Genomic DNA, 144179 nt, shown 5'->3' with positions numbered 1-144179 from the left:
GCACCACTGCCTTACTGTGCCACAGAGACGCGAGTTCGATTCCCAGCTTTGAAGAAAGTGTTTTTTTTTTCCTCAAACGGACATTGAATTTATAAATTGGTATGCACTGTAAATCGTTAACTTTAAAATGTCAATCGCGGTTATTTCTGTTGATTAATTCATGCTTTTTTACTTAGTCAGAACAGGAGCTTTTTCAGCTTATTCAGCTTCTGATCTGACTTAAACAGCACCAGTATAACTTCACACCCAACCTGACACTGTTTGTTTTCAAATAATATTGCATTACTTTGACGATGTTTTCTGATTGGTACTATTCGCGTCATAAAATGATTTCTTCAAAACGTCACATATATTTGTCTCTTTCTTTTTTTAAAATGTGCGTTGTAGCACTCAGCAACTGGCCACCTACATGTTCTTGCGCACACTAAACAAGACAGCGCTATATGCAATCATCAGATTCAAATGTTAAGTTATATAGCACAGAATGGAAATCAGCAGACTGGCAATACTGGGGGAAAAAACACGCGGTCGTATGTATCGTGATACACTGCAGAACTATAGCGCGTCTTTATGTAAAAACCGCAGTGTCAGGTGGGGGGGCGGTAGGGATGGATCCTGAACGCGACTGAGACAATGAAAAGTGAATTTTAAAAAAATAAAGCTAACCTTTACAAATATCATAAATTACACCAGCTGTTACAGACTGAAATCAAATGTATCTTTTTATTCTAAAATAGTGAAAATAAGAACACTTCTCAAATGGGAGTTGTGCAGGATCGAACTCATGACCTTCTGATTCCCAGTCAGCGACTGATACTGTTACGCCACGGAAGCAGTGATAGTTAATTCATGTCAATGTCTCACACTAAGGCGGGTTTTTTTGGCAGTGGCTTTTTTTTGTACCTTTTGTGAAAGTGTTTCTTTGATATTTGGACTTCAGGCTTCATACATTATATAGTTTATGCCTACATTTTGTCAATTGCTACTAGAATATATAACACGTTTCTGTTTTAACAATGTGGTTACACAGATTACTGTAGAAATGCAACACATATGAAATGCGTGTGTTTCAAATAACAATCTATTATTTCTACTCTAAAACTCCACTTCACTCCCAGATAATCAATCAAGGCAAGAGCTGGGAAAAGCCTGTTTATGTTCTAAGTCGTTGGGGGGGATGGAATAGCCAGCTGCTGGCAGCTTGTCTTTATCAGTGCATTTAGATGACAAAAGACGCTGGCGGAGAGGTGAGAAAGGTTTTAAGAAGCGATTTAAGGTGGGCCGCATATACGAGTTTTTTCGTAGGCTCTGGTAATTCTAGTGTTAATGCTGTAGAATGCAGCTAGTTTGGCAGCTGTTGAATGTTGTGTCTTGGGAGTCCCAAAAGCACAGCTACAAAAAATACTTTAAAACCCAGACTAAACACCAAAAAGGGCCTTGAAAAATCTTTATACAATAAAGGGTTTATTTTGACAAAATGCTATGATAGCAAAAAAGCTCCAAAGAGCACAAGGATTGCCTGAAACGCTTGGTAATTCAGCTAAGTCTCAAAACAGAATCCAAAAATTGTAGTCGAAACACAGAGCACAAGGTCAAAAAATGCAAGGTTAAAACAATAAGCAATAGTAACACAAGAAACACTCCATTCACTAGCACATTCGTAATGAACTACCAGGAACTATGGAAGGCCCTCCCATAAATAGGGTGGACGGCCGTTCTTCCAGTGATTGGCAGGTGGCCCTGCTCATTTGGGAAACACCAATAAAACACATGGGGCATAATCTAAACAATTATACATTACAAATAGACACAGAGCAATGTACATAATAAACAAAATAAATATTAATACAAATAAATAATGCAATATTAGACAAGACAAAACAGACTTGAACATGACTTGGAACCCCAGCCAGGGGAGAAATGCTGGTTGAAACATATCATTGAAGGAAAGAAATCTGGGAAAATGTGAATATGGTTGTTTTCAAACATGATCTCTTTCTGTCTGAGAATCAATATCAAATTTTCTTTAACCCATAGTTAGTCAAACCAGACAATCAGACATGATCCACGAATGCGATAAGCTGCTGAGATCTGCCTGATTTTCTACAAAACCTGTTTCAGTTGCCTTTACTTGCAAAAAGCTTGGCAGAAGATGCACAATTTTTTGTTTTTCATATTTCCATCATTCTGTTTTTAGATTTCAAAGTTATTTAAGGCAGGATTTCTTTTATACATTTTAGTTTTGTTAACACAATTATAATAAAACTCTTGACATCTTCATAATTCCATCACTCTAATCCTAGTTCTCATTTTCCTTTTATGGACTCAGTAGAGTAAGGAGAATAGTACTGATGTCCAAGTTGAGATAGTGCTTGTGTATTTAATAGGTTTTGACTTTTATATTTTCTTCAGCTGAAGCATATGTTGTTGTGGCAATGTTTCTTGTGAATGAAATGAAAGAACATAGTTACTTAGATCTTCATAAGAAATAAATTTGAAAAGTACCTATATGAAAATAATATGCTAAATAGCAGTCAGCATGGGTTAATGAGAGGAAGATCTTGCCAATCTAATCTTTAGGCTTTTTTAAACAGGCAGCTGCAGTAGTTGATAAAAGCAAAGCATACAACATAATTTCCATAGACTTTAAAAAAACCTTTGATACTGACGACTCATTCTGGAACTAAAATCAGAGGTAACCTTCAAAACTGGATCACAAATTGGTTAACCAGCAGGAGACAAACAGTGCATAGAAGAGGAGGATTTTCCACATGGAGTAAGGTCATCAATGGAGTCCCTCATGGATCTGTCTTGGGACCGTTACTTTTTCTGATTTATTAACATAGGTTTTGGTAACAAACTTGTGAAATTTTTGGATGATACTAAATATGGAGGAATTGCAGACACTGAGGAGGCAGCAAAAACAATTCAAAAAGATTTGTGCAAGTTTCACAACTGGGAAAACACTTGGAAAATACAGTTTAACATAGAAAACTACAGATTGCTACATGTGGACAAATTGAACATCAATAATAAATACGAGATGTGAGCTATTGTCCTACAGGACCCTCAAACTCAGAAAAGGATTTAGGGGTTTATGTTGACAAAACATTTTCATCATTTAAGCAATGCTTAGAAGTTATTAAAAGGCAAATAAAATGTTAGGTTATGTTATTAAATCATCGAATATTAATCAATGGATGTTATGATTAGACTATATAATGCCCTAATGAGACCACATCTAGAATATTCTGTGCAGTTCTAGTCACCTATAAGAAAGACAGAGCAACACCTGAAACTGTGCAGAGGAGAGCAACCAAGTACATCCCAGGACTTAAAGACTTCAAAATCCTAAAGGCATTGATAAAGTTGATCCAGCCGAATTCTTACAAGTTAACAAAGAATCAAGTTCTTGAGGACACCAATGAAAATCAGGATGAAGGGCATTTAGGACTGAAGCCAGGAAGCACTTCTTTATGAAAAGAGTTGTGAGAATCTGGAACAAACCACTGAGATATGTAGTTGAATCATAAACCTTAAAAACCTTTAAGAAGTATCAGGATGAGATATCATAACAGTTTAGCTATTAACAAAACAAGCAGGTTTGATATACTGAATGGTCTCCTCTCGTTTGTCAGATTTCTTGTGTTCTTATCTGTGTTGCAAAATAACAAGTTTTCCGTACAATTCACTGTAAATCATTCTTCAAACAACAATAAAATATACTATGTAATATACAGTACTACGTAGCCAACCTGGCTTTACACTATATTGTTCCCTTTTTCATAAAATCGCTAGTTTGTCAGTAAACTTAAAAGAGAATGTGATTTTTGTGTAAAATTCATGAAATATTCAGGAATCAGATTTTTGACATTAGGGAAATAGGAATCACTGAAGCATCAGTAATTAACTTTCCATTAGTATATTATAGCCTTTAAGCTATTTATTGGCTGACAGATGCAGCCTGACTAATGGTCCATTCATACGTTTAAAAAAAATCACACATAATGGAAAAGAAGAATTTGACCCACAAGTTTTTTACCTGAAGTTGTATTTATTAAGAACCATGGCAATAAAAGGAAATTGAGTTGAACATACTTTAATTATTATGGCGCAGTAAAAAGTGCTCTGAGAAATAACTGCTTTGGACACATATGAAGGAGTAATTGCTTTCCAGTTTCTGGCCTAATTATAGGGTTTGACCAGGCAATGAAGAGTATTCAGGAACAAAAACAGTGAAACAGTGGTCCTCACCTAATTAGTTTGAAATAAAGTAGAGCTGGAAAGTCCGGGTAGCTTTCATTTTTCTATCTTGTACTTCATAATTTAATTTTAATATGCTGCAGTACTGATGTCTCTTTTCTTATACCTAAAACTTTGTCTCTCATCAGATGAGTACCTGCTACATGATAAATTTATCAAAACATTCCACTACTCATTCATTTTCTTAAATTGAGTCTTTAGGAACTAGAAGACATTTTCAAAAATGTCGGACCCAAGGGTAAACCCAGCCTAGGATTCATCATTTCCTGAACTTGTTCAGTCCATATTTAGGTTCACAGACAAGGGACTATTGCAGGACACTTTCACACACAGATCCATACTCATTCACACAGGGTCAACTTATAATCACCAGTCTCCTTAGGACTTATTTGGAAAGATACAACGAAAATTGGAGTACCTGGAAAAGATGCATTGCAGATAGCAGGCAAGTTCTGAACAGTAGGTGACTGAGCCATGATTTGAACTCAAACTAATAAAGCTATGATGGACTTCACACCACATTTACCAGCATACAGTGTGATTTAAAATTGTTCATAACATTTGAAGACAAGAGTTAAAATTCTGATGGACATTTTATTAACTTTAAATTGGAATAAGAAATTCAAAATATGGATGAACAGACCAGTGAGGAGCAATGGATCAAAACTTAACAGGCAAATACAGATGATAAGAAATTTGTTTTAGGAGACCTGCTTTCTTATTTTAAATATACATTAATAGGCATTTTGGGCAGTTGTAAGAGTGTTCTTTAAACAACTTAGGGGTGTATGAAGAGGTTGGAAAGAAGATGTTAATTTTAGTTTTAGTCTCAGGCCTTCTGCAGTTATCTCTGACCTCTGGGCATGTGGTATCTTTGTGTAAAAGTATACATTGATACTTAGCTAATCATTTGGATGTTCTTATCATTTGTTTGGGGAGCAGAAGTTGCATAAATTACACCACTCTTAAGTTTAATTTGCTAAAGCCTATTTTTTATAGTGAATAAGGTGTTGTGAAATGTTTAAATTGTTCCTAAAACTTGTTTATCTGGCCAGAAATATTTAAGCTATTGTCAAGAAGGGCTGCTGCTTCACGACACATTTGAGAAAAGCTTGCATTTTTCCATTTGTTTCCTATAACTGGCTTTGTATGTGCACTGTTGCCATCTATTTCAATTTCTTAGTATTTCTTAAGAGCTTCAAATTAGAACACATGTTTCTATAAAAAATATATACCAGAACCATGTCTTTGGGTCCTCCAAAAATTTACTGTACTTAATCCCCAAATCTGAAGTTGCACAGTAGAATTCACCTTTAGTGGCTGTATCACATCCTGGTGCAGTACCTTCTTGACTCAACTTTATGAATACAGTGTAGAGTATTACTGACATCCTGCTACTTTCTGTTTAGGACCTATTTAAGACTTACTGCCTTAGAAAGGTAAACAGCATAATTAAAGAGCTCAGCCACGCTGAACTGTCGGTGTCCTCACTTCTTCCTTCTGACAAATGATACAGGGCCACTGGCACTCACACCAGTAGATTTAGGGACAGGGACAAAACACATAAAAATACCCGTATGAGGAGAGTAACCATAAACTTGAAAACAAAGTATCATAAAAAAATAGAATATCTATCTATTATAAAAAGATATCCTGTCTCCTGTCCTGATAGTCTATTGTGATCTTTCTTGGAAGATAATTTAAAGACCCACGAGACGAAAGAGACCTGCCACGGTGCGTCTCACAGGAACATAGAACAAGAGTCTTGCAAGACACACCCTACTTACAAGCAATATCAAAAAAAACAAATCAGTAGTGTAAAGGCAGGCATGCAGCACACACAGCTCCAGGGCTCTCAGTGCATATAAAGTGTATAAGGTCATTACAGTAAAAATGAATAGGGTAGAAATGAAACATCGCTGATTAAACGAAGAAGCGCGGAGAAAAGAGACTCAAATGCGTTGGACAGAAAAAAGAGCAAAAAAGAATAATCGAGGTGCAAATTCAGAAAATAAGGAAAGTAATTATCAGCCCGGAACAAGTAGAATTGAAAAAAAAGCACGTCCAACCTGGCTCAGAATTAAATCACAGTGAGTAAAAGACAAAGTAGAACTTCATAGAGATGTTTACAAATGTTGACGCTAAACACATGCAGAGCAGGTTAGAGACTATGAAACCAGGAAATTAGAAAGGCTCAAAAAAAAAAAAAAAAAAAAGTTGGCGCTCTACACTTGTGGAGAAAGTTAAAGGATATGAAAGTAGGAAAATTAGAAAATATAAAAAAGTAAAGATCGCAGTAGCGCAAACAAACAAACTGCCTCATTTAACTATGCACCAGTCTAACTTTGATTTTGCACAATAATTACTACACTATTGCACCTTAACACTTAATTCTACTTTATTCACATAATTGTACTTATTTATTATGTTCTACTATACTGTTATCTTTCGATCTATGACTTTTTGTTAATCTAACTGATATTCTTCTAACTTTGCACAGTTTTTGATAAGCGGATCAGGATGCATTTCATTGTGTGTTGTCCTTTATAACTATTCATGTGACAAATAAAGAATCTTGAGAATTTCAAAAACGGAGTTTACCTCACATGCATTTATTGGTTACTTTGTTAATGTATCTATATTTATCTGTCTGCTTATTTAAAAACCTATTTACACCAGGAGTCAAAAACGTTCTGTCTAGCCCTTGTACAAAAACCTAGACAAAAGCTGGGATATGACCTTGGTAACCCCATGTACTTTTGGAACTATGAGAGGAAAATAGCACGACTGTACAGACAGGAGTCCAATGCAGAACTCTACTTACTTTTTTACTTTGTAAAAAAAAATGATTAAATGCTGATGATGTAGATCGTTTTGTCTATGTTGAAATTCCAAACAGAGAAACCTATCCTGACCTCATTAAAAAGATTCAGCATATTGGGACTCGCAAGATTACAAATATTGTTTTTACAGAAGTTCTGAAATAAAAGTGAAACTAATGAAATAGCAACAATTCAAAGAAAAAAAATCTTCAAAGTGTGTATCCGGAAAACCAAATACGGGGGTTGGCGAGCGAAGCCCCCTAGTACTTTAAAAAAAAAAAAACAAAAAGGAAAAAGACAAAAATATAGCAAAGTAATGTTAGCTAAAAAGGAAAACCAAACCTAACAAGTCCCAATACAAAATCCAATAAATAATTTACAAAATCAGAAGAGAAGAAAACTGAACCAGAAATATGAAAGAAAAACAATACTCACAGAACTTCCAACAACAATAAATGAACCACTACTGGGATCCTGTCTCCTTACTCAATACAAAAGGCAGCAGGAAGAAACCAGTAACAGTTAAGTCAGGGTGGCATTATACCCTAGGGTTCCACCACACAAAACACAAAGAATGGAAGACCATTTAATAATAATAAACAATAAATAAACTTAACAGAAATCAAATGAAAACAAAACAAAAAAAACCTAAAAACTAATTAAAACAATAGTAAATCAGATAATACACATGGCTGAAACATAACAAAAGTAAGATTACTGACAACCAATCATAATAACAACCATTTTAACACAATAAACATTGTATTTATTGTCACACAAGCTTACAAGTGTCTCATGGGTATGCCGTTATCTGAAAATATGGGGGAAGATTTTAAGTGTGACATCATTGACCTCCAGACTACCAGGAACACTAATGATGTAACTTCTGCTTTTTCCATGAATTAACCCCGCCCCTTCCCCTTCCATGACTATAAATACTCCAGCCCAACAGGAAGTCATTGTTCAGTTTGCAACTCACTCTTCTCAAAAACACATCCTTTCTAATGTTTGGAACTACATTTCATTTGTATTTCAAAACTGCTTCTTGATTATGTATTGTCACCTTGGACTTTAAATGGGGTTGCCTCTGCAGCTCCAATTCTTTTTTTTTTTGTTCCCTCACTTCTGTTCACTATATACAGTATATACATAATATAATCAGAGAAATGGTGAGGATGGCTATTAAAATCTACTAAACTCTAAAACTGTTACTTTTCAATCAATTCAGAAAACTTGGTTATGAATGGATGATTGGAGAGCAATAAACTAGGCAAGAAAATAAAGAAGAATACTTTCAGGCATTAGAAGGTAATTAGTTAAAATGAGATAAATTTATTCAAGGAAACTGGACTCCAATGCAACCTACTGCAATAAAACACTTATCCATGATTTATGAAACTGGCTGTAGTCAGATGGGTAAGTTTCAAATTAAGGAAAATGATTATTTTCTTTTAACCAGGGTTTTGGATGTCAAGAAAAAAAATCAAGAATGTCTGGTGAAATAAAATCATTAATAATAAATGTCCTTAAATGGGATCTGACATTCAGATGACCCAATCTGACCACCTTACCATGATTAATGACAGCCCTGTGTTGCTAAGGACAATTCTAGTAAGCTTTATAAAGCTTATTAGAATTGTCACACAGAATAGTATTTCAGTGCTTCTGATCACAGTATATTTCACTTCATTACAAGTTTAACATGTAAACATTAAGAGATTTTTACATACCACCTGAAAATGTAGCACTACATCTGCTTGAGTGCAGTCTGTGTAAGCAAGAGGGGACATTCGTATAGTGGCCTTCCTTCTCAGACAAAGGAGGCAAGAACATACAAAAAACAGGATTAATTAAAGGAATAATCAAAAAACAATGGAAAAGCTATATACAAAATTAACTGAGAAAAGTAAAAGATCCTCTGCTTCTCTGGGTTTACCAGTACATATGGAGTTAGCCTGGCCACTTGTCCATTGTTGTAGTTCAAATAGCACTTATTTCACTTAAAAATTCTCTCTGGCTAAAGGAAGTTTATATTCTACCCCACCTCCAGTTTATAGTACTAGATTAGGAGTAGATCAATAACGTCTTGGAGCTACCAACACACGATTCCCATTGACAGAACAATAAGTTACTGCATCCCTGAGCCTCCCACAGTCCTGAAAGTGCCAGGCCACTTAGGCAGCCACTAGGCTGTGTTATTTAAATGACCCATCCCACTGCTTTAACTCTACGAATATGTGCTGCCACCTATTGGTAGGAGGGACACAACCAGCCAACTGGGGAGTTCTCAGACTCCTCAATGACCTCACCCTGAAAAAGGCAGCCTGGTCCCATTCCTAGCTCAAGACCATGTATTGTCTTCTATCAGCCAGAATGTGTTTAGCCTTCCTGTCCATGTTCTTCTTCTTCTATCTTTACAGGAAAAGTCAGTAATACCTGTGTTATATCATCTCTTTCAAACAGCTAGTGAAGTAACATTTTTTTTTGTAGCTCATTTTTTTTTTACTCTTTTATAAAACGTTCCATATAATCAAGTCAAACAAAACAAACCCCCACCCATGAGAAAAAGATGAAGGCCTACAGCCAGAATAAAACTTTGAGAGTAGTAAAGAGGGAAAGAAGTCCTTTGCCCCAATATAAATGCTTATTCTAAAATGTTATTGATTAGATCCTGCCAAGTTTTTAAAAAGTTTTGAACAGATCCTCTAAATGAGAATTAGATTTTTTCCAGTTTCAAATAGTATGTAACATCAGTTACCCATTGACTTAAAAGAGGTGGGCTAGGATTCTTCTAGTTGAGCAAACCAAGTCTACGTGTTAATAGTGAGGTAAAGGCAATCACAGTTTGTTTATCTTTCTTCACTTTAAGACCATCTGGGAGTACACCAAACACTGCTGTTAGGAGATTAGAAGAGATTGTGACACCAAGGCTGTCTGAAAGGCACTGAAAAATTTTGGTCCAAAATGATGTTAATTTGGTACACGGCTAACACATGGGGCCTATTGAGGCTGGAGCTCAATTGCAATGTTTGCAAGTTGGATCTCACCCTGGAAACATTTTGGACAATTTTAAACGAGACAGATGGGCTTGATAAGAGATTTTAAGTTGAATAATTGAATGCTTTGCGCATATGGAGCTAGAGTGAATTCTAGCTCATTGTTTTTCTTCCTTTAATGTTATTTAAATCCCCACTGCCACTTTTCCTCCCCCCCCTTTCCAGATATGCTGGGCAGTGTATCAGTTATAAGACAGCCTTTAATGCCTGGCAGCCTCTTGTGCACTAGAGAATGCTTCTCAGCCTCTGTGTTCCAAAACCGCTCTGTTCCAGAGTGAATCAAAATGATCAAGTCAACACTTCACACAACACATAAAAAAGCTAATAATTTAAAGAGAAATGTCCACTAAAAATCTCCAAGCATGAATTTCAGAGACAAATCTATTTAGACTGTCTATCCTAGATATTGAAACCAGAAGTATCTGTATTGCTAATTTTCTGAATCTGGATGACCTAACCTTCTAAATCTGGGCTTTATTCTCTCAGCATACTTCAACTGTAAGTATTTTGGAGTAAATTCAGTTTCAAAGGTATGAAGAATGCTCAGGATGATAATTTTATTTTGTATTGCTTGGAACATACATGTTAACATGTATTTAAATTGCTGAGCATAGAATGGGCTTTCCTTAGTATTTTAGAGTCAGGTTTGTCCAAGTCTTAAGCTTGCATTACTCATTATTGATTTATTTTTAAAGTGTGGAAAGTAAAATCCAACAGTGTTAAAAACATTGGGGCTCATGAACATTATGCTCCCCGACTGGCAGCATACCACACCATCTGTACTTTTCTTCCTTCTTAACAAATACTGCATTTCTCTGTTTCTAAGGACAATGCCATATATATTGCTGCTCAGAGTTTTTTCTTTGTCTCCTTAACATGAGGGGTGTATCATAGCCACTGGTACATGAGCTGTGAGAGTAAGGAGACTGTAAAAGTACAGCTATCTTGTGTTTTGCCAGGTATCCATTTGACTAGAGGAAATGACAAATTAATCATTATTATTGTTAATGTGTTAATACAGTGATCCCTCGCTATATCGCGCTTCGCCTTTCGCGGCTTTACTCTATTGCGGATTTTATATGTAAGCATATTTAAATATATATCGCGGATTTCTGCGGACAATGGGTCTTTTAATTTCTGGTACATGCTTCCTCAGTTGGTTTGCCCAGTTGATTTCATACAAGGGACGCTATTGGCAGATGGCTGAGAAGCTACCCAACTTACTTTCTCTCTCTCTCTCTTGCGCTGACGTAGGGGGGTGTGAGCAGGGGGGCTGTTCGCACACATAGACGATAGGGACGCTCGTCTAAAAATGCTGAAAGATTATCTTCACGTTGCTACCTTCTGTGTGCAGCTGCTTCCTGAAGCGACATGCTGCACGATGCTTCGCATACTTAAAAGCTCAAAGGGCACGTATTGATTTTTGACTTTGTTTTTCTCTGTCTCTCTCTCTCTCTCTCTCTCTCTCTCTCTCTCTCTCTCTCTCTCTCCCTGCTCCTGACGGAGGGGGTGTGAGCTGCCGCCTTCAACAGCTTTGTACCGGCGGTGCTTCGCATACTTAAAACAGCCCTATTGATTTGTTTGCTTTTCTCTCTCTGACGCGCACTCCGTTGAAGAGGAAGATATGTTTGCATTCTTTTAATTGTGAGACAGAACTGTCATCTCTGTCTTGTCATGGAGTACAGTTTAAACTTTTGAAAAAGAGACAAATGTTTGTTTGCAGTGTTTGAATAACGTTCCTGTCTCTCTACAACCTCCTGTGTTTCTGCGCAAATCTGTGACCCAAGCATGACAATATAAAAATAACCATATAAACATATGGTTTCTACTTCTCGGATTTTCTTATTTCGCGGGTGGCTCTGGAACGCAACCCCCGCGATGGAGGAGGGATTACTGTATTGCTGTTTTGTGTCATCTCTGTAGTTCAATAGTATACATCAGCAGTATTCGTGAAAATTATGTTCTTCTTACTATCAGTTAAGGAGATGTTAAATGTCATTTGATTAATTGATTTAAAACTTCCAGTTCATTAGAACTTAAAAAAATAATGGTGTATTCTGGTGTTTGAAAAATTGTTTGTTTATTGATTTTCCATGATGTGTTGTCTGTTACTATATTGCATTATCTGTTTTAGCACCTGCGGTGGGTTGGCGCCCTGCCCGGGATTGGTTCCTTGCCTTGCGCCCTGTGTTGGCTGGGATTGGCTCCAGCAGACCCCCGTGACCCTGTGTTCAGATTCAGCGGGTTGGAAAATGGATGGATTGATGTTTTAACACTTATGTCTGTATGTTCCATGTGTCCGTGGTAATGTTTTTAAGTTTTGTACTGTGTGTGAGTGATGGGGAAAAAAGAGTAGAAAGAAAGCATTGACTGGAAAGGGTGAGAAGCACCAACCAAAACTGAATGATGTTGGTAACCATTCTAGGGCACCTCCTGTTATTTTTGTCTGGGTTAGAAATGTTCAGGTGTGTTGAATCAAAAAAATGAAATTGTTGTGTTCTGCTGGATCAAACATCCATCCATCCATCCATTTTCCAACCCGCTGAATCCGAACACAGGGTCATGGGGGTCTGCTGGAGCAATCCCAGCCAACACAGGGCACAAGGCAGGAACCAATCCTGGGCAGGGTGCCAACCCACCGCAGGACACACACAAACACACCCACACACCAAGCACACACTAGGGCCAATTTAGAATCGCCAATCCACCTAACCTGTATGTCTTTGGGAGGAAACCAGAGCGCCAGGAGGAAACCCACACAGACACGGGGAGAACATGCAAACTCCAAGCAGGGAGGACCCAGGAAGCGAACCCGGGTCTCCTAACTGCGAGGCAGCAGCGCTACCACTGCGCCACCATGTGGATCAAACAGCAAAATGGAATTTTAAATACAGACCAGAAGATGAAGTAAATAGTTGTTTAACCAAGCAATCTTTAACAAAATTCACCTGGTGAATTTTCACATTATTTCTATGTAATCTTTGATGACCAAGAAGTGTACAGTGCTCTCCTTTATAATGTTGTAATGGTGACGTCACACACTGCACACTTGGGCGGCATTAATAAAACACATAAATATTTTTAACTTCTGTATAGTGAAACAAAATTAAACCAAAAAAAAAAATAACCTCAAAAGGGAATTCAGCAGTTCAAAAATATAATAACTAAATAGTTCTTTAAAGAAACCTAGAGGGTATTTCAAGAATGAGAAAACAAAATAATAAAGAAAAATCACAACATGTGGATGAGGGAAGAAGCCCAGTAAACTGATGACTTAAGTACGTGGTTGGTGAGATTTGGGGAGTCCTCTAAAAAAATAAATTGTATAGCATGCATAAATAAAATAGAGTTTAATCTTCAGGTATGTGGCTAAATTTATTTTGATGTTTGTTTACATTAATTGTTTTCACTATTTTTATAACATTTTTACCTTATTTTTTTTCAGTAGGTGTGCAAGGACCTACCTGCAGCATTCTTGCGTGAGTCCTAGATTAGTAGCCACCACTAAGGCCAAATGGGAATATGATTTTAACATCACTGATGGCCATCAGTGACACAAGAGAAGGAGTTAAGTTATGCGATGAATTAAAATATACTTTATTACGGATGAATTGCCATGCTTGCATGTCTCCGTCTCATTATTGGTTTTCAGTTTTCTGTGGTGGCAGGCTTGTAGCCAACCAGTTGCCTCTTCTGTTTTTGAGGAAAAAGATGATCTTTGAGAAGGCAGAAGGGTCGGAGGAATAGACAGCACAGAGGGCTCAGAGAGACACTAATGAGTTTAAGTCATTAAAAGTGGTTTTAAATTTGTATTTATGATTTAACATTATAATACTATGAACTTTTACCGGGAGAGTTATCTCCTTTGTTTTATGTGTAATTGAAAGCCATCTTTTCAAGACTTCAGATAAGTCCTACATGTGGAGAGTTGGAAAGTGACAGTCCTAGCATTCAAGTGTCACATTAGAGAGCTTAGCTGCCTTGTAATATAACTGGAGCTTGGCCATGACACTCAACCAAGAAAAAACTGTTCTAAACCTTTCAGCTTGCAGAGCAACAACATACTACATTTATAATCCTAATACATTACTTATTCTGTTTTTCAAAACAACTGAAAAGTCACTGAAAGTGTTATGTACAATTTTTACTAACCACCATTTTCCCCCAACATTGTTATTATAATGATATGATTGGCATTCAGTAATTTATCTAACTCAGTAGGAAAGAAAAGAGCTTTCAAAAATTATATTTTATATTTCAATATAGTTCCCTGATAGCTCCATACAATTCATCCACTTTCCCTGCAATGACTTTAACCCCTTTGAAAAAAAAATCTTCTGTTTGACCTTCAAGCCAGGGCATCACAGCTGCCTTGACATCTTTATCACTTGTAAACCGCTGTCTACGGAGAGATTTCTTCAAAACTCTGAACAGGAAATAATCTGAGGGAGCCAAGTTAGGACTGTAGGGTGGATGGTTCAGCTGCTGGAACCCACATTCTCGGATGGTAGCCTGTGATTGACATGACACGTGAACCAACGCATTGTCATGAAAAAGTTTACTTGATTCACACGAGGACTCTCCTGATATCCTGTCTCTTGAAATGTTAGACTTGCACTGAGCCACAACTGTGCATGAGAAACCTTGAGACATGTCCCAATAAGCTAGGATTTGTTTCAACATTTTTGCTACCTTCTTTCATATTAGGTAGATAAACTATTGATCACCCCTTGTACTTGTATATGAAATGTCATTTGTTATTTGCAATACAAGCTCATAAGTCTGTCCATGTAGTCTGGTTTATATTTATTTATATTTTTTATGGTATAATAAAAAGCTAATTCTGATGGATCTGATTTTACACACTTTTTAGTCTTTATTTTTCTGTAGCCTCTTTGTTGATTAACAAGTGTCATGTGATAAAAGAGTGTACCCACTTGCCAACAATTAGCCAAAACAACTGCAAAAATGTCATGCTTTTTTGTATTTGAATGACGGCTGAAGTCTTTAATATCTAGATACTCTAATAAAAAATTCTAATGTGTGTAAGAAATAAGTGCATGCATAGTAAAAGTTCATTCTTTGTAGGAAAAGTGTCACTTTACAGGAATCATTATACAATTAATAATTAATGTCTCCTGTGTAATTTTGTGGGTGCTAAAATCCTTTATTAAAATAATTTTGTATTAGGTGCTAACCTGTTATTGTAAGTTACCTGTCAATTTGTGTGTATGTTTTTTAAGCTCTATTTGCAATGTGTGTTGTGATAATTATCAGCAGTGTAATGCTGATGCCTTCAGATCAAAAAGATTTGCATAGTTTAAAAGTCAGCAAACAAGACAAAACAACTGCTGAATAAAAGTGATTTCACAACAATATTTATTTAAAGCTATTTAATGTTTCACTAAATCTGTTTTGAGCTGCACCTGCTAAAGTCTACCAACTAAGTGCATAGAACCCTTAAGCAAGTATAAATTTCTTTTAGAGACAGTTAAGTAAAAACAGACAAAAAAATGAATACCAGGGGAAGGTTTCGTTGTTGTGCCAGATGAGCTGCTTGAACCAAAAAAGGGCAAGGATTATTGGGTAGGGTCTGAAAAAATGGCCCTGGGTGATGTCTGCCAATGTTTTATTCCCTTTGCAAAAGCAACCTTCTAAAGGTAGTTCTGGTAAATGAAAAGTACTATGTATACCCTTTAGAATACTGTATTTTAAATAGCAAACCCATATACTGTATATATATATATTTTTTTTTTGTTGTAGTTAGCATTTTGAATATAGACTGTCGATCAGCAGGTCTGGTAGCTGCTGCAGTCTCAAGCCCTCAGGCTCACAAAAACAAAATTATTAAAACACTAAACACAAAATGAATCAAGCTACAGCTCCTACGCACAATCAGTGACCAGAGGCTGTAAATGGCAAACAGTGCTAAAACATGCCTGGTAAATAAACTGCATCAGTGCGCCAAGATTACTTCCTTTACAATCTAGGACAAATAATCAGTTGAAAGCTTTGTATGCTTGTAGATGAGCAGCATGGCCTTACAGCTCCTGAGTTATGGGTTCAAATACTTGTCTAGGCACTATTTGCGTGAGATTTGTGTGGTCCCATTATATCTGAATGGATGTTTTTTTCTTGCACTAAAGTTACCTTGAACATCCCAGACATGCAGTGCCGCCTCTAGGTAAACTGGGGCTTAAAGCAGAATCTTCCAAATTTAGATTTTATAAACACCTGCCAATGCAGGACAAGCTGTTTTTTCATGCTTTTGTTTTTTTTTTTCTTTGTTATGCTCCTGACTACTGTTGACTTGAAGCTACCTCTATGCTTGCAAATGGAAAATTATCACAACAGATGACTGTCAAAATTAATATAACAATTCATGCATTAGATCCAGCTGCATTATGGTTAAGATTAGGGTTGTGGAAGGATTTATCTGACTCAAATGAAGTAAACCAAGCGATAAAAACACACAAACATGCAATCCAACTGGCTGTGCAACGGAGCTCCTGAACTGCAGATGTCTGTGTACCACCAACGTCAAATTTCGGTCCTCCAATCATGGGCCATGTGCGCAGTGCGTGATCTGCATATAGGAAGGGGTGGTTCTGCAAACATGTGATCACAGATCGGTGACAGTTTTGACTGAATCTTGCTGTGCATGTGAGGGTTCCCTGAAGTGGACTTGTATCCCATTTTGGGTTGGTCACCATCTCATACCTAATGCCATTGCGACCCTGAATTGTAATAATATGTTAAGAAAAATGAATAAAATAATTACAAATTAATATATGTAATTAATATGTTACATGCAAACGTATGGTTTTTAAAATGCTTTCTTTGTAGCACCATAATAGATGCAATAGTAGCAGTGTGGTCTAGTGGACTAGTCAAGATTTCAAGACTGAAATGTACTGTAAAGCCATTAAGACCCATCTCACTTTATCACACCCTAACTATTCTCTGTTCACTCTCCCACTCTTATGTAAACTACTCAGTCTAATAAGAACAGGACTACCAGATTCCCTAATAGTACATATCCACCAACCTGTGAGAGGCACAACCTAACATCGTGACCTTTAGAATCTTCTACAATAGTTTGATTTGGGCTGTTGAGGAACATAAATGAATGTTGTCCTTAAATTGCATGTCTTCTTCCATGTTTAGAGGTGAGGCGGGGTAGGAAAAAATAATAACAAGAACCAGGAGACAAAGGTAAAATCAAAGTCAAATGTTCAAAGGTCAATATCAGAAAAACAAGTCTCTAAATACCACATCCCAGTATACAAACTAGAATACAAATCTGATAACAACACAGAGAGGTTGATGTTAGCTAAATGCATGAAATAATTCTTTTTAGAACTGCAAAACCTGGTTTGCTCAAGATAGTCTGCCACAGTCCTAAACTGTGGCAGCTTAATGACATTGCTAACAAAAGAATGCCCGCAATTGACAGAAATCTGCAATTTGCAGCTCTCCAAAAATTTTTTTGGATACAAAACATACGGCTCACTAAAGCCCCATTCACACTTCTGTGTGTATCTGTGTACTTTTCTGCAGCTGTGTAAGGCATGTAATCTGTACCACACCCGTGAAATCAATTATATTTAGGCCTCTCTTTCACAACACCACAAAGGAGCATATTTTTTTTAAAAGGTGACCACTACATACTACATATCTCACAATAAGATACACTAAAATACAATTTTGTGCACATAACTGTGCTTTCTTCACAGGAAAAATGGGTTAAATGGAAAGTCCTCTCTGTCAAACTTTGCCATTACTTTAACAGCTGCATTATCATAGTTGAGGATATGCACACTTTCAGAGATTTTTTTCCACTAGAGATTTTTATTTAAATATTAAATCACAGGGAGACACATAGATGCATGAAAATGCTTCCAGATAGGAACTAAATACTCTTCTTCTTGTTCTTGAATTTTGCTGAAAATGAAATGCAATTTGTTTGGTGAATTTTATGTGAAGCAAACCACTGAGGTTTATTGCAAATTCAAATTCACATGAATTGTTTTGCCCAGCACTAATTCAGAGCACAAAGTGGTTTTGCAAACTGTAAATAAAATAATGGTAAAAAACAACCACAATCTGAAAATGAAAATTAAACAAAAACAAACATATGTGCAAAATTAGATTCTACACATAGAATACAATACAATACAATTTATTTTTATATAGGCCAAAATCCCACAAGGAGTGCCGCAATGGGCTTTAACAGGTCCTGCCTTTTGACAGCCTCCCAGCCTTGACTCTCTAAGAAGACAAGGAAAAACTCCCAAAAAAACCCTTGTAGGGAAAAGATGGGCGAAACCTTGGGAAAGGCAGTTCAAAGAGAGACCCCTTTCCAGGTATGTTGGGCGTGCAGTGGGTGTCAAAAAAAGGGTAAATACAATACAATACACAGAACAGAACACAAGTAATTCTCAATACAATATAATAGTACAACAAATTAATTTTAGTGAAACTGAAGTTATTATGGAAATGAGGTATTTATTACCCAATTACTTACTAGTGGCTGAAAGTTTGGAGTTAAAATCACAAAGCTGTCAGTTCATTCCATGTGCCACTGAAATGCTCAATTGCTTTTCTGTGCCCTAGTTGTATAATATCCAAAAACTTTCATGTCCACTGGAGCCCCGTGCCCATCCTGGTAACATCAGACACAAGGCAAGAATCAACCTTGGAGGGTGTCATGCATACACACACACACACACACGCACGCACTCATACACACACACACACACACACACACACACGCACATTTACATTCATTCTTAATGGTCAATTTAAAGACACCAATTAAACTAGCTGTTCTATAATTATGTGTCAGTTAAGAGATTTGGAATGACACTCACCCCAGAAAGGTGGTAGACAAAGTAAAGGTTTTTTGAATATCTGGTTACTTGCATGGATCAGTGAAATCCTTAGTGGTTACTTCATGCCCTGACTGCATGTCTTTGCTTGGGGGCTCCTAAAAGTGGGTACTCCCTCTGTGTTACATTGGAAGACTAACCAGGACTTCATGACAAATTGAAGGAGACAGGCTCTTTGTTTAAGTCTGTAGGTGACAGTCATCTATATCTCCTGGGCAGGGGTCCTTCCATTGTGTAATGTGGATCATCTCCTAGAAGATGTGCATACCTGAATTCGTTCCTCCCTTTTTCTATCAATAACCCCAATACATTTGACTGTGGTGTTGCGAACCCGCATCGTCACATTGACACTATTTGCCTTAGAGAACATGTTTATGATGCTTTGGTAGGGGAAAAGACAGTACAGGCATTTATAGGACTACAAGTAAAGTGAACAAGGTAACTATCCACCCATGAAAGCATAACCGACAAATTCTACTTGCAATTGGAATAAAACGGTCCTGAGAAAAGATTGATGAATAATGAGACCTAACAATACAAATAATGTTCGTATTAAAGACACAACAGGGGGCCTACTGTGCATGCTCATCTCATTGCTGTCAATCTCTCATTTAACAGTCTATTATTTTCGAGGCTGCCTCTCCATCTGCTGAATATATCCGGTTAATTAAAAGCTTGTCTGCTCTTAAGTTTCTATTTTCCGAATATGCAGATGACATTTTGCTAGAATTCCTTCAGGTACAGAGCAAATCAAGTCATAGCTGGGCAACAAAACACATTGTAACACATAAAATTAGACTTCACCAATTGTTCATGGACTTTGTGTGAATGCTCAGAGCATTTCCACCCGAGCATTCTTTGCCTTTCATAATAAACACAGCTGTTACCATATACCGTAGGTCAGGATGAGTCCCGCTGGATTACCTCTGAAAGAGATCTTTTCCTGTGGTGTTTTTAAAGAAAAGAATTTTAATTCAAAAAAGTTATTATTTTTTTTAAAGATAAGAAGGCTTTTTAAGATTTTGGGGCACATGATCACTGCAATTATATACACACTTGCAAGACCTAAGAAATGAAGCCCTCTCTTTTTGCAGAGCCATCATTCTCTAGGTCCTTTCATCTTGATTTTGTGGCATTGAAATGGAAGGAATCTGTAGAGCCCTCTCAGCCCCAAAAGGTTTCTGCAGCAGCTGTGCAGGCGCATTACCACTGAGAGCACCCTGTCGTGATCTGGACTCCAAAACTGAATTGAGATGCAGCTGTCATTTCAAAGATGTGCCATGAGGAATCACAAAGGGAAAAAAGAGTGCTTCACATTTGGAGATTTGTTTTTAGTGTTCTGGATGAGATGCCATAATATCTGCACTTGTATTGCATCCACAACAAAAAATAACTTTAAGCAAGACAAATAACGCAGAGCTGCTTTGTAATTGCATTAAGATGTTGAACTGAAGCAGAGGAGGGCATGGTATATTAAATGTTACCAATGGGTAGGAAATACAAATACCACGAAGAGTCAGAAAGAAAGACATTCGTACCAGGTTAGTTAGTAATTGAAATGAAATATTGCCCTATTTCTTCCCTGTATACAACTGTTATATGCACCAGTTATCAATAACTACTGCCAATTAAGTGAAATTGTGGTGGTTCAGCATCCACTTAGCATATTGTATTAAAGCAACAGAAAAGCTGAGATGTTACTGTCATTTGCATCCTTATAAAAAATCATATATTTCCATCATCCTTAAAGTAGGCAATTTTTTACCTATGCAATGTTTTTATTATTTGTCCTTTAAAGATTTATATATTACACTATATCTACATCTTATAAACAACTGTGTCACAAATACAACCTTCAATGAAAACTAGTGACAAGCGAAACAAGTGGTGCAAAATTGAATTAGCACTGAAAAACTCTCATTTACTTTACTGAAAAATTCATGAAACAAATGACGTTTCACTTCAAGCAAAACTGCTGCTATAGACACACAAAGAAATGCATTTCTTTAGGGGGAGGCAACTTGATGATCGAGGTCTCCAGGAATCCAAATCGTATTATGTAATATTACCTACTGGTGAATTCTGTTCTGTACTTGTAATATTCTATTTATATTGTATTGAGGATTGCTTGTTTTCTGCTCTGTGTGTTGTATTGTATTTACACCTTTTTTGACACCCACTGCACACCCAGCCTACCTGGAAAGGGGTCTCTCTTTGAACTGCCTTTCCCGAGGTTTCTTCCATTTTTTCCCTACAAGGGTTTTTTTTGGGAGTTTTTCCTTGTTGTCTTAGAGAGTCAAGGCTGGGGGGGCTGTCAAGAGGCAGGGCCTGTTAAAGCCCATTGCGGCACTTCTTCTGTGATTTTGGACTATACAAAAAGAAATTTTATTGTATTGTATTTCTTTCCAGTTTGGAAGTCCTTTTATGGATGAATTTTGTGTACACATTTTGTTGAACTATCAAGTGTATGCTGTGTTTTGTACTGGTTAAAGGACACTTACTTGGCTGAATGTGATGACAGTCTTGGTGTTGGCAATCCTAATGATGTTGCAGAGACAAAACTAATACTGGAAGGTCTGTCATGCATGAAGTGTGCAAACCCTTATTTGCAGGACTCAAGAAACAGGAAAGTAGTGAGTTTTCCTGCAGATAAAACACAATAATGTGAACAATGATGTTAGTGTGCTTTCATGTGTAAAATATGCAGCATGGCACGTTTTTAATGTAATGTACCTTTTTTTGTGGCATGGAACGTTTTAGTGTAGTTTACCTTCTCTGTAATTTGCACAAGAGACATAAATATAATTGATTATGTGGGTATGCAGGAGATTACCTGCATTACACAAGTGTGGAAAAACACAGACAAATACAGAGGTGTAAACAAGTCTTTAGGGTCCAATATTCCTTGCTTTCTACCCCCAAAAACCTTTAAACCTACCAAAACTCTTCTTCTTTGCGATTGCTAAATCACCAGCCAAACAAGTATTAGTGCCAGTTTCATAAACCTGTATGTGAAATCAAACTCCCCTGTTTCCCACATCACTAAACAAAAGTGACAGAGACTTTGTTATAAGAAATCTGTCAGCTTTCTTTACCTCCCCTTATAAACCACTGTAGAAATTATGCTTTTTAGCTATTAGGAAATTGGTGGTAGCATCTCCAAACTTTATCTTCAACATTGTGCACTCTTAATGTAATATTGCAAAAAGACTTTTCAGAATATAAATGGAGGGCAGCCTTTAATAAAATAAATTCTCCATAATCTGTGTAAACTATATGGTCTATCTCAAAATTGTACATTCCAGACATCTCTCTCAGCTCAGAAAATCCAAATTGTTTTAAAGTGAAGATCTTATTTGTGAGCAATGTTATCTGGGCTCTGCACTTTTGGGATTGTTACTTGTTTATATTGTATTGGAATATAATCTTTGCTTATTTATTAGAAAGTCTTGGATTGCAGTCTTGTATCCTCTGACAGTTTTGTTTGAAATAATAAGACAGCTTAGTGAATAATCTGTTTTAATAACTTACACTATGAACAGTATATACCAGAGACGAGGTTCACAATAAAAGCATATGGATAGGATAAATTGAAGCTGTTGTTATTAGTTAATTTTTTCGCTTATTATTTTTTTTAATTCTGCATCTAGGAACATCTTCCACATTGTTCAGCCTGGGTGATGATATCAGGCCAAAATAAAAATGGGCCCCTAGATGAGAGGCATTTGAAAGTCAAAAAGGCTGGGCTTTAGCCAAAGATCAGTTACAAAAACATGAAAACCCAATAGGCAAAGGAAACTCTTGGTCAGATAAAGCATGCAAAGTTCCAAATCCGTGTTAACTAAACACCATGATGTCACAAATTGGAACAATTTAAATTTTTTTTCTCCAAGGCTAATCTATATTTTTTTCTTTTTTGGGGAAATGTAATACATGGAATTGATTTCTATAATCAGTTGGACAGTTTGGGACCATTTTTCATTAACTAAAATATTTAGCGTCTTGACAAATCACCACTTTGTTTTTCTTGCAGTAGTGTTTGTCTTGGATTATAAAGGTCATTAACATGCACCTCTGATTGTCCAAGATTCTGGATACTTAAAAACAAATGAATCGCTATGTAAGTTTGTGTGCAAAAGCATTCAGAGTTTTAGAAACAACGCATGCTTTGTACTTGAGTTTTGGTTAGCATATTAGATATATTTTGTTAAGTTTTCCTCCCAACTTTGCTTACGATTTTTCCCTGGATTTTGATCTTGATTTTATTTTGCTCATCTTTTGATCTATGCAGGCAACTGCATCTTGTCTATCATCAGGCATAACACGTGATACAGTTTTCAAAATTGAGAAATAAAAAGATGGTGTGGTGACGTTACCAAAATAACGATAAGAAATAATAACATTCAGAATGGCAATAAAAGTGCAAAAAATGAATAGAAGCTACTTATCTTATATATAAACGTCTACGTGTGGAAGTGTGTGTGTCTGTCCAGCCCATAAGTGAGAGGTGGAGTCAGGGTAAGGGCTCCACCTCTGAAGAAACAGAAAACTCGCTTAGCTGCTAATAACATAAGCGGAGCGAGCATGTCAGCAAAACAAAACCTCAGAATTTAAGACAAAGTCACTTAGCTGCTAACATCGACTAAACAGTGTCCCTTTTACTTTTCCTCCCACCGCTAATGCACAAATGAGGCGAGCACGTCGGGCACAATGAATCCTCCCAGGAGAGAGATACCCAGAGTAGTTCCTTTCAATTACCCAACATCTCTATATTTCAGTTTTTTTTTCTGACGATTTCAATAGTTTCTAGGACCCAGGGCTTTTTACAGCACAGGCTTACACAGCTAGTACAGATATAAAAACCCTAACTCATGTTAGTAATATTTTATGTCTAGAACAAAAGAGTACTTCATGGTCCTTTACTTTTTACTCTTTATTTTTTTATTGGGTTGGGTTCAGGTTAGTTAGTGCATTCTTGCTTCCTTTCTCATTTGCCTTTTATTGTTAATAGCCTGCGGGCTAAGAAAACAGGAAGTAAAGGAGTTATAGAAGAAATCAGGGGTTCCAAATCTTAACCAGAGAGTGAATGAAAATTAAGTTAAAAAAAAAAGTATATTTTATCAGAAGCAGTCATTGTCTTCTAATTAGGAATGAGTCCGAAAAAAAATGCTGCAGCTGAAAACTCTAGTTATACATCTTTAAAATGTGAGAGAGTTGATGTGCTAAATGATATGAAGAAGACAAAAATATAAAAGACCACATAAATGAATGACATAAACCATACTGTTACTTTTTCTAGCCTTACTGTGATCTTATTGATATAGTGTTCAAGTGGCTAAAACACCATGAAGAATATTGTAGATAAAATTTTAGTGCAATGAATTAAATATACTGTACTGTATATTTTAATTTAAAATTGTCTTGTATACCCTAGGTTTTACACATTTAATGTCATTCCAAAATAACCATTAAGGCTAGCTACAATTGATGCCCACCCAGACCCTCCTTGGGATGAGGTTTTGATTTTTGTCATGGACCAATTGCATGATTAGAAACAATGTAAGTAAAACATAAAATCACTTTCTGTTTCATGAAGTATTCCGGGTAACTTGTGTTCTTTTTTTATTGATTTTCCTTGGTGCTGGCCTTGGTAAAATAATTTTAAACTTTTTAATGAATATTTTGGCTTTTTTTTCAGAAAAGCTTTACAAATACATTGAACTTAACATTGGACTGTAAAGTATGTTATGTGACAAAACAAGACCCTCTGGCCTTGAGCATCAACACATAAAGGGACACTAGAGTGAAAAAGGGGGAGATGCCCAATGGTAATTAAATAAGTGAAGTTGGACATCTCTTTGGTAGCTGGTGTAAAAATGGTATGAAATTTCCTTATGAATAATTTGACAGTCTTTACAGCCAAGACCAGCGGATTATGTTTGGACTCCCTGGATAAAGAAGCTCCAGTAGTAACAAGTTATAGTCATACAGCTAGAAGGTAGGCAGAGTGAGTTAGGTTTATACAGATTATAGGGATATAGAATTTAAGCAGGCCTGTCAACTGCTTTAAGACTGATCCCTTGCAAGTGAAAAATTGAAGAAAAGATAAAGCATATTAAAAAGTGAATATTTATTAATGTGAAGCAGGAAAAAGAGGTAAACAAAATGATGAGAGTGCAGTAGCTGCCAAATGACTGATTTACATTAAGAATAGTCTTTGCCACCCCATACCTAATTTGACTAATGAGCAGTATGCATAGTTAATGTTGTAGAAGACATGCACATAGCTAAGATAAAGAACTATTGTACCAAATTGTGTAGAAGGGAATTTTTATAAGTGGTTTCTGTGGCACTATAATTAGCATTTTTCCTGAACAGTTCTAGAGTTGTGTGTTTAAATATTGGCCCCGGCCCTCTGTATTGTTTGCATATCTCCCGGCGTTCATGTAGTTTTTTAATAGAACTCCGTGCTTTATAGAAGAATAGACTAGGTTACTTCTCCTTTGTAAATTAGCTTGGTGTGACTTAAAGTGAGTTTGTGATTTTAGTGTGACCTGTGATAGACAAGTATTTTCTTCAAGGTTGGTTTTTGCCCTGCATCCTATGTCACAAGGAAAGGCTTTAAATTCCCATGACCCTATGACAGTCTAAACATATGATTGTTAATTTGAGCTGGGGCACAATGGCTGCAGGTTTTTGTTCCCACCAGTTTCATAATCAGTGTGTTGTTGTACCTCTGACTGAGCTCATTGTTTCATTAGTTGGGCCTTTTTTTCTTCTTCTCGTTTTATTCTTCATTTACAAAGTACAGTTTTATGAGATTTACATTTATAAGAATTTTAGAATTACAGTGGTGCCTCGGTTTGCGAGCATAATTTGTTCTGGAAACATGATTGTAATCCAAAGCACTCGTATATCAAAGCGAATTTCCCCATAAGAAATAATGGAAACTCAGATGATTCATTCTACAACCCAAAAATATTCATATAAAAATGATTAATACAAAATATACAGTAAAAATATGTAAAACAAATTAACCTGCACTTTACTTTTGAAAAGAATCGTGGCTGGTATGAGGGAGACGAGAGAGAGGAAAGGAGGAGAAGGAGGGTTATTATGTAGGACGACTTTCACTGTAATCTGTTGGCTCACTGGAATCTTTTTCTTTTTTTGCAACATTAACAAGGAACCTATCCAATGACAGTTGCTTTTGCCTGAAGAGTCACTACACTTGGACACAAAATTTAAAAAATGCTTTACGCACTGTAAGGATTCTAAACTCTTTTGGGATTCCCCCCAAACGGGACAACACGCGGAAGAGTGTCCCAAAGCAACCACAGGCTCCCAGAGCTGTAGCAGTTTGCTGTAAAAGCAAATCTGAAAAGATTGTGGTCGCTCTATAAGCGGTCGCTGTTGATGGGTGATGCAAGGAATATTATAAATACAACACAACAGTATTACTTGGCCACAAACCTGGTCACAACCTTGATGGATTGATGTGTCTGTGTATAGGAGAGCTGTACATCCCACTACAATAAATAACCGTGCTGTTCCTGTTTCAAGCTGAATAAAGCTAGTTTGCTAATGTACTGAAATTCAGCCTTGTGTTTTGGGGTGCATGACAGGGACTCACATGTTACAGCACACACACGTGGTCAAAATGCTATAGTAAACATTATACACTCATACGGATGTTGACTATATGAGTGAGGCCGACTGAGACCAAGCATGGGAGACGATTACCCACAATCCCATGGCGAGAAAGAGAGCAAGAAGAACCATCGGCTCAGCTGTGATCACAGACGTTCGGACAACAAAGCTTATACGGACTACTCGTATTGCAAGACTTCGCTCGTTTATCAAGTTAAAATTTATTTAAAAATGTATCCTAGAAATTTGATTCTGTTCATCTGGACAAAGTTTTTAAGTGGGAGAAATATTTCGAGACTTATCCAAGTCTCTTCCTCAGTCTCAATTGACTGCAGGTTTCCCCAACCTTATAAACAGTACCTTTGCTTAATCACAGAGACTAGCACCATTGACAAAGGGCCAGTTGATCAGTGATATGCAAATTGTCCACTGATTAGTAGACGTGTGAACCATTCATAGAGGGTTGAGGAATGGCTGCAATCACAGCATTGTAAGATGGCGACAGATGTACCCTTAGGCCCCCTCCTCTGTTCAGAGATGGTCGTTCCTTTTTCACGTAAATGGCCTCCTTGATTCCTCTCTCAAACCAGCGCTCCTCCCTGTCCAGGATGTGCACCTCTTCATCTTTAAAGGAGTGACCACTATCCTGTAGATGTAAATAGACTGTGGAGTCCTGGCCTGACGAGGAAGCTCTTCTGTGTTGTGACATGCGCTTAGCCAGTGGCTGCTTGGTTTCCCCGATGTACAATTCACGGCACTCCTCCTGGCACTTAACTGCGTAAACTATGTTACTCTGTTTGTGCCGTGGGACCCGATCCTTGGGATGGACCAATCTTTGGCGTAGCGTGTTTTGGGGTTTGAAAGCCACTGAGACCTGGGGCCTCATGTATAAACGGTGCGTACGCACAGAAATGTTGCGTACGAACCTTTCCACGCTCAAATCGCGATGTATAAAACCTAAACTTGGCGTAAAGCCACGCACATTTCCACGGTAACTCATTCCTTGGCGTACGCAATTTATCCGCCCGGTTTTGCAGACTGGCGGCACCCAGTGTCAAAGCAGTGCTACTGTTCCTGTGTGGTTACCCTTTCTTAGATCCACATCCACGGCGGCGGCTTTATCAAATATACTGAAATTAACTGCATATTGTTTATTAGTGTAATACATCTGATTGTAATTAACCTGCTGCAATATAATGGGCCAGGGAATAGCCATAGTATTCCAAATACCAGAACTGCTTTAGCGTTGTTACGCTCACTGCATCTTGTTCTTCTTTTTGCTGTTCCCGTTAAGGGTTGCCACTGCGGATCATTTTTTTCCATATTACTCTCACTGCACCACTCGGAGTATTTATATCACTGTATCTGAGTGTGAATCACAGCAGCAGATGATCGGAAAGAGAATTATCGGTATACAGTTTCAAGTACACACTACCTCAACCACGGCAAAAAGCGTCAAACCCTTTCCTGTACCGACCTCGCGTTTCAGAAACAGTTTCATCCCAAGAACTATAAACGCACTCAATCACCTCACTGTAAACTTGCACTACAGTTATAATATTGCACAACCTGCGCTACTTTATAAAGCGCGTATGATGACAATATCATTTTTAAGATGAAATGCAGCAAAATATGTTGCTTATAGTATACAGATAAAACTTTAACTTCATTTAAATAATCTGTATTGCTAATAATTAAACATGTGAGGACACGGTGCCGCAGCGCTAGCTAGTTCACGGATAGCTCCTGCCTTGCGCTGTATTCTTGCTGGTGCTGACGCGACACTGGAAGGATAGACGAATAGAATAATTAAACATGTACTACGAAGATATTTCAATGTTCCTTAAAAGTTTTGAAGAATCGGCGTTCTAAGCTTACAAATGCCTTCACGTCTATTACAGAGCTGATTGTGTGGCGATTGGAGAAAGAAAAGTATGGACAGGAATTGGAGGTTAGTATGTTTGAAAGAGACGGTACTTCTGTAATAAATTATTTCATCGAAGGTCACACATGGTGCAACAAGCCTCTTGCGTGAGATATGAACAATCACTGCGCCACCGTGTTCCCATGTTTAATAACATGCTTTCATTCCTATCATCATGAAAATGATATCACGTATACATCTCAGTATTTTAATTATTCAGAGAGCTGTAATATCTCGAATGTAATGCATTCTGTGTCCTGTCGGAGAAAGAGAAAGAACGGAAGCACGTAGTGATTCACACACATAGAGCACATAGAAGATCAAACACAGAAAAAAGCATTTAACATGCTACTTGAGAAACTAGTAAAATAAACGATTTTAAGAAATTTCGAGATTAAAGTTGACATTTCGTGCTTTTTTCCCACTGTGTGCCTATGTTTTTTGTTTGTACCCTAATACGCTTTCATATGACACTCAGACGGTGGGCTACAACTCGCCTTTTCACAGCGACTTTGATATGTGATTTCTTTTTTATTTCGGGCACTGTGCGACTTTGTGAATTTGATCTTTCGAGTTTTTCCGACACTCTGTCACTCGATCAACTTTCTTTTGTTGATTATACCACTGTTTAAACCAACAAATAGCATGTTTTTCCTTTGCCTCCACTTGGTATTCGCTGAAATTCTTATATTTTCCCCTGTGCTTTTCCCATTGTCTTTTCACAGAAGGCTATTTATATTGATTTGCATATTCAAAGAGGCGTAATTCTGGGAGGAGTTGGGGCGGGACAGAAGGCGCGTGCACGTGCGTTACTTTTCACGCAAATCGGGATTTATGTAGTGGAAGAACGTGAAAGTATGCGTGCGCACAGATTCTTGCATCTGGATTTTTCTGTGCGTACGCACAATCCCGCTTTTGTGCTTACGCCATGTTATAGTGTGAGTTCTACGCACGGCGTTATACATGAGGCCCCTGGTGTTTCGAGAAAATGCGCCTCAGCTGTTCTGATACTCCTGACACATACGGGATCACTAAGGGTTTTCGCTTAGGCAGTGGATGTCCTTCCTCTCTCATGAATCGCTTGGAGCGTTCTTTAGGTGTCCTCCCTGCTTTGACAAAGGACCAGCTGGGATATCCACATTTACTCAGGGCTTTTTTGACGTGGTGTTCTTCTGCTTCCCTGGCTTCTGAGTCTGTGGGAATGGTGTTAGCTCTGTGTTGTAGAGTCCTAATGACACCTAGTTTGTGCTCTAGTGGATGGTGAGAGTCAAACCTTAGATACTGGTCCGTATGTGTGGGTTTACGGTACACATCCACTTTCAAATGTCCCCCGTTGACGATGGAAATTTCAGTCTAAGAAGGCTAGCTTGTTATTTTTCATATCCTCTCTGGTGAACTTAATGTGTTTGTCCACCCTGTTGATGTGGTCTGTGAACTGTGGTACCTCCTGAGATCTGATTTTCACCCAGGTGTCATCCACATATCTGAACCAATGGCTCGGTGGTGTTCCAGGATAGGATGATAGAGCCCTCTTTTCCACTTCTTCCATATATAGATTGGCTACTATAGGTGAAACAGGGGAACCCATGGCACACCCGTGCTTCTGCCTGTAGTACTGGCTTTTGTATATGAAATATGTTGATTGAAGACACAGTTCCAAAAGCAGGCACACTTGGTCTGCGTTGAGAGAGGTTCTTTTACTGAGAGTGGGGTCATTCTGTAATCTCTTACGTACTACCTCCACTGCTTCAGTCACTGGGACACAAGTGAATAGAGATGTAACATCAAATGAGACCAAGGTTTCTTCTGCCTCCATAATGACCTCTCTCACTTTCTCCACGAAATCCAAAGTGTTCTGAATGTGGTGTTTTGAGCTGCCTACCACCGGGTTAAGAACAGCGGCCAGGAACTTTGAGATGTTATACGTGACAGAATTGATCATGCAGACAATGGGTCTTAAAGGAGCACCCTGTTTGTGTATTTTTGGTAGACCATACAGACTTGGTGTAGATTCCCCTGGGTATAATCTGTGGTATGTGGTCTGGTCAATAGCATTGTCCTGAACTAACTGCTTAAGACAATCTATCACCTTTTTCTTGTAACCACTACCTGGATCTCGCTTTAAGGGCTCATAAGTATTTTTGTCACTGAGCAGAGATAAAATTTTCTCATGGTAGTCTGTCTGGTTAAGCACAACTGTGCATCTCCCCTTGTCCGCTGGAAGGATGATGATGTTGTTGTCCTTGCTGAGTGCTGTGAGGGCCTTCCTCTCCTCAATGCTGATATTGGATGCAGGAGGTTTTGCATTGCTGAGACATGCCGAAACTTTTATCCTCAGTTGTTCTGCTTCCAAATCAGCAATGTTGTTGTTTCTGATAGCAGATTCTGTGGCTGTAATCAGTTCCACTAGCGGGATTTGTTTCGGTGTGACCGCAAAATTGAACCCTTTAGAAAGGACATTTTTCTCTGCTTGGGTGAGTTGTTTGTCAGACAAGTTCTTCACCCATTTGTCCACATCTTTAGTTTCTGTCTGGCATCCTTCTCTCTGCTGGTTGTGGAGGACACTCCCCATAGTGTGCTGGTGTTTGTGGCGCACAGCAAGTAGATCAAACTTCCTCTTTTGCCTGGTTTTAGACTTTTCATGCTGTGCTAGACGAGCCTTCTCGGTGAACTCAAGCACCTGCTGAAGTGTTTTCTCATCTAGAAGTGAAGAAAGTCTTTGGTGGATCTGCTCCTCTTTGGATTTTAAAACATCAATAGTGAAGTTAGTTTGTCTCACCCGTTCATTTAGCAGCTGACTCTGTGCCTTCTGGAGGATTTTGTTAGCTCGCAGGCCTTTTACTGACGATTTCATCTGTAGACTTTTACCCTTGCCTAAGGGTACATCTGTCGCCATCTTACAATGCTGTGATTGCAGCCATTCCTCAACCCTCTATGAATGGTTCACACGTCTACTAATCAGTGGACAATTTGCATATCACTGATCAACTGGCCCTTTGTCAATGGTGCTAGTCTCTGTGATTAAGCAAAGGTACTGTTTATAAGGTTGGGGAAACCTGCAGTCAATTGAGACTGAGGAAGAGACTTGGATAAGTCTCGAAATATTTCTCCCACTTAAAAACTTTGTCCAGATGAACAGAATCAAATTTCTAGGATTTCCTTACCTGGATTATTGAGCATGCATCGAGACATTAAAAAATTTAGTTTGTCTTGCAAAACACTCGCAAACTAAGTTACTCGCAATCCAAGGTTTTACTGTATCTATGTTTTTGCCAAAGCTTTAAATACTTAACTTTCTTTCATTTTCAGATTAATCTACCTTTTTTTCCTGTTGAGTTTGCTCCTTTAATTGTAATTTAATACATAAATTATCTCCATGTAACACATATATGTACCTACCCACCACAACATTAAAACCACTGACAGGTGAAATGAATAATATTGTTACAGTGCCACTTGTCAGTGGGTGGGATATATTAGGCAGCAAGTTTACAGTCAGTTCTTGAAGGTGATGTGTTGGAAGAATGAAAAATGGGCAAGCCTAAGGATCTGAGTGACTATGACAAAGGCCAAATTGTGATGGCTTGACGACGGGGTCAGAGCATCTCCAAAAAGCAGGTCTTGTGGGTTGCTCCTGGTATGTAATGGTTGATACCTACCAAAAGTGGTCCAAGGAAAAACAATCAGTAATCTGGTAACAGAGTCATTGGAGCCCAAGTTTCACTGATGTGCATTGGGAGAGAAGGCTAGCTTGTCTGGTCCCATCCCACTGAAGAGCTACTGTAGCACAAATTGCTCAAAAATGTAATGCTGGCCATGAGAGTAAGGTGTCAAAACACACAGTGCACTGCAGCTTGATGCATATGGGGCTGCATAACTGCAGACCAGCCAGAGTGCTCATGCCAACGTCTGTCCACACCTGCTCAATCTTTTGTTCTGTAATGTATTGTAATATTATGTAATTTTCATGCCTTTCTGTGTTCAAAGTATTTCAGTTTTTTACTTTTTAATATATTTTTCACCTCCAGGGTCTAATTCAATTTATATAGAACCTCTTCATTAGTGATTCTCTCTTTCCACAATATACGCAGAATGTGCTTGTAAGTCCGTATCTTGAATATGTTTATCCTGTGTAGGGTGCCTAGTTCACTACTCGCAAACTCAAAGATATGTTGACCAAATATAACATTTTAGAATCAAACGCTTATAATTTAGATTTAATTGTTCATTACAAAGGATGTATTTCATTGTTATAAATACAAAACATGTTTTTTCTATTCTACCTCTTATCTTCATCTTAGTGTCCACTGGTTGTCAACCATCCTTCCCAAATATTTCTATTTGTGAAGTTGTTCTATTCAAGTTGTCCATTTAATTATCGATGGCAACCCTGTTTTGACTTACAACCATGACTTTTGTTTTCTGCACTTTCAAATTAAGACCCATTTGAGTATTTGGAATTGCCACAGCACACAACAGATCCTGCAGCTCTTCTTCAGTACTGGTTAACAGCACAGTGCTGTCTGAATATCTTAGGTTATTTAGAAGTGACCTATTTATTTTTATTCTTACTTATTTTCTGATGTTGATTTTTGTATAATTTTATCTGAATAAATGTTAAACAAATGAGGTGACAATATGCATCCTTGCCGTATTCCTCTTTTTATTTGTACTTGAGATGTTTTTTCATTCTTCACTCTGACTATTGCTGTTTGATGCCAATATACTAATAATTTAATATATTTGCTATCCAAGCCTATTTGGTGTTTAGATATTTAAACGATGTCCATACTCTATCCTGGCAAATGACTTTTTGAAATCAATTAAACCTATGTGTAGAGTCTTGCCTCATATTAAGGCCTTTTTATGCCAAAACAGTAAAGCTCAATAGTGTTTTCTCAGGTTCCCAAACCTGTGCTAAATCAAAACTGTGTATGAGTAGGACTAGCTTTGGACGATGTAAATGGGACATATAAAATACAAGTTGATCTTCACTACATGTTCTCTAGTAATGATGAGTATGTTCACGTAGTACTGATGTTATTAAGGTGAAAGCAGCAATGCCAGTTAGAAGAGACAGTGAAAGTCAGGTAACAGGCTGCATTTTATGTTTCATTAGCAACAAAAAAACAAACTGATCCCTTGACTCAAACACCCATCCAGCCCTTTGGCTTGCTGAGCCTCCAGAGCAGTTACAGCTATGCATCTGTGGTATGTAGCATCAACAGCAATGTCTAATTGTGGCCTATGACCTGCAATCCAAATGGCCAGAACTACCCTCTGTTGGATCTGTCACAGGCCAAGCCATGATTGAGCTCCTGGTATCTTTTTTTGCCTAGTGGGGGTTGCCACCAGCTGTTGCAACTGTGAATAAGCCACAATTTATCTTTGACAAATGTACTTTTCATGAAGGAGAGGAGGATTTGACACATTTGTACAGCATTATGCCAACCTGAGTCTAATAGGCCATGAAACGTTTAAGTACATGTTCTACTAAGTGGTGCCTGTGAGTCATGCACACTATGAGCCAAATAACTAAGAAAAATTTTGTCATCCATTGTATGATTACAGGCTGTGGCAGCTGTCACCTACAAAAATAACAATTGAATGATTATTTTCCAAAATTTGAATTCAGTGAGCATGTGCCTCATCTCATTTATATTTTACACACATCTGCCTCCCTTGATTCATTAAAAGACTTTGTTTCCATTCACTTTTAGTGAAGATTCCCTGCTTAGTATCAAAATGTTACTGTAGCAATATGTTATAATTATTTTAGCAAGTTAAAATAACCTTCTGATGTGATGCTCAAAATATTCATTTTTAACTGCTCTTCTCAAAGTAAATTTAACTTGTAATTAATTTTCACACATGGTACTGTGGGTATTTTTTCTGTTTTTCCTGTTTGTATCCTGCTTGAGGTACGGTTAGAGTTTGTGTGCTCTTCCCATATTCTTGAAGACATCCGCTTTCATGCAAGTCCATACTTCTTGAAGGTTTTCTAACGTCATGAAAACATGCAACATTGGCAAATGACAATTGGTTGGATAAGATCATGTATCCATATATGAGCATTAATTGAAGATTATGATGAGTGAAAAAGCCAAATTTTGCTTTGTATGCAGTTTCACAAAGTTGCCCAAAAACTTATTTCACATGTGATTTTGCAATTGTGAGAAATTAAATTCACTAAAACTATTTTTTTGGGGTGTAGAAAGCAAGGAATATTTCTTCCTAAGGGGTATCCAGCAGTCAATATTGCTGTCTCCTTCCTTGGCCACTCTCCAAAGCTACTGCCACTTTAATCTTGTAGGAAGCCACTCCACACGTTCTCATCTGCCTCATGCCGTATGTTGCCAGTTCCTCCTTGCACCACATATTTGGAGACAGAGGTAACAACAACCGAGCCTACATTCCTCGATTCCATAAGCTGGACCAAGCCAGGATCCTTCAGAGACTCTTCAGCTTCCACGCACCCAGTCCAACATATTTTAGCAGTGGAGTAACACCTCCGTAAATGCTTGCAGGTACATGTTCTCTAGTTGCAAACATATTCTGCTCTTGAACATGGAGAAAAAGGTTGCAGATGAGACGAAAGTATATGTGCTTAAAGTGTGAATATTGTATGTGGCACAATACCTTTTCTTTCGCAGATTTTTTTTTACAAAGTATGAAATATTTTGTCTCTGATAATTTAGTTTTTCACAAATCATTTTACTTATGATGCACCACAAGGTCTTAGCCTTGCCTAGCAGTATTCACAAACGTTTTAGTGAGTCCTGGGTAGTTCTATCTGTAGTACATTTTGTGAGTGAACCTTACATTCTTGAGGAATTCTATTTCTCAGTCAGAGTACTTTTTGACATAAAAGGGTTGAACGCCACATTATTGTTTACTCTTTTAAAACAAAGGTTTCTTCACAGCTTCTTCTATGGTTTCTTCTATGCATTTCTTCACAGCTTACTGGAGTCAGAAATTACAGTCTTAAAATTGCAAAAGAGCAACACACATAGACATTTACTGTACGTTATGTGTTTGTGTGTATACGCTTCATGAGCAATTCAATAGTCATTTCAGTATTACATTTGAGCCGGTGGAGGAATTTATTTTTTAAGAAACCTCTTTCCAGTAGATAATGCAAATATGAGTGAGATGTTCATTATTCTTAAACTCTTATACTCAGACCTGCCAAAGATACAAATGGAATTGTTAAACTCTCAGAATTACCTTTCACTGAAACACAGCTTCAGGTAAAAATTGATTACAAAAAATTGTAAATTGTACCTGAAATAATTTGAGCAAAGGGTCCACGTGTTGGTAGTGCTCCAATTATGTTATTCTTAATAAAACTATACCTAAAATGACTAAAAAATCAAGATAGAAATTAAACTGAAAGCTGAGTGAAAATCAAAAACTAAATTTCAATTAAAAATACAAGCACTTGAAAAGAAATGCAAATAAAATTAAAATGGGTGGAAATGAAAATGTGTTGTTTCTATGTTTTTAATAAACCAATTGTATACTATTCAACTGTTCCCTCTAAAACACATTTTTTAAGTTTTCACACAAAACATTTTGCAGTAAGGCCCAAAGAAGATAGTGAAGAAATCCACTTCCTCATCATAATACACCAACTCTACTTTTTCTTAGAAGTTTACAAAGGAGAGATGGCACAACAAACCTCTTCCAGAAATAAGTTATTAAAGCTTGGGATTTCTGGAAGCCCATATGGGAATTCTTTGAAAACTGACATTAAAGTGAACTATTAGTCTTGCGCTCAACAATCGTAAACGTTATTTGTGCACAGTTGGGTGGTTATTCAGAGTATCTTTTCAATTATTTTTGTTTTAAACAGTATTTGTAATTTCTTTAGATAACTTTGCAGAGACCTGTTTTCACCATAACATGAAAGAAACTTTTTCTGTTTCAATGTCAAAAAATCCAAATGATATGCAAAGTGTAAATATTTTGAAGATAGCATACTAAGAAATTCCATTTTCTGTAACATATGCAAACACAAATGCACACTAGTGGCACTAAACAAATTATAATATGGAGATCAAGTCTGCACTTACTGGTCTCCGTGAACACTTTCTTATTCTTGTTTTGTATCACCAGCTTTTTTGAATAAGGCAAAATGCTTTAGATTGGTGGTGCAGTATTTTCTTTTTTTCCCTCAATTTCTTGCTTCATTTTTGTCTTTTCTAAGAATGTTTGGATTTGATTTCTGGCTTGCACCTGATGTTGTAAGGTTAGACTTTGGTGGATTAAATAACTCAATCGTAGTATGTTTCCGGTGGGTGGTAATTTCTGCAAGTCGAAAAGGTGATGAGGCAAGCTACTGTCGTGTGAGACTCTAGTCCTATTACAGAGGGGTATTTTCTATCAATTTTAGATTAAGTTTGAATGGTTTTAATAATTTATACTACTAGGGGGCTTTGCCCCCTGCTCTCTTCGCTTGTCAACTCCCCTGCCTGCACTATGCGCCAGCAACTTTGCGTCTCTGCCGCTCGTGTATGTGGATTTCACTTTCACCAAACAACAAAACTTTTAATTCTCGTGGAAAAGCCTCTTCATTGGGAAGAAACACTACTTTTCCCTGATGGCAACACGAATTAGATGATCTACAAGTCTCCAACTTAAAGTTTAAAGCCAAACAATATCTACATACTTCTGTCATATCACTTATGTCCATATATTTGAACTCTTTTTGCCTTTACCTTTTCGTCAATATCACACTGAATTTTGATTCCGTGTTTGGAATTACATCGTGACAACGCAAAGTATAACTGCCCGTGAGTGAATATCATTTCTTTCACTCTACACGAACTGTGTCTGAGAATAGCATTCACACAAATGAGAAATGATTGAACCGTGTGCATGGTTGTGAATGTTTTAGATGTGGGCAGGACTTTTCCAAATCTCTTTCCATGAAGTTTTGTCTCGCGGGGCTTTAAATTTTCTCTTGTGGGATTTCACTTTTACCAAACAACAAATCTTTTAATTCTCGCGTATACAAAACACTACTTTTCTCTGATGGCAACACGAATTAGACGATCTTCAAGTCTCCGACTTAAAGTTTAAATCCGAACAATATATTTGATCTCTTTTCACTGTTCCATTATTTCACCGAGTAATAATTTCCATTTGTTTGCACTAATGCGGTCTTTACTCTTATTTTTTTGAGTCTTTTGAATTTTCATACTTCCATTATCTCTAACTTGCTCTGCATGTGTATCACACCAACGTTTTTTGAATTCTTTATGATGTTCTACTTTGTCATCTACTCTTTGTTTTTTATTTTTGGCCCCGGGCTTGGTTAAATCTCTTGGCACAAAGTCTCGTCTCGCGGGACGTGAAACTGTCTCTCTGAGAAAATCACATCTCGTCTCTCTTCCCAAGATTTTTTTATTATAATAGAGAGATATAATTTGCCATTAAAATTATGTGGTTAAGTTGTCCATATAATTTTTAAATCTTCTAGTCATGAGTATTAATATATCATTTCAGCTTCGTGAATGAGCAAATGAAAGAATAAACTGTGCTTGAATAGTTTAAGTAAACATGCCACTTGGATAAATACATTTTCAAATGTGTTCTGTTATGTGCAAAAAAATCTGATTATTACATACAAATTATATTGCATAATAGTAAGTACTGCTCACAGACTAATTAATGTAACTGAAAATGTTTGCTAATGAAGAAAAAATTTTGCTCACAGCAACCCTTTCGTTAAAGGAAACATTTCTTTTGTTGACTGTCCCTTGTTTTTCACTAACTGGCTACACATTACCATACCATACCATACCATACCATACCATACCATACCATACCATACCATACCATACCATGCCATATTTATTTGTTAAGTGCTTAAAAACACAGCATTACAACTGACCAAAGCGCTGTACAGTTAAGACAAGTGAGACTAAGACCAAAAAGTTAAAAACAAACATTAAGAGCGAATTAGAACAGAGAATACTAAAAACAGGTCGAGGGACCCAATAAAATAAAGAAATAGCGAAAAGTAAGTGGAAAATGAAACAGATTAAAAATTAAAAGCCAATGTGAAGAAATGCGTTTTTAGGCGTGATTTGAAAGTGACGACTGAAGCGACTTGCCTAACCACTAAGGGTAGGGAGTTCCAGAGCCTGGGTGCAACGACAGAAAAAGCCCTTTCACCACGAGCTTTAAAACGTACCTTGGGAACGGTTAGGAGCAGCTGATCTGCAGATCTAAGAACACGAGGGGGATTGTGACGATGGAGCAAGACACTCAAGTAGGCGGGGGCTAGATCGTTTAATGCCTTATAGGTTAGGAGGAGTACCTTAAAATCGATTCTGAATCTAACCGGCAGCCAGTGTAGAGTTTTACATACACATTACATGGCTATGAAGCCTAATGTGTGTGAAAGTTGTCAGCTAGACTAGAAATAATGTTTTTTCAGTGTTGGCAGAAATATTGGTTTTGCTGATGTTAAGTTGGAGACAATTCTTTCTGACATGATTTTACAACGTTCATGGCGACATTTTGTATTTCAGTTTACTTCTGCATTCCGCAACCAATTTGTGTTTTTTTATGATTGTGAGTGACTCATTTCAGTGATGAAGATGATGATGCAGCGTGGCACTCCTGTAAAGCCACATGCCATCTTTTTGTGTCATCATATCTAAGCACTTATTTATAGCTGCAGCTCAGAGCTATCATTGTCAACATTTGTGGACAAAACCTTACGATTCTCAGAGTGGTATTGTGAAATGTAACTTTCTCTCAGTTTAGACTTTTTTGAAAGCACTTTTTTTCACTTTTTGGATAACGTTTTTGTTTAGTCTTTTGAGTAAGCTTATCCTTCTCGCTCAGAACTTTTGTGCATCCCTAGATTTTGTTTTTGGTTCCATCATCTGGTAACCCTCTAATGTAACTGTAGCCATTTTAACAGTAGCTGTACATGAGCAATAGACCATGCAGTGGTCTGGAAGTAGAACAGTGATCCCTGGGAATATTCTGTGTAGGTTTTCACACAATGCTGGAAAGTAGGTCATCCAAAAAATCCATGGATGTCTAACTTTCCACAGTAGAGGAGAGCTTTCAAGACCATCTAACAGTTAGATTGCAGCAAAAGTCTCATAGTGGCACAGAGGGGGAAGTGCTGCCTTGACAAGTGGCAGGGAACCTAATTTGGAGACCTGGTACAAATAAAGTTATTTATAATTCAAGGAAGCATAGATCTCAAAGAGTGCAACCAGAATTCTGGCCTCAAACACCTGTAGCCAAAGCACCTTGTAAACCTATAAGCTTAGTTGTTACAGGCTTCCTTTTCTAACTTGGACATAGCTTTATGGAGAATGAGACTATACATATTTTTAAAGATGTTACTCAAAAACAACCAATAACTGCCTACATCGGTACAGAATTATTTTTGTATTTGAGCAGGCCGCCTTAAATTTCAGTGCTGCAAAGCTCTGCAGGCAGTTGACAGCTGCCTGCAGTGGAAGGTATTGTTAAATGAATCTAGCTGCTATAAATGTGTTTTTTCAACTCCCAGCAAGAGGTACTCAGCAGAAAAACAGCAGTTACTGGAGTCTCCAGCAGAGTAGATAGACATATTAGCTGATTTTTTTTTTATTTTAGACTTCAGAAACAACATTTTTAAATGTCAAAGGGTTAGCAGTAGTGTCTAAGGTTGTTTGTTTTTTGAGATGTCTTTTTCACATTTTTTGGGGAACTTTTGATGTAATTTAGGCTGTGCAGTAATTTTTTCACTGCTATGTAATCACTTTGTTTTACCTTTTTCTTTCTACTTTTTACTCCTTAAAGATATTATAAATTTACATCCACCAATTATAATCAAGCTAATTTGTGTTTGAGGGCCCCTCATATTTAAAAAAAATATTTTATGTGATTGTATGAACGAAGAGAACTACTTCACTTCAAATCTTTCCTACTTTAGTGCTTTATAAAAACATTAAATCTGGTAAAGAAGAAATATGTGCAAATGTTTTGGGAGCAAATTATCTGTGTAACTCTTTAAACAAATACACATACACTGATCAATTGTGTTTTGTCACTCACATACTTTCTGAAAGGTGCTACATACAAAGACTTACTATAGATAGATAGATAGATAGATAGATAGATAGATAGATAGATAGATAGATAGATAGATAGATAGATAGATAGATAGAACATAAAGTAAATTCATGTTTAAAGTATAAGGAATAAAATAAAATTTTATTCAGTTTACCAATTCTGCAAAGCTCTTTGACCACGGAGTTTTATAAAGTCGTTTCCAAGACGTTAAAAATACATGAGACCTACAAACAAGATATGGAAGTTAATATTGTAACGAATATCCAAAAAAAAACTCCCACATTGTAAAAAGGTACTATGTAGTTGCTGCAGTTGATATAAAACGTTAAAATATCTGAAGGTTGAGGCTCGCAAGTCGAGGGCAGATTCTAATCTCAGTGCAGATTGCCTCAAATCGCAAAGAAAGTGGCAAACCACTGAGAGGTTTGGCCATTGGAAAAAAAAATTATAGGTTTCTTCTTTTAACCGCTTCTTTGTCAAAGACGGTCCTGCTACAGAAAAAAGTCATTTAATTAATGGTTAAATTAAGTAATCAATTCGGCCTAAGTGTCTCCAGTGCTCGGGATATAGATAGAGGCAATCAGAAGATAAATGCATACTGCTGATGTATGGTAATGTTCAATAATACATTCTCCAGCAGTCAGCTCTATTCATCAGAGAATTTCTCCAGGGTAAGACATTTGTTATTGGTTGTCTGCGGACCTCAAGGATAACATTTCTGTCCTTTTGATTGGCTGTGCCTTTGCTGCAAGATTCCCGGCGTCTAATTTTGACAGGGACTATAAAACCAAATCGCGGAGTAGTGTGATAGTCTGTTTCAAATCTGCAGTACTTTCAACCGCGCCGAGTAGACTCGGACTGAGCTTTTTATTTTGTCATTATTATCATTATTATTTTCTTCATCCCGATCCCTCGCTGCCCAGGAGCCGTGCTTCCTCCTCCGCTCTTCTCTGGCTTGTCATTCTGTCGCTCAAGGGCTGCGACTCGCACTGTGGTTGAGAGACGGAGCTCACTGTTGACTTTTCCACCGGAGTGTTCAGTCAAGGAAAGTTGTAATGCTCTTTTTCACACAATGTTTTGGTATCTTCACGGATCTCGTTCATTTACGATGTCGACATCCCATAAAGAGTAACAGATGTACATTCTCCGGGGCCGGACCTGTCGTGTGCGTCGTAAACCCAGCAAGTCCTCACGGGGTAAGTCGAAACTTTTCAGTGTGTGAGATGTTCCGGAGTTTTTCCCTGTGTGCATTGTGCGTCCTGTGCAACATATTGGTTGGATACGAAAGTGGCCAGGTTTTGCGGAGAGCTGCTACAAAGTAGATACGTGTAAAAGGCGAAGCACTTCCCATAGTGGCAGTTGGAATTGGGCTGCAAGGCTTAGCGTCGAACAGCAACATATTGATCTGACGATACTAGAACTGTCTTGCTGTCACAATATTCTTAGTGTCTTATCTTTCAGTCTATTTCCTGTAGTGTCTTTCACATGTATCAATCTATCTCTGTCAAGGCGATCTGCTTTTAAGACGTTTGGTTCTGTTTTATTATCCACGTTGCACGCATCAGCTATTAATATTTTTAAAATCGTTGAGACGGTAAATAAAAGTAATCAAAGTCAAATGCAAGAAGCAACTTTTTCGAACTAAATGGTGCACTTTTAGCAAATCTGCCGATCGCTTTCATTTCATGGTTTGCGCGAAAGACTGGTCGATAATCGTCCCAGCGAGAGAGCAAATAAAAATTGTTGCAATCTTCCTGATAAGTTATAAGCGAAGTAAAGTGATCTCATCTAAACCTCATCCTACCGTCAAATGTGAATCAAGTGCAAAGACAGAAACGTGTACGGAAAAAATATCAGCACTTGTTATTTTAGAGCACCTGTTCCAATCGAGGATTGCCGTCTTGTAAAACTACTTTCCAGTATTTCTGACCTGTATCACTTTTAACCCTCATGTTTTTTTCTCTTAACATAAAAAACACCTTCGCTATATTGATAGTACTGTTTTTTTTTTACTTCATTTAAATTCTATAAGGAATATCTCAAAAAAATGAGATCGTATACGGTACTATTTAATCTTGTGCATAAACCATTGATCCCTATATTCCACAGTCTTCATCCAGCCCTTCACCATCCATAACTGCTTTACTGACGTTTACTGTACATAGTGCTTGACAACATGATCTCTCAAGGCAGAGAAATATCCGAGCAGCATCCAGGCATATAACAGGATCGAAATGTGAACTTGGCCGCAGTGCAATCCCAGGGCACACTCACTCGCTCATACACACACATACAAACTCACTCACTCACGCGAGTCACTATAGAGTCAGTAACAAGTGTGGGCGGATGTTTTAATGTACGAGAATGGCGAGAGAAAGTTCACATGTGAACAGAGAGAACTTGTAAAATTCTGAGTTTTTTTTTCTGTTCTGCAATAGCGTCAAGGAAGGTTGCAAAATATATACATGTATTTTAAGTTTTGAAAATGACCATTACACTTCGAGACGGCTTACAAAGCCCTCCATCCCCACTCTCGTAACGTCATATTTATCCAACAGTGTTTTAGGACTACGCTCGTTGTTTGTGTATGCGTTTGTGAGAAAATGTGTGAGAGTGTGATTTCGGTATCAAGAAAAGTTTCCTCGCTCTGTGCACTTTCAGACACCGCCTGCCTAAACGCGTTATTTCCCAGCATGAAAGAAACAGCCTATCTTTTCGTTTTGCATTTGACTTTGAAACAATTCTAATTAATACTCTCATTCCTTTCTTTCATCCTGTGAAAATTGTACTTACTGTATGTATATGCGTATACTGTGGAGTAAATTGTCACTCCTAAAATGTGAAATCGTGTGACTTCCCTCCTTCCTTTCTAGACGTATTATTTTGCCTGCATGACACGCACAGATGGCGTGACTGAAAAATACCGCATAATCCCAGTATTTGAACACGTGTCGCGTAATAAAATGCGGTTTCGCTTCAAAGTGTGTGTGCATTATTAGACAGTCCTTGAGAGGGAAAAAAGTTTACCGCAGATTAATTTTTCTTTGGACAGGCCACGGCATTACTAAAAGCTATCAACCAAATCAAAACCATCGTACCGTTTAAATTTCTCGGAATATATTTGAAATCTGATACATCTTAGTGCGGTTTTGCGATTTCTTTTAAGTTGTGAATAGTGATACCTAGGTACATCTATTAGTCATGTAATGCTATGTAAGAAGACCTAAATGATTTATTTGAGTTACATACTATTAAGAGACCAACTGATGTATTATTTCAATTCCTTTAAGTCCTAATTTCAAATTGCAACCATATATTCTAAGTATTGGCCTATGCAAGTAGAGAATCCTGTGGCGAAGTGCGCCATATGACTTAGGACTTTAAACACCGAGTTTCTGCAACCATGAACAAGTTATCTTAACTGCCTGCACTAAAATTACAAAAAACAAAAGAAATGTAACCAATTGTATCTCAAATGTTCTAAGTCGCATTGGACACACGCGCCAGACAAATAATAATAACTAAAAGATAATAAATAAACAATGATGGCAAGATTTGATATCCATTGATTGTTTAATTCTGGAGTAGGATTGATCGCTAGGCAGGAACAACAGCCAATTCGTTGCAAAGCACACACGCATATAACAGCATGTCCAGTGCTTACATACAAGGCGGAATACTCTGAAGATCACCCCGCCCGCTCGTTCACCCACAAATACACGGAGAGAACTTACAAAAGCCACACGGAGCAGAGCAGGACGGTGATTTTGAGCTATGAAACAGAAGCGCTAGCTATAGCGCTGCCGCTGCATATTTATTGATTGCCTTTATATTGTGTATATTTGAATACTATATAGAAGAAATAGCATTGAGAACTGAAGAACGTTAAAGCAATGACGGAAAATGATATCGACAGACTGGCAGTTTTTGTATTCTAAAACCCTTCGCATCGATTGAGCTGCGGTAAGTGCAGCCAGCTATTGTGCAGTCAAATTTCATTCCCGTAAGTGATCCTCACCGCGCGGCCAATAGAAGGCACGCATGGCTGCACTAATTCCACTTTTCGCGGCGGGTCGTTGTGCTCGTCCGTTTACTCGCAAAAAGCTCTCCCTGAGAGCATTTTGTGAAGGGAACGAAATATTTGTTCCCTTAGTTGTGCTTATGATCTTTTAAAAGTGGTTACTCGTATCCGCATCTGCCTACTTTAAGCCTTTTTTTATCCGCTTCCAATTACTGTCGTACGTATGCTACCTTTTCCTTTGAAAGTCGTGATTTCTTGTTTATCAAGACGACGAACAGAAAACTCTTGACATGTCATGTGTTTCCTTCTAGTGAAATCATTAAAGCTTTGCGAGGCCCGGTGACACAATGGTTGGTTGGGATCCAGGAGACTGGCTTCGATTTCTTGGTCCGATCACTCGCTTGCTCTCTCACGTGTGCCTGGGCTCTCGGTAGAGCAGTCCGATTTTCCATCCATGCACCAAAGACATGCGAATTAGTGTGATTTACAAGTCTAAATTGGCCTGGCGTAGGTGAGCCTGCCCACCACTCCGGCATTGGCGCCTATCTTGTGTGTTAGGCACGTTAACCTGATTAAAACAAAATGGATGAACAACTGGCTTCAGAGTAGCAAATTCGTGTCAGTTGATCAAAGAGACTGATGCCTATGCTGAATACTAAAATAAACAGACACAGGTTTGAACACCTAGTTTTACTAATCTTAAAAAATTCAAGTTTATAGAGTTGAGCCTGACCTCCTGACTGATTTTTCAATATTTGCAGTGAACCACTATAACAAGTTCAAAGTAGCAGAATTATTGTTTTTGTAATAAAGACATAGATGGATGGTTATATAGACAAACAGAGTGCACTCAAGCTAAACAGTAAAATAAATGTCCAGAATTTGTTTGAGGCAGACTTTATTATCTTAGAAAATTATGTAAGCACTTCCAGCCCTTACACCACAAAAATCTTGTCAGACTTCCATCCTTCCATCTGTCCATCCATCCATCCATCACCACACCTACTTAATTCTGTTCAAGGTCATGCATCTCAAGTTACTTTAGGATCATAGCACACTCCTTCTGTCCATTGTCTTAAAATGCTCCAAGGTGACGTGGCTTCTTTTTGGGGATAGCATATCAGTGTCTTAATGTCTTAGCCCTACGGCGATAAGCACAATAGATCACCCTTTAAGGAATCCTAGGTTAATACAGATGCACACCACATGCATATGCAAGATGAAGAGGTGCCACTTCAGTGGTAAGTGTGTTGGCAGTGTGTCAATAATGCAAAGTACAAAAACTACAAATGAAGTTTTCTTTTATGTCAACAGAGTAGTTCAGCTTTAGACCTTTTGTCCAAACACAAATAAAGGTGCCGAGAAGACACTTTAAAGAATCATCTTGAGTTCTGTAATGTGCTCACAAAGAATGGCCTTCTAAAAGAATGGTTTTGGAGATCATGATGATGAAAGCTGTAGATAGCTTCAAAAACTAGAGCTCCATTTCAGAAGCACAAACACCATGCCCGTGATTCAAGCTTTTTTTAACAGCTAGTCTTGAAATGAGTGCTGGGTAATTCGGCACATTTTGCAGCCTGGCATGTGCCTTGTTAGACTGATAAGTACAGTGTGGTGAATAGCAGGCTTTAAATAAAGGTAGTCTATCAGATGGTGCTGTATGAGGTTCTTGCTGATTGAAATGCCTTTTTTATTCTTTCAGTTTGTTTGCTCTAATCACTTGGTCACTTGTGGAGTGAGAATAACAAAGTGCTCTGTGTGACAATGAAGTCAGTATTGAACTGTAAAGAAAGATCTACTGTCACCTTGCTAGTAGCATTTTCTCTGTCAACAAGGTAGATAGTAGTATGCTTCCTGATGACAATGAAAACATCCATGGGGGGAGGGGGCTTTTAAACAGGAAGGGAAAAGAAGGGTCTCACATGATAAAATAGCTATGAGTAGTGTATTAGTGTAAGAGCTAGCAGAGCAGGTCAAAGAAGAATTAGTAATGCCTAAAATGGCAGTAGCAGTCAACTGACTTAATAAAATCAATATGTTTTCATGGTCAAGTGCAAGCTTCTCACAACTAACGGAGACTAAAAACTATTAACAGCCCATCCATTCATTTTGTGAACTTGCTTTAACCCTAAGTAAGATGTCAGGTTTTGAGAGACCAGTAGCATTGAATGACATTAGTTACTAAAGTGCTCAGTTATTTTATGCAGGGTCTTATTAACACAGGGTGGCACTGTGTTAAGCGCTGTTATTGCAAAACTATAAGAGGCTGGGGTTCAGTTAATAGCCTGGACACTGCGTGGAGTGATTTGATTAATTTGATTAAGAAGGTTTGATGATGGATGATTTTTCATTCTGGGTTTTGCATCCCATGTCCCGTTGTCATCTGTGCGGGTGGTCCTCCACCTATACCAGTTTTCCTTCCACATCCCAAAAGTCAAGCAGGTTAAGTAAATTGGTAAATCCTGACTGGCCCCATGTGAGTGAGTGTGTCCTGCGATGGACTGGAACCCTTTCCTGGGCTGTTTCCTAACTTAACACACAACGCCTGGATGGACCTTCAAGAGACTTAGAATATTAGCAAGCTTAAAAATGGTATGGCATGTTATATTACTGTGAAAGTAAAAAGGTCCTAAGTAACTTTGTAAAAAGAGTTAAGGGGGAGGTATAATGCTTGATCAAGACAGCTTGAAATATTAAAATATACATCTTGCAGTGAGGTTGTTTAATGAGTTAATGATCCTCCCAAGTATCAAATGAAGCCTCTTTAGCACATTAATCAGGCTAGAATTTGCTGCAAGGTGCTCTCACCGTGGCTGCATGGCCTTGATCTTCTTTACTCTCATAATTCATTACTGAAAATAAATCCATTTGAGATGATAGTGACTCAGATGTTGCTATTCATAAAATGTTGTGTGCTGGAAATAAGAAAAGGTTATATACTATATCCTTTCTTCCACTATCAAAGTGTTTTAGTGTGGAATGCTTTGGTCAGGTATGCCTTCTGGTTGATTTACATTTTTTTTTTTTGCTTTATTGATTTTAGACATAACTCAGTCAGACTTTTAATGCTAGATATTATTCAAAGAGAGCTGATTTATATATGGAGTAAAATACCGAGGCATCAAGAAGGGTAACAGTGTTACAGTGTGCTTAGTTAATTGAGGATACCATTATTTAATACCCGCCATATTCTAAAGAATTTGCACACTGTTCCTTATAATCGTACTTTGACTTTTTGTAATTTTAAGTAAAACAGGGCATTCTTTTCACATTGTGTTGTGACAGGTGGGTAATAATTCTTACACTAGAACAAGGTAAGACAGCGTGTTAGCAGTGAAGTATAAAATATCTCAAGCACAACAGTTCTATAAAGCAGATAAAGGATTATAGAGAATCTGTAATTGTCTGATAAAGAAGCAAAGATTTTTTTCCAGTAAGGCCTAAGTTGGGGACATTAGTAAAATGAGTGACACAGTGAATCAAGCGCCTGATAGTATCGCTTGCTATTAAGATCCTGATCATTTTGTCTGATTCTGAGTTGAGGAGGATGTGTTTGTCATTTTATCTTGAGCTTATAGAAAAATCGGCAAAAGTGCAAAGACATTTAACTAATAATAGCAATAATCAGGGTTTAAGGGAGATTATAAGTGAAACAAGAAAATACTTAGTAATAAAGCAAACCCAGCACATTAGTTTCAAAATGATTGATCTATTTATTTACTAAATCTGTTTAAATCAATTAAAGATCCTAGAGACCAGAACCTATGCTGACAGAACTGGGTACAAGATAGTGAACAGCCATGGATGCAATGAGTGAATATTGCAGGGTATATGTACATATCTTGCTCCCTCAAACAAAGCCAATTTAAACCTGCCAGTCAGTCTAATACATATGTCTTTGGAACATGAGAAGGAAGCCAAGGTCCTCAGAACAAAATGCTAAATTGGAAAGAACATGCAAACTCCACACAAATGGTGAGTGCACATGAAATCAAAGTCTTTGGAGTCATTGTTAGGCAGCAGGACCAACAACTGCACCATCATGCCACACATGTCCCAAGAAGCATTAGAAAAATAGACCTCATTCAACACCTTCAGGTTAGTATGTGGACTTTATTGCAAATTACACAAATTTCTCTCTTAGTGTAAAAGCCCCACTTGAAGACAATGTCATAAAGAGCAATTTTTTATATCTAAATTGTACAAGAAAGTTAAACTAAAAAGTGAATTGAAAAAATAACAATCATTTATAAGACTGGCTTTGCATAGTTTCAAGCCTGATGGGATGCAGAGCGACAGCTGAAGCAACCAAGCTTACCTTTGCTTAGCTTATTTTACCTTGTACATTGTATTATATTCTAATTTCATTAAATTGACATTCTTATTAGCCTACATACCTGAAAGACTGCAGGACTTAAAAGAGTACAAATATCCATATGGATATATAGGTCAGTGGCGTAGCTAGGGGGGGCAATGGGGGGACATCTGTCCCTGGGCACAGCATCCAGGGGGTGCCGAATTGATGTTCCCCATTGCATTTTGGCAAACAGGAGGGGGAAAATCTTCAGTTGTCCCGGGCGCTGAAAACCCTAGCTACGCCTCTGATATAGGTATCTGTGCATGTGTATGTGTATTGTTACTGGGGGTGGGGTCCACATGGTACCCCAATATACCCAGTATAAATGTCAAGAAGGCTGAAGTATTCACAAATTGCACACTTATTATAAGAATTAATTCAAGGGAGGGATGAAAGCAAGAGAACACAAAAATATAAAAATAAGGAAGAAAAACCAACACACACTTCGTCCCCTCTCATCTGTGAACTTACCTATCTGTTGGCCTTCTTCTCCTTTTCTTAAGGTAAAGAAGCACTCCCTTCTCTCGCTTGCCATCTTTCTTTCTCCCCTACACACAACATAGCCTCTGTTCCTACTGCAAGCTAAGCTCTATCCCAAGCCACATCCTAGGTCCAGAGTCAAAATTCACTTAAGATAGTTTTAAATGTCCTCTCTGGGTTACCTCAGGCCACACATGTCATGATTTCTTAGATTTCCTTGCCCTTTAAGTTATACTGACAAGATGATGTCTGCTGCTACTGGCAATGCACATTTTTTTCTTCATCACTTAGGCTTGTGTCTGTGCTGAGAAATGTACTCTGTGGCATTGCTTCTAGACACTTCCTATCTATCGTGAACTGGAGGCAGATGGGATAGCTCCTGAACTGCAATGGCACACCTCTGTGTGTGTGATATCTGGTTGGCTCTCTCCCAACCACTCACTTCTGCATGTGCCTGAACTATTGCAAACCCACAGAGGGCCTGCCTTGTGCCATTTTTCTGTCTAGTTAACCCTTGCCCACCAGTAATCCATTACAATGTGTATTTTGCATTTTAATTGTAAATGTGCACTGTAAGAAAACAGAAAATTGCAATTGTCCTGAAACAAAGTCACAAAACAGCAGTTATATTAAAAATAGGTAAAAACATAAATAATTAACCTTAGCATTACATTGATTTTATATTGTACCTTATGACTTGTAAACATTTCACTACTTTGCTGCTTAGTACTATGCCAGTTATCAAATTTGTTATGCAAATGAAAAGCATTGTTTTGATTTTATGCCAAAAAGCAAAAATGTGCAACCAGAAAGATGAGAAAGGAAACAAACATACTCGAGATCAGGCAAGGGGTCTGAATACTGATAGAGAGAGTAAACAGCCAATGCACAACACTGGACACCAAGAATCCAAAGCAAAAGTCCTAACACTAAAAACTTTATTGGAAGTGCCTTTTAGCTTCCTCTGTACTACTGTGAATGAAGAAAAGAATGAAAGGGATGCAGAAGTTGTGTGATGCTTTTTGTATAGCTGCTCTTAGGGACTTGGCTAGACAAACTTGGCTGCAAAGATTGTGTCAAAACAGAACATAACATAGCATCGCTAGAAAACAGGTAATATATCTCAATCAGCCTAAATCTAAATAATTTTAAAATGGAGGTACTGATAGGGTTTCCAAGGGTGTTATAACTCAGTTCACAGCACACACACTTTCTGACATATTTAATTTGTGAATACTCAAATTATACTACAGTATACTGGTCTGCTTAAGCGCTTTGAGAGGGTGTTCGCTGTAGAAAGTAACATTCTGTAATCCATTTCAGGACCACAGCCATTCCTGGCAGTGTTGGCCACAAAGCTTGAAGCAGCTTATCAGGACTCACTCATGAACACAGCAGCGCTCTCAACACCTTGCAAGCAAAGTGACTGACTTCAAGAGAGCTACAGCTTTAATCGTGACTTTAGTCTTAATCTTTAATCAGAAAAACTGGACTCTTCAAACATTTGTTGATCAAGTAAACAAATGCTCTGGGTATGTTCTTAAGAACCTCCTAAAACATTGAGGTGTCCTTTTGTTTGCAAAGTGTTTGTTATGTATTGCCTAGTGAATAGGAAAATGTAATTTTTTCTATTTGTGAAACCTTTTTTGCTTTGCTCTTCAGTTCACACTAGAATAGGGTGTTTGAACAACTTAGGGGGAAAAGTTTTTAAATACATGTTGTTAGTTCTTCTTCACCAGAAAGCCACCATTTGTAAATAATTCTTTAAACTGAACCCTGCCAACTATGGCTGGCTTGTCAGGAGATGATTAACTTTGTCATATGAAGACATGATATGCTTTCTTCATATATGCAGTACACAGTCATATTTAGCAATATAATCAGTCGCATATGGGTAGTAAGATTTGTTGGTTATATAATAATATTAGCTGACCCCCACAGCTTCGCCCGCATAGTAGTGAATCTGGCTAAACTTTAAAAATCAATAAACATACAGTTATTGTTAGCTAAGCGGAGGCAAGGTACGCTCCAAAACGTGGCCAGAGGTAGTGGTGAGGGCCCCTTCCCTCGGCCCGCAGCCACTATGTCAGATTTGCGCAAAAAAATCAGGAACCGCAAGTGAACTATGCTACTTAGCACGATGAGAGAAGTAGCAAAATCAATCGGAATGTTCAAGCAAATTATAGAAAAAAACCTGATCTAAATCTGTTATGTAGTTCTCTGATTCACTAGCTAAGTGGAGGCAAGGTATGCTCTGAGGCTGGAATGTGAGTGAGGAGGGCCCTGCCCAGCTCCCCACTACTGATGTCACACTTCCCCCTTCCCTCGGCCTGCAGCCTCTGTCTTAGATTAGCACAAATAAATCACTCCTGCAAGTGAACTATGATACTTAGCACTCTGACAGAAGTCGCAAAATCAACCGGAATGTTCAAGCAAATTATAGAAAAAAGAAAAACAGATTTAAATCCGTTAAGTAGTTCTCTCATGAAAAGTGGACAGACATACAGAAAGACAGACATACTTTTGTATATATATTGTATATATATATAGAGATGAAACTGAAATTCCATGATAAGCTGCTTTATGGCAAAATATGATGCACAAAATGCGCATAAACAGAGATTATCTTCAATCAGACAAATGGTGTGGGCTACAATTACAAATTTATGGATTATTATATCAATTTTCCTTTATCATACATTCCTGATTCAGTTCAGAGAAGCATATCCTAGCAACAATGGGATCTAGTCAGTAACCCAACCTCAGCAATGAACCACTCTATTGTGGGGCACATGCTCATGCACAACTACAACTTCTTATACTGAGGCAATTTAGAATAATCAATTAAAATAAAACAAAAATCTTTGGAATGTAAAAAGAAAAATGGAATATCCAGTGGAAAAAAAAATCGTACAGAAAGAGTAAAAACACGCAAACTCCGTAGTGCCTGGGCTCGACTGATAACTAGGACTCTGCAACTATAAGGTACTAACAACTCAAAAATGCTTCCTAAATTTGAACTGTACGAATTTTTATCGTTATCAATAGTATATTGCACAAAGTTGTACAGTGTTGTATAGACATTAAAGGTACAAAACATGATAGAGCATGCATTTAGAAAATTAGAGAGATAAAGAATTTGGGGGAAAAAAACCAGAACAGATTTAATCTCTACACCTCTAGTTATGGCCCAGATAAAGCTTCCACCTCCACACAGAGACCCTGGGCTAACTGGTGAGTTGGACTTTTTCTGAATTCTTAATTTTCAAAATGTGAAGTGACACATGAAATGTACGTTATGGCTTTAGAAATACACTGATCAGCTATGATACTGAAACCACATGCCTAATTTGGTGTAGGACCCCCTTTTACCACCAAAACAGCTCTGACCCATCGAGACAAGGACTCCACAAGATCTCTGAAGGTGTCCTGTAGTATATGGCACTAAAATGTGAGCAACAGATCCTTTAAGTCCTGTAACTTACAAGGTGGGGTCTCCATGGATCAGACTTGTTTTTTGAGCACAACTCAAAGATGCTTAATTGGATTGAGATCTGAATAATTTGGAGGCCAAGTCCATCTTTGTCATGTTCCTCAAACCATTCCTGAACAATTTGTGCTGTGCAAGCAGGATGCATTATCCTGCTGAAAGAGGGAATACTGTTGCCATGAAGGGGTGTACATGGTTTGCATCAATCTTTAGGTAGGTGGTATGTGTCAAAGTAACATTCACATGAATGCCAGAATCCAAGCTTTCCCAGCAGAACACGTCCCAGAGCATCACAGTGCCTCTGCCAACATGCCTTCTTCCCATAGTGCATTCTGCTGCCATCTTTTCCCCAGGTAAAAGATGCACATGAACATAGCCGTTCATATTATTTAAAAGAAAATGTGATTCACCAGACCAAACCACCTTTTTCCATTGCTCCATGGTTCAGTTCTGATGCTCATGTGTCCATTGTAGGCACTTTCAGCGGTGGACAGGAGTAAGCATAAGCACTCTGACTGGTCTACAGCTACAACCCCCTTCACAACAAGCTGTGGTACACTGTATGTTCTGACACCTTTCTCTCATGACCAGCATTCAGTTTTTTTTAGCACTTTGTGCTACAGTAAGTTTTCTGTGGAATGGGACCAGACAGGCTTGCCTTTGCATTCCCATGTGCATCAGTGAGCCTTGGGTACCTATTACGGTGTTGCCAGTTCACCAATTGTTCTTCCTTAGACCACTTTTTGTAGGTACTAAATGCTGCATAGCAGGAACACCACACAGGACCTGCAGTTTTGGAGATGCTCTGACCCAGTGGTCTAACTACCACAATTTGACTAAAACTGAAGCTCTTTTAATTGGCACCCCATCCCCCCCAAACCCCCCCCCCCCCACCCCCGTCAACTTCGTTCCTCTGTAAATTGTATTTCCTTTTCTGACCGTATCATTACCCTCTCCCCTTCTGTTACAAATCTGAGTGTCAATTAAATTTCTATCTGTTATTTGATACACATGTTCATTACCTTTGTAAAATTGCATTCCTTCATCTCCGAAACATAGCCAAACTCCGTCCCTACCTCTCCCTCTGTGATGCTGAAAAGGTGGTTCATGCCTTTGTCTCATCCAGGCTGGATTATCCTTATACTGCAATCCAAAACAAGAAACCAGCCTTCGCCCCCCTGTGACCAAACTTCGTACAATGGGTGATCGAGCCTTTGCAGCCGCTGCTCCATGGCTCTGGAATGCCCTACCAGAGAGCCTGAGAACACAGCAGATTGTGGGCTGTTTTAAAAAACAGCTAAAGACTTTTCTATTTAGGAAAGCTTATTAACAAGAATGCTACTAATTATTGTTGTTTTATCTCTGTTTTTATCTTGCTTTGCCTTTGTTTAAACTTTTTTATGTAACACTTTGAGATTCACTACTAATGTAAAGTGCCATATAAATAACATGCATTATTACTATTATTATAATATTTGGCCCATGTCAAAGTCACCCAGATCCTTACGCTTGCCCATTTTTCCTGCTTCCAATGCATCACCTTCAAGAACTGACTGTTCACTTTCTGCCTAATATACTGTATCCCATAGTGCTTCCATGTACTACAATAAATGTTTTATTTTTCATTTATTTTATGAGTACATTAGAAATCAGTAAAACATATGGTACTCTAGTATCTCTTCCCTATCTATTTAAGGATTAGAGAAATACAAGGATTAAAGTGTTAGTAAAAGATCAATTTAGAAAAATTGATTGACTAACTTATTTTGAATAAATGGATGTCTGACAACCATAGACTTGGTCAACTAGTTTAATATTACATCACCGGGAAATTCAAATAAACAGACATTCAAAGTGGGGAATCATACATTTGGCTAACACCCTTATTCAAGATAAATTGAACTGAAATTGTTCATTGACTTATTAATTTTTCTCTAAAATAAAATTGGAGCAGGGCGGCACGGTGGCGCAGTGGTAGCACTGCTGCCTCGCAGTTAGGAGACCTGGGTTCGCTTCCCGGGTCCTCCTTGTGTGGAGTTTGCATGTTCTCACTGTGTCTGCGTGGGTTTCCTCCAGGTGCTCTGGGTTCCTCCCACAGTCCAAAGACATGCAGGTTAGGTGCATTGGCGATCCTAGTGTGTGCTTGGTGTATGGGTGTGTGTGTGTGCCCTGCTGTGGGCTGGCACCCTGCCTGGGGATTTGTTCCTGTCTTCTGCTCTGTGTTGGCTGGGATTGGCTCCAGCAGACCCCCATGACCCTGTGTTAGGATATAGCGGGTTGGAGAATAACTGACTGACTGAAAATTGGAGTAGAGCCAATTTAGGTGAATGAGGCACTGGCAGGGATTAAAGCAGCATCATTAAGGTTTAAAGTTCAAACATTCACAACACACCTTAGCCAAATACTCTGGTAACATATCAGCTACTCTGCAGTAGAACAGGAGGAATGGAATAACAGAGATGGCAAACAGCATTAGCTCTATCAATAAAGTCTGAAGAAGAGGAGTGAGACCATTTTCTGCTATTTTCCAAATTCTTTGATTAATAGCATATTTTTCACTGTTAAATACTGATTAGATATCTTTCCTGAAGTTTTATTTTAAATGTTTCCTTTGGGGAATTAAAAGAAACAAATACTTAATTACTCTGATATTTTAACAGCACACCTTTAACATGTGCTTTTGTAAAATTCTACAGCTTAATATCATTTTTGTTGTTATTATTATTATTATTATTGTTGTTGTTTTAGTTATTCTAGTATTTTTGGCTAATGTCTTTACCCAAGGCGACTTAATAGTTAAGGTTAAGTGACAAGGTCAGGGGGAAACAGCATGTCTGCGGTATTCAAGATATTTTGATTTATATAGATACAAATATTTTCCATTTTTTAAATTAAAATAAATGTGCCATGCACTACAGATATCTTAAAAGATAAAATATAATATCTTATATTTTAGTCTGTTGTTTAAATCTGCACATTTTAGTTGCAGTACTAATGGATTTCTGATTAAATAAGATGACTATACTGATTACAAGTGCAGCTTAATCTACTAAAAGACTTTACTGTGTAACCTTGGACAGAATGTTAACATGGCAAGTTCATTACAAAGTGCCATTTCTATTCAATTTCCATCGTACATGCTACTGTATGTATTACTAAATGAGATTAATCTAGCTGTTTCAATGCAGGTGCTGCAAAGAAAACTCATTAGACAAAACATTGCTGGCAATTTTGGATATAAGCATTTTATAGGGCATTGTGCCAGACTGAGTGGTTGCTCAATAAATTAATTTCAGCCTTTTGGAAAAGGAGCACAGTATTGCTTTGGTCGATTACAAAGCAGGGTGGATGTTAAAATGAGGTTTGGGCCTACAATACCAATATTCAGAACACAACTTTAGTGAGGTCTGCCAGAACACAAGAAGGCTTTGAGATTTTGGGAATTCCCTCAGGCAGCCTTGTCATTTGTTAGACATCTGTATCTTCTTTTCTGAAGCTTTCATCAAATTCCTTGCTTTATTATTATTATTATTATTATTATTATAACTGACATTGGAACACTGTGGAAACCATTTTAGAGTGGGTATAGAGTAGGTCCAAGATTTAGGTCTAATTAAAGTTAAGGGGTGGCTGGTGAAAGTCAGCCCAAGGAAAAATATTTAGTATTATTTACCACCAATAGTGTCAAGTACTGTGCTGACAATGGATGCCATGCATAACAATGCTTTTTTGTAGAAAAGAGATATTAACATTGGGTGAAAGCTTTCAATGTATTATTTAGGCTACAGATTTTCATTCTAACCCTTTCCCTAATCAGTGACTAGTTTTTCACTGCTAATTAACTCCTTTTCCCTTCATTTCAATAGCCCTGTTTTTAAGGATTCAGTCCTCTGAATTGATTTGTTTCTTCATTAAATGGCAGCCAAACAGAAATGAGACGTGAAAAGTGCCAACAGATGACCAGCTAAACTGGGATTTAAAACTCCAACCAATTTCACTCCAGCCAGTCTCTTAATGAGAAGCTGATTCTTGCTGTTAATTAAGCCCGTTATTTAATTCAATGGCTTGTTGCTGCTCTCATTCTGCCACAGCAGACATTTCCAAATCTGTTGATTTTTCTGTTTTTCCTGTCATATGGTGGCTTGTTTGATGTCTCATTATTGTTTGGCTACTAATTAAGGAAAAAGAAACAATTAAGGGGTCTGAGTCAAGTTAATTAAAACTAAAGCAAAAGAAGTTAATTAGCAGTAAAAACAGCTCATTAATGAAGAAGATGGTTATAATGAAAACATGTAGCCACTGCGGCCCTCAAGGACCGTAGTTCGACACCTGTGATTTAGAGGATTAAGCAGTAACCCCAGTAGCACCTATGATGATAAGAAGTATTTCAACATTTGTTCTTCACAGTCTCTTAATATTGTTCTGTAGCTGATGGTAGAGCTCTAATTTATGCTGTTTTCTTCAACTGTTATAGTCAAATTGAATCCAAATATCAGTTAAATATGTTCTATTGGTGGATAAGTTTATTTAAATGATGTCCGATTGGTTTTCATTAATAGTAATGTTGGAGTTTCCAGAGATGAAATATTCTTCAGGATTTTATGCTTCATCACATTCTGTCTCCACTACTGACTTGATGATTGTAATATGTTTACCTTAGACAGAGTCCAGTGGATATTTTTCACTACGTTGTTATGGCTCCATAAATTAGATGCATTGGCCAGTATTTACTCACACCTGTACAGTATGTTTTTTCCCTTGTAGAATCTTCTGGTTTAAGAACACACTTAGGCTATGTGGCCAGTTCGAGTTCATCTACTCTCTGAGTGCCTATGTCCAGCTCCACACAGCTCATAAATTTAATCCTGGGCCACACAACCTTGAGTCAGATGCTGCGGGTGCAGGAATGCCAACCTAAAGTCTCAAGTTCCTAACTTGCTGGAATATCATCAGAGTCTGTTCAGGAGTTAATATCTTTTCTGTATAATGCTTCATGATTACTTAGAAATTCTTGACTCTTAACTTTTTTGGGCACTTAATTACTCATATCATTTGATATGAACAACCACAGTTGTAACTTTCTGGCTAATTGTCTTGTATCATGTTCAGGTCTTGCAAGGCCTTGATAATAAATTTCTGAAAGAAAGTGTCGTTATATTATTTATATTATCACTTCCTAAAAACAGTTACTCCTCAATACATTTCAATTAATTGTTCAAGATCCTTTTTCAGGACTTTCATTCTTGTGTTGAATGGATAAATCCATGCCAATATTCTAGACGCCTTTCTAGTTGATGTTCTAAATGTTTTTTCGATCATTCGATCGTTTTGTAAAGTATATTGCAAGTACAGCTAATAAGTATTCATTTAGGATTTGCAAGTTTCTTCAGAATCTCTTGCTTAGTTTGGCTCTGTGTAAAGATAGGCTGGGTAAAGATCTACCTTCGCCACTTTGGCCTCTGCAGAATTTTGCAAGAAGTTATAAACAATGTTATTTTTCTCCTCCATTTCAAAAAGTAGTTTTCAAGAGCATTTTTTTTGGATATGACCTGCCTTACTTAAACCTACCACTGAATCTTTAGATTTTAGGATTGTTTCGATAATAATTTTTATATGGGCATGGAAGTCTTGATACATAGCCAGGTCCTTTCTTGTGCTTCACCTCACAACCTCCACCTTTCCTTATATGTTGCTTTGACTGGTGGAAAGTGGTTCCAGCATGACTATTCAAGGCATGAGGTTCCATGGGCAAAGCAGCATGTCCTTCAACACATCTATGTCGGCTGGCATATCTTCTTTGAGAAGAAGAATGGCTATAGTTCAGGTATGGTCTAGCAAAAACGCCTCAGATAGTGGCTATAGCAGATTTTTTCAGCAAGACACCCTGCCTAAGCTTCAAATGTGTCTCTTGATAACCTGTGCAACAGGTAAAGTCTTATATGATTTATGTTTAGATACTTACATTTTTACACTGCTAAAGGAGGTGAGGGTTTCCTTGAGGTTAGTAAGCCCATAACATCATTATGTGTGGGCCCATGTTATTATTATTATTGTTGTTGTGAATTTCCACATAGATATTTCTGAATTGTTATAGTTTACATTTAAAATTATGTTATGCGCCAACCTCTGAAGTTGGCAGTGTCTACCACCTTTACTCTTTTGAAGAGTGCAAACCTCTAGATGTAGAAATTACTGGTGTCAAAAGTCATCTTCATCCCTTTGTGAATAATCACTAATTAGCACAAATGCCTGAAAAGAATGGTAAGAGAAAAGAGAAAAACATGAGAGTTTACACATTTTTTTTTGCTTCTATGTTTAGATTTGGTTGTTAGTCTTGAGCAGACTGTAAAGTCCAGACCAATGTGAAAGTCACTTGTCTTGTTAATATCACATCTCAGAAACCTTTATCTTAATCATCAAACAACAGGGCAATAGAATAAAATTACAGTGTTATCAGAAACATGGCAGTGGTTATATCTGAAGATGTACAGTACATAATTAGAATGCATAATTAATTGAATTAATATTGTCCGAACTGAACAGTAGGCAGTGCACTTTGGGTAGTAAATTCTGCCTCATAGCCTCAATGTTATTAGTGATTGGAGTGAATATTCTTGTTTTCACGTGTGTATTCTTGGGGCTTCTTGGTTTCCTTCTAAATTGTAGTGAAGTAAGCTTCAACTTGACTGGAAACTCTAAAATGGCCTGGTATGACTGTAGGTGCATTAGTATACCCTGCTATAAGAGGTCTTGCTGCCTTGTGTTCAGTGCTGGAGGGATAGGATTTGGCTCTATAATACCATGAATAGAATAAACAGTTTTGGTAAATGCATCAAAGAAGGAATTGATGGTGTGCTCATGCGATGGGGTGTTTTTGTTGACTATAAGGAAAAGAACGATGTAATAAATTTGGCAGATTTTTCTTCTCCACTGATGATGTGGTGCTGCTATTCCAAATAAAAGGTTTTTTTTTCCCATAAAAGTTCAGGTCTGGAAAAAAAAACCCTTTAGAATAGCATCTGCCAGGGCTCAGGCCTCTTCCAATTGTGATACCTTAACCCAAAGTTAGAAGGTAGTCCTCTGCAAACAGGGGTTAACACTGAACTGTCAGATTTTCTGTTCTCAGGGGTCTTCTGACCAGAAGTGGCATTTCCATCTCTGGGCTTCTTAAGGGTTGTAGTTTATTTCTCTCCCCAGCATTGAATGTCTTTGGGTTTAGTCACTCTGGTAGACTTCTTTCATGTTTTTGCAGTTTTGAAATTACATGCAGAAAGAATTTTGCAAAACTGTATGTAAAATGAAACTGTACTGATCTTCTTATGACTGGTTGTCAACAATACAAAAATCAGAACAACAGATATGATTACAAATTATCTACAAGGAAAAAAGAAAACAAGGAAAAATATTCAAGATACACCAAAATAATACCTGAAGATCCTGACAAATGTCAACTCCATGGTCACTCCCAAAGAAAATGATAGGGCTCGACAGGATCAAAGAGTCAGTCTGAAGAAGTCAAACTTCTTGAAATGAACTGAAAATCCAAAACTAAGTAATTGGGATTTGTTAGTGATAAACTGAAGGCTGTTTCTAGACATTGAACCACTGATGATACAAAGCTTCATCTAATATTGCATTTCATCACGGCGGTAGTCTAAGGTCATGTTTTTTTTTCCGATAGCAGTAGCAATATATAAATGTTATAAGGAAGTGAGAGACACCAAAATGAAATGCAGCTGGATTTGCCACCAGTGGCAATGATTGCATGAAGCCAATAATGTAGGAAGACACGACGACGTAACTGATTCTTCTCAGTCCAGGATAGTTTCTCAGAGATTTCACCCAGATGTCAAAAGCATCAATGAGTCAAGGAAAATCAGTGCAAAATGAAATCTTCCATTGTCATCGCAGAGGAAGTCACTTAAAATATGAACGAGGGCCATTCTGGTGCTGAAGCTGATCAGAATTCAGATTGAAAAGATTAAAAAGCACTAATGTTGAATATGCCAAAAAGAAACAAACCATTCAAGAATTTAGACAAGCACGGCAGTTTTCAGAAAAGGGAAAAGAAGAGAAAGAAAACAATCAGTGTGAGCTTCATGCTCACAAGCTTAAGAACAGCAACATGCAATTCAGAATGAAGCAATACAGTGAGTTTGACTGTAAGACAACAGGTGACATACTGTACATAGAGAATCCAGGTGGCTGGGAGGGAACTTACAGACAGAAGAGTGTAGGCAGTTTGAGGATGAAGAAGAGTCAAGATGGGGCAGAGTGAGGAGTATGCTATAGGAATGGAAGGGCGGAAAGATGTTGAAATCAGTGCTTTCTGACAAGGCTCATTATGCAAGGTACTATATGCAAAAGGATTTAAAAGAGAGCATATAATATTGACCAACATGGTTTTGAATATTGCAGCTGATACTTGGTTTTTAAAGTGTGAAAAGGGGTCATAACCCTTCATCCCTCAACATTCACTTTTTTTTTTTTTTGAAAAGCAGAAACAGCGATTCAGATTTTTACAAATACTTATTTGGTGATTCCCCACACCCCTAACTGGAGTAAGCAGGCTAACTAGGGATCTGCACTGGCAATCGGAAGGTTGCCGGTTCGAATCCCGTAAAATGCCAAAAGGGACTCTGCTCTGTTGGGCCCTTGAGTAAGGCCCTTAACCTGCGATTGCTAAGCGCTTTGAGTAATTAGAAAAGCGTCTATATAAATGCAAAGAATTATTATTATTATTAAGAAAATAGAGGAGAGTAACTGTAACATATTTATGTTCTTATTCTGTTATAACCGTAGGTTTATTTGTGTTGGTCAGAAAGCTTGTGTAGATGCATTCTTTTATAAGACATTTCAGAGTACCAAAGTGGAATTCTTTTGCTATCAAACAGTAATGGCCACATTTGAATGTTTTGTCTTCTTACACTGACAATATGTGTCTTGACATGTTGCTTTCGGCTGCATCTGACAATTGCAGTAAGCCTCTATGAAAGATATTCAGTTTGAAAACTCTGTTTTGAGCCGCAGTGTTGAAACAGTTATGATAAACACTCACTGTAATGATGTCTGTGTGTCGGCCCATTCTTCTAACTTCCCCCTTTTATATTCCACGGCTCCTATCTGCCTTCTCCATCTGGCGTGGCCACCACTGCGAGGTCAGCAGTTTGCCATTGCTTTTATCAGAGTCATTTTTCTTTCTCCAGAGCTGTTTCAACTCATTCTAGTCTCATGTTCCCATACTGTTGGTGGCTGAAAGTGATGAGGACTTCATCCTGAGAAGCAATATTAAAGAAGTCAGCTTTGCTATTCATCAACTGGCCTGGTCGACTGCTTAAATGATCAGTAAATCTATAGGCTAGGCTCTTGTTACTGAAGGAGTTATGATAGTGCACCATTCAATTGGCCCTGTCTTTTTTTTTAAATAAAGATTTACCATTACAGAGTGACTTAAAAATTGAAAGTAAAAACACTGTGGACAGATATTTCTGTTGTTTTACATTATGGATAAACTGTATCATCATGTGTTGGCAGATTTTATTGAGGATATTTTATATCTCTAGTAAGAGCCCCGGGGCATCTTCACTTGCAATTTCCTCAAAAATGAAAGAAGATTATTGAATAGACTTTATGATTTAAGCAGAAATGCAAAAGAATTTCAATTGCACTTACAACACTTTTTTTGTTGATATTACTTCTGCATAATTACAAATCAAGAGCAAAGCTTTAATCATAAGAACATGTAAGCATCATATGAGAGAGAGAAAGAGATACAAGGAATTTGAGATTGAATTCTGTTCAACGCTGTTTTATACAGTACTGTACTGCATTCTTTCATAAGTTGCTACAACTATATCATATCTATAACTCATATCTTTGCAGTCCCAGATTATGAACATTTCACGATATGTGAATGGATTTCTGTCCAGGTACTCTGATTTACCTCCTTCATTATGTCTATGCTTTCATTATGTAGTCAGCCTGAATGAAAAGTCCCTGATGATACTAGCAACAGAAGAGATAGTCAGTCTATTCATTTTACAGCTCCTTTACAGTGATACTTTACAGTGATACAGTGATACTTTTACAAGAATGAAGGAAAAATAAGCATTTTTTGTAACTAATAGACATTTCAAAAAAGAACATTAACAGTGCAGCACATTAAGGAGATATATGAGGCTCTTAAGTCAAAGACAACACAGAACTGTTAATATTCACATGCCATCCATCCATTGTCAAATCCACTTAATCCAACTGGGAGTTGTAGTGAGCAGAAGCCAATTCGAGCAGCAGTGGATGTAAGGCAGGAACCCATACTGAATGCAGTAAATATTCCATTCTAGACTTTATGTATTCTTACATATAATAAACTGTATTACCCCATCATATTTACCCTTTGCCGAGTGTCTGTGTGGTCAGTATTTAAACAAGTTCCCTAGATATTCAAAACTCAATTCACAGTCAGGCACCAAAAATGTGTTACTTTCTCCTTAATCATTTTTACTTACTTTAGGAAGGTGTAAAGTTGATTTATGCTTTTTAATATCTGGCTCAAATATTTTATACAAGGTGGAAGAGAGAGTTGAACAGGAGTGTCGGATTTGATTTAGTTGTATAGTGGGACCAAAGTGTCATGGAATTTATATCACGCGATGCCCTCATCAACCACTTTGCAAAGATGATAAACAGAAAAGACTCTTGATATGTCCTCCCTGTTTACACAAACAACATTATGTCACAAATCAAAGAAAAGTCTCTATGAATACAATAGATTAGATTGCTACTAGGATTCACCTGCCACCTACTGAATCTGTAACACAGTGTTTGAGGTGATAACAAAACGTGTGACAAGAAGAACTATGATAGTGGCAGCCCTTGTGCTCAGCCTCTCCAAAACAGCCTGATAGCCGAGGTCAAGAGATATAAAAGCACTATATACAGGTGTTTAAATGAAGTGACTTGTCCACTTGCATATGTAAAACTGTTTCAAACCTACCAAATTTCATCTCCATTTCTTTATTCTCTACTGTATCATCACAGGTGGTGCAGTGGTAGTGCTGCTGCTTTGCAGTAAGGAGACTGTGGAAGATTGTGGGTTTGCTTCCTGGTTCCTCCCTGTGTGGATAGTGCTTTGAGTACTGAGAAAAGTGCTATATAAATGTAATGAATTATTTTATTATTGTTATAACCTGGTCTCACTCTTCCTCTCGCCATTTGAGCCCTTGCCCCTAACTAACCTTCTGGTTCCAAGCTCAGCAGGGCAATGAGCTCAAGGCAGCTTTAAATCCCCTCCTGTTGTCACTTCTGGCCAAGCTTCAGATTTACTACCAGGGACAGGACAGCTTTATCTTTGCAACAAGGGCACTAGGCTAATGTTTAATCTAACAACCACTGGAATATTCGCACATATGAGCTGCCTTAGGCTTGAGAGAACCACAACTCCAAGGCACCTTCCACACCATGTAAAAGGTCAGCTCTGTCTGCTCTTCCAGCCTGCAGACATTTGCTGCCTGATCAGGATGTCTGTCAACATTCTGCCAGCCCTTTACAGCTTTCTTCTCTTTACATAAAGAAGGCCTGATGTTTCTGACAACTACAGGGTCTCATAAGTGTCTTGGATGAAATTGACATTTTCCACCCTGGAACACCTTTCTCCCTACCTCTCACATGGCTTTATCTGTAGACCCTCTGAGACATCAGTTCCACATAGAGGGCATTCCACCCCTGGTGGCGCCCGTATTTCTCTACTGGCATGATGACATACATCATCCTTAGCAGTGTTTATTTATGTGTTCTAGTGGCGCCCAGACCCAGTCCTGTGCCACCCTTTTCTGCCTGTAGTCTGCCACTCATGACTAAGGAAATCGAGACTAAAATGTTTTGCTACCACCAACGAAATAAGAGTCTATTGTGACAATAACCTCTGCATTGTGACATTTCATAACGCATTCATCATAATATTTTAGATTGCTTATGAAATCTATAAAACAGTCTTTAAGAATTTGAGATATCAAAAGGAAGAAACATTTACTTAAAATTTTTATCATGCTTTGAAATGAACTGACAATGGTTAAACAAAAACAAGCTATGATTTTCTTAATGCACAGTGAATAGCAGGCCACTGCATTTAACTAAGGGCCCTAAAGTCAACATGTAATCATCATCAGAATTTCTCTTCCAGTTCTCTCAAAAACAGAACAATGAAAGTGAAGTCCACCTGCGGATACGGTTTAATGAGTAAAGATGTGCAGCTGCCAATGACTCCCTCTCAAGTGAATGAAATGTTCAAATCAAATGAGTGAATTCACTGATAATGCTTTAGTCAGATTCATCACCCCAATAATAATGGTAGCTATTACTATTTGTGAGTAAGCAGTGGTGAGCACTGATTTAGGCAGCTCAGGTTTAGTTAATTGGCGAATGTGTTTACAATCAGTAGACAGTAAGAGGCAATCAGTGCAGAAGAAAATGAGAAAACTAATATATATATAAAATAAATATAATATAAAAATATATATATACTGTATACTGTATATATACATCTCTATATATATATAAAATCCGATGTCTGTATCCGAAATCCGTCTGTATGTCTGTCCGTTTTTCTTGAGAGAACTACTTAATGGATTTAGATCAGAATTTTTTCTATAATTTGCTTGAACATTCTGGTTGATTTTGCAACTTCTCTCATTGCGCTATGTGTCATAGTTCGTTTGTGGTACCGATTTATTTGAGCGGATCCGCAAGACACGCAGCAGGCCGAGGGGAGGGGGGCGTGGCCCTCCTCACTCACGCACCAGCTCAAAGCGTATCTTACATCCGCTTAACTAGTGAGCGAGGAGAACTACTTAACGGATTGAGATTGGGCTTTTGTTCTATAATTTGCTTGAACATTCCGGTTAATTTTGTCACTTCTGTCATCGCACTAAGAATCATAGTTCGCTTGCAGGAGCGATAAATTCGTGCTAATCCAAGACAGAGGCTGCGGACTGAGGGGAGGGGGAAGCGTGACGTCAGGAGTGGGGAGTCGGGCAGGGTTCTCCTCACTGTATTTTTTCACTAATACACGGGTGGACCCGCAGGGCATGGCTAGTATATCTATATATAGCATAACAGAAATTTTTAACTGTTTTTAAAATTAAATCTGTTACAGTTGTGGATGTTGTTCTTTGCTTTGTGTAAGCCATATTTTTGTTTAACTATGCATTACTATTTTCTTTATATAACAAACTGTAAAGCAAAAGGCGAGGGTGTTGGAATACCAAGGCAAAAGCCAAGTTTAACTGAGAAAAAGTCGAGAATAAAATAAGGAAAAGACAAAGGACCAAAGTCCTCAAAATACTAGCTTTCACAGCCTGTCAGATACAGTGGTCTGTCCTCTTCAGTATCAGAGTCCAAAGTGAACACAGACAGGTGGATTGTTGGTGTACAGTATATATATGGTTCCATCTACCATTATTGGCACCCCTGGTAAAAATGAGTCAAAAAAGGTTATAAAAAAAAATCACCTTTTGGTGAATTACATTAATCTCCCACCTGAAAATATGAGAGAAATCCAACCTTTAACTGAAATGAATTTATTCTGAGGAAAAATATTTCCTTATCAAAAAATAATTATTTTTAACAAAACCACATGTGATTTTTTTACAACCCTTTTTTACTCATCCTTATCGGGGGTGCCAATAATTGTGGAGGGGATTGTATGTGCCGGACAGCAAGGGGCAAGGCTGTACACTAAGAGTGATGTCATTGTTCACTGTAAAACTCTTCTTCTGGCCTAGAGAAAAGAAAACAGCAGCCATTAAAGATGGCATTGTGCCATCATCCTTGTCTGACTTTGTCACCTGCTCAAAACCAGTAAGCTGCCCCCTCAGCTTGCATGTGTGACACAGCCCTTATACTCAGAATTAGGTTCGAGATGCAAGAAGACCAAAACTGATTCTAAACCATTGTTAAAGCCAACTTTTCAGCAATACACCTTTGAGCTTACAGTTAGAATATTATCTAGGCAAGAGCTTAGCTGGTATGTAGACAATACAGTCAATGTTTCAGTGGAGGTAAATGTAAAATAAAATGTTTTTGATGCTTGTGCAACTGTATTTCAGATGGTCAGCAAGGGGACAAGTCACCCGACCAGTTACAGCCTATAGAGTAAGGTTAAATGGCTGCTCGGGTTTCCTTTGATTTGATACTTTGTGTTCTCCTGTTTATCTCTTTGTAATTTGTTCTTTTGTTACAATTGAAACTATTATTTTAATAAGAGGTTATCTGAGTGATTTTTGGCTTGGTAGGGGTTGGACACAGAATTGATCTGTCACAATTGATACTGTAAGTATAATTTATTTGAGCATTTGATTTCTTGGTCCTCTAAGGGGTGTAGTTTAACCTTGCCTCTTTTTATTTCCTTTTATTTCATGGAAACATTGTTGAAGTCTGTTTAACTGTTTGAACTGAAATTGTAATTCAAGCTTCGATTAAAGAGATCACTTGAAAACCTTTCCAGTGCAGTCTTCTGTCACAAAAATATTAATTGATCTCCACTCACCCAAAACACAGACAAAAGAGCTGTGAGCTTGAAGCTGCAGATATCAAGAGTTAGCCGGTAATCTGCTGTAGAAAAGACACTCCAGCTCCTCGAGGAGTACTCCTTTAACTTATTTGGCTAAAGAACACGTGTGGCTTAGCAGCTGTAAGCAGAGCACGAGGCCCATGAAGCTTTCTGACTCACAGGATTAGTGTGATCTGCTGGGGCTTCACCAGTAAAATGTGACCTCTGTCTGAGTAACAACAGTTTAAACCAAATAGCCTCCCATCCATCCATCCTACCCTAAATTTATAGTACTACTTATTGTACGGTGTATGTAACTGGTTTAAGTTAAGTTTTTATATTTAAAAAATTGCTAGCACCATCTCCGATGTAAGTAGCTGAACTTTAAAAGGATGTGATCACATATTGCAAACTCACCCTTTTAAAAAGAAAGTCTCTGTTTAAGTGAACATTTATTTGTTGACTATTGATCATTGTTGACTCAGGCGCTGCCGGGAGTGGCAGCCTTTCCAGCAGCTCCTTGTACGACTTTATCTTTATCTTTCTACCTTTTTCTCTATTTCACTGATTACTCCTACCACTTTCTTTTATGTGGAATCATTCCCTGGACACTTTTTACTACTTTTTGTGAATTTCCCCTTGGGATTAATAAAGTATCTATCTATCTATCTATCTATCTATCTATCTATCTATCTATCTATCTATCTATCTATCTATCTATCTATCTATCTATCTATCTATCTATCTATCTATCTATCTATCTATCTATCTATCTATCTATCTATCTATCTATCTATCTATCCCTGAAACAAATCATCAATTGTTAAAGAGGTAGACCAGCACTCCTCTGTGTCCTTCCTTAACACGACTTCCCTGACCAATGCTGTTCAAAACTATTTTTATTGTTGAAGTCTGTGATGCACTTCATTTTAAACATTTATTAAGAGCATGTATAATATTGTATCCCAAACAAGAAATACGCCTGGAAACAGAGACCCAACACCAGAAATAATCTTTTATTTCTGCTGCATGCTCAGATGCTTCAGTGGTTAATAAAGAACTCTTTTAAAAGATGTCCTGCAACAGTGTATGCAGCATATGACACATCAACAGAGCACCCTTTTTTTTAACACCAATCTGAAAAGGAGGTGTGAAAACTAAATGAAAAATGAACTTATTCCCTTCCATGTTGTCTGTTTATAAAAAAGAAGAAGATGCAGGTCTGCCCAGCTGCCTAACAAACATTCTTGTGTTAAGCTATAGGCCAAAATATGAAAGGCATTTTTGGAATATTCTGGCAACTTAGTGGAATTAAGATATAAAAACAGATTTTTGTAATAGCTTTTTTTTGTTAATACATTTTGAAAAAAAAAATTAAAAAAATAGATGAATCGTTTGCAGTCATTGCAGCTGAAGTTGGCTCAACAAATCATTAAGTGTAAGGGGGGCAATTACTTTTTCACACATTGCCAGTTGGTGTTGCACAACTTTGTTCACTCAAATCATGATATACAATAAGCTAAGAAAAATCTTTTTTGTTCTCTCAGGTGCCCTTTATTAAATGTCTGATTTTAGTTGAAGCCCTAAAAACATTCATTGTCAAGAATATAGTCAATCAGAGAGGGTGCAAATACTTTTTCACAGTGCTGTATATTAACTGATTTTAGATGTCTTGGGATACAGATGGAGTAACTCTGGCCCAGACCCCTGACTTTCAAGACCAACCTAGAGAGAACCATTACATTTCAAAAAGCTGGAAAAGTCTGGAGACCCAAAATAGTTTTTATAAAAAGAGAATACTCAGCGTTAGGTGTTTTTAAAATAAAAAATGGCTGATGCTAGAACCTATTAAAGGGGGAGCTGAGATGGTGCACCTTTAGACTAGATTCAGTGTGAATTCATGATATAAGCATAGAAATGACACACACACACAGTGTGGTGTAGTGTTTAAGGCTTTGGACCTCAATCTATGAGGTTGTGGGTTCATATCCCACTATTGACACTGTGTGACCCTGAGCAAGTCACTTCACCTGCCTGTGCTCCAATCACAAAAGAAAGGTAACCAAATTTATTTTAAAATGTTGTAAGTCAGCATAGATAAAGGTGCCAGCCAAAATTAATAAATGTAAATATAAAAGAGAAATGTTCACTGATGTCAAGTGGCACCCACCTACCTTGCCTGACTGCAGCTACACCTTACTGCCCATAAGGATGTCAGACGGCAGAAGAGGACTGCAAAATTTAAAAGAAATACTTGGCTAGCAGGTTTGCTTGTATTCATTCATTATATGTTGTATTCATTGTTTTTATACCATTCACGTGCTGACTTTAACTGTAAACTCCTCATAAGAGGAAAGATGCCATAACAGGGTCTCTGGTAAGCGCAACATGTGTTCATGTGTTGTATTTTCAATTTTCATAGGTTTGTATTTCATGTGTTGTATTTTCAATATTCAGAGGTTTGTATTGAAAGGCAGTATAAAATAAACATAAACTGTGGGCAGTGGCATTGGCAGTATTATTTAATGTACATAACAATATATATATATATTTTTCATTTTCAATTTCACTTCCTCAAGTATTCACTTTGTATGAAGTTAATAAAGGATTCTATAAAGAGATGAGCTAAGGGCTAGGAACCCAGGAGGGTTATAAACAGACTTGGAAGAACTGCTCTGTCTAACAGGCCTGGATCCTCTCCATGACAAAGTGGACTCATTAGCCATGAAATTTCAAGTTGTTAAATGTAAAGTGCAGCCTAATGGTTACAATAACCAGGAATATAAAACAGAATTAATAGATGTGCTGTTTAGTGTAATAAATTTGGGAAGGACCTCAAAGAGTGAAAACCTGGCAGCTCATGTCAAACTGGATTAAATGCTTTGGTGTTAAAACAAAACAAACTCCATATGGACCCTGAGCTGTGTAAAATATGTTGGGCACATGGCTGGACTAAGTGGTCTGAAAAATCCACATTACAAGAACTCTTGGCTTGACAAACTTTGGTACCTTCATGCCCGCTCTCTGTTTTTCCATAATTTATTTTTTTGGCATTTTTCTATATTACTTTCAGTTACTTTATGTTGTTATAGCTCTCCTATCTATTTATGCTTCACCCTAATATGTGTCAGTACATTTTTAGTCATTCTATACATTTTTGCTATGATACATACCATATATACTCACGTATAAGTCAGGTCTAGAAACCTGAAAAATCGATCATAAAATCAGACCCCAACTTATACGCCCGTTCAAAAGTGCGACACTTCATTTTTTTTTTTTTACACCTTCTTGCCTCCTCCAATCTTGCACAAGTTTCTCATTGAATTTTGTTGCAGCAGCAAAGTTACCAATTTCTTTCGCTACTATAACAATGTTATATTTAAAACCAGCTTCATAATTTCTTCTGATCGAACGCTGCATCGTAGATAAGGGTTGCTCTTGAGATGAAGGCGTTTGAGGGTGTGAGATACAAAAAACACAAATCAGTGCAAACGTTGCTTCAGAATAGTTCGGGTATTACTGTGTGGTCACGTAGGCATGAGAGAGAGAGAGAGAGAGTTTAGGAGCTTGCACTGATACAGCGCATTGCCGCACTCACATAGAAAAAAAAGGCAGTGTGCTCCGTGGTTACTCTCTTAGGTGTATGTATTTGCATCACCTGTAATTACTTTGATTGTAACTATTTTTCCTTCTCAATTCATTTGGTTATTTTTGTTGAAATATACAGTGGAACCTCGGTTCACAAACGTCTCGGTACACGTACAACTCGGTTTATGACCAAAACGTTCGCCAAACTTTTGCCTCGGTTCACGACCACACACTCGGTATACGAACAAGCCAGTTTCCCTTTTGGTTTGTGCGCGCCGATGATTTCCGCACCTGTTGCATTGTTCTCGGTCAGACGTGCGTGCTTGCACGTGCATGCGTGCGTGCTTTCGCTGTGAAGTCTTTGTGCTCTATTTCATTTCCCTTCTGGTTCGTACGCGCTGAATACTGTATTTAAGCACGTGTTCAGCCTCTCCCTGTTCATTGTTCTCAGTCAGACGTGCGTGCTTTACCTGTGAACTCTTTGTGCTCTACAGTATTTCGTGTGCTTTTGCAGTTAACCATGGCTTCTAAGCAAATGAAGAGTGGTGAGAAGAAAGTGTTGCAATGTTACTTTTCTCTTTTTCTCAAATGTGTATTTTTTTCTATGTGCTTAAAACTCATTTAAAAAGAGTGTTTACAGCAATCGGGTTGTAATGCTATTAGCGTGAACTCCTGCAATGTTACTGTCTTGGTTGGCTTTTAAATAAAGTTTGGATTTGTTCAAATGTTCCTTTTTTTTCCCCTGTGCTTAAAACTCATTTAAATAAAAGAGTTTATACAGCAATCGGATTGTAAGGCTAATAGCGTGAAACTGCTGCAATGAATTTGGGGGGGGGGGGGGTTCGCATGCTGCTGAGAGGAAGAGAGCCTGCGCGTGTAGCTGAGCAGGGAGCCTGGGTGTTTGTGTCAGTGTTATTCAATGTTTTTACATTAGTTTACTATTACACTGTGCATTCTATGGTGTAATTAACTATATCTGTGCTTAAAAAAATCTTTAAAAAAATATATTTACATACAGTTCGTATGGTCTGGAACGGATTAATTGTATTTACATACAATCCTATGGGGGAAAATGCTTCGGTTTACGACCAAAGGTTTGGAACGAATTATGGTCGTGAACCGAGGTTCCACTGTAATTGTTTCTATATTTGTCTCTAACTTTTATTAGCTTTTATTATAACTTTTTTCTCTTATATCATTTTCATTTACTTATTTTGTTACAACATAGTCATTGCTATTATTGATAGTTATATATGTGCCTGTTTATGTGTGTGTTTGTATGTATTTTTTTTTCATCCTTTGACATAGTGGTATCAGAAATGTATTCTTTACATGTGTTCAAATTATTTGATTCTTTATCCAGTTTATACTTTTCTTCAACCTTTGATATATTTGTGTACATCAGCACTCTGCTCTATAGCCAATGTGGATATATTGTGCTCATGAAGGTAATTCATACGTCTAGCTAGGGTGGTTAGGGGGTCACCTCATAACTGTTATAAATATCTTGAAACATTGCATTCTGATACTTCTAGTAGCACTGCACAAGCTGTCTTGTTAAAGCGCTGGTCACCAACAAAGTTGGTGCAATTGGCTAGTAGTTAGTACTTCTGCTGCATCACAACTTCAGCAGACTTGGTTAAAATCTTGTATGTGTGTGGATTTTGCACATGTTCCAGTGTCTGTGAGATAGGAGATGTTGAGCTAGTATATCAAATTAAATTCTCCGTCCGGTATTGAATTAAAAAACATTTTACCAGAATGCTAAAATTAGAGGAAAACTTGCAAATACATGTAAACATGAAACCCAAAACATGTGAATCCCAGATCGCAACAGGAAACAAAAATAGTGATTTTTCTGTTGGTGTATTCATTTCTTAAAGGTAATGTCTTTTTGGATGAACTTTATGTATGTAAACTGTGGCAACAAGTGAGTATATCCCTTTAACAATATTACCCAGAGTACTGTGTGATTCAGTCTGATTGGCAAGTCAATATAAACAGAAGAAAGGACAGAAAAAAGCTGTGCCTGGGTTTGGGTTTGATTGGCACCACCAGCAGCGTGAGTGATTGTGACAGAATTTTATGAGTTCAAGAGGTGAATACCTGTTAATGAATATATCTGAGTAAAACATAGTTAACAAACATTTAAAAGGATATGAGGTGTACCAGTAGTACATTTTTGGTTTCTTAAAAGGTAATTTCGGTGTAAAAAGTAAATACAATGCAATATGCTGGAATATAGTTATCCTGAACTGGGAGTTCAAAGCACCAGAGAGTTCAAATAAGTTCCAAAAGATCTTCCAGAAGTGTCCATTAGAGGGGGATATCACTGACAAATGCATGCTAGTAATAAGTTCAAACTCAGGATCTTTATAAAGTAAAAACATTTTTTCTTAACACAGTGCTCTGTAATAAAAGTAAGCTCCATGGAACACAAAAGACAAAACGAATTGTCTGAGGTAAAGGCAATCCAAGTTAAAGAAAGTTTCAAAACAGAATTCAAGGCAAGGTCTAAAAACACAGCAAACAGGATAAAAATCCAGTAATTCACAGTAAGCACAAAAAAAGGATTGCTTTATGCTTTATTTATATGGTTGCGAGACATGGACGCTATCCAGTGACGTGAAACAAAGACTGGACCCCTTTGGTACTGTGTCTCTCCGGTGAATCCTTGGGTACCGCTGGTTTGACTTTGTATCGAACGAGCGATTGCTTATGGAGTCCCGAATGCGGCACATTACCTGCATTGTGAGGGGGTGTCAGTTACGGCACTACAGCTATGTGGCACGATTCCCCAAGGGTGATCCATCTCGTAAGATCCTCATTGTTGGGGACCCGAGTGGCTGGACCAGGCCAAGGGGTCACCCACATAATGTCTGGCTGTGGTAGACAGAAGGTCATTTTTGGTGAAATTGGTGCTGGAACTGAGTGTCTGCCTGGGGGGTTGCCAACCGGGATCCTGAGTGGTTTCGTCATGTGCCTGCTCACCAGCCTGACTTGACTTGACAGAAAAAGGCACAAGAACTCACTAATTCCAGAATGCATTCACAATGAACCGCCAGGAACCATGGGAGACCCTCCAGTTTTCTAGGGTGGAGGGCAGTTCCAGGTGGTCATTGGCAGGTGGCCCCACCTCTTGTGGGACCACCCACAAAGCGCATGGAACATAACACCGGCATAGATACAGATACTTAAAATGTAAAGAATATTGTAAATCATAAACAAAAGAAATAGTAACACATACAAGTAAATCAAAAAATGAGCAACAAAGACACAAAGTCAACATTTGAACCCCATCCAAGGGATATGACAATACCAAAGCCTTCAGAATTTTTAATTATACCATGATATGGATTTATGACTCATTCCCCCCATGTCCCAAAGACACACAAGTTACGGTTTTATTGTGTTATCAGATCACCTATGACATGCACCTACATGAACGATATCAACTAAACTCTTAGGATTTTTTTTTTCAATGAAATGTCAAAGCCAGTTTATACACCTAGAGTTACTTCACTGGCTGGGACCTTCTTTGCTTTCAAACTTTTACTTCAGCCCAGTTTACTACCATTAGAGGGCTTCAGAACCATGTCCTTGTGCCATTATGGAACAAGATAACGAACAATCTAACCTACCAGCAGTGCTAGTAGCAGTCAGACAGAGGATTTAAGCTTTCACTTAAGAAAACATATTTACAGTTACGTCCATAAATATTTGGACAGAGACAACTTTTTCTAATTTTGGTTCTGTATATTACCACAATAAATTTTAAATGAAACAACTCAGATGCAGCTGAAGTGCAGACTTTCAGCTTTAATTCAGTGGGGTGAACAAAATGATTGCATAAAAATGTGAGGCAACTAAAGCATTTTTTTAACACAATCCTTTCATTATACATCCCATCATTCATCATTACTGTTATGAATCTCCACACAAAAAAACTGTAAAAATGCTGTAGGCCTTTAATTATCTAAAACCAGGCCAGTACTTCTTTGGTCTGAAACCAAAAAACAGGCCTCACCCCAGACCGATTAGTCCTAATCACAAAAGGCAGACCTCAGCCTGCACAGGCTCAAAATGGGGTTCAGGCTTTAAAAGTTAAAAAAACAAATCTCAAAATTGCCCCTCGGAGTAGAGGACTAGAGTAAATCCTTGGTCTTCAGGACAAAAACAATACTTAGTTCTCTACTCTTTCAAAGTTTTATTAAACATTCAAAAAGAAGAACAAGGCAGGAAAAAGGACGGAGTGGTGGCTCTGAGGCTAGGGATTTGCACTGGCACTCGGAAGGTTGCTAGTTCAAATCCCGTAAATGCCTAAAGTGACTCTACTTCATTGGGCCCTTGAGCAAGGTACTTAAACTGCAATTGCTCTGTCCTGGGTAGGATGTTAATCTGCAACCAGCCCTGCATGTAAGACTCTCCAACCTGCAGGGAGAAACCATTGGCACTCCAGCCACCATAAAAAACCTCACACTGTTCGACTCCATCTGAACTAGCATGGTGCTGAGGTGTCACCCATTGCATGTCTGCACTCGGGTCCTAATCTGGGATCTTGCGTTGATTTGTTGTGTAGTGGGTGCAGCAATGCTCTGTATCAGTGCATGCTCCTAACCTCTCTCTCTCTCTCAACCTCGAGCAATCAAATGTAGTCCAAAATCAAAATCACGAAAATAAAGCAACAAAAAATTCGGAAAGCAGAAAATACAGCAACACTCACAAATGATTCAAACTCCACAACTGAATAAATAGGCAGAGGGCAGTCCTCCAAATAAAAGTTGTGGTGGTCCTGCCCCCTGATACGCTATCTTATAAAAAAATAAATATAATATATACATAATAAATAATGAATAAATAACAAAACAAACATAACATATACGAATGCTGAAAATAATTCCAAAAACAAAACACTCAAAATAATACACAAATAACAAGAGAGATATTAAAGTAACCTGTACATGAGCCAGAGACGAAACTCTGGGTAAACTATTGCAAAATATCAAGTGGGTCAATGTAAGACACACACAAACACAGGACATTAATTCACTCCTGAATTCCCCCAAATTTGACTTGAATGTGTATTTGAGAACCTAGATATATAATATGCATTATCCTGCTGAGACAAATTACTGAGGCACAGCCTTTACTGACTTAAAGTTTACTTTCCTAGCCTGTTTCTTGAGCTTTCCAGTCTCCAATTGCTTTCTCAGCTTCTTCTATTGGTTTGCAGACACACAGTGTCATACTCTTTTGATCATGTATGAATGTCTTGTGAATGAGCTTTTGTTTCTTTGGCATTGTAATTATTTGCTGGAATTGACTTCTGCTGATAAGACTTTCCTCCACGGACCAAACAAAAACACAACCAAATGTCGCCTCCTCCCGGTAATCAAGCCTGTCTTTGTTATGGGTCGCCACCCTTTCCTAGGTGTTTCAATTTTTCATTCATGTACATAAATAAGTGAGTGAAGAAAAAAAAATCTTTTTTTTTTTTACTTTGTTTTTGGATAAGTCATAGCTAAAACAGATGGGAACATTTACAATATAATTGGGTTAAAGCCTCTAGAGGAGAGTAAAAACAAATATGCATGCCATAAGTACCTGCTGCAGGCCTGTTAGCTAGAGATATTCTTCAAGCTGTGATTGCCTCCTGCTATCAGGCTTGTTTAAGCCTCCTGGAAATAGAGCTCATAGTGGAGTCTGACTTCTTTAGGGGTGTGGGCCATGGGCTATACTCTTGCTATTGAGCCAACATTCAAATGAATAAGGCTAGCAGAAGATGATAAACACAGCATTTAAATGGTCTAATAAAAGGACAAAGTAAAAAAAAAAAAACAACTATGGGATGTGTCTGCTGTGGGTCAGAAAAAGTTGGCTTTCATTAGTACCTGACCTGTCCATCTCTTTTTAGCTTTCTGGAAAAGTTCTTAGAAAAAGAGATTGGCTATAAGAAGTGGGCTGCACCTGGTGTGCTCATACCCCAGTTTGATTCCCATGTATGAGGACTTTGCACATTCTCCATTGCAAATGTGTGATGAAATGTGCCCTGCAATGGATTGGGAGCTCCTCCAGGGTAGGTCCTTGCCTTATGACATATAAAGGAAAACACAGGCTGAAAATTGGATGGATTGATGTTTGTTACAGATATGTTAAACTGACTATGTGACTGATATATGATGTAAAGAATGAAAAGATTTATCAAAAAAAAAGTTGTTGGAAATCTGGATGATACTTAAGCTCCATTGAGCTCAGCACATCAGTAAAAAAGTGAAGGCAGAAGTGCTGTCTCACTAGCACTATAAACAGGAAAAATTAGCCATGTTTTATTTTTGTTTATCATGCAAATTACCTCATTATCTTTCATGGACAAGTTTGAAGATCTGATTTAAATTGTTATAATGATTTCACCACTACATTGTGTTCTTTTAATCTCCTTTAATTACTTGAGCTCCTCATTTGCCTCAGATATAGTTAACTCCTCTGTGCATTGGACAGGCATCAGTATTTGAGGACATTGTGCAAATAAATATGTTTTGATTACATGCCATAAAAATTTTGTGCCAACTTCCTTTCGCTACATGATTAATGCCTATAACCCTGAATTTAGATTTTGCAAAGTCGAAAATGGATGGATCTATCAAGTAAAAACACATTACAAAGTCTAACCTTCCGCCAAGTTAAGTTTCAGGGTATTAAGGAGCTGGAACTTATCCCAACATCAATGAAAACCAGCCCTAAATGGGATGCAGGACATTAGCATCTGCCAAATTAAGTGTGTCCAGTCGCGTCTCTGGATGTGAGAGGAAGCTGAAGCAATTTGTAAAAGAAGCAGCTCAGGTAGTTAGCTGGCTGGAAATGAAAGGATGTGGCACTTTGCATGTACCACCTTGCTGCCTCAATACATTGATGTTTATAGTGGTGACATGTTGCATGTTGATTAGCAAAAGCAAGTAAAACTTTCTCTGCAATCTGTCCATGTGACAATGATCACCCTAAAAGCCTATGAACCTATGAATAATTTACATTTTGCCTGGAACAGCATTATGCTTACAGATCCAATGCCCTGGGTTCAATTTATATGCCTGATCATTGCCTTTGGAAAGTTTTGCATGATCTCCCTGTGCTTATGTGCTTATTCCTCCACAGCCAATCACAACCCTGAACTAGATTAATTAGGTCTGAAAGTTTCTCCGGTTTGCCTTCCACATAAAGACGTGCAAGCTGGTTAACTAGTGAACTTAAATTGTTCTTGCATAAATGTAAATGTGGCCGTGTGCTTGAGTGGGCCCTGGGATGGACCGACACTCAATCCATGACTGTTTCCACCCTTGCGTCTAGTGTAGCTGGCATAGGTTCATAACCATGAGGTGTATTAACCAGGTTTGAGAATGTTATTTTAGTTCATTTGGTATATTACTGTAGTAGCACCCTTTATTTATATGTACAATGGCAACAAAGGCATTGCATCGAATTGAATTAAATCAAATGGTATTTAGTACATTTCTCTTTGAAGGGTATAACAACAAATTTCAAGTCAAATGGGCTTACTAATGGTTTACAGCAACATTTATCTGCAAATGGAAACTAACATAAAGGTTATTCTGTGATGAAAGCTGCTCTTCTGAAACATTTTGTTTCTAACTTTCTTTACGTTTCCTCAGGAAAGTAGCCTTCCTTTACATTATAGGGGGCTGTTCATGGCAAGCACTGTTCCAGTGTATATTCCAAAATATCAAAAACAAAATTTCTCTCTATATTACCTTTTAAAGCTCACACTTTCCCAAAATCATTACAAGACCAGTGAATGAGTATACCATAAACTGAATTTCATAAAGGTGCAGCATGCTGGCACAATGGTTTATGCTGGCACCTCACAGCTCCAGGAAGCTAGGGTTGAATGTTGGCCCATACACCATCTGTGTGAAATTTGGAGTTCATTTTCATTATGTCTGCATGATATTTTTTTCAAGTATTCTGTCTTTCCTCCCAAACCCCAAAGAGATTTGAGTGTTAGCTTAATCGGTAGGTCTAAGTTGATCTGATTGTCTGCCCATATCACCACAATATGCTTGCTAGGTAGTCTGCGCTGGCCTGGTAAGAATTAGTCTGGTATCACATCAAGGACTGGTGCCTGCCTTACACCAGCTGCTGCCAAGAACTGAAAAGGATTAAGCAGGCTGAATGAATCAGGGATGGATTTTCATAGTGAAGGCCTAAAGCTCTACCATTCGCTGTTTATCAGATATGATGCTCTGTGTGAATAATTATTGAATTGGCTAAAGCACCATCATAATTCATGTCAGTCAAACCCCAAGTGGAATTGAGCATATGAGTGATAGAGACCACCTGCAAAGAACTACTAAGAATGCAATATACATGTTGCTTCAGCTGTTTTAAGTCTGGTTATAGTTGAATTTTTTCAGATATGCATGGAGGGGACGAGTCATCAATTGTCATGGGAACAAACAAGCAATATCTCTTATTAGTTATTGTCACTACAGAATCCCATCAAATCCCTGATGCCAGAATGTAAAAGAGACAAGCGTTTCTGGCATCATCCGTCCCTGTCATTCTTGTTGCTTTTTCTTTTGTGTTTCTGTGTGAAATTTCAGGCCAACAACGCCCAGAGTCTGTGACTTTGACTCCTTCAGTAAGCCCCTGGAGTGAAAGTTTTCTGAGGCTGGATCCAGATGAGAGGGATGTAATCTGATGAGGCTCATTCCCTGTCATTTTCAATCATTCTAATTATATTTGGACAGAGAGCTCATTTTTAGAGGGGATCGATTTATCTCCGAAAACCAAGTTAACATCAACAGGCCGGGTTTATTAGCACTCAGCTCAAACCTGTGGAGACCAATTAAATGGTTGTTACTTGATTTTGATCGGTAAGTGTTGCTCACTTGCCGTCACTGAACCCTACCCCTAATTTTTCATCCTAATCAGATCAAGATGACAAATCTATCTGCTGCATTAGCGCTTGATAATATGGAAGATTCTGACAAGCCTGAAAGTGATGTAAAACTTAGCGGGTTTGGTTTTGTTATGAATAACTTCAAAAGAAAGTAACCTATTTTGCTTTTCTAGAACTTTGACCAAGTGTTTTGAATATTTGTTTTTTAGTTGAAATAGGCCAAATTTTTGGCATTCTTAGTTTGATAAAGCATGTACTAGAAAAAAAAAAACTTTAAGGATTAGAAGAACAACAACAACAACAACATTTATTTATATAGCACATTTTCATACAAAAAGTAGCTCAAAGTGCTTTACATAATGAAGAAAAGAAGAATAAAAGACAAATAAGAAATTAAAATAAGACAACATTAGTTAACATAGAAAGGAGTAAGGTCCGATGGCCAGGGTGGACAGAAAAAACAAAAAAAAACTCCAGAAGGCTGGAGAAAAAAATAAAATCTGTAGGGGTTCCAGGCCACGAGACCGCCCAGTCCCCTTTGGGCATTCTACCTAACATAAATGAAATAGTCCTCTTTGTAGTTAGGGTTCTCACGGAAAACGGAAAACAAGAAAACTTTGCACTGTCATTTTTTAGTTAATCTATAAGGAGAACTTGCTTGCCTGCTCTACAGTAATTACTGTATAACAGGTCAAACAGCTAAAAGAGGAATTGGGGTCTTTGGAACTGACACATTAACCACAGGTTTGGATCTACAAATATAAGAGACACATGTTGCACCAGCCCAGGGCCACAGGTAGAACATTGATTGCTAAAAGTTACAAGAATGTTGTTCATGCCTAGCCAAGATTAATTCAAGGGCAAGAAGAGTCCACATAAGATGGAAGTCGGCCCCTAAACTATGATGCCCTTTTGATGAAAGGCGATCAGTAAGGAAGCACAAGACCAGCATAAATATGTGGCTTGTTAGGAAACTCTAGGTCGCTTTCATTCCATCAATTCAATCTACAAACCTTCCCGTACACAAGATCTATCAGTTTATTAGCCCAACGAGAGACGGAAAAGTCACCCGACACTCTAAGCACATTGGGTTTCTAGACATCTAGCAAGAAGACCTTCTATCCATTCAGGTTATAATGTCATTAGTTGCATATTAAGAACCTTAGTTTAGAGAATATTATTCAATATTGCTTAAATAACTGCTTAAACCTGCTCCTCTTTGTACTTTATATTTTTTTACAAATCACCTGGGGCCTTATGTATAATGCCATGCATAGAATTCACACTAAAGCATGGCACATGGACAAAACTGGAAATGTTCGTACGCACAAAAAAGTTCAGATGCATAAAACTGTGGAAAAGTAAAGTTCCACGCACACTTCCCCTTTATAAATCCCTATCAACGTGAATTTTAACGCACATACACATTCCTACAGACCCACCCCGAATTCTCTCAGAATTATCCTTATTTGAATATGCAAATCAATATAAATAGCCTCTTCTGTTCAGTGACAAATGCACATGTAAAAAAGAAGATGGAGGTCCTACTCAGTTATTTGTTTGGTTTTTTTTTGAATATCAAGAACTAATCCTAGCAATGTACATGATTTCCTATTAACTATATAAGAAAGAAGTGAGACAGAAAGAATGTACATTTCAGTTTAGGAATATTCAAGTATATCTAATTATTTGTATTGGACTGTTTTAAAAACACATTGTGTTCATTACAAGCAAATGTCATATAAATAAATGCTGACTAACTGAATGGGTTGCTGCTTAGAGTGCAATGCTGCTGAGATAGGCTCCATCTGACACCACAACACTGGGGAACATGCAATCCTTCCCCTGTATCAGAAGCATATCTAGTGATGTCTCTGTGACCGAGGTGATTGCAAACTGCCTCCAAGAAGATTCCTTTGCAAGTGTGTCTTCTCTAACCAGAATCTCTGCATGGCAACCAACTTTGTGGTCTATCACACAGAGTGTATATCAACAATCCTGCATGGACGTGAGTCCTGGACTTCCTACAGGAAGCAAATCTGCATCCTAGAAATGTTCCATATGTGCTGCCTTTAGAGGATCCTGGACATCACTTTGGGGACAGGATCCCACACACTAAAATTCTGGAATGCTGCTCATCAACCAGCTCTGGGGCCATGACCGGGGATATTATTCTTATGGATGAGTTTCGGCTTCCCCTGATAGTGTCATATGGTGAAGGGATGCCAAACTCAGGATCGCCCAAAGAAACCCTGGAAGAACAACCTGAAGAATTCTCTCAAGGCCTGCTCCATTGCACATAGGCAGCTCAGGATACTTGTTGGGAATCACAAGCTTTGGAGACAGACCATCATTGAAGGAGTCCATCACTTTGAACAACAATGGACCCATGAATAAGACGTTTTTGCACCTGGGGGTCAATTCCCCTGTCCATTATGCCCCAGGGTCTCCATTTCCCGAATTAGACTGCTCTCCCACTAGCGTAGAACCAGGATGGAGAGTGTCTTGAAATTGATAAGTGGATGGACAGTGTCACTGTTGTATCAGTTGGCAGCCATGACTGAATAACTAACTGAATGATACTCCATCTACCACTGTAAGTGTTTTCAAAAAGTGGATCTATGGATGTACAAGTAGATGGATGGGTAAATGGGAGATCGGGTGGATGATAGAATGATTGTATGAATGAATAAGTGAATGGATGAATGGATTGATGGCATAATAAATGGATAAATTAACAGATAAATGGATGATTGAATTAAGGTGTGTGAGTTCAGCTCAGATTTAGAAAGCAACTGGTATTGAGGCTTTAGGATTTCTTCTCTCCATCCATCCATCCATCCATCCATTTCCAGATCCACTTAATCCACATAATTTTCTTTTGAAATTCATATGTGTGGGCGGCACAGTGGAGCAGTGGGTAGCACTGCTGCCTCGCAGTTGGGAGACCTGGGGACCCAGGTTCGCTTCCCGGGTCCTCCCTGCGTGGAGTTTGCATGTTCTCCCCGTGTCTGCGTGGGTTTCCTCCGGGTGCTCCGGTTTCCTCCCACAGTCCAAAGACATGCAGGTTAGGTGGATTGGCGATTCTAAATTGGCCTTGATGTGTGGGTGTGTTTGTGTGTGTCCTGCGGTGGGTTGGCACCCTGCCCAGGATTGGTACCTGCCTTGTGCCCAGTGTTGGCTGGGATTGGCTCCAGCAGACCCCCGTGACCCTGTGTTCGGATTCAGCGGGTTGGAAAATGGATGGATGGATGGATGGAATTCATATGTGTGCTTGCAATATTAAAGTTAATAATTCTTCCCTGCACATTTTTGGCTTGCTTCATCTGATCAACACCACTGCCTCCCAGGCAATGAGAAGAAGATGAGCTGGCTGAAGTATTCCGCGAGAAAAGTGTACTTTAAATAAAGCACTTTAAACATTTTATCCAACCATTTTCCTAATTCACTTATATGAAGCAAGGTTGCAGGAATGCTGGAGCCTATGGTAGGAAGCATTAGGCACAAGGCAGGAACAATCCCTGGACCACACAGCAGTCCATTGCAGGGTAACACAGACACACTAAGGCCAATTTGGCATCGCAAATCCACCTAATTTGAAAGATTTTTGGACTGTAGGAGGGAACAAGAGCACCCAGAGAAAACGCACACAGACATGTGCAGAAAATGCACTTGCCACACAGGAAGCACCCAGGACGTGAACCTTAGTCCCCTTGTTGCAAAGCAGCAGTACTGCCACTGGGCCACATTGCCACACTTGAACACTTCATTATTCATCGTAATTATAAAAGTTAACATTCCAAAACTAATCAGTAATTGTCTACTTTTACTCAAATAGTTGAGAGTCATGGGTAGGCAGTGTTAGAATCTGTGCTGGCAAAAGTAGAGGGATGAAAACTACCCAGCATGCCAATCCATCACAAGGCAGATTTCCATGCACACCCACACTCTGTCACACCAAAGCACTTTAGTGTCGCTAGTCATCCTAGCAGAAAAATTTTAGACTCGAGTCCTTAGAAAAAGATATGCAAACTGGGAATTAAACTGAAGTGAAGTGACAAGCATGTCTCTGCAAAATCACTGTGCCACCCAATGTTAACTGTAAATAAGGCAATAATAACTGAAAATAAAAAAAGAAATATCAAATGCAAGCAGATAAAGGGACTGATTTACTATTAAGAAATTGGATACAAAGATATGACTTTATGGTTCCAAGGCTAAATCCTAAACCCCTCAGCCACAACACAATTTGAAAACTATGGATTGGATCTTAAAAGGATGAATCAGAGACTAGATGAATTTAAAGGTGAGCTGCATGGCGGTAACTAATAGCTAGTTCCTGTTTTTTTCACACTGTTTCAGGTACCCAGGTTCAACACCTGGTGCTGTTCCTGTCTATATAGATTTTTCAGTTCTTCTCTATATCCTCCTTCATCCTAAAGATGAGCATTTTAGGTTGGCAACCCTAACTTGCTCTGGCATGAATGTGTGTATGTGAGTGAGCATGTCTTGCAATGCACTGGTGCCCTTTCTAGGACTGGCATCTGCCTGGCAACTGATGTAGCCAGTTCCTCAGCACACTGAAACACATGACACAAGTTTGGTTTAGGTAATGATTGTAAATATATTTGAAGAAACAATATTATGTGTTTGGTAAATTTTTGTGTTTTTTTTTTGTTTTTGTTTTTTTTTAGTTATCATTGCACAAAACTGATGTCTTTACACCCTCAGGATAATAATTATGAAGATGATGAATCAGGACAATATTTAGTGTATGAGAACAAATGTGCTACCACCACCTTATCATGCAAATGCACTAGATCATCAGGTTTATGTGGCTAGTATCCCTCACGCCTGTCTACTGTATGTCAGCCTCATTTGTCACAAACATGCTTGACTTCACATTCCCCAGCCCACCCTGCTTCTCCAGGAGCTGACTCAGCAGTTGCCTTTATGCAGTAGAAACACCTCATTAGGTAAGCCTATGAGCAACTTAAAGTGGAGTCTGTACACGTGAGCTCAGCCACGTCATGCAGTAGAACAGCTGTAACTGCCGGAGCCACATGCGACCCATGCTTGTCCCAGATGACAGAGAAATGACACTGGACACTGTGACTATTTTAAGGAGTTCATAAAGTAGACATTTTTTGGCAGGGCGCTCACTGTTTTCTGCAATGGATAGAGTTAACTGTCATGCATGGTGACACCTGTATTATTTGTAACAATTTTTTGATTCAAGTTAAGTGGGGCTACTAATACACTGTCTTGAATTGACAGAAATTAAACTCCAACCTAGGCAGAAGAAAGTTGCGTCCATGAATAGGGAGCAGGCCAGGGTGATTTTCCTTGTTTATATTAAACTTCAATTTATATTCATGCACCCAAGGTTGGACCAGTCAGATTTCTTCATTCTCTCTTTTTTTTTAATCCTGTCGCCATGGCATATTTTCATTATTTATATTTTCTAATAGCTAGTAAGAGACAAAAGTCTGCTCCATAGCAATATACACAAACATGACGGGAATCCCATTCTATGGAAAGAAACAAAGCAAAATAAAACCCATTGATTCAAATATTTGCTTTTCAACCTTTCTTGACTTGTTTTCCTTTCTATTATGATAAGATAATGTCATGAATATTGCCCGGCTGTTGACTGGCTCTCAATCTAGGTTTGATCCCTTTCTTGCATTATTAGATGGTATAGCAAAACACTTCAGCTGCAGCATCCATGAACTGGACAAAGTGAGTACAGAAAATGGATGGATAGACTTATGTCATGAATATGAGAAAAACTAAACAGATTAGCTGTCTTTATATGGAATGGGCAACAATGCCCTATAATGATCTCATTTAAGGCAAGTGTTGGTCAAATGCCAGTACTGCAGCTGGAGAAAAGTCATTCCAGCAATGAGCGCTCAGATCTTCACCTCTAACCCAGTTACTTGAATATCTGGTTACTTGGGTGGGGGTCTGGACTTTTTGGATGACAGGACTGTTCTTCTTCTCCTGTGTATAAAATGCTAAGAAAAGGCTAAATAAGGCATGGTCATGTATCTATGGAAAAGCCAGTATAACATTGATACAGACACAGTTAAGAAAGTAAAAATTAATGAACAGAAACATGAGAAAGTCAAAAAATGAAGGAATGCTAAGATGTATCGGATCACACTTTGCATATTAGCCGATGCTTTCTATAAGTTAATTTAACTGAAAGGGCACAATAAGCTACAGCTTATCATCGGGCACAAGGTAGAGACCACCCCTGGATCCATCAGCTGTCAGTGCATCAGACAGATCTACACTGAAGCAATTTAGAGACATCATAAATTAACTTGACCTGTGTGTCTTTGGGACTTAGGATGGACCCTGAATACACTAAGAATAAATAAATGAATAACCTTTCCAATAATATCAGGAACATGTAATATTTTATTTTTGTTTTGGTTTGATAAATTGTTTAGTTTTTATTTGTAGTAGTTTGTTTTTTACCCTTCTCCATATCTCCTCTCTGTGACAGTGGTCAGCACCACAATGGCACTTTAAAGATGCACAAAACCCACTTCTGTAAACTTTTCCAAATGTTGTCTAACAAAGGAAAGGCCTTTGTGGGAGACATGATGGTTGAACAGCAAATAGACTGGTTTTGACTTGAGTTCATTTTGTGTCTGTAAATCTGATTTTGTCCTAGTAATGTGCCAAGATTAGTAACAATTTGAGTAAACCACCTCAACTAAACATTACAATGGCCATTCTTTAAAGAAAGACTGGAATACATTTCTGCTGTTCGCTACAGCAGTTGCTCCGTCGGAAATTCTGCTTGAACCACCAAACAAGTTAAACAATGGAAAAATAGACAAACTGCATAAATAGGCCAGGCTTTCAAGTGACATCTTCAGATAAGAACATTCTTTGGTTGCTGTATCCAAGAAACAGAATATGTTGTTGGCTATAGGCAAGGACAAGATAGATTTTGACTTTTATAAAGAAGGTTTCAGTCATGTGTTGGACTTGCATATTTGGTACTGAAGCTCAGGCTCACCTAATCTCTAACAAGCAAATAAAATTGGATTCATTAAGCTTAAATATTGGTCCATACACCCGTTCATTTTACAAATGTTTTATCTGTCTGAGGTGGCAAGAATCCAGGCAGGATTGGGTATAAGGTGGAAATTATCCCAAGATGGAGCTAAAGATGGGACTTCCTTCCTTTCTTCCTGAAAAGTTTTTCCAGTATCTGCATGTATGATTACACCCCCTGTAACAGCTCAGTCACCTAGCGGGTGTCTTAATAAGAATTAGAGCCACAGCTAAGCACATGTCATTGCTCATTTTATCTCTCGAGCCATTCATCTCACTCTTTGAAATGATCTTATAGTGCAAATGTGGCCAGTTTTAGACTTCAGCTACAGTGAGAAATTCAAAAATGTGTTTAACAGTGATGACTAAAAGTAGAGGGACAAGGCTGATAAGATTTAGGAATGCCCCCTCTGTCCAGGAGATCTGTATCCGTGTAAAGAATGTATGACGGTGATAATGGTTTCTTTCCTTAATTTGAAAGAAATGAGTAACGTGTTTCACCCATGTTCAGTGATGTTTAGTTGATTTTATTCTTCTTCTTGATTATCTCTCCACAAAACTCTGATTAGTTTTGCCTCCAAACATGTACAGGTTAAATTATTTGGTGATTTAAATTGGCCCTGCATATGTGCAAGACGGCACTGTGATGGACTGCTGCACTCTCTAGGGCTGGTTCCTGACTTTCTCCTAGTGCTGATGGAATAGATTCTGGACCCTGTAACCCTGAATGTGATTAAGCCTGTTTGGGATGTTTCTTTTTATGTTACACCACTATAAAATTCACAACAACCACTGTTAAAATAGCTTGATCAACTTATGAAGGTCACATTATGTAAGGCATCTTCTACTCTCACTTCTTCTTCAAATTTCAGTCATCTTAATAATCATCAGTTCTGAGAAGAGAGGTTATTATGTAAATATTTAAACACAGTCTTCAAGAAGATTTTTATGAGTCAAGTGTGGAATGAAACGTTACATGGCTTATCGAAAAAGAAGGCGAGAAAGAAAGATTGGGGGGGTGGGGGTAGAAGTATTTCAAATGTGCACATAAGAGTAATTTGGATAGAATCAAGTGGAAAGATCATAAAAGAAGAAGAACAAATATGTAAGTCAATGGCAGGAGAAGATAGAAAGAGGTAATGGGGACAGTTTAGATGTTCAAAGTCTGGCACTTCATGGTAGATTTGTAAGACAGATGATAAATAGCCATTAGCCACCATTATTAATTAATGCTAACTATTAATTAAGTCATATGGTCTTTGCACATGTAGAGCTTCCACATCCTCTCCACATCTGTGTGGATTATTCTTCCCAGTCCAAATCCTGAGGGCTGTGCCATACATGAGTGTGCCTTGTGATGGGCTGGCTATCCCTTCAGGAGTGGTTACCACCTTACATCTAGTCCTGTGTATATGTGTGCCAGCTCTGCACAACACTGAGCAGAATAGTTGTTAGGAAATAGAATCACTGATATTAGGAGAAATCAAGAGAGAGCCACAATTTGAAGAAATTAGGTTAAGAACAATGGATAGAGAGAATGTGAGCAGCCAAGCACCTTGAACCATCATTGACTGAACTATAGTGACATTTATGATAGAATATCTTTACAGTTTGAGAACTGCCTGGTTATGTGATTTGTTTACTATCACACTGTGAGCCACAGGGGGGTTAACATACAGTTGTACTGTATGAATTGCAACTAATCTCCTTACCTACTACACTAATCATGTCACTTGCTACTACATCTTCTCAAAAAAATTTGAAATTTTTTTTTTTATTTTTAACTTTTTTATATCCTGTACCAGATATAGTTGTTTTCAATGCATAACACATTCCTGCAACAGGTAGTCTATAAAGGATTACCACTTCTTTAGAGGCTTGTATTTCAGAGTTCCTTTTTGTAAATTAAGAATGGATGTAAGAATGCTGGAATATAAAGAAGACCTCAGACACCTCAAAACTGATTTCCTCGTGTGAGATAGATGGGCTAAAATGTTTAATGCACTTGAAATGTTATTATAAAATCAAGCAATAAATTATTGGCCTCACTGTATGAAGAAAGCAATCTCTCAAATATACTCATATAAGATATTTTACATCAAACGAATATAAAAATGTGCTAGATGTTATGTGCATTTTAAATGTTTCCTTGTCAAACAGATAATGATGATGATGAGGATGATGATGTTTTCAGAGCAGTCATGTGACGTGTGACCTTCTTTAAACAGCCTGCATACAACACTTGGTGATTAATTCACTGTAACTGACATGGATTGTCCTCATAAATCATTGCCTGCTTTTATGCTTTGAGCACATTCTTAGTTTTATTGACCTTTTCTCTTTGACCCAGGAGGGAAAAAAAAATCAATCCAGCAAGAAACCGACAAGCAAGTAGATCTATATCAACTGAATTCAAACACTGGGATTAAATCAATAGTTACTGATTGTAGTCTGTAATATTAATAAATTCTACCCTGTATGCAAGGATATGTCAGTCCACAAGCAGATTGTTATACTTTAAATAAATAATTCCAGTACGTAATGATCAGAATGTATCTTTCTGGTAGCATTAATAATGCTGCATGTTTTATTTACAACAGTTGCACCATTACTGTAATTGATATATGCAGTATAACTATATAAATCTACAAACACTTCTCAATGTACACTGTAGGACCAAAAATTTGCAGACACCTGAGCATCACACCTGTATGAGCTTGTTAGACATCCTGTTCCAAACCCATGAGCATTAATATGGAGTTGCCAACCCCCTCTTTTGTGACAGCTTTCCATAAGATTTTAGAGTGTTTCAATGGGAATGTGTGCCCAATCAGCCAAAAACGCACTTGTGAGACCAGTTACTGATGTTGGACAACTAGACCTAGTTTACAATCGGCATTGGAATTCATCCCAAAGGTGTTCAGTAGGGAAACCCATTTAATGAACCTCCCAATCCACACTTGTTGTGCTGATGTTACTTCTCGAGGCGCTTTGAAACTCTGTTCTGAGTGATGCAACAAAGGATGGGTGATTTTTATATACTGTGTGCTTCATCTTTGTGTGTTTGTGTGCTGTACTACTTCATGGCTGAGTTGTTGCTCCTAGATGCTTTTACATCACAACAAAAGCACTTACAGCTGACAAGGAATTATCCAGTGAAGGAGAAATTTCACATATGCACTTGATAAAGGTGACATCCTATGACAGTGTCATGTTTAAAGTCTCTGAGCTCTTCAGTATGACCCATTCTAATGCCAGTGTTTGTCAATGCAGATTATAAGGCTATGTGCTGATTTTATGCATCAGTCAACAATCTGTTAACAACCTGAAATAAATATTTTATGTCCATATACATTTGGCTATATAGTTTACCTCTTTCTGTTGTATGTCTGCATAATATAATATAATATAATATAATATAATATAATATAATATAATATAATATAATATAATATAATATAATATAATATAGGGCGGCACAGTGGGTAGTGCTGCTGCCTCGCAGTTAGGAGACCCAGGTTCACTTCCCAGGTCCTCCCTGCGTGGAGTTTGCATGTTCTCCCCATTTCTGTGTGGGTTTCCTCCGGGTGCTCCAGTTTCCTCCCACAGTCCAAAGACATGCAGGTTAGGTGCATTGGCGATTCTAAATTGTCCCTAGTGTGTGCTTGGTGTGTGCCCTGTGGTGGGCTGGCGCCCTGCCCAGGGTTTGTTTCCTGTCTTGCGCCCTGTGTTGGCTGGGATTGGCTGCAGCAGACCCCCGTGATCCTGTAGTTAGGATATAGCGGGTTGGATAATGGATGGATAATATAATATAATATAATAAATACACATCTACGCATGGAAGTATGTGTGTGTCTGTCTGTCTGTCCGGCTAGAGCATGAAGCTCAAAGAAGTGACTCTTTCGCCAAAGTGAAACCACCCAGAAAAGAAAAACTCGCTTAGCCACTAATGCACAACCGATGCGATTGATTGATTGAAGTGCCAGAATCCAGGGTTTCTAGGAGCCTGGGTTTTTTTACAGCATGGGCTTACACAGTTAGTATAATATAATATAATATAATATAATATAATATAATATAATATAATATAATATAATATGGGCGGCACAGTGGCGCAGTTAGGAGACCTGGGTTCGCTTCCCGGGTCCTCCCTACGTGGAGTTTGCATGTTCTCCCCGTGTCTGCGTGGGTTTCCTCCGGGCACTCCGGTTTCCTCCCACAGTCCAAAGACATGCAGGTTAGGTGGATTGGTGATTCTAAATTGGCCCTAGTGTGTGCTTGCTGTGTGGGTGTGTGTGTGTCCTGCGGTGGGTTGGCACCCTGCTCGGGATTGGTTCCTGCCTTGTGCCCTGTGTTGGCTAGGATTGGCTCCAGCAGACCCCCATGACCCTGTGTTCAGATTCAGCGGGTTGGAAAATGGATGGATGGATGGATAATATAATATAATATAATACCTCGTGGGGCGGCACGGTGGCGCAGTGGGTAGCGCTGCTGCCTCGCAGTTGGGACACCTGGGGACCTGGGTTCGCTTCCCGGGTCCTCCCTGCGTGGAGTTTGCATGTTCTCCCCGTGTCTGCGTGGGTTTCCTCCGGGCGCTCCGGTTTCCTCCCACAGTCCAAAGACATGCAGGTTAGGTGGATTGGCGATTCTAAATTGGCCCTAGTGTGTGCTTGGTGTTTGTGTGTGTCCTGCGGTGGGTTGGCACCCTGCCCAGGATTGGTTCCTGCCTTGTGCCCTGTGTTGGCTGGGATTGGCTCCAGCAGACCCCCGTGACCCTGTGTTCGGATTCAGCGGGTTGGACAATGGATGGATGGATAATACCTCGTATAATAGACTGGTGCCCTATACAGGGCTAATTCCTGCTTTGTGCCCAAAACTACCAGTATTGAATTATTACTGTGATGTAGTGATGCCCTGTTCAGTGTTGTTTACTACTTTGTACCCAATAATTCCAGTTTTGCCTTTGACCCATATAACCCTCAAAAAAAGATTAAGCAGGCATGGCAATGCAGTTATAGTATAAGGTGATAGATAGATAGATAGATAGATAGATAGATAGATAGATAGATAGATAGATAGATAGATAGATAGATAGATAGATAGATAGATAGATAGATCTTTATTGTCATTGTCACTTTTACAAAGGAATAACGAAATTGAAAGTGCCTTTTATTCCCAGTCACAAAATAAGGTGTTGTACTATCACAAATATGTTAACATATTGCTGTGGGGCATAGTGGCACAGTGGTTAGTGCAGCTGCCTACAAGACTACTTGTAATCTCAGGCATGCTCAGGCTATGTATGTGTGTAGTTTTTGTGTTCTTGCCTTATCTGCTTTTTTATAAAGCTGTTGAGTTTCCACCTAAAGATATGCATGGTAGTCTAATTGTCATCTCTAAACTGGCCCCATATCAGTGAATGTGCTCTGAGGTGGACTGAATATAATATAATATAATATAATATAATATAATATAATATAATATAATATAATATAATATAATATAATGGGTAGTATCACATCAGTCTTGTTTTTTTTAGATAACAAAATCTCACTTTCAACTCACTACACAATAAAAAAAAAATTTGTGCAAATAGTGATCAGCTCCAGTTTTCAATGATAATTTTAAGTTATGTTTTGTTTTTTTTTAATCCAATATTTCATGAAAGGAAGCAAAAGTTTGATTAATATCTTATTCCAATTTAAAAGCTAGTAATACATTTCAGAAAACTCCAAAATATGTTGCTGTCATTGAAGGCCTCCATGCTGATCTCAGAAAGTCTAACCTTAAAAAGATATTCAGAAAAAAAATGAAAAGAAGAATACAAAAAGGCACATTTCAAAAATGAATCTGTAGAACCTTGTGCCCTGAATAGAATAAATTAACACTTTGCACAACTCATCCTATTCATGCTAATAAAATCAAACTGATGCATTTTACTTGGAAAGATTTACAATTTTCTGGGTGGATCACCTTCAAAGAATAGAAAAGCAGTTGGCAGATATAATAAGCGCTTTTTGTCTACTGCCAATCACCCGCACTACTCAGGAGAATTACAGTCGCTGGTGGTAAAAGAAAGGGCCTCAGTCTCATTTTGCAATTTTGCATTGCTTGTTCATTTGTATAAGCCGAAATGTATAGTGATAGACAGTCCAATTTAATGTGAAAACATGCATTTAAATCAAATAATTTATTTCCAAGGGTTCAATTTTAAAGGTCAATAAAAATTGGTAAACAACATATTTTAATTAGAGATGACATGTCAAATTGTATTCAAGTGTCCAGAATTGCTTAGGTTAAGTCCTTTTTGGCTAATTGCAAATTCAAGGAAATATGAAATTAAAATGTAAAAAAAAAATAAAATTAAAGTAATCCATTGAATTATGGACAGTCAATATAGCATGTTTTGGGTATGTTGGTGGTCTGTAATATTCACCTGTCCATTTTTGAGCCAGCTTGTCCATCTCTTTTTTCCTTCTAATTGCACATCAGACTTACTCACTTGTTTGCTGACTGGTAAACTCAAACTCTGTGTAAGTTTCTACCCATTTTAAGGTGGCTGTATTCTTAAGGAGGATGTTTTGGCATGAACTTGTGAACAAAACATTCATGTGGCTATTGGCCAAAGTCTCAGAAGAAAATGAAGTTAAATACCTGAGTATGAACAATAAAGAAGCAGATAAAGGGTCTATGCATGTTACTTTTATGAAACTTTAATGAGTTAATACATTCTTGCAGATGAGGGTGCTTTAATAATAATGTGAAATGGGTAGTGATGCACCAGCACTACTGGCTGATACCAATATGCAAAAAAAAACTCCAGTGCCAATGCCGATACCAATTGTTTGGTGGTTCTGCTCACATTGGATAAGTACATTTGTGAAAGTATAATAAATGACATTTGCAAAATATGAAAAATCAGATAGCATGTATTTTCTGATATGAAAGTGAAACCAACTCTTGGCATACAAATAAACAAAACACAGCCTCTGAATGGTATAATTTTATAACTAAACTGCTCCCATTTTAAGTCACTGGTCAGTCACTTTAATTTCATGTAAGCAACAGTAACATTAGCTTAATAAATAAAATACGGTCTCTGAGTTATAAATTTTATAATTTAACTACCCTCAGTTACACATTTCCAAAAACTATTTTATTTAAAATTAATAACAAATAATCGATCATCAAGTGTGATGATTTCCATTATTTTCGGAGTAATACTTTAAGATTTTGCACTGCTTAAATGCAATTTTCTTCAGCTATCAAATGCTTTGTCGGAGTTCTGCTGTACTTGGCCAGCACTAAAACTTCAGTGTTCTTGGCCGAAGCCGATTTGCTTTTCAGAAACTTGTCATGTTACTTAGTATGCCTTGCCTAGAGATGAGCAGTCAGATTTGTTGTATTGTAGTTTTTACTAATATTCCTTCCTCATGAAATTTTTGTGAGCCCACACCGCAGACATTTTTCTACCCACTAAGTTTTGTTGCTGAAGCATCATGGGAAATATTTTTGCAACAGGAATAATCGGTAGTATATATTGGCTTATTTCTAACAATCAGCCAATAGCCAGTTATAGCATTTTCTTGCTTTATTGACCAATTCTGATAGTGGGCCAATACAATCGGTGCATCATTAAAAATGGGTTTTATTATTTTACTTTATTAAAGTTATCAGTAACCTAGCCTGGATTGGAAACCTGGAAAGAATTATAAAGGTTAAGCATAACCTCCTTGGACTTGTACTCCACACATGGTACTATATAACCTAACATTCTGTTAGCTTACTTAATGGCTTCTGAACACTGTCGAGAAGTCGATAGCTTAGAGTCCACTATGACTCCTAAATCCTTCTCATAAGGTGTACTCTCGATTTTCCGGCCACCCATTGTGTATTCAAACCTAACATTTTTACTTCCTATGTGTAATACTTTACATTTACTGACATTAAATTTCATCTGCTACAAATCTGCCCAAGCCTGTATGCTATCCAAGTCCTCCTGTAATGATATGACAGATTCCAAATTATCTGCTAATCCACCTATCTTGGTATCATCTGCAAACTTAACCAGCTTGTTGCCTATCTAAATAATTTGTATATATTAAAAATAGCAGAGGCCCTAGAACTGGCCCCTGTGGAACACCACTCTTAACATCAGCCAATTCTGAAGAGGTTCCTCGCACCATCACCCTCTGCTTCCTGTGTCTGAGCCAATTCTGCACCCATCTAAAAACATCACCCTGAACTCCCACTTCTTTTAATTTAATGCCCAACCTCTCATGTGGCACCTTATCAAATGCTTTCTGAAAGTCCAGATGAATAATATCATATGCTCCACTTTGACAGTATCCTTTTGTTGCCTCCTCATAGAATTCCAGCATGTTAGTAAAACACGACCTTCCTCTTCTGAACCCATGCTGACTGTTCAGAATAACTCCTGTCCTTGCCAGGTGTTGCTCAATCTTATGCTTAATAATTCACTGGTATACAGTGATTTTGGTGCCAACGATGTCTGAACGGTTTTATATTAAGTTTACACAAAAAAAACAATTGTCATGGTGGTTTTTCGGTTCTCTCCATACCATTGGCATGCCAAAATTTAAACTTTTTCTTTCACTGTCGTAGGTGCTCCACACATGTTTTACAAACCATATGTGGAGCCCAAGACTTATCCTGGTCTCCAAGCTGTACTCAAAAATAAGACAGGTGTATTCGATGTACAAAGTCTGATATTTCTTCTTTGTTTTTCAACCATGTACTCTCCACAGATGTAGCAGAATACATCAGGATTGTTGAAGCAGGCTCTTCTTGATGAAGTCATAATTTTTACATGTATTTATACACTTATTAAGACAGAACGTTTTGGGTATAAACCAAGACTGGGTTGACAAACTTATACTTCTTTCCTCTGCAAATTCACAGTTGAATTTGGGCTTCAAAAAGTCACTTTTATAGCATTGTAGGCCTACAAATTGAAATGCAAAATAATTATATGGGATATTTCATTACCTAAGACACTGTTAAAGAGTCAAAAGACAGACCAAAACCTATTGCATTTGTTATCACACACAAGTCGCATTGGGGGAATGCATTATTTTCATGGATGTCCATTATCTCAAAAACTAGAACCAATTCAGCAAAAGTAAAGATTTTTTAATTCAGCACCCTCAAAATACACTAAATCCATTCAAAAAACCTTGGCACCTGAAAAAAAATTTTTTTGTAGACCTGTGATTCCTTCTATTAATTTTCCTGTGATGCATGTTAAGCTTACTGGCCTATAATTGCTTGGATCTGCCCTGTCACCCTTTTTATATACTGGGATGATATTTGCCATTTTCCAGTCCTTCGGAATCTCTCCAGTGTGCAGTGACTTCCTAAAAATACTGTATGTGTCAAGGGTTTATATATGTACTCGCTAGATTCCTTAAGAACTCGAGGGTAAATATTATCTGGTCCTGGTGATTTGTTTGATTTCAGCCTTTTTAATCTGAGCAGCACTTCTCCCTCTACAATCCCTCAGAACCTCCTTAGTAGTCCCTGTTACCTCTGGGAGGTTATCCACTTGCTCAGTTGTAAACAACTCAGAAAAGTGTAAGTTTAGGGCATCCTTTATTTCACTGTCTGTATCTTTTAATTCCCCTTTACTATTTCTGATGCACTTGACCTCCTCCATGACTGTTCTTTCACTACTAAAATACTGAAAGAATCTCTTAGGGTCGTCTTTCGCCTTATCTGCTATATTCCTCTCCAACTGTCTTTTAGCCTCCCTGATATCTTTCTTAATGGTTTCCCGCATGTTCTCATACACTCTACAATTCACTTTGCAGTCATTAGTCTTATATGCCTTATAAAGCAGTTTTTTCCTTTGCAACTTCTTTTTTAAATCGTTATTAATCCACCGTGGAGTTTTTTTCAGTTTCCTATTAATTCCAAATTTAGGTATGTATCTGTCCTGCATTACATGTAAAACATTTTTAAACCTGTTCCACTGCTCCTCAACTGTCTCCACACTTAAAAGCTTATCCCAGTGTATACTACTTAGACATTGTCGCATCTGCTCAAAATTAGCCTTACCAAAGTTCAACTTAACAATTTTAGTCTTTGCATCTGTACTCTTACAAAATACTGAAAATTGTATTATATTATGGTCACTTGACCCTAGTGGTTCAATCACCGTTACACCCTCAACTCTATCCTGATTATTACAAAATACTAAATCCAGACAGGCTTCACCTCTTGTTGGTGCTTTAACATGCTGTGTTAGAAAACAGTCACAGATTACTTCTAAAAACTGCTGCTCTTGTGCTCCTCCATCTGCAAGGTTATCCCAGTTAATATTTGGAATCTACAAGAATACAATAGGAAACAGCAAAAAAAAAAAAAAAAAAAGAAACACACAGTCATTTGAGCCCAGCACCCAAGGACCTATAAGTTAACAATATTAATGACAGAAGAATTGTGCTGGCCATCATTTTCAGTTGCAGTTTGTCAAAGTTGGATGTCGTGGCAGTAAAGAAAAATCTGCAGATCATGAACCAGAATGTTATGGGGTGTAAGGGATGAAAAAAATGAGGCTCATGAACCTGCTTCTTAAAGCAGTCAATTAGATGAGCTGAGACTTTAACGTGAGGATGGAAAAATGCCCAAATATAAGCCTGAATCTATAACTATTTATACAGTTTTTATAACTAGTAGTAGTATACTACTTTCTGGTCATTTTTTACTTTTTCTATTTATTATTTTACTTTTATTGGATTACTATACTTAATGCAACCTACAAGTTCAGGATATGTTGCAAACACTTTTTCATTGATTCAAATATAGAATTAAAAAAGGAATGCAGTGGTAAAGAACCCACCACATCCCAAATCCAGGGACAGAGAACAGAATAGTGTCGTCCTCAGAAGAGAAGGGTATTTTTTACAGTTAGAGTCAAGTGTGTTAAGAGACTTGTTTAGGGTGATGCAGTGAATCCCATGCGGGATCTTAGGTGACAGTCCCCAGGTTTGAAGTTCAATGTCCTGGTTGCTACACCGTACTACCTCTACTACACCACATCCTTTTTAGGTCCTATTCAACATTCTTTATTGCTTCATTCCACTGTTTAGTTCTTTACCTTTCTTTACCTACGCTATTGGTCCAAGAGATTATGATATGCTAATGCCCACCTGAGAGAGTAACCACGTGCCCATGTGGCCACATGGTAATACCCAAACTATTCCGAAGTGACGTTTGCACTATTTTGTGTATCTCACACCCTCATACACCTTTATCGTAAGAGCATCCTTTATCTATGATGGAGCGTTCGATCAGAAGAAAATATGAAGCTGGTTTTAAATTAAAAGTCGTTGCAGTGGCGAAAGAAATTGGTAACTGCACTGCTACAACAAAATTTGATGTGTCTGAGAAACTGGTGCGAGATTGGAGGAAGCCAAGAAGATTTTAAAAAAAAAATGTAACTGTTGTATTTTTGAACATGCGTATAAGTCAGGGTCTGATTTTATGATGGATTTTTCGGGTTTCAAGACCCGACTTATATGCGGGTATATACGGTAAATAGAAAAATGTCAGAATTGCACATCTCTTGACTAAGCGAAAATCCCAAGATTTATTGTTCATTTTGGCTGCAATGATTCTGTAGAATTAGAAGCATGCAGTGAGTGTGTGTCATGACTTTAGGAGGTAAGATAATTCTTTTTTTTTTTTATCTTGCATATGCTCATTTGGCTAAGTGGCACTTATCCTAACATGAAATTTGTGACAATTTTGACATTTTAGTTTTGTTTTTCTGATATACTGTGGATCCTGTATCTACTGTTGGAAGTAATCCATCTGCTGTATCTTGAATTGCTTTATAATGCGCCTTTGAAGTGTGTTCACCATGAAAGATTCAACCTGGAGATAAAATAAATATTGATACCTTGATAGGGTGTTAATATTGTATTTCCTTTCTAATGCTGTAAAAGGCATTTGTCCTCTTCTGAGGCACAAACTGTGCTACTAAAAATTCTTTCAAGCACATCCCTGTCACTGTGGGCCATTTATTCGAAAGTCTGTGACAGCGGCTTGAACCGGGATCTCTTGACACCTTTCCCAGATGTAAGTAGACAGCTGTTGTGATATGTAAACAAATGCCCTGCCTCTCACATCAATCAAATTTACCTGGCTTCCTCTGCTGGTTTTTGTTAAATATGCAATCTAGCAGAGGGTAATGAAATAGCTTGAGAGAAATGACCTTGCCGGAGCTTCCCATTTAGCACACCTGACTCTCTGCTGTTGCCCGCTCCAGCATGCATGCATTTTAATGTGTGCTGCTGAAATGCCTCAATTCCCTAGTTTTATACTCGGAATTTGGTCTGATCTCTTGCCTGGTAGTCAGTATATGATAATTTTTGTACACCTGGCAGTCTTTTACCTCCATTAGCATATCCAACACAATAACCATAGAAAAATCTCAGGTGGCCCATAGTTTGTTTAGCTGTATAAATCATTTGGATTAAAACAGGGTCCTGAGAGAAATGTTTGTACTTCATTCAGCATTTAATAGGAAAAGATGAAACATAACTCTTTGTAAAGGTTTTTCATTCCTTATTTTTGTTTTAGAAACCCCATATCACAAGGTTTTTCTGAGCTCACTTTAATAAACAGTTAAATCCATTACCTGATAGTAATGCATATAGAAACAAAAGATCATGCTGGTGACTGGAAAGCTCCATCCAAGTTTTGCCATTGGTACCTACATAAGTAAATTTTCTTATGAGTGTCAGAATGGGTAGGAGGCCTCGGGGCATTGGAATAACATGGCTTGAAGCTTCTTACACCCAGAATGGTCATAAAAATGTCCTAGATGAGATAAAGTAGGACACAGTTGCATATTATGGCTAGTGGATGCAAAGGGATGCAGGGCAACCTTGAACCACGTCAGGATACTTCTCTAAGACCAGAAAACTTTCTAGAGATGTTCATGACACATAAAATAGTTACTCAAGCCAGTGTTTAAGGAGCACTCTCAACGATTAACTTGAGACTAGAGTTGGGTGATGAGTTCAGAAAAGACTGAACTGGTATGAGGATAGTATAGTTAGAGAACTCCATGCAGATATAAAGAGAGAGAAGGAAAAAAAGAAACTAATTTTGATGTTATAGAAGGTAGGTGATTTTGTTAAAGGACAAATAAATTATCCTGGGATTACTGCGAGAAGCAAAAGACTAGGAGATGGTAATGAAAACAAGATGTCATCTGAGGTGGGAGACAAAGTTGTAAGTCAAAATGAACCAAGAATATGCAAGCCAAGTGGCAAGACAAAAAGTCAAAAGTGAAGGATGTAGGCAAGAGTTAGGAAACCAAAAATAAACCTGGCACTATGGCCTACTTGGAAATAAGATAGCTACACTAAAACAAACATAGTGTAATCCACTGATGGTTAGTGTTATACTGAAACCATTACATATGTACCACATAGGCACTGCAACTACACTAATGTGATGATTAGCCTCAAGTGATGTTTCAAACAACATTATATAAATGGCAAAAAATAAGATTTTAGGCAAAATCAATTCTTTAGAACAAGATCAAAATGAAAAAAAGAGAAATTTGATTTGCAGGTACAAAACCCCCAAAAATACACACAAAATGTACATAAAAACTAAGAATATTTCAGGTTTCACCAGGTAGATAGGAGCTTGTGTTTGGCTAGGCCCAGTTGGGACAGTTAGGGTTTTTATTCATATTGTTGACTTTACATCCTTTATTTTGTTCAAAGTTATGGTGGCATGAATTAGTATACAGATTTTACAGTATGCAGATTTTTACTCTCTAGATTAACTGGAATTTATTTATTTATTTTTGTCCTCATAGCCTTCTGACCTTATCACTGGACTCATCTTTAGAGATATTCATTATGCTATTGTTGATAAGGACGGTATTCTTCTACTAATTATATATCTATGTTTTATAAGATTGAGAAGATTTATTTATGGATTTATTTTTTCTTTCTTTTGTATTCATTAATATTCTTACCTACTCTTATTTGTTTTTTCTTTTTTCTTGTAACTTTCTCTATGACATCTTGTAATGCACTTTGAGCTACATTCTTTACATGAAAATGCACTATATAAATAAATGTTGTTGTTTGATATACGTTATATAGAAATGTAGTTGGCACTGTCCTGCATATATTGTAAGAGATTAAACAATAGAGAGATGACAAAGGGTTGGGGACCTATTGGGTACCTCATCTATTATAACAGAAACTGGAAAAGTCCAAGTAATATTGCAAACATCTTGTGTCCTCTTGTAGTCTTTCTCATGGAATGCTAAATAGATGTAAAAATCGCTCGTCTCAGTGGAGTTCTGTCCTTCTTGATTCTGGGTTTGTTAATGAATGGCAACTTCCATTGCTTTTATTTCTTTAAATAGTCTACAGTGCAGACAGGTCGGGATTTGCAAGGGAAAACCAGAACTGGCATCGTAACGCATTATGATCTGAGAGAGAAGAAGGAGTTAGCAGCCGTGTTCCATTGGACAGTTCTGTCAATGGGGTTACTTTATCAGAGCTCTGTTGATGCTTCCTTTGGGTGTGTGAGATACAGAACACAGACAGACACGGGAGGCACACATATAAAAACAAAGATTTTTTATTTTCTTCACCTGTGAGGCATGTCTTCCCCATGTCCTGCTGGCATAGCACAGTCCCACAAGAACTAAAGGAAACACACAAAATACACTCTTTTGTTTCCTCCACTCCTCTCTGGCAGCTTTGTCTCCCTCCTCCCGACTCTGGCTCCTCGAGTGGTGGCTGCTGGCTCCTTTTATAAGGCACCCAGAAGTGCTCAGGGTGTTTGATTGCTCGTTTCCAGCTGCACTTCTGGGTGTGGCGAAAACAATGCCCATAAAGGCTCAGCAGCTCATGCTGCAGCACCCCCTGACGGCACCTGTGGATCCCAACAGGGCTGCACCAAACTCCAACTCCAATGAAGCCCTGCGGGAATCCGAGGCACCGCTACTACCCAGGGGGGATTGCCATCTAGCGTCCTGAGGGAGGTATTGGGTAGCCCATGCTTGCTCCCCCGGAACATATACTGAAGGGCCACTATATATATATATATTGTGACAGATAAGGGCGCTCTCGCTCCCTTGAACCCTCAGACCAGATGTTAGACACCAGATAAAAGTCAAATAGTTGACTTTATTATAATAATAATGTGCACCAAGCACCCTCCACTCCACAATACTCATAAATCACTACACAATACTATAAACAATAACAATCCTCCACTCTCCCAGACGCTTAGCCACCCTGCCTCCCAACTCAGCTCGTCCGTCTGGGATTTCCCAGAGTCCTTTATAGTCCTTGACCCGGAAGTGTTTGTCCCTCAGTCCATGTGACTTTCTGTCATTTCCGGGTCAGGTAAAAACCTCTCCTTTTCTTCATCCCAGAAGTACGTCATTTCCTCTGTCCCTGTGACCAGGACGTACTTCCGGGTTATAGGGCAAATACAAGTCTCTGAGCCTCCCTGCAGCGTCCCCTTGCGGCCCCCATGGTATCCAGCAGGGCTGTGAAGGAAAACTCCATATCCATGATGCCCTGCTAGAATTCTTGGCACCTCCATGCTGCCAGAGGGGCTCCATCTAGCGGCGTGGGGGTATTGGCCTGGATGAACGGCCTGCCATATATCACTATATATATATATATATATATATATATATATATATATATATATATATATATATATATATATATATATATATATATATTGTTTATTTATAATGTCTGGAAAATTTTTAATGACCGGAGGCCAAGTAATTCTTCACAGTGATTTAAAATGCAGTGCTGGAAATTGTTACCTACTTTGTATTACAGGTAAATCCTAAATTTAGCATTGTATTCTCAAGTTCACTTAATCAGAGGGCAGAAAATAACCCTGTACAGTTACCAGTTTATCGTAGAGCCCACTCATAGACACATCCATATGAGACCAATTTGGAATTGACAATCATCCTTACTTGCATTCCTTTGGGATGTGGGTAGAAATCCAGAGTACCCTTGGGGGTAAATCTCATGCTGCTATAGGGTGAATGTGCAAACTTCACCGAGAGATGTTGGATTTAAATGCTGATCTGTCAAGGAGGCTCTGCTAGCCACAGCACCATCTTATAGGTATTTTAAATTAATGGAAGCTGATATAAAACACAAGAAAGGATAGCAGTTTTCCAGACGGTAAGAAGAGATTGTGTTTTATTATGAGCTAAAATCTTGGCAGCAACCACAAAAGAATGTGTCCCTAACTACCTTTAAAAGAGGACAGTTTTGTCCCTGTTATGATTTTCATGGAGCCAAATCTATTTCTGTAGCCAGCTGGATCATGAGAGTTACCAGTACGATTCAAAGTTTTCATGCAAATATGGCTAATTACTATATCGTAAAGCTACAGTCATTTTCTAACTGTAATTTCCTGTAGGTAAATAGTCAATTAGCATAAAATGATGCATATTTTTTCTCATATCTTTACGAAGGAAATTGAAAGCAGTGTCTTTAACTATTTAACACAAAATCCCCTCCCTCACTTCAAAGTTAAGCATACTAAAATGTTAAAATATTTTGATATGGGGCCCATATGTTAAAAAGGATGAAAAAACACTTTAAAAAAATTTCAAGTTACAAAGAAAGATTTAACAAAACACGAACTTAAATTGCATAAGTTATTATCTTGGTCACAATGTATAGGATGTTTTCTCTGTGTCTGCAGAAGATTACACATTTGACATCCCAAAGAAATGTGGATTAGAGTACTTCGTGAACCTTATCTGTTTCAGTATAATCCAATGTGAGGTGTGCTCTGTGATTATTGGGGTCTCCCCCAAAGTGGTTGCTGCTTTGTGAATGATGCTGCCAGGATATGCTCTTGCTATTCAAGACTGTGCAGTTGACATGAATCAATGGATAATTTCAGTGTAACAAAATACAAACAAAGGAGAGTAATGACAGAATTATTTAATATTCTAAATAAGAAGTAAAAGTAGTAGTTGGTTCTCATTTTCAAGTATTACCCAGCAGAGGCACGCAAGCATGACTGAAGCATGGTTAATAGTAATTTTGACCCTAATGACAGAGAAAGTTATACGTAAATGGAATCAGTTAACTATAGCATGAATGCAGAGACTTGGAAACATTAGGTGAACAGCAAGTCTTAGTGTCTGATTCCCATTAAAACTTTCAAAACGTTTTTTGTTGTTTACTGTTTAAAATTAACACTGCTCTGTCCCTTATAGCTATTAATACTGTATTTGATAAACTTAATATTTATTTTACGAGTAATGTAATGGTGAGCAAATTTCAGAGGTCATTCATATTACCCTGACTGCCAACAACTGAAAACAAATTCCCAAAACTTGCTCCTTCCTTCTTCATTGTGTAAAGAATATTAATATAGATATCAGTTGTTGGAATCCAATCGTTGTATATGATGAAAAGTCAAAATAATTAAATTATGTGAATCTAAAAGACTCTTTTCTATGGATATCAGTTTGATTAATACAGCTTGCCATTCACAGCAATTTCACATATAAGCCCACTATATTGCCAAAAGTATTATGACACCTGTCTTTTCACACACATGAACTTTAATGACATCCCATTCCTAATACATAGGCTTTAATATGGAGTTGGCCAACCCTTTGCAGCTATAACAGCTTCAACTCTTCTGGGAAGGCTTTTCACAAGGTGTAGGAGTGTGTTTAAAGGAATTGTTGACCATTCTTCCAGGAGAGCATTTGTGAGGTCAGGCACTGATGTTGGACGAGAAGGTCTGGCTCGCAGTCTTTGCTCTAATTCATCCCAAAGGTGTTCTATCGGGCTGAGGTCAGGGCTCTGTGCAGGCCAGTCAAGTTCCTCCACACCAAACTCGCTCATCTATTTCTTTATAGACTTTGCTTCGTGCACTGGTGCACAGTCATGTTGAAACAGGAAGGTGCCAAACCCAAACTGTTCCCACAAAGTTGGGGGCATGAAATTGTCCAAAATGGCTTTGTATGCTGAAGCATTAAGAGTTCCTTTCACTGCAACTAAGAGGCCAAGCCCAACCCCTGAAAAACAACCCCACACCATAATCTCCCCTCCACCAAACTTTACACTTGACACAATGCAGTCAGGCAAGTACTGTTCTCCTGGAAACCCCCAAACTCAGACTCATCCATTGGATCGCCAGACAGAGAAGTGTGATTCGTCACTCCAGAGAACACGTCTCTACCTGTCTAGGGTCCAGTGGTGGTGTGCTTTACACCTCTGCATCCAACGCTTTGCATTGCACTTGGTGAAGTAAGGCTTGGATGCAGCTGCTTGACCATAGAAACCCATTCCATGAAGCTCTGTACACATTGTTCTTGAGCTTTTGGAGCTATTGACTCTGCAGAAAGTTACTGGCTTCTGCACACTGGGAGCCTCAGCATGCGCTGTCCCCGCTCTGTGATTTTATGTAGCCTACCACTTCATGGCTGAGTTGCTGTTGTTCCCAACTGCTTCCACTTTGTTATAATACCACTAACAGTTGACCATGGAATATTTACAGTAGTAGCGAGGAAATTTCACAAATGGACTTATTGCACAGATGGCATCCTATCACAGTACCACACTTGAATTCACTGAGCTGCTGAGAGCGACCCATTCTTTCACATGTTTATAGATGCAGTCTGCATGCCTAGCTGCTTGATATTATACACCTGTGGCCATGGAAGTGATTGGAACACCTGAATTCAATGATTTGGGGGGGGGGGGGGGGGGGGTCCCAATACGTTTGCCAATATAGTGTAAGCCTTCAACCAAGTTCTTTGTCCACACTGAGATTATACCTTTAGAATCTTTGCATCTCAATGGATAGTCACGCACCAGTCATCATTTATTAGTTAATACTCCTGTTTTATAATATCAAAAGAATCAAGCATTGTGCACACAATTTTCACCTGTGAATGAGACACAGAAATGCATGTTCTTGTGGGTTCTTTACTGCAGACAGAACATTTGTAAAGGCACATAACTTTTTGTTTTAAGAGAATGGAATTTGAGAATGATCCGTAGAGAAAGTCGAGGTCTAGTATTGATTTCTGTGTAAGCCCTGATTGTGAAACGTCACCGATTTCAAGGTTTGGTTGACATTTTTGCCTTTAGAGGACTGAATTGGATTCAGTACCTGCGACTTACACTCAGGTCATCTCTCCCGTTGGAGGTAATGGCAGTAGCACAGCAATTTTGACTGTGTGATGCCCCTGCTTTTGAACTGCAGTGCAGGAGTTATCGGGGGACAAAGCTTGTTGACTGTGTTTCATTGCTTAATGGCACGCCAGCACCTGTTGCTTCATGATGGTCTCCAGTTCCTCCTAATTGTTGATCATGTGTCATTTCCTCACGGTGCTTGATGCTACACAGGATACCACTACCCCCAGATCAACAATTGAGTGTCCTAAGCTTCACAGGGGGCACATTTGCAAGATTATTGAGATTTATAAAGGTAAATTGCTCAATTTATATTTAAATTTGATGCACTGAGTTATAAGCTTATGTTTTTGAGTTCAATTTGTTCACTCACAGTACTGTATGTGGTTCAATTTGTAGCTCAAAAATGAGAAATTTGACATCTTAATCGTAAATGTGATAAGACTTTTTTAGCGGGTGCAAACATAAATCAAACATTTTCTAGGAGTACAGGGCATTGAAATAGCTGGGAACTTCTGTTCTAATCAATTTTTTCTGGTCTGTGTTATTGGTAGATCTCCTGTCTGACAGGAAGCAGGTGACAAAGTTAAAGGATCACTTCTCTAAGCCATTCTACCTTAAATATGAGTGCTATACAATGCTGCATCTTATAGCTACTTTATTCATTGTATACCAACAGCAACATTTCACCCGCAGAATTAGGAGTGGGAGTTAGTTATACCAGCTGAGGTAAGATTCTTAATTCTGATATGAATTAAAAGAAACAAATAATACTGTCATGCTAAAAATTAGAGAAAAACCTGGCAGTAGCATTAAAAGGTAACAGCTACACCTGCTATCAAATCAAATGAGTAGCAAAGTCTAAACATGTGTTTCGACAGATAAGAGGTGCGCCTGAGTGTCAGCAGTCCATTTGTTACTTGTTAAAAATATGCTTCAGTCTACTAAAACAGTATAAATTTACTGTAATATGGATTTTTACCCATGTTGCCCACTCCTTGCTGAATGGTCTGTTATGAGGTATGTTTGTAAAAGCAAACAGACCTTTTTATGCTATTACATGTTTTTTGATCCAGGATGTGACAAAGAGAGAAAACACTAAATTAATAGTCATTTATCAGACAGGAGTCTGAGCATATTAACTGCAAATCAAAGCCAAAAAGAAACTGAAAACTTGCAATCCAAAAGGAAGAAAGCAGGAAACTGGTCTCTTAGCCTTTCCAAAACTTGCACTTGTCTTCATTTATTTTAAGGCTCTTCAGTCTGAAATTTGGATAAACTGTGTACAGCAGGACAATCATTTAATGACATCTCAGAAAGTCAACCAAGTAAATAGCAACAGGGATCACTGATACAAAACAATATGGTAGCAGTAGAGTGTTGTACCATGATTGATACAGGAGAAAGTAGGGTGAAATGACACATTTTATTAGCTACAGTAACTAAATAGATTACAATTGCAAGCTTTCGAGGCAGCTAAGGCCCCTTCATCAGGCAAGGACACCTTGCCTGATAAAGGGGCCTTAGCTACCTTGAAAGCTTGCATTTCTAATCTATTTAGTTAAACAATATGGTGACATCCATGCAAGTAACATGAAAAATGGTGCCGTGCCTAGAAAAATAGCAAACGGAATGAAATGATGAAGGTGTTGTAAAAATAAATAGCAGTAAAATTACAATACTAACCACTCCAAAGTTTAGAAAAAATAAATTAAGAAAATGGCAAACATGTTCTTGATGTGGTCAAGGTCAGTGAACCCATCTGAAATTAAAGTACATTTTTCATTTTACAGGCCAGTTCATAAAAATAGTCAATGAAGCCAAATGTCTAAAACTAATTGTCAATAAAGCAAAAGAGCTGTTGAAGGACTTTAAGTGAGGCAAAACATCCCTCTCACCTTTACGCATCAATGACCAGGCTGCAAAAGTTGATAAGAAATTCAACTTCAACTTCCTGGTCACTGCCATTTACAACGCTCTGCCTTCAGAGGTCAGCCCATTCATTATGGTGAAAGCTCACCAGATGTTGCTCTTACTGAAACAGTTAAAGGAGATTAGAGTGTTATAGGATGCAGTGACCCTTTTCTGCAGGTCTGTTATTGAAAATGTTCTGAGCATCTCCATCACTGTTTTTCTGCCAAGGATAAAAAGCAGCTAAAGAAAGTGATGTGCAACACATCTGGTATCATCTGTCACCACCTCCCCAATGTAGTGCGGGTTCACTCTGCTTTTGAAACACCATTAAGATCTTATCTGAATCCAGCCCCCCATTTCTGTTTACTCTTGTTCTGTCTAGTAAATCTTTGGTTTCTCAAAATGTGAACTAACAGATTTGATAACAGTTATTACTCTTAAAGTAGAGATTACAACCTGCTGGCCAGAAGAATAACAGCGGCCTACAGCAAGCTACACTACAGAAGATCCTACATCAAGTTGTGAAATACGAGAGACACAGACCCACTAATTAACTGGTTGGACAACTTGAAAGCCTCAAACTGAAAATTCTGGGAAATTCCTGAACTGAATTTTTAAAATACATTTTATGGTGTTCTTCTTGTGTAAGTGCCAGCTACTGGGTATCCAAGAAATTATACTCAAAAACAAATTCAGAAAAAGGTCACTGTTAGGCTGTTGCTTTTTATTTTAGTCTGCTTTACCTTTGAAATAATGTGTTCCTGCATTCTGCACTCCTAAGTCCATGTCACCTTTCACAATTTTTTCAGTGATTTTCAGTCGTTTACTTCATTTACGAAATTTTAGTGAGTCTGGGGCATTTATAGCACGTTCCCGTACTCCCATACTCAGTGACTCTGTCCAGCTAGTCCATGACTGACCCCGACAAAGTCAAATGAGTTTATTTTTGTGCCAAGTAATTGGCATGAGGTTTGTTTGCATGAGAGTTGACAAGCAAAGAGCACCTACCTTGAAGTAAAATGTACAGTATATAGTGCAGTGACAATGAAAGAGGAACGTGGTTGTTTTGGACTTTGTAAAGAATAATAGAGAAGCTTGTCCATCTGATGTCTTTTGTTTTACTTACCTCAACTGAATGGAAAAGAGATGAAAAAGCAGAGATTGAGGCTGAACTCATAGTATCTGTAAACCCATTGGGGACCACCAGCTCCATCAAATAAACATGGCCATCAGAAAAAAGGAATGAACATGTGAACATGTGAAACTGCTGGAATGTTATCATGCATTCAGGTAATTTGACACCCCCAGCAATTTCTACTCATATAAGCTGACATACTCAGGTGACGAGATCAGCAAATTCTGTCATCAAGTCTGACGTACCGTCTAACTAGACGTTGTGTGATGTGGCGTCGGCTTTAAGTAACTAGAGCTGCAGCAGTTGTCTGAAGTGTGGTGCCTCTGTAACAAACTGGTTCATCATACACAATTATTTTAATCCACATGATGCAAAAGCCATTTTAGCTAGTGATGATTTGTTTATCCCAATTTCACTTGGAAGCAAACAGAAGAAAAGAACATTTTCTGCTCATAAATTTTGGATTTACATCTAAAAAACTTTGAACAGAATGAAATTTTCCCAAACTTTCTTCACTGTTGAATATAATAACATCAGCTCATGTGAGAGTTTGCAAGTTCTGCTGTCCTGCATAAAAGTGTATCAAGGAAAATGGAGGCTCTGCATGATGTTGTCAAAACTACAAGGTGGCATGGCTTCTGCTTGCAGATTGGTATGTGATGTGGTTTGTTCACTTAACATATGCATATCCTAAGTAATGCCGTTCTGCTATTCTATAGTACCAGTGTTCAGCCAACAATGGAAGACTAATGGGACCCTTTGATTACAACTGAATTTTTTGCACATTCTACTTAGCTTAAAGATATACAGTATATACATTTTGTATGTCATGCATACATCTCTTTGCTGGTGACTTTGATGGTGTATACCACCTAAATGCTATCTGCGCTTATGTTAAAATACAAAATGATTAACTGGAACACACACAGCTTCCACCATTTATTTAAGATCACTTCCTCCAAAGCTTTCCCAGCCAGATGGCTGACATGAGGCAAACATGGCAGCATGCCCATACATTTCAGTAGGGAAAGACTGTGTCAAAAACATTCAGGAATGACAAGCTGATGGGAAGACATTTGTTATTTAACCTGTAATTAAACCATCTCTGGTAACTCAACTGGTATTCTCCACTGATTTTAAAGCTGTTACAGCTTTTTTGTAAATAGATGTGAAATGTAAATGTGTAACAGTGATTTGTTTGTGCACTGAAGGCATGCACTTTCCATACACAATGTTCATTTATTAATTTGTTACAATGCAGAGATCTTAAAGTAATTGACTTAATTCCTGCAACACTGGACTCCTTCAACCTTCCATTTTCATTACCAACTTTTTTCTCTTCATTGGATACCAAAAGGTGTATTCACATTGACCCCCGCATGGTGACAGTTAACAGTTGCCTGGCAACTTAATAGTAGTGTATATCTTTGGATTGTGGGTAAAAACTGGATGAGGGCACAGGGAGAGCAACCAAACTCCTCAAAAAAGCACACCAGCCAAGAACTACCTAGCTGTAAGCTCAATGAGAAAATAACAGTTTTTACTGCAAGCCGTGATGCCTATACACTATAAAACACAGAAAAATAAAATGGCATAACTTACATTTTCACACATCGTACCAAATTTGTTGCTTTAATCCTACATTTCCTACCTTGCAACTGCTTTCTCATCGATGACTACTGTAACAAAAAGACAAAGAGAAAGATAAAGGTTTGGGGATCCGCCCCATATACTGTAAGGCAAAAAAAATGAGTAAGCAACTGAGTAATCAAAGAAGACTGAGTCCCAATAGACTGCATGGGGAGGACTGGTGCAGGTGTTCATAGGTGGTGTGCAGGAAGAGGTGGGTCTGTGTGGGGCGTGGCGGAAGTGAGGTCAGTAGGAGGGCGTGGTCTGGACAGTAATGCAGAAGTTGATGCCAGTTTAATTGGGTTTTTCTTCTGTTGATCTGTAGAAGAGGTAGAAAAAAGGTTCATGCACTCCATCAACCCCTGAGCTGACATCTCATCCTCAGTCAAGCCCTTTGACTGCCTCCTATGCACATGTGTGTGACACTACCTAATCCTTAATCAAAATTACTATTTACAAGAGTTTGCAAAGAGTTGAAGTGAATTGTATGAATCACTACTTTTGGTTCTTTTTTGATTCTATAATCTATAGAACATCAATGAGAGACTCCACATAACCCCTGGTGATCTCCCAAATGTCTGAGGTTCTCACCTTTAAGGCTGAGCCCAGACACCCTGCAAAGGAAACTAATTTCAACCGCTTGTATCTGTGATATAGTTTATTCAATCACAGTTAGTTTACAACTGTCCCAAAGCACCCCCCTGCCCCCCACAGAACACCCCAAGGGACTTTATGCCTTTTCCAAATCCATTACATTTCTTTTGTTTTTTGAAGCACAAACAGATAAAGTGACTTGCTCATGGTCACACAGTGTCAATAGCAGGATTTAAACTTCAGAGTTTCAGTGTGACGCCTTAAGATAGATAGATAGATAGATAGATAGATAGATAGATAGATAGATAGATAGATAGATAGATAGATAGATAGATAGATAGATAGATAGATAGATAGATAGATAGATAGATAGATAGATACTTTATTAATCCCAAAGAAAATTCAAGTACCAGTAGCCAAGAATTAATTATAGCAAGTAAAATGCAAACTTTTAAGTACACTTACTACACAAATAACAAATACTGTACAAATAATGCAATCGCAGTACACTAGATGGTACATACAATAATGTAAGTGCAGTGAGAATTGTGCAAATACTACTACTACCAGGTGGCACATAATATCAAAGCCAAAGAGAAAGATACTAAAGCGACTTAATGTCAGAGTAAATTAAAATAAAGTGATGTGGCTTATGCTGAATACATTAAAAACAAGCAAAAAATGTTTTAAAAAAGGGTTATACAGTAAAATCAATGTAGTGCATAGCTAATACATCTAATATGGCTTATGAGCAGAGGAGTATCAGGTTCAGAGCTCAATCACTCCCAGCCCCTGTTGTAAAGAGTAGAAGAGTCAAATGGCTTTGGGAGCAAAAGATCTCTTGCATCTGTCCATATTGTAGCTCTACAACACAGCTCCTGCAAATAATACACTTTGGTAAAAAAAAAAAAAACTACAAATATTATAAACAGAAACTGACAGGTACTATGTAATACATCCAATTATACACCAGCTAGTGTACAGTATACAATTTAATATATTTGCACACGCTTACCCATTCTCAACCAATTGCAATGTAATCTGCCATGCTTGTCCAATAGTTTATTATTCACTGTTTATTCTTGAAGATTAATGGATACTATTCTTTACAGTAACTTTTTTACTAACATGATTACATCTTGCATTTTTACCAAGATTCTTACTTTATTTAGCATGTTATTGATGTTATGCCACGAAAAAATCTCATTAAGCAACATTTTTATTTATACATTCTCATATGAGCATAACTTAAAGTGCTTAACAAAAAGTAAAATAATACAATTGCAAAACATAACTAAAAGGTACAAAAACAAATAAAGAATAGAATTTGAAGAATTCCTAAAGGAAGTAAATGCAAATTAAACTATGATTGAACTAAGGTAGTCTGTAATGGTTATAATGGCAAAAGAGACAATAAATAAATAACGTAGAATAAAATGCAAGTGTGGGATGCAAAAAAACAAACAAACCTGAAGTTAAAGTGTAGGCTCCACACAGAATCATGGGAATGCACCGACCACAGTACACCATGCTTAAATATACTATTTTTACACATGTATTGATATCTTTTTTTAATTTTTTGCAGATTTTAATTATGAGTTCATTATTAAATCATCATATATAGTGGATTCAGGATGTATTTAGTGTTCTTTGCTTTCGGCACACTTTACTTTTGTTTTACATTTATTTTAAGTGGTTAAATTTGCCATCTGTGGAGAGACCTAAAGATGGCAGTTTACAGATGCTTTCCATCCTGTCTAAGGAGAGTTTGAGAAGCTCTGCCAGGAAGAATGTGATAAACTCCCTAAATCCAAATGTGCAAACCTTGTAGAGATTTATCCTTGAAGATTCAAAGCTGTAATTGCTGCCAAATGAGCTTCTACAAAATACCGAATTAAGGGTCTGAATACTTATGTGAATGAGAGATTGCCATTTTTGAATTTTAATAAATTTACGAATCTTTCTGAAAATATGTTTTCTCTTTATCATTTGGTACTAGGGGGCTCTGCCCCCTGCTCCCTTTGCTCACCTATCCCCCGGGTTTGGTTTACCGGATATACAATTTAAAGAGATTGTTATTTTCATGGGAATTGTTACATATGTATTATTTTCACTTTTACTTTAAAACTTTTGTAAAAACAATATTTGTCCTTTATTTCCGGCTGAATCTCTTTCTCGCAGGACGTATAACGCTGCTCGCGTTGTGAAGGGGGGGCGGCTGAATGCACACTAAGGAGAAGAGGTCGGATCATCTGCTGGCTTGTTGCTGCTGCTGCTGCTGCTGCTGGCGAGCTGCGTGTTCTGCTTGTTGCGTTGCGTTGATCATTTAAAAGCATGTACAGCACCTGTCCTTTTGCCACTTTGCGTCACTGCCATTCGCGTTGTGAGGGGGGGGGGGGGGGGGTACTGAACGCACGCTAAGGAGAAGCGGTCGGATCATCTACTGGCTTGCTGCTGCTGGCAAGCTGCATGTTCTGCTTGTCGTTGTTTAAAGAGCTGGGAGCACATGAAGTGTGTCTGCCAAAAGCATTCCAACAACTGCTAGGTTAGATCTCTGTGAGCAAGATTTGTGGAAATAAACATAATGAAAAAAGTATTAGAAATGTAACTATTTAAAAATGAAAAATGATTACAAAAGCTAAAATAATAAATGGCAACTTGGCTCATTTAAGTTTTTCAGGTACTTACACCCAGTATTTTATTTGGTCAATTTTTATGCATGCAGCTCCAATTTTTGCTTCATTTCCACTCTGTTTGGATGCAGACTCAGACCTGCTGTTATGTCTGCACTTTGCCAAGTCCTTGAGTTTCCCTTCACATTTGAATACTGCTTCCTTCCATCCATCATCCGTCTATTATGAAGCCTGCTCAGTTCAGTCGTAGGTCATGGGGGTGACCCACTAAAATGGAGCTTGACCATTAGCAGCCAGCCCTGTAAGCGCCCTGCTGTCTCGTCGCCAAGCAATTTGAACTGCTTAATAAGAGCAGTTTTCCCCATCAATGAAGAAGAGGATTGTGTTTTTACCAATCACTAGTTTTAACAGACTGCTTTTATACTTCAGATTGACAGCTTGGGCTAAGATATTCGGACTCGTTTTAATAATGACTTGTGTGTTATTAGCAGGAACAGTAATTGGTTTTTTTTTCTGAGCTTTTCATTTTACAACAATATTCTGTCTGTAGCTTAAGTTATGATAAATATGTAACCATTGTCACATCACCATGGCAACCTGGGGAATAAGACCTGTGTCTCTGGAGCTTTGATTAGGTAAAAAAAAATCTTATAAAAATAGATTTGTCTCCTATAATGCCTCTTAACCCAAATGATAGGATTTTTAACAAAAAGACCCTAATAAAACCCAATTAGGTCCATATTCACAGGGAGAATAGTTTCCATCCTTCCTCCTCTTTATATTAAATGACAAATAATTATGATGAACCACAGAGTTGTTTATTGTTCATTCTAGTTTAAGAGCCCCTCAATTTTAGGTAGTCAGTCTCTACTTCTGTTATTTACAAAGAAACAGACAAAATACGTTAGACATGGCAGCATCTGGTCCATGTTATATTATTATTATTATTTTTTTCGCTTGATGCTGTAATTCATTGGGTTCCTCCTATGGAAGCCAACAGGACATTAGCAAAGCCTAATGGTGCTGATTACAGTTTTAGGCTTCCTAAAAACAGAGTGATGAATGACACTTTTTCATTGAGCTCCCTGACTTGCATTATTGAATATTAGCCTCTTGGAAACAGCAGACATTATCATGCGGCATGTTGAACTTGTGGGGATGCATAATATGATTAGGAGAAGAATGACCCTGACAGCGCTTCTCAGCCAGCTCTTTGCTGTTACTGAAAATCTAAGCCTAATTAATAAATAAATAAAGGAATGAATGAAGGAAAGAGGAGACCTACTTTAGACATCATTTGTATTAATAAAATTAACTATGGTGCAGTAACATGTTGTTGTCTCCCGGTTTTCCTAGTAACACGGACGGCACAGTTATTTTGTCTTATATCCACTTATGGATTTAGTGAGAGCTGCGTAATTCAAAGAATATCAAATGCAAGGCTGTAATCCTGAATCACCAATCCATTGAAGGGCATACTCATGCACACACCAAGAGTGGTAAAATATTGTGTTGCCAGTTAACTTAAGGGAAACTGTTGTACCAACACAGACACATAGAGAACATACAATCCTGCAACAGATAGTGACAGCACAGGATTCGCTTTCCACTGTTCCAGTATGCCAGCCCTATTGTTTCTTCTCTTTTCATTAATTTTCTGCCAAAGTGTGTGGGCTTTGCAACATGACATAATAAAGCAATTAAAAAAAAAACAAAACAAATAATGCCTTATAGACTTGAATGAGCAATAGGTGCTCTGACCATTAAGCATGCTTTGTTAGCAGCGTAACCCCAGTCAATAAATGCAAACCAAGCTCCCTCCCCTTCACAACTCTGACTGTTTTTTCCAAACTTTCCAGGAGACCTTGCTCTTATTTACCCAAAGTCTTTTATGAAAGTCCCAAGGAACTTTTACACCCAATTCCAAACATCATTTCTAGGTTAATGGCAATAGTTTCCAAGGTCTAGAGTAACAGTTAAAACTGAAACAATGACTCTTAAACACAGTCTGTCCTTGATCATTGGCACTTATTTAATGTGCTAGGTGCCCACCATTGCTTCTTAGCTATTCTTTGCCATTCCTCTAAGACATTTACTAATCTCTGCCACACTCTACAAAATACATCTTTCTGTATCTTTCTGTATGTATAATTTATAATTCATACAATTTGTTGAACACCATACTGTTATGTTTGGAGTACCTTAAGCATAAAGGATTCTGTGTACTAGGGACCCTTATTTTTTCCATGAATATCACTACTTTGAGGGCTTTCTCCCATGAACGATTATATATGAAAGCATGATTATTTACAATGTGGATCACTGGAGCATAATCTCAAATCTTTATAAGGAATTCAGCCATTATCAAAGGCGTTTGCAAATTCCAAGATTTTCTCTTGAATCTTCAGTTTATTTTTAATCATGATGCTAGATTGTCTTTCACTTCCTTCACCAGCCATAATAATAAAGAACCAAAAATAAGAGATTTGTAGTTTTGTAAACTCCGATGTGTTCTGTGATGAATTGGCTGTTACTGCCTGGATGAGCAAACGTGCATGGACAGCGACACATTATTAGGTGTATAAGTTGATAAATAATTGGAGTGAGTCGCTGTGTGGGCAGTTGCTCATTTATTAAGAGTGTTATGCCTGCTTTCTCTTTTCCAACCTTAAAAACAGACAATTGAGTGGAGTGATTTACCTTCATGTTTCTTTGTCTGAGTCTGGTCTGTCTAATGAGGGCTGTGCTCTGTGACCTTGCTAAAAGAGCGATACTATCAATAAGACATTAAACCTATCCTTCAAAAGTATACAACAGTGACAATCGCTTCCTTCCTTGATATTATACATTTGACTGTGCAAGGCTATGTTCCCAAATGTCTTCTTTTCCACTTTCTCCTCTGTATGTTTGTAGGATGAAACAAATAATTGCATTCATCACCATCATCTTTATTCTTATTATAATCTGTTTTTAGCAAGCCCTGTTTATACATGAAATATATCATCCATCCCTTTTCTAACCTGTGTCATCCTGAGCAGGGTTGTGAGAGAGCTGGAGCCTGTCTTCACAATTTTATCAATGTAGATTTGTTTTTTCAGAGTCATTTTTCAAAGCACCTTAAAAATCAAGTACAATATAATATATTTTTTGTCCTGCAACTAAAACTTAGACAGACTGAGTGACTTGCTCAGGCTCACATAGTAAACGGTATACACCAGGGGTCCCCAACTCCGGTCCTGGAGGGCCCCAGTGGCTGCAGGTTTTCACTCTAACCCTTTTCTTAATTAGTGACCTGTTATTGCTGCTATTAATTATTGTGAATTTCCCCTTGGGATTAATAAAGTATCTATCTATCTATCTATCTATCTATCTATCTATCTATCTATCTATCTATCTATCTATCTATCTATCTATCTATCTATCTATCTATCTATCTATCTATCTATCTATCTATCTATCTATTAAGTGTAGAAGAAGCTAACATTTCAAAAGTCCAACTTTTCCATCCATCCACCCAGCAATTAATCTCTACTAAACCCTTTTCCATTGAAATTTAGGATCACAGGGAGATGAGATAGCAATAAGATGTTTGATGCGGTGCTAGTTCATTACATGGAACACTCACATTGTTCTTAAAAGAAAATACAAATATCTCTGTGTTATGGTCTGTTTTCTAACCTCACGCTATAAAGAATATGCTGATTACTTTATTACAAAGATGTTTTAGTAGAACATTTTAGCATGTTCTTAAATTGTGTTACTCTGGAGATGTACATGGAATTCAGGTAGCAACACCTCCATGGAAACCTGCAAATACCCTAACTTTAAGAAAATATCTGATGCAAGCATTTAATTATTTGACTTCAAGTGATGCTCAAGTGTTTATTGTTCTGTATCATAATATCAAAAATAGTAAAACCAGTCCAGGAAATGATAGCTCTGCTTCTCTTCACTGCTTATCTGTTTTAATTAGATATTGCAACACTCTTGAATCAATTACTTTAATTAATCATTAGAACTTACAAATGTGTACAAGTGAGAGGAAATGTTTTATTTCATAGCAGGAAATAGTGGAGTTTTTGGAATGTGTTTATATTTGTTCTGTCTTACTAGATTTACAACTAATTTCCATTGCATTGAATTTGGAGATTTTGCAGCTATTGCATTTCTGTCAAAGTAACTGAAGTTTAAGCTTGTTTTAAAAGACAAGGCAGTTTATTTAAACAAGGATTATTCAAGTAATGTATGCAGAAGAGAATAAAAAAGACAATTAATAAGCAAAACAAAAGTTTTATCTCTCAGATGCCTCCATCTTTGGGCCCTAAATGATTTTAATTTCATCCCTCTCCATTTGCTGTATCTCTTTCTAGTTTCTTACCGGAGAACCTAACACTTTCTATGAAGGTCCAGCAGCCAGACAATTATTTCATAATGCTGTAAGATGTTGATAACTAAAAAAAATGATTCCATGAGTTTTTCAAGAAACTGTGTGTTATACTTAGAATTAATTTACCAAACTGTGATGCCAGGGAAAAAATGAGAAGAAATGATCAGGAAATGATTAGGTAACTTGTGGCTAAAAAATGATACAGAAAAGAACAAAAATCAAATGAATCAAAAAAGCAAAATGAAAACTCTTCGTAAAAAGCAAGCAAAGTTCTGACTCCCAAAAATAGCTGTTTTACTGTGGGTAATACTAAAAAAAGGCTTGTTTATTGAATCATGGCAAATATACTGCCATATTAAATAGTAGGGACATGCTGACTTCATAAGCTATGTGACTTCAATGCCACATGACTGGCAATGGTAACCATTGATATAACTAGTATGGTAACTGTTATAATTCCTAAAATAATTTATCAGCAAAGCACTAGACCAATTTTGTCGTAAGGCTTAAACAAACAACTCTTCTTTGGGGATAGATAGATAGATAGATAGATAGATAGATAGATAGATAGATAGATAGATAGATAGATAGATAGATAGATAGATAGATAGATAGATAGATAGATAGATAGATAGATAGATAGATAGATAGATAGATAGATAGATAGATAGATTATTAATCCCAAGATCTTTCAAAAATATTATGTTTACCAACCAACAACTAATAGGACATCAATCAATAACAGCATTACATCACTTGAATTGAAATCTGCTCAATATGAAAGCTGTAGAACCACCACAAGCCTGTTTGGTGTAAGTTTTCAACTACATAATACAGCTTTCAGTTAGGCCAGGTTTATACTTCATGCGAAGCGACACATGCTCCAGTGGACACTACTGCTACACAAACGTTGTACCTTTTATACTTGTGCACATACTTTACGTAAATCTGGAAGATTCCACCAGGTGGAAGTGCGAGATAGTGTTATGGTGAGAGCAGGTTCAGCAACGCTGCGTTGTAAATTGCCTGAAACACCCCTTAAATTCCAAGGACACTTTGCCACAATATCTCCTAAAAGGATGTTTAATGATTACATCCATCAATCCAGGGATGCACCCATTCCAGCAAGCATTGGGCACAAGGTAGATACAATCCCTGGACGGGGCATCAGCTCATTACAAGGTGAACACAAGCACACACATACACTAGCGTCATTTTAGTGTCACCAGATCCCCAAACCTGCATATCTTTGTAAGGAAACTGGAGCACACTGTGGAAACCCACCAGGAAAACATGCAAACTCCAGGCAGGGAACACCAGAGACGTGATTCCGTGCGAGACAGCAGCGCTACCACTCTGCCACCGTGCCACCCCACATGTGTAATTATTAACAGTATTTATTATTTAAATGAAGTTAAATATTTATCTGTAAAATGTAATATACATACTTTAATGCATTTCATTATAAAAATGATATCAAGTATAAATCAAAATATTGTAAATGTGCAGAGAGCTGGAATATCATACATTTAATGTGTTCTGTGTGGCGATTGCTGCTTGCAGCTGCTGTCAATGCAGGAGGAAGCCCCAGAAGCACATAGCGATTAACAACTGGGTCGGTTTTAAGATGACGTTTACGACGGTCTACTTCAATGATAAAATAAACTACAAGCTTAAAGTGGACATTTCGAGATTTAAGCTGAAATTTCCACTTTAATCACAAAATACACCTTTTTTTTCTCTGTGGCTCACATACGCCACCGTATACTCTGATGCTGTTGAGAAAGTGTAAAAAAAAAAAAAAAAAAGGACAGCACAGAAGATGGTATGTGAGACTTTTAAAATGTATCGTGTCATTACAATGGAGAATATGCGACGCTTGAATATAAAAGCACCATGAATGCATTTGTATGTCAACATTTTGCTTCACCACCTCGAACCATTCATCAAACATCGAAGCACGCACATCAATCCCTGAGGATCCGCAAATCGTCTTTCTGTCACATGAACATAGTAATCAGAGACTCTGACGTTATTTTCTGACTTTATCACACTAGGCCCACCTACTTTTTTCTGGTACTGTAATGCGCACATGCATCGCATTAATTTCTGAGGACATGCTCAGAGGACACGTCCAATGAATGCTGGGAACGCATGGCAGCCATTATGCATGCTTGTACGCGTTCTGAGCATGAAGTATAAACCGGCCCTTACACTGGACAACACATTTTTTCAAAAGTTTTGCTTCCTAAAAAATGTCTGGAATATTATGATAGACAGCTTCAAGCTGAACTCAAGTAAAATTTCAGATTGCTATACCAAGTAGGAGTTTGGAGAAATGTGAAATTAACTTTTATTGACTTTATCCTGTTCAATTGATCAATGATGCTGGCACATTGCATTAGTTCAATTAAACTAAAAATGTATTGCTGCTGATTTTTGTGCACAGCATCTGATGCTTCTTGTTTCAGTACCCAACAATATTTATCCAGAATTGATGAATTTCCACTTGCCCTGATGCATCATTGAAATGAACTGATGAAACCTTTCACCATACTCGTCACTGACTACACCAAGATTAGCAAGAAAAAACTCCAAGTGTGAATGTTGAAAATTAATCTTTAGCAACATGGTGCACTTTATACAGTGCTGTAGGGCACAGCTAGTGATTAATAAACCAAAGTTATATCCAAACATTAAAAAGTATTCACGACAATGAGTCAAGCAAATAAAAGGTGAGCACTGCAACAACGTATTCTAGTTTTTTGGTAGACCTCTTGGTATTTGGATTTTTCTTTTCTTTTCTGAAAGGTCTAGTTGTGATTTGGACTTTAAAATTTCATTTACAGAATTTGGTTTTGTTATGCTGTTTGAGGGTAGCACACTGATGCAGTTATTAATGTTGCTACCTCACGTATCCAGCTTCCAGAGTTAGAATCCTTTACCTATCTGTTTTCTATGTGTGGTTTACACATTCTTTCTGTGGCTGCATGTTTTCTTCTCCAGGTTTTTCTCATATGCCCCAAAAACATGTCAGTTAAGGTAATTGTCAACTATAAATTTGCCTGTGAGTGTGGATGTATGCATACAGAAAGTGAGCCCTGCAAGGGTTGGGCATTAGCCCAGGGTTGTTTTCTGTCTTGTGCCCAGCGCTGCCTAGGTAATATCCAGCCACAGTGACCCTGAATTGGATTAAGTGGGTTAGAAAATATCATGCTGTAGTACTTCATTGTATTTTTGCAAAGACAACATTCATATTTTGACTTATCTTTTTCTTGAACACATTATGTGAAGAGGATTTAACTTGGTATGATAGATGATCAAAAAATTAAGCTCATATACCCCCAGTGTTTTTATATTGAATATACAATATTAAGTATATAGCAAATACACTTCAGTGCAGAATTAAATGTTAGTAGAAAATAAATGCATTTAATAGTGCATCTTGTAAAGCACTTTGAGCTATGTCCTGTGTATGAAAATATGCTATAGAAATAAATGTTTTTAGAACTAGATCCCCTCCAACAATGATGAAAGGGGAAATTGGAGGAGCATTAAAATAGGAAATTTCTCACAATCTGGGGTCAAAATTCTCAATTACCAGGTGTGGGCTGCAAAGCACATTTTATTTGGTGTCATTAATAGTACGAAAATTATTCCTGTATGAGGGATGGTCTTGGGCAGAAACTAGCTCAAGTACAGCTTTGAATTAAAACTGAAGCATTTTGTGGATGAGATGTCACCTCATACACACACCAGGCACATTAACCTAACAATCATGTTTTTGAAGTGTGTAAAAAAAATTCTGCCATATTTGGAGCTATGCATTGTGCTGACTTTTAATAGTATTATTATATATAAATTAACAGTCGTATTAAATCTAAGAAACATTGCAGCTTCAAGTGATTGTAAGAGACCCGAGAGTTTTCCATGGATACATATTTTAAACATTACAAAGTAGCTCTTATTTGGTACCTATTGTTTTCTAACAAAATAATGATCTAAAAATTAATTGCTTTGCATTGCTGTCTCTTCTTTTGCCAGGATTCATCACTTAGAAGATGTTCCAGTTTGAGTTTGAGAACAGGACAAGTGGAGGCCAAGTTTCCCAGAGGCCTCCCCAACAGACCCTGCAGCTGTCCTTTACATTCCTGTGACTGGGAAGGAGACTCAGAGGTGGTTGGGGTTCATCTCAAAGAAATACATCAGGTCACTACTCTCCAAGGACAGCATTTTGTTTTTCTGGCAGCTGATATGAATCTCCCAGAAGCAGAGGATTGGTTGACATTACAGTGCTGCCTTGGTGAGGAGTTTCTCCTAGTGCTGAAGAAGCAGGAGAAGCGAGAAGGGTTCCAACAGTACTTTGCAGTTGTCATGTTGCTGGGGCCAGACAGTGCAGCAGAGAAGTTCACTTACAGGCTGGAGCTGAGTCGTGATCGGCGACGCTTAAGCTGGGAGTCCACAGTTAGGTCCATCTCTGAGGGCATCAACACTGTGATAGCTGAGAGTGACTGTCTAGTACTCAGTGAACCCCTTGCACGCATCTTCTCGGACAATGGCAAACTGGGAATCATTATTTCAATATCAGCAACGAAACAGTCATGAAACTGGGTATGAATCACTAGAATTCTGTGCCTGCCAGTGGCGCTCCTAAGTGGCAAATCACAGTTTCTCTGACAATGCTTTGCTTTGTGGGCACCTTTAAGAAAGATGTGGAAGCTACAGGGAGCCTAACTTCTGAGCCTTATTGCAACTGTCAAACCAGAAAATATTAGCAGGACCTTTAATGACAAATTTACACTTGAATCTGTTGTATTGTGCCAATCAGACATAACTTTGGAGCTAAACTCAGACTGTGGAAGGATCCACTTTTTATTTTATTTTATAATGTCTCCTCATAAATCACTGTTTTTTAAGAAATGTAAGATGATCAATTACAATGGAGAGCTTTATATGTACCTTTCTTTCTTTCTTTCTTTCTTTCTTTCTTTCTTTCTTTCTTTCTTTCTTTCTTGGTTAGGGTTTTCATTATTACTTTACATTTAGAATGTGTATAAATGTAAGTACATTTATATATGTATGTATACAGTATACTGTATATAAATACATAGAGAGAGAGAGAATGTATATCATTATCTTTGGTTCAATGGACATTCGAGATTTACCCAGGTTGAGTGGTTTCACCTCTAATTATTTTCCTCCACTATCTGTGGTCCTAAGAATCCTTTGGTCCAGAGAATCTGTTCTTGTCATGTCTTACTTTGACCTGTACTCCATCCATGCATTTTAACATCAAAGGATGATTTTTTTCATGACAACTTTCTTGCTAAATGCAAAAGGGAACATTGATCTTAGAATGTATATATATATATATACATGCATACACTAACGGTCAAAAGTTTTAGAACACCTCCGTTTTCCCAGTTTTTATGGAAATGCACACAATTTAATGTCTTAATGTTTTGTGAAATCAAGGCATAGAACAAATTAACAATGGCAAATAAAAAAAAAATAAGTCAAAGAATCATTAAGTGTGCAAAATGTTATTCAAATTTTTGATTTATCAAAATAGCCAACTTTTCTTGATATAACAGCCAAATTGTCGTAACCGTTTTGATTCAGAATGCCAGTCTTTTTGTGCAAGTCACCAAGTCTGCCTCCAGCAAAAGAACCCCTGACCATCACACTTCCTCCTCCATGTTTGACAGCTGGTATCACTGAGGAACCATCCTTTCACCAACTCGAAATTGGTATTCCTTGCAATTCATGGGGGTTAGGGGCGCAGGACACCCGTGAATGTGAAAACCTGCAAATATGTTTTGGGCCCATGATTACTGTACATTCTACATTAATTGCACTAAATAAGATGAAAACATTGTGAGAAATGCGAGATAGAATGATCAGTGTGCAAAATCATACGTGTGAAGCTGGCTGCTGGGACAAAGAGACGTGGCATCCCTCAGACAAAGTGCGTAGTTCAGCAGATTTTTAGTGAACTGTAACAGCCTCCAGAAAGTTAATGTAAAGTTTTTTCCTACCATGATACCGTATGTGAAGATTTGTAGAATTTGTGAGTGCCCTCAGACAAAGTCATTTTCCAACCCAGACAACATCACACAAACAAGCGTGCACAGAACAAGAACATAAATCCAGAGAAAACTGTGTAATTGAAAACCAATTGTGCAGTGAAGCGTTTAAACCAACGATTGTGATCCTGTCAGCTTATTATGGCTCACTTTTAAAACTAGCACCTTCATTTTTCACCCAGCAGCCCTCTTGGAAACTGCCAAAGCTGACCAATGATGCAGCTCTCCCAGGGTTACTGGGATTTGTAGTCCAGTTATGTTGCAGAGCTACAGCGTTGTCAGCAGTATTCAGCAATAGGCTGCTAAACTCTCAAAATAATTTCCATTTACTTATTGATGACAAACCCACAAATAGTTGGATCTGCAAATTGTAAACCTATGAATCGTAAGGGCCGACATGTATATATGCATATACAGTATATACTGTATATTTTTACATATACAGTATTTGCTCTTCATTTTGTGTTTTGCATTATCTCCAAATTCTGCCTATAGATGTGGATCATCTTTCTTTAATTGACTTCGTATATAATATTCACATCAATTGCATTGCCAGATGATAAGCATTTTAGGACACTGCAACCAACAGCATGGTGCAGCACTAACGAAATGATTATAGACACAGTGCCCAAGCTTGTCCCAACTTCTGTTTGCATTATGTACATTTTTCATTTATTTTATTTATATTAAATACATTAGGTGGCTGGCTGACCAACAATTCTAGACATTGTCACGATGTTTGCTGTGCAGTATCCAAAATGTGATTTATTTTTAAATATGCCTCATATAACTATACACATACTCACGCTAAGCAATTATCTGATCTTTCATTACAACTCGTAAGAAAGCAGACCATTAATTTACTTTTCAGTGATTTAGCCACTTGTTGTCGTGAAGAGTAGTGATCCAAAAATCTCAATAAATTCATTTTGTAAAAGGCATACTCTGTCTGTTCTTTGTGAAAGCATTACCCACATAGCTGAAAGCATTCCTCTCTCTTTCTCCTTGTCACCTTTGTTTAGATTGGAAGTTTGCAAGGTCCATTACACTGAATCCATTTTTGGCTTTATTCGTAGATTCTACAGATGAAAATCCTGAGACCTAATTAGCCTTAACCTTTAGCTTATTTTTTCTTGCTTCATGTGCTTTAAAGTACAGTTCTCCTGTTTATCCTGTACCTTCATGCATATTCATCTCCCATTTACCTGAGTGTAACTTGCACCCATTGATGGGCATTACTTGAACATTAGACATGCATGCAGTGTAATAAAATGAAAGCTCGTATCACCTAACTATTCTCAGTGAGAAACTCTTGAATTTTGCTTTTGTTTTTTAAAATGTTTTTTACAGAGACTAATACAATATTACAAAGCTTTATTACTAATATACTGTAAACTGTGTTCACAAGTTAACTGTAAAGTACATGTCCATTCCCGTATTATGCTTCTTCTGGCAGACTGACTATATAGTTTCCAGCACATGAAAATATAGCCAACAGATTTAAAAACACAGATATAGACCTTTGTTTTGCGTAATGTTTTTCTTGTCCCTTTTTTAATGCTTGCATGACCGATATAAGGGTGTCAGAAAAGGTACTGTCATTACTGGGGCTTACATTTGACCCATCCTTGAGTGTAAATAATCCCAAAAAGGGCAAAATATAAAATGTGTATTTAAAAAAAAACTTAGGAGAAAACAGAAAAGTACAGGGAAACTGGAAACAAATGGTGTGAAAACACTAGATTAAACAAAACACAATGCAGCCATGTTGGATACAGGTTCTTTGCGCTATCTACAGTATCTGGTGCTCTCCTTCCTCTAGGCTCTCTTCTTCTTGTTTGTCTTGCACCATCCTAGGGCTGTCCTACTTACTCTACATTCAACCAGTCGCTAGGCACTGTCTAAATGGGGCTTTCATTCTGGGTTGAGGAGTGACCTCTGGAACTCCTAGGATCTTCCTCTGAGAACTCCTCTAGCGACTCAAGGATTCTCTGAATTTCTAAACCCCAGGATTTAATTACAGGGCCTAGATAGCCATCTTATAATATAGTGTACAAAGGAGCCATGTATAACTTAAGAAGTCTCCCTGTTTCCATGTATAGACAGAGAAGATAAACCCTTAGTATGAGGGTACTCAACTCTCGGGCTCCCTACTGCCCTGGTGGCATACTTCTAATTGAAAGAGAGTCAGACAATCATATTATTCTCTGTGTTGTCTATCCTCTAGTGTCACTGAGAACACAGCACTCTTCCACCCAACATGCACTCTCTCTAATTCTTACAGGTATCACGTTTATATAGTCATCCAGGGCACCCTACATAGATATGGAATACCTCTGATGGTGGTTACAAAAACATGGCCGCATGAGTTGCTACTGCCAGTATGCATTATCCTGGGACTCTTTATGATTCTACTCCTATTCTGAACGGTGTAAAAGTGATTGAAGCCTTGTCCCCACCTGGGCTATCACCTGTAGTTTGTAATTTTGATTTTGTACTCTTCCAAACAATCTATAGAAGTTACTCATTTTGTAAAATAAAAAGTATGCAGAGAATTTGTTAAATTATTGGCTTTGCATCTTGAGTATTATAAAATGAGGCATTCCACACTCTAAACAAGCTAATGGATAATCTCCTGATCCCTTCTCTTAACACTATTCTAATTTTCAAACCAAGACATCTAAACAAAGGGATTAAGGAAAGAAATAGTTAATGAAAAGAAGAAAAAAAAACAATGTAAGGAACTGGTTATGCTGTCTATTTTGATGGTTTTAGTAAAATTGCTTTGTCCACTTTTTAAAAAAATTTTTTTGAAATGAAGTTTACTTCAGTGTTGGCGAATTTCCTGATCTTTTCGTTACATTCATGTCACCACCCTGCTCTATGCATTGTGTTGGTTGCTGGGGGCATCCTGTTATTGCCTCTTTTTCCTCTGATCTAAACATAAAATCAAGAAAAGCAACAACTCTTCAAGCTCTCTTAAGTAAAATTATTAAAACATTTCCTGGTCTGCAAAAATAAATAAATCTTTCTGATCTTGACACTTTGAAAGAATTAAACAGTTCCGATTCCAATTTTTGAAATTTCAATCCTTTGCCTCTTGTTTATAAAAAGAAATGTATTATATTTATGTACAAATAAATGTATTTACTGGCCACAGTAAGTAACTGTATTTGTACACAAATGGAGTTTGTGACTTTAGCAACACCTCTCTCAATAGCATTTATACACCATCGTCATTCCATCTGCAGAAAGAAGGCTATCATGGTGGCACACTGATTAGTGCTATTGCCTCACAGCATGAGCCTATGTGTCGTGTCTGTGTGGGTTTTTCCTACAGGTACTCAGGTTTTCCTCAAACATCTTCAATACATTGTTTTATGTTAATTGGCAATTCCACCCTCCAAATTCCATACTTGAATGTGCAACTGGGCCTTGTGATTACCTGGTGCCCTTTGCTCCCTGCCTTGCACCCAGTGATGCCATGATAGGTGCTTGCTCCCTGCAACACTGAATAACTTTAAGTGAGCCTGAGAGTGTTGTGTAATTGCAAGAGTTCAGACACACATGGAAGTGGGAAAAGCCAGCCTAACGTCACACAAATGGTAGTGTGGCCCTTCATCTCGAAAGGTGAGGAGGGGGAGTTCTGTCTTTAATGTTCACTGAGATAGGATGATGAATCTGGTCCAAGGGTCGCAACTGGTGGGCAGCATTTAACTATGACACCATAGAGCGAATTCCTGGACAAAGACAGTCATATAGAAATATAAGTAAATAAAATGAAAGACAAAACTAAAAGTTGGAGCAAAAATTAAACTACAGAACCTTGAAAATACACTCAAGTGTGCATTTTTAGTTTTTTTATATTGCACAAAATAGCACCTTGAGGAACCAGCGATACCTTGTGTGCTTCTGCCAACTCTGTTCATAAGGTAGACTGCTCCTCTTGGCCAATATGTTTAGAATATCCTCCATAACTGAACAGGCTTTGAAGGCTTAGCATCAGGAGCAGAAAATAAAGATGGAAACTGCATGAAAATAATAAAAATTAGAAACAATTCAAAACAGCTATTTCCATCCTTACAGAATGGCATTTTAAGTGGTTTTGATTGTACAATTATGTTGATTCTTCTGCATAGTACACAGTATATAAGCAGAAACACAAAATCATAATACATGTACAATTAAAAACAAAAATCAATACTGGAGAGCTGAATGCTTAAGGTGAATGTGACACTAAGTTATATCAGTTACATTACTTATATGAATTATTACTAATTAGTTGTTAGTTATATTAGTTTATATATATATATATATATATATATATATATATATATATATATATATATATATATATATATATATATAATGTATATATAAACTAACATAACTAACAACTATATATATATATAGATACATATATATAAAAGATGGTCTGAAATATAAGTAATCAATGTAGACCTCAGTGTTAATGTTTGCAGTGCACCTTGCAATGCATGTGCCTCTGTTATATGCCATTTGGTATGGGATTCATAAAGCAGTTCTAATTATTATGATGCACCATCAGTTGGAATGACAAATATAATGCATTATATTACTAAAAATGTTTGTGATGCATACACCAGGCCTAGCAACCAGGCGGACACGCAGACACACAGTCACTTATCCTTTTATTACGGTGGATATATACGCTGTGTGTATACATCCTGTTTTAGCAACATGTCTGGGATATTCACAGGGTTATGACTAGGACTTCAGAAGTTGGCGAGTTTTTATATCACCAAATTAATTCAGACTTTCTTTCTCAACAATATTTTTTCTTAGTTAGTTACTTCCCAGAACTGGTGGCACCACTAAATACTAAACAAAAGTAAATGAAATGAACAAGTCAATCCCAGAGATGAAATGTTTGAAATAAATAAATTTGGTAAGCAGAATTGACAAGGCCACTGTTACTTTACAAATTATAAAGTCTTCAGTAATTCTAAAAGGTTGTACTGATTGCCATGTCCTTGGACTTATAAAAATATAACAGCAAAAACTGTTACAACTGTTACATTACTTGATGGCAAAATTACAAATTCTACACCCATATATGTCAATAAGCCTCACAGCAGGGGACACTATTTATGCTATATTTTAAATGTACAACATTATAAGTTTGATTTAAACACATACACGTTATTGTTTTAATACTTTTTATTATATTTTTTGTTATAGATGGTTATACGTATTATATGGGTATGAGATTCATAAAGCAGTGCTAATGTTTATGATGCACCATCAGTTGGAATGACAAATACAATGCATTATATTACTAAAAATGTTTGTGATGGGTACACCAGGCCTAGCATGCAGGCACACAGACAGACAGACACACAGTCACTTATCTTTTTATTAAGGTGGATATATATATATATATATATATATATATATATATATATTTATATATATATAGGTGGGCGGCAAGTAAGGAGGCCTGGGTTTGCTTCCCGTGTCCTCCATGCGTGGGTTTCCTCCGGGTGCTCCGGTTTCCTCCCACAGTCCAAAGACATGCAGGTTAGGTTGATTGGCGATTCTAAATTGGCCCTAGTGTGAATTTGGTGTGTGTGTGTGTGTCCTGCGGTGGGTTGGCACCCTGCCCGGGATTGGTTCCTGCCTTGTGCCCTGTGTTGGCTGGGATTGGCTCCAGCAGACCCCCGTGACCCTGTGTTCAGATTCAGCAGGTTGGAAAATGGATGGAAGGATGGATGGATATATATACAGTATATATATAAAACAAATGCATTAGTTAGGCAGGTTTGTAGGAAAATAGGATAAACACCTATGGGCTCACTGTTGAACATGGCCATTGTGTTTATTACAGGATCTAATAAATTTAAAAGAAAGAGGTTTAATGAGTAAGGGAGTCTTGCATCCAAAAGTCTTAGATTTTATTATTAAATCATTACAGATCCACATGGTGTAATACGTTCATTTATTTTGTGGCTCCTGTTAATAATAATAAATATTTTGACTTCAAAAATTACTGAACCTATTCTTATTTATATATGTGAGTCTCACAGTCATTTAAAGCCAACTCAATAATTTAAGCAGAGCCTTACATAGCTAAGGCTCTAACATAAAGCTCTTTCCTCAGTGACAAAAGCCACATCGCCTGGTATTGAGTTAACTAGAGAGAGGGAGAAGTAGGTATTATCTTAAAAAAAAAACTATTAATGATTAATTCAGACAAAACTATAATGTTTATGGGAGGCTCTACTCTTGTCCAAGTGTGAGTAGTTCAGCACAGAATTTATCAGATTAGAATAAGTGAGATGCTACCAACATTCTTTCTGTACTTTAACAGTAAATTTGATTTATTTGAATCATTTATTGTTTATCTAATTATCACAATATTAGCCTGCAGACTCAGATGAAGTTACAATAGCTAAGTAGTTTTTAAGCTCCACTTAGAGAACACATCAAAGTTTACACAAAGTAAAAAAGAAGCATTTAGAAATTCAGGAAGATAATTTGATTGCCATTGTGTTTTTTAGCTCTTAATATGCAGATACTTTTCAGGTACAATATTTAGAAATTTTACATAATACATATTTTTTGCAGATCAAGCAATGATGAACACTTCTTGTACTTGTATATGAAAAACCATGCGAGAAATGTCTGTAACCAATGCATCTTGTTTTTTTAAAAGATGAGGACTATTTTACTTTTAAATTCTTGTTGTTTATATAAGCCATCATTCCTTGCTTTAAGTGGATTAGATTTTCCTTGTTTCACTTTTATTACATGTTTTTGCAGTTCTATAATTTTTTATTAAGTGCTGAAAATGTTATTATTGTGTCATTTTGTATTTGTTCATTTTATATATATAAAAACTAAAGAAAAATTCATGAATGTCATACTTGTTTTGAATTTCCTGTGCCTCACAACAACAAAAGGAAGTGTTAGCAAGCCAACGTTCACTCATTTAAAGTGGAAGCTCAAATCAATGGCATCTTTGGTCAATCGCTTTCCTGTAGGCACTTTAAACAGTCAATGATGTTGAGTTTATTGCAGCATACACATCATATAAAAGCAACACTTTCTGTTAAACAAACAGAAGGCTTAATTTGATCATTTGATTTTTACTGTAGATCGCATAGAGATCTAAAGTCTCGCTGCATTGTGGTGCAGTATTCAGTGCTTCTGCTTCATGAATTCAGCCCCTTGGGTTTCAGACTTGTGGTTGTTAGTCCTGTGTGCAGTTTGTATGTTCTCCTGTTTTTCCTTGTGCAACTCTAAATTACCTGTATGAGTGTGATTTGCATTACTGGCCCCGTCTAGAATTGCATCTTTCCTTGTGTTAGTTTCTTCCAAGATAAACACCACATCCTGAAGTGGATTAAGCATTTTTGGAAATGTACATAAATATATAAGATCAAAGTTATTTCACATGGGGATCAATCATTTTGATGGGGGTATAGCAACCTAATAATGAGTTAGCCCCCATTTGTACACAGAAATGCCTGACTTTATTGAGGCATGAATTCAGGAAGATTTTGAAAGTGAATACTTCAGAATTGTTTTCAAATTACAACTCCATCATGTCTCCTAATACATTTCTGTTCTCCTTATTCCGTTACCACCTAGACAAGCTCAGTTAGATTGAGATCTGGTGACTGGCCTGTTTCACTGTTATGTTTCATTGGACCATTCTACAAAGTATTTGGACTTACATCATCTATCAAAATTCCTGCTCTGCTGAAAACGTCCATTCACATTGCTCAGTGGTCACATCTCCTCCTTCATTCAAGCACTCCTCTGTCTACATTAAATAACCAAATTTGTGCCATAAATCACAATCCACACCATTACCTCTCTGGATTTGTGACACTTTTAAGAAGGTAAGAAGAAATCTACTGGTCCATTGGATTTTTTTTTCTTTTTCTTAACCTGACTGTTCCAATCAGTGTGAACCAGCAGACTATAGAATATGTCAGGATAGATTCATTTCTATTCAGTAAGTCCACTGCAACCGTTTCTTCCTGTGTTCAACTGATGGGAATTTAGGTTGTTGGCTGCCATACTTCAATTCACTGCACATTCTCCAATGTTAGATGATTTCTTATAGTATCAAAGTAACCCTTAAAAGTTGTGGCAGATGGCTAGAGAACTTACCCCAGGAGGGCTAGGTGGCAGCCCCTCTGGGTTGCTGCAGCACCACTGATTTCCACAGGGCTTCATGGTTGTTGGAGTATGGCACAGCCCTGTTGGGTTCCGTGGATGCCACCAGGGGGTGCTACAGGTGCTGCAGAGCTCTATTACGTTGGGTTTCTGCCTCACTTGGACCACGCTAATAGGCCACCAGTAGTGTTTCTGGGTGCAGGATAAAAGGAGCCAGCTGCCACTGCTCTAGAAGCCCGAGTTAAGAAGGAGAGTGGAGGCGGAAGACAGAGAGAGAGAGAAAAAGAAGAGAAGTCAATGAGAAAGTGCTTAATGATTTATTATTATGCTTATTTGTGCTAGTGACTGTGCTGTCACAGGTGGGAAATGAAAGGGAAGCGTTTTCCACAAGAAAAATAAAAAGCATGTGTCTGTCTGTGTCAGGTTTGGAGGACTGAGAGCCCCCTGCAGGCCACAAAGTGTTCACTTAATGTTTTTCTAACACTCTTAATTTTGCTGTGTTATGATTAGGTGTTTCTTCATTAATGATTCTTTCAACACCACTATTCAGCTATTTGTTGATTGACTTCAACTATTATCCGGGACAAGTGGTGTCAGACTTTATTGGTTCCTTTCATCAACAGCATATTTACAGCCATGGAGTTGCTTGTGGTTGAACTTCTCTTAACCATTTAGCCACTCAGTTATGACAGAAAATCCTGAGTAAGGATGCCACTTTTGATACTCTGGTAGCAGTTACCATGCCATATGAAAACATGCAAAATTATTAGTTTGGTCAAATTTCATTACGTACTGTACATGTGTTCATGCAATCTTTAAATAGACCCATCTACACATATGAGGCTGTTAGTCAATTTTGACATCAGCTTCATCATATAGAGCTTTTTTGGTGAAACACAGATCAAATGATCATTAAGGTATATCTTACTCCACTACATTTTAGTGCATTTGAAGTACATGACAGCTTTCCCTGGATGGCACCATCGAGTGACTGATTGATTGATTCATTAATTGATTCTTTTATTTTTTCTTCATGCTGGTTCTATTAAGGGGCAATTGGTTTCAGGTAAGAATTAAGCCTGGATGGGCTGTCAGTCCATCCTAAATCACATCACACTCAGTTAACTGTCACTGTCACTTAATCCTCAAATAGCCTGAAACGTTTCACTGTCTTTACTTAGAAGTAAATCATAAGAATCAATCTAACCAGTAAGATGTTTTAAAATAGATATATTGTTACTGTTCCGTTTGGATCAATCAATGGTTGAAATATGAACCAAATATCACAGATATGTGACTGCTAGGGGACGCTTAGATCTCCAACAGACCAGGTCATGAAGGCCTAAATCTTTTTCAAACCTTTATTTTACCCTTGTCACCACAGAACTCTCAGAAAATCCCACTCCGTTATGTTGGGTTAGACAAATTTCAAGCAGTTAGATGCCTATAAGATGAATAATCACTCATTAGTAAGGCAGACTGATAAACAAAGTCCATCTCCAGTTAGCAGAGTGGGGGGAAATGGTTTGATGCAAAATGTAATTGATTCCACTTTCTCTACTAAAGTCTTATGGCCTGAGGAGGCATTTCCTTTTTTGACCTTTATGGGCTAGTGTGGCTTGTTCATTCCTCTGTGGACCCTCTTGAACACGTCTAGGCCAACCCACCTTTGGCTCCTTCCTGCCAATAAACAGACCATGCATCTGGAACTCTCAATATCTCTCACAATTGAATATTCTTGTGCTCTTAGCTCAGTGAATTGCCACAAACAATTGTTACATATTGTCATATCAAAATCAACTTGACACAATTAAAAAAAAGTGCTTTGGAAGAGTGGACCCAAAAGGAGGTTGGTAGGTGGCGATCTGCACACTTGAGTTCTTTGGATAGAATGGCATTTTATAAACCAGTGGTTCACATGTTCAAAGAGAGTCACTTTGCCTGTGGGGTTTTATTCAAAATAATTTCCCAATCAGCACATCATTCTTCCTCTGGATAGATTGCATTATTTAGTGACCATGTGATGTAATAATACTGCTGGTATAGGATCCAACTGCCCAGCAACCCTGCCCTGGATAAGTAGATTCGGAAAATGAAGGATTGGATCAATGGACATTGTTTACTGCGTTGACCTTTATATTTTACTTATTTTAAGAAATTCAGAGATATTTGTATTTTGGTCAGAACCTTATACAGTATGCTTAAGCTGACTTTGCAGTAGAGTTTGCTCCCTCAATTGTATCCAAATGCTGACAACACTGAAAGCAAAAGGGATCAATGACTTTAGTGCCATTTTCATGTGCCTGCTCAGTTGAAACAAGCATTTCTTCATTAGCTGACAAGTGAGGAGGCAGGGAATTAGCTGTCCCCCTTTAGCATTCAATGCAGTATGCCCCTGCTCTGCTCATTGGTAATCATCAGTATTTGGATACATCCAAGAGAACAAACTCTGCTGTCAAGGGCAAATTAAAATGAAACAGCCAAGCAATAAGCATTTAAAGCTATGGCAAAGAATCCAAATAATTTTTAATATCGTAGAGGCCCACTACCTGAACAATGAGATCAATTAAAAGTAAGAATGACGCATTGATTGGGAAATGTCTTTGGAATAAAAACCTAAAGCCATGTAGGATCCCCAGGATTGAACCTGAAAACCACTGTAATAAACAGGAGCACACTTTATTTTAAAAACAGGTCATTCTGACCATTCTCTTTGAGCTTTATTCCATCAAAATGTACAACACTCCAAATGAAATCTAGTAGGGCATAATGTACTGTAAAAGTCTATTAACATGGCCAACAAAGTCAGTGCTTTACTTTCACACTCATGGTGTCTTAAAAATGTAAGCCAATTTCTGTTAGACCCTATTGGTCATATTCAGTGTAAACATTTGCAATGTTCCATTTATTGGAATGTACGTTGGGAATGTTTGTTGGAATAAAATGCATTGCATTTTTCATTCCAACAGATGGTGCAATGCAACCCTAGACCCTATTGGTCATATTCAGTGTAAACATTTGCAATGTTCCATTTATTGGAATGTACGTTGGGAATGTTTGTTGGAATAAAATGCATTGCATTTTTCATTCCAACAGATGGCGCAATGCAAATATCGGCACTGATACTGTGAATCCTACAGCAAACTGTCACTATAACTTAACAAAGGAACGCATAAATAGAAAAAAATAGAGAACCGTATATACTCACGTTTACGTTCTCCCGTGGATAAGTCGGGGCTTGATTTTACCGTATAATTTCCAGTATTTTATAATGTTAGTCATATAAGTAGAATGCGAAAACTCACACTATTGGTCCAAGAGATTATGATGTGCTAACGTCCACCTGAGAGAGTAACCATGGAGCACACTGCCTTTCTTTCTACGTATTGTGCCTACGTGACCACACGGTAATACCCAAAATATTCCGCAAAGACGTTTGCACTGTTTTGTATTTTTTGTATCTCACACCCTCATACACCTTTATCATAAGAGCATCCCTTATCTATGATGGAGCGTTCAATCAGAAGAAAATATAAAGCTGGTTTTAAATTAAACGTTGTTGAAGTGGCGAAAGAAATTGGTAACTGCGCTGCTACAACAAAATTAGATGTATCTGAGAAACTGGTGCGAGATTGGAGGAAGCAGGAAGATGTAAAAAAAAAAATTTAAGTGTCATACTTTTGAACGGGCATATAAGTCGGGGTTTGATTTTATGACTGATTTTTCGGGTTTCAAGACCCGACTTATATGCAAATATATACTGTAAATACTAAAGAGACCTAATCTCATTTGAACATTCTGATGAACCACCTTCATTAATATAGCAAACTGACAGCAGAAACAAATAGTGCAAGTAAACAAATCATTCCATTAACAGCTATAAAGAGTGCACACTGGCCTCCTAAAAGCCAAGTTTGAGACACCCATGATCATTCCATTCATCTGCTTTCTGCTCTGTGACTTTCAATAGGTTCCAAAGGGATCAGTACTTCCTCTGTCAGCCTTTTTTGCTTCCTATTTATAGTGTTGGTTGTATGTGCCATTTGTTGGAATGAAATATGTAATCTATTTTATTAGCATGTGAGACAAGCACCTTGAGCTGGGCTTGTCAAGAACGGCTCTCCTGTGTGAGTATGTCGTGAGAGGTGTTACAGTATATGTATTATACACTACAGTTACTCTGTTGAATTCATTTTAATTAGATAAAGTTTCTTCCGTTAGTACGTAATATTTCCAATGTACTCTATATTTACTCTGAAGGTCTCCAAAATGCAAATTTCAAGTGCATGCTTTGGTCACTTGTTCCATGTATTGACTATCCTCCATTTGTGAAAAATATCTCCTTTGCAAACAACCATCTGACATCCTTATTAAAGAATGGATTTTACACTCAGAACTGGCATCCACTGTACTAATGCACTTCATAATTTGAACACTTCTGTCATTTATCCTCTTGACTGCTATTAATTTAAAATGAAAAGATTAATCTCCTTCAGCCTTTTCTCATAACTCACACCATACAGTCCTGGAAATAATCAAATCATTCTTCTCATGACTTTTTCAAGAGCTGTTATGTTGTGCTTGTAATATGAAGACCAAATCTGCACACAATATTCCAGATGAGGCCTCAAATGTACATGATTCGGCTTAAACTCTCCTGACGTGTACTCCTCATAGCATACACCCTAACACCCTCCTTGCTTTTTTTAATTCCATATACACTGCCCAGTCGTGAGTGGTTATAAGATCATTAAAACTTCCCAGTCCTCCTTATAAGGTGCAGTTTCTATTCCACTATACACTCATATCAAATTTTCTATACTCCATATGTAAAATTATTTACATTAAATCTCACTTGCTGTACATCTGTCTGTAACAATTTTATCCCTAAATTTCATCAGGGATTTTCCAGACTTTGCATAATAGCACAGTGCCGTTGTGCCCATGTCTGTAGTCAGTGCCAGCTCTAGCATTCTAGATGGCCTAGGAGAAACTACAAATGGCACCCCCCAGACCACCACCCCCTGCCACCCAGCTGTACAGCCATTTCTATAACATAAGAGTTTGACAAATGTAGGATTATGGTTATTTTATCCTTTGATATAGTACTACCTACAGAATATAAAATTTTGTTTGTAATCTGGTACTTTAAATGGATTATTAACTGATTTATAAATTTACATTCATCTGTGCATTTTATGATGACAATAGTTATATATTTCTGTCAATAAATTTCATAATTCTTGGTAAATTATGCCAATGAAAACAGATAGTGGTGGAGCAGTGGAAGCACCGCTGCCTTGCCACAAGGAATCCAGGGTTCTCATCCTTGGTGTTCCATTCATGGAGTCCCCTTCCCGTGTGTGTGTTGGTTTTGTCCCACAGTCCATAACATGCTGGTTATATGACCTAGTCAACCCTTGATATTTTACATTTACTTATTTGGCTAATGCCTTTATCTGTTGACGCCTTTATCCAATGCGACTTACAACAATTATGATACAACTGGTTACATTTCTTTTGGTTTTCTAATTGGAGTACTGGGAAGTCATGTGACTTGCTCATGGTCACACATTGTCAGTAGTGGGATTTGAACCCACAATCTCAGAATCTGAATCCTTAACCACTACACCCCACTGCCTGCTGACATATGTGTGTGTGTGTTCACCCTGTGATGGGCTGGCACCTTGTCCAGGATTGTGAGCCAAGTGTTTGCTGGGATTGGCTCCAGCTTCCCATTGGCCCTGCCCTGGATAAGTGGGTTTGGAAAAAGGATAGTTTTTAGAATTAAGTATATATTTTACTTACAAAATATGTAAACACAAATATTATAATATAGTAATGTAAATAATATTACATAATAATACATAGGTTAATCACTTGAAGTTAGTTACATTTTACAAAGAGAACACAAGTTTTAAAAAAAGAATAAAATGTTAAATTAAAGATCATTACATTATAAAAATATGAATCATTGGAATTCAGAACTGCTTTTTTTTTTACTTCATCTTTGCAACCCTTGAAACAATTTCTTTTAAATCAACTGTATGCAATATTACTCTTTCTTCTGATAAGACTGTTGAAAATTATATGAATTCTAAGGACATATGACATACATATACAGCTGAGTCAGGAAGTATTTGGACCCCTTCACCTTCTGAATACTTCATTGAATTGTGGTTTTAATTTTAAATGGATACATTTGCCATTATTGCCCATCCATCTACACTTAATTACCCATAATGACAAAGTATAAAAAAAACATGTTTTCAGAAAAATTTGCAAATTTATTGAAAATGAGAAGCTGAAATCTCTCAAATGTGTAAGTATTCAGCCCCTTAGTTCAGTACTTTGTAGAAGTCCCTTTGGCAGCAGTTACAGCTTAATGTCTTCTTGGGTCAGTCTCTACAAGGCCTTCACACCTGAACTTGGGCAGTTCATCCCATTCTTCCTGGCAGGCCTCCCCACACATATCATGGGATTTGTAGTTGGGCTTTGGCTGGGCCTCTCAAGGACATTCAGACACTTGTCACATAGCCACTCCAGCATTGTCTTTGTTGTATGCTTCCAGTCCTTGTTGTGTTGAAAAATGAACTGTTGCCACAGTTTGAGGTTGTGTGAACTCTGGAGCAGGTTTCCTTCAAAGACTTCTCTGTATTTGGCTACATTTATCCTTTCCTCAACTTTCACCAGTCTCCTTGTCCCTGCCCACTGAGAAGAATCCCCATAGCGTCATGCTGCCACCATCATGCTTCACCGTAGAGATGCTATTAGACAGGGGAACAGCACTGCCAGGCGTAGTCCTTAAAGTTCTAATTTTTTTTTTTATTAAACTGGAGAATTTGTTTCCATATTGCAAACAGACTGTCACATGTGCCTGATTGATGGAGTGCTGCTGGGATGATTGTCCTTCTGAGAGGTTCTCCCATCTCAGCAGAGGACTATGGAAGCTCTGCCAGAGTGACCATTGGGTCCTTGGTCACCTCCCTGACCAGGCTTCTTCTTGCCCCATTACTCAGTTTGGCCAGATAGCCAACTCTTGAAGGAGTCCTGCTAATTCCAAACTTTTTCCTTTTCACATTTATTGAGGCAGCTGTGCTCCTGGGAACACTCAAAGCTCTAGGAATGGTTCTGTACCCTTGCCTTGATATACATCTTACCAAAGTTTGATTGTAGAGGTCTACAGAGAGTTCCTTCGGCTTCATGGCTTGTTTTTGTCCTGACATGAAATGTGAATTGTCTGACCTTATATACACAGGCGTGTACCTTTCTCAACAATGTGCACTCAATCCAGTTTGCCACAGGTGGACTCCAATCAATTTCTAGACAGGATAAAAAAGCAAAGAGGATATGTGTGACCACACGCTGGTGTGCCACAAAGCATCTCACTGGTTATATAAATGAGAATCAGTTTTTGATTTTTAATAAATTTGCAAGGCTTTCACAAAAAATGTTTTCACTTTCTCATTATGGATTATTGAGAGTAGAATTATGGGCAAAAATGGAAAATGTATTCAATTAAAATGAAATCCAAAATACAATAAAACGGGCAGAAAGTGAAGGGGTCTGAAAACTTTCTGAATCCACTGCAGTAGTTAGTAGTTCTATTTTCAAGTAGACCAAATTCTGGGTCTCGTTTCAGGTTTTTGATCTCCTTGTTGATGTTGACTTTGATTCTCGCTTTGCCCTTGTACTTTCGATGCTCCTGTGTGTTTTTCGACCTTCCAGTTTTGTCCCTGGCCCTTGTCCCTTATGTTATAATCTCCCAGTTCTATTTCTTTCTCTCACAGTAATCCCAAATCCTCTCCTATCTTCACTCTTCTATCTATCCCTTTTAATTTAAAAAGTAGCCTTTAATTGAGTAATCCTGCAAAAGTATTTTGATGGTCAAGGTAAATAATAGGATGTCATTTATTATTTTGGTTATAGTTAGAGAGCACAGTGTTTGTATTAGTTATGTTATTGTGTACTTATTGTTCTGTCTTTTATTTTGATACAGCTTTTTATAAAAAATGTTTGCAGCTGTACTGTACCTGACTGGGGTAGCAAGCCTAGAAAAACCTCAAGGGTAGAGGAACTTTTTGGATCGGTTGGAATACATCTGGCAGAATAGAGGTGGAAGTACTGAAACGAAGAGTTGTAGCTCTCCAATTGAGCTGTCTATGTACTCCTTACACCATTTACTGAGAACTGAGCCTCCCAAGACCCTCTACTTTCCAACAACATCAATGCTCAACTACAAACAAATGCTGTTGTCACTTCCTTCCTCAGTGAAGCATCATATGTACTGTCAAAAACCATGTCGATTGTATACTAGGACCATCTCATTTTTTGATACCTGCATCCAAAAATTTGCCTGTAATGAATTTTAAGGTACTCACCTACTGTAACCAGAGTCCGCACAATCTCCATTTTTAAAGAATGGTGCAATTTCCACATTTCAGTCAGGACTTTCCCTGGTATGTATTCATTCCTGAAAAAAAAACACAAATTGAAGGTTTGAAGAAACACGTATCGTCTTCTCTGAGTATTCTGTGTTAAATGTCTACTCCAAGATTTGTTTTCTGGTAATCATTTTTTTTAACTTTTCTTATTATCATTTCGCTCTCTACAATTTCAAATCGGTTATTATTTCTAAGGCTTTGTCTGTATCTATTAGCATGTTGCTGACCTCTTCAAAAATGATAAATGAAATGTATATCTCTGTGTGTTTCTTTTTCTCTCTGTGTTTTTTATGTCTTGTTCTTAATACAATACTTCTGTCTGTTATTCAACTGCTTAAATAATAAAAGAACTGCTTTGAAATTTCTTTAGCATTGTTAGCAATATTCTTTTCCAACCGTTTCTCTGTCTTTCTACATTCTCTTTGAATTGTTGCTCTAATTTTTTATACACTGGGTTGTTTTTTTCAATTTATGTTTTTATTTTATAGGCATATCTGTCAATAACATTTTTTACACTTTGAGTAATACATTGAGCACATTTGTTTGATTTCTTAATTCTTTTAATTTTTGTCTATGTCCCCAGTTGCTTCTCAAGTGACTCCACATCTACATGATTGCCTCTGGTAATTCTTAAAGATTTTGTTACATTATTTTTTAAATTTGCTTCTCTGTAATTTAATTTGATATTTTACAGTTTACTGATTCACTCTGACAACACACTATGAAATACATTATGATCCGAATGATGCTTTCATGATGGATCCTGTCTTAGTGATTATAGCATGTCATGTTTTGAGAGGTTTCGCTCATTATTGATAATTTAACATGCCAGATTCAGACTCTATGAATTCTGTTTTTGTGTTCCACGACTTGTTGCAGTCTCTACATGGTAAATAAAGCTGCCCATCAGTTACGTCACAGTTTAAACTTACCGTTTCATACTGTTATCCATGTTACCTGGGGGTATAACGTACATCCAGAATTACATCTATATTTTTGTTGATTTCTGCTCTAACCCAAGTACATTCATTAAGTCTTGTCTCTCCTGTTAAGAAGGCCATCACGTCATAATTTCAGACTTTTTCTGAACAAAATGTACTGATTAATATTTCACTAATCTACCCCCCAGTGTTCTGGCAAAGTTTCATTTATAGCTAAAATATGATATTTATAACCTAATGTAACATTAAGCTTTGTGAAGGACAGCCTGGGTCCTTGCCTGGCCTGGATGTCCTTGGAACAGAAGAACTTGGGGAGAGAATGTGCATGGGGCATTATCTTTACAGGAGAGCTAGATGGCAACAAGCCCAGGCTCCGATCCCCACATGGGTGCCCACAATGCATGCTGGGTACTGTAGTCCCAGGGAACAGCCTTGTTGGGTCCCCAGGGAGAGCTGTGGGATCTGTGAGACCGTATTCCGTGGGACTCTAACTTCACCCAGAAGTGCTTTGGAGATTCAGCGGAAACACTCCCAGGGGATTAGATAAAAGGAGCTGCTTACCACACATTGACAGACCAGATTCAGGTTTAGGTGAACAAAGCTTATGAGTAGGAGTAGAGGAGGCAGTGAGTGACTGAGAGAGAGAAGACAAAGAGTGATTTATTGTGCTATTGTACTTTATTTTACTTGTTGTGGGAAATGCTTGTACGGAAGAGTTTTCCATAAATAAAGACTCTTTGTGCTATGAACTTGTATCCTAATCCTGCTTGTGTTGGGGGTTTTGGGGAGCTGGACTGCCCCCTACTGTCCATGGCTTGTTAAACCCTCTTTTATCCAATTCAGCATTGTGTGAGGCTATAGTCTATTCTAGAACCACTGGGCACAACCCCAGGAATCAACCCCATAACTGATGAGCACAGATCCCACCCACATATACAGACCAGTTTAAATTTGCCAAATATACACTATATTGGTAGCAGTATGTGGACACCCATCCAAATTATTGAATTTGGGTGTTTTAGTTGCACCCCATAATAAAAATAAAAATAATAATGAATTTACTGTATAAACTAGATACTTAGCATGTGCATAAACTCAAGCACATTTCACTATCTGGAAGTCTGAAGGACAAGTCTGAGTTTGCCAGGACTGCATATTACCTACTGTAATGTTTGGTGAAAGAGGAATGATAGTCTGGGGCAGTTTTTCAGGGTTTGGGTTTGACGCTTTGGTTCTAATGAAGGGAACAGTTAATGCTGCTGAACACAAAAACATTTTAGGCAACTGTACTAAAGCTTGGGGGAGGCCCTTTTATGCTCCAGCATGACTGCGCTCCTGTGCACAAAGCCAGGTCCATAAAGACATGTGGAGGAACATGATTGGCCTGCACAGAGCCCTGACCTCAACCCCATTGTGATGCATTAAAACACTGATTGTCAGTCATACCTTCTTATCCAATATCAGTATCGGACCTAACAAATTTTTCTTTTAGCTGAATGAGCACAAATTTCTACAAACACACTTCAAAATCTTCAAAGTCTTCCCAGAAGAATTGAGGCTGTTATAGCCATAAGATGGGGGTTATGCACCTCTGTATAGATGCCCATGGTTTTGGAATATGATGTCCTACAAGTTCATATACAGTAGGTGTGATGTTCAGTGTGATGTCCCAATACCCTTAGCTTGGTATCTTCCTGTTCCTGGAACATTAATAGTCATGAACTGAGGATTGACTAGTGCAATGTGCACTCAAACGACAAGTTTTTCACAAACAAAGAGCTCAAAGTACAGAGTAATTCCAAATTCTTTATTAATAAATAATCTATAAAAATGTGTGTGAAGATTAATCAAATAAATAAATTCCA

At 37.8% G+C, this 144179-nt stretch overlaps 2 protein-coding genes across 2 annotated transcripts; one reads left to right on the top strand and one right to left on the bottom strand.

Annotated features, from left to right (window-relative positions):
• Window positions 1-24945: 24945 nt before the first annotated feature.
• Window positions 24946-31502, bottom strand: LOC114651125 (uncharacterized). Its single transcript, XM_028801084.1, is given in 4 exon segments — window positions 24946-25023; window positions 27167-27556; window positions 29570-29957; window positions 29959-31502. Coding segments are annotated over 4 exon segments (2400 nt in total).
• A 9538-nt stretch (window positions 31503-41040) lies between these two features.
• On the top strand, window positions 41041-123653 carry LOC114651363 (seven in absentia homolog 3-like). The gene is made up of 2 exons (XM_028801269.2): window positions 41041-41892; window positions 122722-123653. Exons 1-2 carry the CDS (start codon window positions 41752-41754, stop codon window positions 123280-123282), a joined length of 702 nt encoding a protein of 233 aa, XP_028657102.1. The 5' UTR covers window positions 41041-41751; the 3' UTR covers window positions 123283-123653.
• The last annotated feature ends 20526 nt before the right edge of the window (window positions 123654-144179 follow it).

The sequence above is a fragment of the Erpetoichthys calabaricus genome, chromosome 4 (assembly GCF_900747795.2).
Source record: "Erpetoichthys calabaricus chromosome 4, fErpCal1.3, whole genome shotgun sequence".
Lineage (NCBI taxonomy): Eukaryota > Metazoa > Chordata > Cladistia > Polypteriformes > Polypteridae > Erpetoichthys > Erpetoichthys calabaricus.
This window is presented reverse-complemented; position numbering and strand designations above follow the sequence as displayed.

What these genes read in the sequence shown, in the direction of transcription:
- LOC114651363 (XM_028801269.2), top strand. Translation starts at nt 41,752, where the DNA reads ATGCTCTTTTTCACACAATGTTTTGGTATCTTCACGGATCTCGTTCAT. An exon ending in ACCCAGCAAGTCCTCACGGG is followed by an intron (nt 41,893 to 122,721) that starts GTAAGTCGAAAC and finishes TTCTTTTGCCAG; the next exon opens with GATTCATCACTTAGAAGATG.